The sequence below is a fragment of the Pseudorasbora parva genome, chromosome 13 (genome assembly GCF_024679245.1).
Source record: "Pseudorasbora parva isolate DD20220531a chromosome 13, ASM2467924v1, whole genome shotgun sequence".
NCBI classification, from domain to species: Eukaryota; Metazoa; Chordata; class Actinopteri; order Cypriniformes; family Gobionidae; genus Pseudorasbora; species Pseudorasbora parva.
In genome coordinates, this window is record NC_090184.1 from 34,612,545 (window position 1) to 34,756,723 (window position 144,179).

Consider the following 144,179-nt stretch of genomic DNA (forward strand, 5'->3'; position numbering starts at 1 on the left):
ATTGTAAACAAACATCCTTTTTGGGATGCCTAAACTAACCTGTCCACTCCTGTATGCATATACACACACAAACAGTTTTTGATTATATTTTTAGAGTGAATGGCTTATATTGTGTGTCAGTCAGTTTTGTTTCTACAGTAAGGATGTCCCGGGCCTCTGTGAGAGCGTTTAATAAGGCCAGTTCATGGAGCTGTCACTTTCCCAAACTGGCAAGTGTTGTATTGACCCTATATAGAGTGTGCAATTTGTATTTGTAAATGTATTTGTATTTGTATTATAGTTATATATAACCATATAGCCCAATGAATTGCTGAATCCAAATAAAAATCCTGTGATTAAACGTCAATTATTGTAATCTTTTGACAGAGCTAGTTTTTAATTAGTTAAGGGGATGCAAGTGCTAAAGAATGTTGATTGGGAACCTATTAACTTAGGTGTTGATAAGTGGTGTAAATATGTGAACAACAGAGACAAATACTGATGGGGATCAAATCCGACTCGCAAGGTCAAAGGTGTGAGCGTTGGAGGAATGTTTGCATACTTTAATTTATGTATTTATAAAACATGACAGGGCTACAAATTGATTCAATAACTGAATTAACTGAGATAACTGAGTTCCAGTGTAAGGAAAGAAACATTTTTGGGGTTCTGTAATTCATTTGGACAACACGTGCAGAATATGTGCAAATTGCTTCATATTTTTCATATTCTTTCCCCATGTTTCATACTTGTTGAGCTTAGATAATTAAATTCCACAAATGACTTTAACCTTTAAATGGAAAGGGACATGAAATATCTCAGAGAGTCTAATTTACTGTTATTTTCCCAAACATTTTAACTCAAATAATTGTTTTGAAAGTAATGCTTTCAGTTTTACAGTTTGTATCTCTCAAGAAACATGTGAGGTATGAACATTATGATGATGCCATATGCCATGATCCCATGTCCTGAAATGTGTGCATTCCCAGAATACAGAGTGTTCATTTGGTTAAACATCCCATCTGGATTTGATTTCTAGATAAATTACAGAATGTAACGGTTATTATGAACTCTGTAGTCCTAATATATATACAGACGCACGAGATCAGAATGTTACCACGCTCTACTGCCAGACACAACAGATTCAGACTCATATCAGCTGTGCTGCACAGCTTGAAGCAACAAACTGTAAAGTCAAATCATCCGAGTCTGAGAATCCCTGGTCCAGAACGCCTCTGTTTAGCAATGGAGCGTCTACACGTGGGCCAGTATGGTTTCCGATCACGTGGTTCTTTTTCACTTCTCGCAGACCAGCGGCTTTTGCATTCTGGGGTAGCAGGGTGTGTCTCCCCCCTCGACAGGGGCCCGGTGATGGAGAGTGGCTGGCCAGATGCTGTTTCATGCTAGATTAGCCCTCCTGTGGTCAATTTGCTTTCCTAATGTCAGCTCCCCTCCGCTGTCGCCTAGCAACCGCTGCTGCAGCCAAGAGGCCCAGCCATGCATGCAGAATTCCACCTGCCATTTGTAAAGGAGCATGTGTGTGTATGTGTGCATGCATGTAAAGCGGGACGCTGTGCATGCTTGAACTGGGTCCAAATGCATTCCAAACTCAGGGATACTGAGGTAACCATAAAAAAGATTCTTTTATGAGGAATTTTTATTGCATGTTTCTTATTCTAACTCCCCACATAACAAAAGCGACAGGGAAGTCTCATTCCTCTTGTTTTAACACACTTCTTCACAAGTGTGTGCTGCTCCTTGTATCTCCATTTGTCTTACGAAGATGACGGAGGTGTGATGATCTATCGGCTGCTGGATTCTGCACGTATGTGTCTGTATATGCGCAGGAAGTAGCGAGCGAGCGAACGAATGGATCTTGATTACATTTGCAAGGCATGAGCTAAAGTGAAGGTCTGAATGAGATGCTCGGTGCTCAGCGTTAACAGCACAGGAGCCTGATGCTCCTCTGAATGTAAGAGAAGCGTTTTCTTTTGTAAGTAACAGCAGCTACGTCAATACCAGCTCAGCCCTCCAGCTGTACAGAGCTCTGAATGATTCGACACCGGGACTATGTCGATCCAAAGAAAATTACCTCGGTGTTACGCCAGAGTCTCACAAATGTGTTCTTGAATACTCCAGATGTGCTCAGCACCACGCTTGTGTAGTTGATGGCTGATGAAACCCTGCAATATTAAGAGAATGTGTTTTTGTGCTGATACTCTCAGTTCTCATTTGCTATTTGTTGGTTTATTGGTGACCCAAACTTTAACAAAATGGTTACACTTAAAAGAACACAAATGTCTTTTAAAATCAATCATTTAAAGACCCCCTGTAGTAAAAATCAAGTTTTTTAATGTTGTTTGCTTATATATGGGGTGTTTTTAATATGCTTTCAGACAAACCATGTGCAAATTCATAAGTCACTACCACTGTGGAGTAGGCTGGGTAAATTTGATTTTATCCTGAAGCTCAGGCTGGAAACCTGTACATTTTTCTATCCTGCTTCTGTCACAAATCTGCAGGGACCAATCACAAACCGGCTTATTCACCTGCCGTGCTATTGGCAGGTTTAACATGATCACGATAGAGAAGTGACGGCAAGCAGCTTTTCGTTTACATTCAACATGGCGGCCCCCGAACCGCAGAAACCTGCCGCTGTCGCTGCTGTTTTAAAAGATTTCAAAGGCAAGCTTCCTTTGAAAACGGAACAGAAACTTGCCCTGGAACAATTCCTTCAAAAGAAGGATGTGTTTGCATTTACTAATGACCACTTTGCAAAGTACTTAACCCGGATCGTTGGTCTGACTGGTTGAAGGACTATCCAGGTGCGTACAGAGTCATTTGAACTATGTCCGTTGAGTTTTTAAGGATTAAAATCGTAAATTAAATATTATCGACTACATGACTTTAAATTCATTAACATTGCCATTAGCATTGGCCCAACAATATGCAAAATGTAGGGTTGAGTAGGAAATTTAACAATTTCGGTTTCTTAATATTTAAACTATATAAAAACTATATAAAATAGCTTAGATGGTCTCGGCAGTCAAAACACATATTTAGTGTAGGTTGGGTCATCATGATTTGAAGATGAAGATGATTTCATGATTTGTTCATGCAACCTGCCCATGTTAACACTGCCGTTCAAAGGTTTGGGGGCGGTAAGATTTAAAAATTTTTTTTTGACAAAAGTATTTTATCTATTACAAAAAATAAGTAGCCTGAATGCATTTGAGCTCGGGTAGTTCGGTCTGAACTCGATCCATAGAGGAGTAAATATTTACCAATTAAAACATTAGGGCGGGCTTTAGACGATGACAGACAGATGATCAACATTAACGTAATTATGAACATCATCAAAGGGGCTTGGTTGAATTTGTTCAACAATTTGTCCTAAATGGAGAGCTTGTTTGTTTATGCATTCACCTTCACTATTTCTCTCAGAAATGATGAGAATCATGTTGGTAAGTAATCTGTGTATCCTTAAATTCTTTTTTTTTTTACAACACCGGCAAAGATCGTTTATTCCAGCGTGCGTGCAGACAGGGTTGCAAAGTTTTTTATAACAAAATCCGCCAACTACTAGCCTAAAACAATAGCTTCTCGGGGTTTTTTTTCCGGGAAAATGGCGTTCGGGGGGTAAAATGTGTTTATTTGGCAAGGTTGCCTGCTAAAATTGGCATTCTTGGGTCTATATATCACATAATTGAGGTCACTTCAACCCGCGGACATGGAAAACAACCCGCGGAAAAAAACGCAGACTTGGCAACACAGTGCATTTGAGTTCTGTTGATATATGATAACTAACGTAATGCGTCGCTTCGTTGCTCTGATTGGTTGTAGGTCTACATAAAGCATTATTTTCAAGTTACAACGGTAAGATGAACTGGGTTGGGAAACACTGTAGTTCTATACTGCAAGTAACTTGTAAGTTTTCTTAAGGTGAACTTAACATACATACTTACGATTTTAAGATTTATATATTATTTTTGCTATTTAAGTATACTATACAATGTTCCTATTTAGGTGTTAATTGTTATACTTGGAATAACTACTTTAAGTAGATTTGAAGTAAATTAATATTTTCAAACAATCTAAGTTTATAAGAGTATATAAAATTATGTGAAGAAAGTATTTAACAGGCTATTCAATTCAAAGTGTAAACCACAAGCCAAGCATACTTAGAATACTTAATTATAATTTGAAGTATATCTCAATCAAAAGATTGAGTACAAGTAAAGGCTAAATATACTTCAACTTTTAATAGGTCGAGTATACTTAAGTGTAATTTTACGTATATTTCTGAAAAGTGCATATAATGTAGACTGAAAGTATACTTTCTTATTTTAGTTTAAAATAAGTATTCTAATATCACACTTGAATAAACTTTTATTGCTTGGGATATTCCAGTAATATATTGAATTATTAAAATTATATTAATCTAGTCTTCAATATCACATGGTCCTTTTAAATATATCTGTATCGTTTCATATTAGAATTGTAATTGTGCACGCTTGTTTCTTTCTTTACATTTAGATGACCTTTGCTGTCATTTACAGTAACACTTACTTAAAGTTAATCTTTAAAAGACTCAGTTATTAAAAGACTCACACTGTTCTTTAGCAAATCTCAGAATCAATAGAACTTTATTAGAAGTGCATTAGATATGCAATAGACTTAAATAGCTAGACCTGTTTATGTCGTATGAATAGTTGTATTTATTATTTGCATTTTGTTTCCCCACTGCTGACCCTATCAGAACAGACGTGTGACCCATTTGTAGGTCATGACCCTCTAGTTGAGAACCACTGCTCTATGCAGGCATCCTATGAACTATCATTTTGTTCAGCTATGCATGTAGTGTTCTTAATTCAGTGCCCATATCAAGATTCCGGGCAGTGCTACAGGAGGGGGTCAAGATCTGAACTCTCTCCTCAGCCGCTCGTTCAATTTGATTATAATTGACCGGTAGGCTGAGAGGCAGTGAGATAGAGAGAGAGCTGGTGTGCAAAGCTAACGAGAGCTGATTGTAAATACAGCAGCTAGAGAGCCACGTGTGTGCCCGGCCCTCTTCAGTCCGACTCGGGTAGAGTGTTTTAAAAGCACTGGAGCATGGGCCACTCGCCTATGGAGCGGCAGCCGAGAGCTTATGATGGGGCTGACCGGAGGTTTCGGTCTGCTCTCATTCTGTTTTTTTCATAAGCATGAGTGGCTTGTTCACACCAATGTTCTGGCCTGATCTCTTAAAATGGCCACCACTTCATCAACCACCCACCTCTGCTATTAAATACATCCGAATATATCCTGACACCACTGCAGTGCTCACAGGACCCTGAATGCAGAGGAAACTGTACAAGGTGTTTATAGTAGTCTCAGAGCTTCACTGAGATTCTGAAGCTTCTTATACTGTTTGAAGAATTATATGATTTTATCAGGGTTTTACAGTAGTAAATAATGTTTTCTTCAAGCAGAAGGATATTATTCAATTGTCTGACTTGGGTCTGGAATCATGTTTTTTTGTTTGGTCAGATGAGAGCTGGTCCCTCAACTGAGCCTGGTTTCTTTTTTCTCCATTCTGTCACCTGATGGAGTTTGGGCTCCTTGCCAATGTCTCCTTTGGCTTGCTTAGTTGGGGACTCTTAATATTCAGCAGTATATTATTTGACTGTACTGACACTATCGGATAAGAACTGAGCTCGATGATGACATCACTGCTTTTTATAGCTGAATTGAACTCAATAAAGTGATAGTTCACCAAAAATTCTGTCATTAATTACTCGCCCTCATGTCGTTCCAAACCCATAAGATCTTCGAACACAAATGAAGATCTTTTTGATGAAATCCAAGAGCTCTCTGACCCCTCCATAGACAGCTATTTAATTAATACTTTCAAGGTCCAGAAAGGTAGTATAAGCATTGTTAAAATAGTCCTTGCGACTCCAGTGGTTCAATCTTAACTTTAAGAAGTGACGAGAGTACTTTTTGTATGCAGAAACAAACAAACAAAATGACTTTAAAGGACAACTCCGGCGAATTTTTAAGTTTATCTTGATCTTTATATCTTTGTGAGTACAGTCTATAGAAGAAGAAAAAACGAACCGGATTGGTGCTTGCAACACGGAGTTATTACAGTTAATGCCCAGAGCCCCCCCCCCCCCCCCCAGCTAAAACGGCAGCTTTTGGGGCTTTGTGCATCTTAACAGACACAAAATGCAATTAAAAGGTCTGTCCAATATGAACAGGGCCCTTACATGACAAAGAGATGCGTTTAGCCACTTAGCCATTGTTTAAATTCACCTAAATAGTGTTTTAGATGGCTAGCTGTATCTCGCGCTGAAGTCCCGTGGGAACTCAGCGGTAGCCGGAAAAAAGGCAGTCCAGTTGGGAAGAGCGTCGTGTGTATAAAGCATGATTATTTTATTAGGCTACTGCACATCTTTCCTCAAGCCGTGTGTGCCCAAATGGAAGGATAAATGAAGTTTACATTACCTCCACAGTGGTTGCACCCGTCTTTAACCACGGAATGGCATTTTTCTTCAACCGGCCCGGCTGTGTTGTGTCTGTGTAAGTTAGTCAAGTGTTCGCTGCAAATTTTCACAATTCGGAAAGGCACAAACGCGAACCATTTCTTCTTCACTTGTGAGCCCGATCGGATCATCACTCTAGTGATGTCCGGTTCACAAACGAATCGTTCTTTTTAACCGGTTCTTTTAGTGAACCGGGCGAACCAGTTCACCAAATCGGACTGAATCGTTCTAAACGGTTCGCGTCTCAAATCAGCACTGATCACACAAGTTACTTTAGTTACTCACTTTCTGACATGAGTGACAGTCCCTCCGAATAGAAATAAACTAATGTCTTGAATTATATGTTGTAACTCCAACCGTTCACTGAACTGAGTCATGTTTTGCTGAAAGATCTGATGAACTCACGAGCCGCTGATACTAAGCATGCGCGAGTAACTGAACGAGCAGCGGTCCTCAGGATCAGCAGTACAGAATCCAATACTGAGAACCATCGAGCCGATGAGCAGAGCCTCTTTTTACACATGACGCTCTTCCCCACTGGACTATTTTTCCAGCTACAACGGAGTTCCCACGGGACTTCAGCACGAGACAAAGCTAGCCGGCTAAAACAGGTGAATTTAAACAATGGCTAAGTGGCTAAACGCATCTCGTTGTCTTGTAAGGGCCCTGTTCATGTTGGACAGACATTTTAATTTCAAATTGTGTCTGTCAAGAGGCACAAAGACACCCTTTACGTTATGCCCCAAAGCTGCCGTTTTAGCTGAGGGGGGGCTCTGGGCATTATCTGTAATAACTCCGTGTTGCAAGCAATCCGTTTTTTTCCCCTTTTCTATAGACAGTACTCACAAAGATATAATGATAAAGATAAACGTAGAAATTCGCCAGAGTTGTCCTTTAAGGGTCCTGCACACTGCGATTTTTAATTTATTTTATTTTATTATTATTATTTTTTTAAATCCTTTGCGAATGTTGCTTGTCATATTGTATGAACATGATCGCAACTGTAAGCCATGTCACACTGTAAGATCTGAGTTGTCATTAATGTCAGACTCGATAGTCAAGCCGCACTAAAAAAGGACGCACGCAAGAAAACTCATCTAGTGTTTTATATCATCAATGAATGACGTGTTCGGTGACAGTGAGCTGCATTACACGCGGGACTGAAATGGTGGCTACAAAGAAATCTCTAGCTCTCATTTTGGTCATAGTTTATCTTGAAAAATCGTGATATTTGAAAAGCCGTCGTAGGAGAAGTCGCACTGCAGGATTGTGTGCCAAATCTTCTGACACTGCCAGAATTTCGTCTGAGGTAAAAAATGTATCGCAGCGGTCATTTATGAACATGTCAAACTAACAATCAAAGACTTTAGATTTTAGCTTAGGATCAGAGGAATCTTTTAGGAAAAATTTGTCTTAGACGACCAAATCATGGCCAAAATCACAGTGTGCACCCGGCTTTATTAAACAATTTCAGTCTAGCCTGTGTCAGTCTCCTACGCTGTTTCCGTTGTAAATAGTGCAGTGCTATTAAGTTCTACGGCAGGCGATGCTTTTCACGTAAGCTCACGACGCATGTGTGTGATGATGACGCGAGAGCTGTAATACAATTAAAACAACGTAGTGGACTGACACAGGCTAGAACGAAAATATTGAATAAAGTGTAGTTGTTTTTTGTGGATTTTGCACACAAAAAGTATTCTTTTTGCTTCATAAAATTAAGGTCTGATAGCTTTCAGATTTCATCAAGAATATCTTAATTTGTGTTCCGAAGGACTTTGGAACAACATGAGGGTGAGTAATTAATGACAGCATTTTCCATTTTTGGTGAACTAAACATAGTTATTGGACTCAACCGAATCAAAACTAAGCTGACTTCATCTGAACAATGACACTGTACTGCCTTTTTAGAGATGCTTTACAGCAGAATTAAATTCTATTTGCATCATTAATCATTATTTTTGTGTTTATCACTGCAAAGCTGCTTTGAACCTGTATTGTATAAAGCACTGTATAAATTAAGGTCATTTGACTTTTACAGCATTTATCAGTATAATAACTTCAGTAAGTCAGTGATTTTATAAATATCAAAATCAGAATAAGAATGAGCTTTATTGCCAGGTATGTTTACACATACTAGGAATTAGTTGTATCGACAGAAGCTCCACAGTGCGACAGGATTACAGTGACAAGACACAGATAATAAACAGCAATATACAGACAATGTGCAAAATAGAATATTACATTAAATTAAAATAAACAAATGAGTTAAGCAATTTACTATGTACATGTATATTATGTATAATTTTGGAAATGTAAATAAGTGTGTGTTAAATATTTGTATAATAAATTTGTATAACTAAATTGTTAATGTTGATTTTCACAACTTCAAATGTAACAAATGTATTAGTGCATGTTCAAATGATCTAAGATCCACGTACATAGAGTAAACTGATGTAAATTGATATACCATAAAGCAAAACTCAACTTCTTGATTGTTTTTATATATTATCATCAATCTCTTATCTGCTAAATATGACTATGAGTCATGCAATATTAAAATGTAATAAACATTAACATGATTTTCTGTAAAGCTGCGTGTATTGTGAAAAGCTATACAAATAAAAATGTACTTACAACATAAGTTGTAAAATGTTTATGAATACTGTGGTTGGGATGTATCGTTTTTGTAAAGGCTGATGCTAGTTTTTGGGACATAAAGTAGCATCAGCCTTTACAAAAACTATACATCCCAATTCTTTATTTAATTCTATTTAAGCCTTAATTCTTTATTTAGTGGACTATATAGACTGTCCTGTGCACCTGGCCAGCTTTATAGTACACCTGAAGAGCAACTTAACTGGAATGGTGTTAGATGTGTGTGTGTTTATGTATGTTTACATGTGTTTGATTGGAGGTGAGCGGGAGGAGTGCTGATGTTGACCCAGAAGTGAAGTGATGCGTGGAGGACAGACAGCAGTGACAGCAGAAGAGAACAGGTTCCTCAAAAGGTGAGAGAAGCTGCTGGTCTCAGCTGACCCATGCCTTCTTTGCATATGTGTGTACTTTAATGACTATGTATCAAATGCATAGGTGTGGTGTACAATTTGAATGTCTTTATGAACTAGTAGTCTTTATACAACAATTCAAAATCAATATTTTTTTATTCTAAAATATTTTAATGTAGTCATAATGAAAGTAATCAAAAAATATTAAGTATGGTAACAAAAATGAAAGAATGGGAATTATAGTGAATTATGCACTTAGGGCGTGTCCGAATCCGTATAATTTTGGTCCAACGGGGTTATGCCTTGTCTCTAATCAGTCATAGGTGTGTTTTGGACGTAACGTGTGATAAAACCAATCAGAGTCTCATCTCCCATTCCCTTTAAAAGCCAGTTGCACTTGAGCCATGGTAGATTCGCTATTTAAATGGCAGAATTTGCAAGCAGAAAGACTGAATGCTTCTCAAGAGAGGAATCCTTTTATTTTTAATCTTTTAATATATGCCCCTGTGTGTGTAATAAGCAGTGTACGCGTGTTCTGTACCCGCCTATAGACACGTATTACTAACACGGCCTTTAAATAACACAACAAATACTGCACTATTGACATTACTATTGACTGCACTGTTGTCGGGCTGAAACTAGCAAAAACACTTGCGTTGTGCCTGATGTTACATTGAGCCAGGTGTATAATAGGGGTCTATATGTAAACAATGTATAATTTTTATTTTTAATATGCACAATTTGTTTGGACAAAACTATTTTTTTTTTTTTTTGTCATTATGATTTTTATTCTATCCCTCTATGGCAGGGGTGGCCAACTTTGGTCCTGGAGAGGCACAGTCCGGTAGACTTCAGCTCCAACCTTAATCAAGCATGCCTGAACAAGCTAATCAAGGTCTAAGGGTTACTAAAAAAGCTATAGGTAGGTGAAGGTTGGAGCAAACCTCTGCAGGAATACGGCTCTCCAGGACTGACGATAGCCACCCCTGCTTTATAGCATGTAAGGGAAGATCATAATATAAATATTAAGAGGTATCGTGAACTTACAAATACACTTCCAGATACATACACACACACATATGAGACACAACCCAAAGCCAAGAGGAAGGACAACAATGTCCAAAAATGGCAAAACCTGAAGAAATGGCCATCCACCGACACAAGTCAGCTGACAGCTCTAGCAGCCCTAGTTCCTCTGGAACTGCATGGAGATCAATGCAGAGGATTCTGTATAAATACCTCTGTTCTTTGTCTGTTCGGTGTGCATCTTTTGATTTGATTGATAGGTGTATCCTCGTGGAGAAATTAGTTCTCTACGAGTATTTGCTCAAATTGCTCTGCTGTATTATTTTAACTTGAATTGCTCTGATGAGAACAAGTTATTTTTTACAACTATTGCTTGGAACTGCATACAATGTAATTAGCCTTTATATTCTTCCACTCCTGCAGGACTGCCCTGTTGAGATTGGAATAGCTGAAGTATTTTAACCTGTAACCTTTTGTTATTTTGCTAATATATATTGATCATTGTGGAACCAGTATTTTTATATTTTGTTTAAATACATTTTTATTTTTATAAAGACAAAGTACTGTTCAGTTTTTTTTTTTTACTTCAGCTTATAAATACAGTTCTATAAGATTAGAAAGAGCATTATAGTGCATCTTACAAGGCCAAGGTCAACTAACCAACCGGGAGAGAATCTGCTGGAAGGGTAAGCATGAATTCATTCAAAGGGTTGTTGACTGATTATTGATTTTGTATTGTTCATTAAAGGGTTGAAGATCATTTACCTAGATTACTGGTATAAATTAAACAAGCTAGTGTAGGTTAAGACCTAATTCTGACCTGACAGCACAAGGCTACTTAGTTACAATTGTCACTATTGTATTCTAAGGGTTAATCAGGAGTTGAGGTAAATATCAGATCTCACCACAAGCATGAAGTTTATTTTTTGGGGGACATTTTTTTAAACACATTTTTTGGGAGCTTGGGTGTGTCTGATTATATATCCATCATAAAATGTGTCATTGATCTTCGGGATGTGGTGGAACGGGAGCTTAATGCCCTGGATGTGCATCCCACAAATCTCCATCAACTGCAAGATGCTATCCTATCAATATGGGCCAACATTTCTAAAGAATGCTTTCAGCACCTTGTTGAATCAATGCCACGTAGAATTAAGGCACTTCTGAAGGTGAAAGGTGGTCAAACACAGTATTAATATGGTGTTCCTAATAATCCTTTAGCTGAGTGCATTATGTATACTATGTGTCTTTATTCAGTTAATTTTCTTCTCATTGTCAACTACAGGCCAAATTAAAGTTATTTACGTGACTGACACCCGGCTAATTTTGAACTCCACAAGCTTGGCTGCTGATTGGTTCCCCTCAGGCCTGCCACAGCAGCATCAGGATACAGGACTGTGTGTGTACCTGTAGGCTCCTCTGATATTTACAGCAGGGTCCGTTCTTTATTTAATCATCGCCTCTGGGTTTCTCTTGGATGTTTTGCCTGCAGCAACTTTAGACAGCTGATGCCATATTTGGTCCTTACCGACAGGTCTCCCATTCATGGTACTCTCAACTGAGACTGAAGATTCGGGGCCGGACTAGCAGTGTTGACAGGTGTGAAATCCACAAACAAGAGGAGCAGGGCTGTGTGCATGTGTGTGTTAAATGTATGTACCTGCTTACTCACAGCACGTATCTCATCTTAAGCCTGCACATCTGCGAACATAACGAAATAAATATCCTTGTTTGAATGAAAAACCCGATATCACGATAAAGCACGGAAGATATATTTTCTCTTTCATTCGTCTATAAAATCCCAAGGCTTATAGAAAAATAAGTGGGTATTACTGTGGAGATAGTTTGGATATTGCACAAAGTAGGACAAAAGATCAGGGTATGAGAGAGTTATCTCCAGCTTTACAATACAGGCCACATTTACAGCCCAAGCCAAATACAAGCACATTAAAATTTCAAGCGTTATTAAACTTTATCTTCGGGACAATCTTTTTAAATGAATGTGCTCTTAAACACCGGCTTCATCAGCAATTTGGAGACTTTCACCAAGATTTCTGTAGTCCACTTTGACCTGTAAGGATTCAGCCTGTTTAAACACAACTGTGAAATGAGTTTAGGGCAATATATGTCTGGGTTTTCAAAATCGGGGCTGCAGGGGGATTATAATCAAGGACATTTTGAAATTAATCATTATTTTATTCTCATGATGGTAAGATCTTTTTAATGTTTTTTCTTCTTCTCTTATGCTCACCAAGGGTGCATGTATTTGGTCGAACATACAGTAAAAATAGAAATGAGTGGTGGAATGAGTGGTTTTCTATTTTACTATATTTTAAAATGTAATTTATTCCTGTGATGATTAAGCTGAATTTTCATTACTCATTCAGTGTCACATGATCCTTCATACATCCTTCTAATATACTGATATGGTACTCAGGAAACCTTTATTATTATTATTATTATTATTATTATTATTATTATTTATTATTATTATTATTATTATTATTATTATTATTATTATTATTATTATTATTATTATTATTATGATCAGTTTACATTTTTTGTTATTATTATTATTATTATTATTATTATTATTATTATTATTATTATTATTATTATGATCAGTTTACATTTTTTGTTATTATTATTATTATTATTTTGTTTACATGTAATCCCCCCCCCCCCAGGATACTTTAATGAATATAAACCTCAAAAGAACAGCATTTATTTGAAATATAAATCTTTTTTAACATTATAAACATCTTTACTGGTCAATTTAATGCTGAATAAAAGTATTGATTTATTGAAAAAAAAAAAAAATATATATATATAAAAATCTTTCTAACCCTTACTAATGGTTGTGTATATAATTTTGAAATGTATTATATGATATATATATTTTTTTAAACAAAATATTATTACTAATTTATTATTATTATTATTTTAATATTAATTTGTCAGGGTTCTGTCACTTCGGTCTAGCTTTCTCTTGGTTTGGTGACAGAGTCCTGACACTCCTGTATTTTGTCTTGTCTTGTGTGAGCGTGCAGCTTTGAGCATGCTCGAGCTGCGTGCTCTTCTGTCCCTGTCATTTTCTGTGTGGGGCGTGGTGTTCGGGTCCCAGCACTTCTGTCTAGTTGGGTTTCGGTTTTGTGTTGGGATTCGGACATTCATGCTCCTTGTGTTTTGTCTTCTGTTGTGAGCGCACAGAATGAGCATTCGTTCATTCTTGTGCACTCTGTGTGGTTGTGTGTGTGCGCTGTCCTGTCTGTGTTTTGTGTTGTGTAGCATGCAGCTGGTGTTTTACTTGCTGCATGCTTTCGTGTTTCGTGTTTCGTGTGAACATGCAGTTTATGAGTTTTCATTAACTGCATGTTCATGTCATGTTTGGTGTGAGCACATGTTCATGTGTTTCTTTGTCCCATGTGCTCTCATGTCAATTGTCTAACCCCACCCACCTTGTTTCCTGATTATTGGTTCATTTGCCCCACCTGTCTTCTCCCATTACCCTCGTTTGTTTGCTCCCCATTTAATCTCCTTGTGTTTGCAGTCCTGTGCTGGATCGTCGTCAAACCTTCCTCGTCAAACCTTCCTCATGTTTCCCTGCTCCTGAAGTCAAGTCGAGTCAAGCCAAGCCAAGAAAAGTCAAGTCTTGTTTTTCCCCCCTCGGGGTTGTTTTTGTTTGTCTTTATTTATTTTTATGAAATAAAGCCCATTCTGCCTGCAATTGAGTCCTCGCTCCTTTTCCACACTACAAACCTTGACAGAACGATCCAGCCAAAAAGAGGACTCAGCAGAGGATGGGCATCTTCCTTTTCCCATCTCCATTCAAAGGGGCCTCGGTGAAGGATCAGATGGTCCAGGTCATCAGGCATGTCTCTCTTCGCCAGGAAGGTCGCAACATCAAGGACTTTGCCTTTGACTTTCTGGCTGTAGTGCATGGCCTGGACTACAGTGATGATGCTGATTTAAAAGAGGTTTTTAACACCTGCCTCACAGAGCCCCTCAGCCCTTGGGAGATGGGAAGGTTGGGGCACCTGCCGTTTTGGAAATTCATCTGCCATTTACACCAGCGTGTGAGGTCCAATCGCAGCAGTTTCCGTGGAAGCCCCAGCCCTCCGATGACCCGCAGACAGAGGAGGAGGAAGAAGGTGTCAGCCTCATCAGACACCTCTACTGCGGTAGATGCTGCTGCTCTCAGAGAGTCGGCCGTTAATGCTGCAACTTTCCCAGAGGCAGCTGAAGACGCTTCAGCTCCCCCAGAGGCAACCGAAGATGCTGCAGCTCCCCTAGAGGCGGTAAGCACCACACCGCCGCTTCGTTCTCGTAAGAGGAGGAGGAAGAAGGCTTCCTTCGTCCTAAATGGCCTGGAGGCCATCCTAGAGCCTGCTACCGGCCCAGAGGTGCCAACCATGCCGCCCAGGCTCCTTGCCCTGCCCGCGCCGCCCAGGCTCCTTGCCCTGCCCGCGCCGCCCAGGCTCCTTGCCCTGCCCGCGCCGCCCAGGCTCCTTGCCCTGCCCTCTGCCTGCCCGGAGGCCGTCCCAGAGCCCTCTGCCTGCCCGGAGGCCGTCCCAGAGCCCTCTGCCTGCCCGGAGGCCGTCCCAGAGCCCTCTGCCTGCCCGGAGGCCGTCCCAGAGCCCTCTGCCTGCCCGGAGGCCGTCCCAGAGCCCTCTGCCTGCCCGGAGGCCGTCCCAGAGCCCTCTGCCTGCCCGGAGGCCGTCCCAGAGCCCTCTGCCTGCCCGGAGGCCGTCCCAGAGCCCTCTGCCTGCCCGGAGGCCGTCCCAGCGCCCTCTGCCTGCCCGGAGGCCGTCCCAGCGCCCTCTGCCTGCCCGGAGGCCGTCCCAGCGCCCTCTGCCTGCCCGGAGGCCGTCCCAGAGCCCTCTGCCTGCCCGGAGGCCGTCCCAGAGCCCTCTGCCTGCCCGGAGGCCGCCCCAGAGCCCGCTCTCACCCTGATTCCAGTCTTGTCTGACCTGCTTGTCCTGCCGACCCCACTCAAGTCCCATGCTCTGTCGGTCCCGCTCAGGCCTCCTGTCCAGCCAGCCTCAGTCAAGCGTCCAGACCCACCTGATCCTTCCTGGCCCTCAGCAAGGGCTCCCGATCCACCAGAACCTGCCTGGTCCATCCCTCCCTGGCCCTCTGCCAGGACTCCAGATCCACTGGAGCCTGCCTGGACTGTCCCTCCGGCACCACCCTGGTCGTCTGACGGTGTCCCTGATTGGCCAGTGTCACCCTGGTGTGTCCCTCTGGCTCTGCCCTGGCCTTCTGCTGGGACTCCAGACTTGCCTGAGCCTCCCTGGCTCATCCCTCCCGTCCCTCCCTGGTCCCTTCTTGAGATAATCTGGGCTGTCCTGCTGGCTCTGACTTGGCTCCCCTCCCTCCCTCCTCTCTTTGTCTCTGTGTTTTGATTTTCCTGTCTTGTGTTGTCTGTGTCGGTCTTATGTTCCTGTCTTGTTTTGGTGTCCCACTTTGGGGACGCCAGGTGGCGTCCCTTTAGATGGGGGGTAGTGTCAGGGTTCTGTCACTTCGGTCTAGCTTTCTCTTGGTTTGGTGACAGAGTCCTGACACTCCTGTATTTTGTCTTGTCTTGTGTGAGCGTGCAGCTTTGAGCATGCTCGAGCTGCGTGCTCTTCTGTCCCTGTCATTTTCTGTGTGGGGCGTGGTGTTCGGGTCCCAGCACTTCTGTCTAGTTGGGTTTCGGTTTTGTGTTGGGATTCGGACATTCATGCTCCTTGTGTTTTGTCTTCTGTTGTGAGCGCACAGAATGAGCATTCGTTCATTCTTGTGCACTCTGTGTGGTTGTGTGTGGGCGCTGTCCTGTCTGTGTTTTGTGTTGTGTAGCATGCAGCTGGTGTTTTACTTGCTGCATGCTTTCGTGTTGTCATGTTTCGTGTGAACATGCAGTTTATGAGTTTTCATTAACTGCATGTTCATGTCATGTTTGGTGTGAGCACATGTTCATGTGTTTCTTTGTCCCATGTGCTCTCATGTCAATTGTCTAACCCCACCCACCTTGTTTCCTGATTATTGGTTCATTTGCCCCACCTGTCTTCTCCCATTACCCTCGTTTGTTTGCTCCCCATTTAATCTCCTTGTGTTTGCAGTCCTGTGCTGGATCGTCGTCAAACCTTCCTCGTCAAACCTTCCTCATGTTTCCCTGCTCCTGAAGTCAAGTCGAGTCGAGCCAAGCCAAGAAAAGTCAAGTCTTGTTTTTCCCCCCTCGGGGTTGTTTTTGTTTGTCTTTATTTATTTTTATGAAATAAAGCCCATTCTGCCTGCAATTGAGTCCTCGCTCCTTTTCCACACTACAAACCTTGACAGAACGATCCACCACAGGACTGCAAACACAAGGAGATTAAATGGGGAGCAAACAAACGAGGGTAATGGGAGAAGACAGGTGGGGCAAATGAACCAATAATCAGGAAACAAGGTGGGTGGGGTTAGACAATTGACATGAGAGCACATGGGACAAAGAAACACATGAACATGTGCTCACACCAAACATGACATGAACATGCAGTTAATGAAAACTCATAAACTGCATGTTCACACGAAACATGACAACACGAAAGCATGCAGCAAGTAAAACACCAGCTGCATGCTACACAACACAAAACACAGACAGGACAGCGCACACACACAACCACACAGAGTGCACAAGAATGAACGAATGCTCATTCTGTGCGCTCACAACAGAAGACAAAACACAAGGAGCATGAATGTCCGAATCCCAACACAAAACCGAAACCCAACTAGACAGAAGTGCTGGGACCCGAACACCACGCCCCACACAGAAAATGACAGGGACAGAAGAGCACGCAGCTCGAGCATGCTCAAAGCTGCACGCTCACACAAGACAAGACAAAATACAGGAGTGTCAGGACTCTGTCACCAAACCAAGAGAAAGCTAGACCGAAGTGACAGAACCCTGACATTAATTATATCAATTATTTTTTATTTTAACTTTAAGCCTCTGGTGGTTACTGCAAAGATAAACTTGTGCCTCGATTGGACTCGTTTAATAAATAATATTTTCACTTTTTATTTGATTTTGCACTATTTGACTTTTTATCACTATGGTCACAGACATTAATCTCAACTGATGCTGTATAAAAGTGTCTTGACTTCAGTTCTTCATTTTCTCCTGTACAGGACAGCTTGAGAGTCGCAACTATCAGTAAATATTTGTCAATCCCAAACTCTGTCTGTGAAACAGCCATAGAACCTCCATCAAATGGAGGAAAGTTTGATGTTGTAGCAGGTGTGTGTCATTGGCTCAGAACCAGTTGGGTCCATGAACTTTGCTGACTGGCTGTGTGTGAATGATTTAGGAACAGGCTATCTGTCTTGCCCCAGTATGCAATGCATGCATGCGTGTGTGTGTGTGTGTGTGTGTGTGTGTGTGTGTGGGTGTGTGTGTGTGTTTGGAATACAGAGTGAGAATTCATGGGCCTCTGAATGGAAGTTTGGCTCTGAGACTTCTCTGTTGTATGTGACAGATGGTGGAAAACAGCAAGTGCTGAGGAGAGATATTCAAATCTGATCTTGGAGAATTTGAAGAGGGTTTCTGGCCAGAGCAAAGCCTCTTGCAGCGAGAAAGATAAAGAGCGGAAGGGGAAAAACTGAGGTGAGATCAGACAGAGGGAGAGGGCTTGATCAGATTTATGGAGAAACCCAAAATTGCTTTTTTGTTTGTTTTTTTTGTATCCATTCAGGATGTTCTGAAAGTAGGAATTCATTCTTTTGTCTTCTTTTTCCACCATAATAATTTGTCACGCTGATTTTTTGCTTAGGTGAATCTTTATATAAAGCACTACAAATCATAAAATGTAAATACAAGAGGCCTCAATGGCAATAGATACTTCTGTCTACACCACACTAAAAATGAGCTAAACCAGTTGGTGGATTGCTTAAAGGGGTCTTGACATGAATTTTTTTAATGATTTAATTGTTTCTTGGGTTCACTTATAATGTTAATAAAGTGTTTTTAGCACCATTGCGGAGGAAACAGAATCAACGCCACTTGCTAATGTACACGAGTAAGGCTGCATCCTAAATTGTATTCTTCCCTATTATATGGTAGGCGATAAAACATCTCGGGTCTTGCGAAACAGCAGTAGGCACTCTCCTTGCATAAGTTTCCACCCCAACAGACAGGGGTCTGAGGGGCTTGCGCAGAGCACTGGAAGTGGCAACAGCCATGTCGTTTTCCATTGGGATCCCCATTTGTCTGTGACGTCCGACTAAAGGGGGACATCTCAGTTTCGTGTGTAACCCTCGTTCCCTGAAGGACCTGAATGTCCAGGATCTCCAGTAAAAAAATAGGCCCTCAACATTAATGATCCAGCAGTATATTTATCCGTGGACATGGGATACTTTTTATCACTGTTTGCAATTTTTTTTTGTTTTTGTTTCATCTGACCCTAGAACCTGGTCCTGTTTGAAGTTCCAGAACTTCTTAATTATTGTCCTGATGGTGAAAATGGGATCCACTTTCTATTGTGTGAAGCTCAACAATCTTTTACTGCACATCGGAACTATATTATTTGGTTTTACTCATTGTGATAAATGTTTTTCCTCATATTTATACTCCTGTAAATTAAAAAGTCATAGCTGGATAATTTCATGTTCCTAGTCACTCTGGTGTGCTAAAAAAATGTCAAAATAAATGGGAATATACTTCAGAGATATTTTCCTCATCAAAAATTCTAGTGGTGCCAATTATTGTCCGTGTCCAACATGGAGAAAAACATTTGTTTCATAATGTGACTTTTTTTTTTCACCTTCAATTCTTTTACTTTTTGTTTTGTATTTTTTTTGAATGAAAGATTGTTTACTTCTTTAAGATTTGCGAAGTAGCTGCTGTCAGATCCAAACAAGCGGACTGCTTCATCTGTCAACAAAAGTATCTTGGCAAACTCTCCATTACATTGTGACTTGTTAACAATTTGTGGTCAAATTCTTTGAACAAACATATAATCCTCAGATGATTCCATTAAAACAAAATCATCCACTTGTCCCTGAAGCTGGTACCCTTCTGAAATCTGTACAGAGATGCAAACAAGCTATTTAAACAGGGCGTCAAAGTGAATGTTCCTTTATTCTTCTATTTATTCTTCCATTGTCCTGTTGTCAGCAGACTCAAGGATGTGGAGTAAAGTGAACAGGCATCTGTACTGTATCCAGTGTAGACAGCGTCAGTGATGATAATGGGTTTTATTTGCTTTTTACGCCAGTTGAACGCCAGTAGTTGGGGCCTGTGGTGTGATGATAATGTAAAACTATAGGTCGATGTCAACTATCAAAAATACAATAATTGTTTTTTACAGTGAAATGTATCATAATGGAGAATGAAAGAGTGCAAAGTTTATAAAACTGGGAATAAAAGGTATGTTTGTTCATGTTTTTCTATCCCGATGGGGACCTAAATTGAGGTCCCCATGAAGGAAACAAGCTTATAAATATATTTTTTGACAAAATAAAAATGCAGAAAGTTCAATGTAAGGGGATAGAATATACAATTTGTACAGTATAAAAACCATTATGCCTATGGAGAGTCCACACAACGATAGCGAACCAGACGTGTGTGTGTGTGTGTGTGTGTGTGTGTGTGTGTGTGTGTGTGTGTGTGTTTGAGAGAAAGATAAGTAAGTTTGGTGATGGTGGGCCACCTGGTCGGAGGCTGAAGAATGAAGCGAGTGGAGCAGACCTATGCCGTCTGTCTCCTAATAAACAGGCAGCAGAACCTGGGCCCCAGCCAGAGGGGAGCCCTGCCACCCAAACTGCAGTCTTTCCTCACCCCCAGAGCCTAGCAGGGAGGCGAACGGTCACACGGCGCCTGACAGAAAGACAGAAAGAGCAAAGCCAGCGGGCCATATGTGTCTGGTTGTGAGAGGAACTCAAACTGCAGACTGTCCAAAACAGAAATGCTGCAGCTGCCCAGCTCTTCCTCATTGCAGAATTAATGGAGTGCTCAGCATTCAGAGAGGTGAGAAAGTCACAACTAAACAGTAAGTGGCCTTCGTTATGGATATGTGTAAAGGGTATTTTTCTTTCACTAACTTTTTATTATAGTAAATAGACCAGGCTATTTAATCACGTAATATTTGGCTCTTTTAAGATATTCGGCTGTGCAATAGAAGGGGCGGCTCTCCTTTCTGTTAATTCCAAATTCTACAATGATTGATACACATTGTGTGTGTTATTTTTACACAGATATATTATATTTTGGGTGCATTTTGTTTGGAATCCCCTTTCCATGCTGGAGAACAAATAAATTCATAAAACTAAGAAAAGTTTAAGATATAAATATATAAAGTTAAAATTTTGAGAAATAGTTGCAATAAAGTTGCATTTGTGATATATATAGTGGAAAATAATGTGGAGATTGTGTAAAAAAAAAAATCACACATTTTTACAAGAATTACAAGAAAGCCCCCTTGCAAATTATAAGCATGAAGTTGTAGCTCTGGTATAACATAATTTAAAAATGTAAATTTGCACTAATAAAAATGTAAAAGAAAGTAAGTTACCCTTATTTACCTTTTATTTTTTATTTTGTGAAATGTTTATTTAATTCAATTACAACAAATTAATAGAGCAAGTGTAATAATAAAAATAATAATAATAATAATTGAAAAAATATATATTTTATATATCACAAGTACACTTTTTATGGACTTTTTAAACAAAACATAATTTGTTTGCAGATGCCATTTAGATTGATATTTTTGTTACTATTTTTAAAGGTGACATGAGTCTTAATACGTTCTAGACTAATCTTTAAATATCCGGCACTGACTAATGTATGAAAGATACCACAGGTGTGTACCGTCATATGTTCATTTTGAGGGAACTGCGTAGCTGTTGAATGTATTCGTGTACTGTTTCATGGTGAATGATGCAACTCCTCATCTTTAGAGAAAATGTATGTCAGATTGTGAAAGATTGAGTTTGCATTGCATAACATGCAAATTTGTCACATATGGCACCCAGCCAGATGTTTATGGAAGATGGCAATCAAACGGCGGATGTGTGCATTACTCATCTGCCATGTCTTTCCAAAGCAGATACCTCACGAGGTAAAGCTGTCGTGTAATGATAGAAAGATATCAGCCCCATCAGTTACATTCAGTATCGGGCGCATCAGATCTCCAGCCTTTGTTAGGAGACTGTGGGTAGTAGAGGAATTTTTAAAGAGGAGGCAGGATGACTCATGATGCCGAATCTCTTCTTTCATGGGGCTTTTGCCTCATTAAATCCTTAACGGTGTGAAGAGAATTGAAACGACCGGATGGCTTTATCACACCCCTTGTCCCTTTCGCCCTTCAGCTCAGCATTGGGCCCTGCCCACCCCAAGGACATAGACCACCATTTAGCCCTGCCCACTCCAATGCCACAGGCCACAAACCGAGCCCAACCATCCATATGGTGAGTCAGAGCACCCACATCCATACTAATGTACTTTAATGAATCCTACGCCACATTTTAACATGATAAATACCCCAGCAGGCAAGTTACGCATAAAGTGTTGTTTGTTAGGTGAATATGGCTGTATACTTTTTGTTTCAAAGGGTGATAACTGAATTATTTGCTTACTTTTTAGTTAAAGGCCCTATCCTAAATGGCACGCTTCACATGCACTTTCTGTCTTGTGGACTTGCAATGGCTACTGCTTGCGCGTGTCTGTTAAGGCCATGAGATTTTAGGTCTCAGAAGGGTGCTTGCGAGCTGCCTCTTTCCGGTCGATATGCGTCTCCGGATGCGCATTTTTGCCGGGCCCGCACTGATGCGAGCTGTGCAGTGGACTTACAGTGCCGTTATGTCACAAAAGTGTGTACTCGTAGGAAGTCTGCTGCGGGTGTTTAGGACGGCATTTGGGGCAGGGCAAAGATGCAATCAAGTTTTCTTCATGTGGTTCCTGTGGATTTTGGACTTTGTACTGACACCTGATGGCATGGATGCTTGACGTTTGTTTACTGACTGGTTCTGCTTTATAACAAAGCTATTGGTTTATCTGGTTATTTGTTCCTTTTTGACTATTTTAGGTTGGAATTTGGAATTAAGTACTTGGGAAATTAAAGGAATTTGAATTAGTTTAATTAAGAGCGGGCAATTGAATTTTGGGGAATGAAGTGTTTCGTTTATGGATTTATTAGATACAAGTTTCTACATTTCAAACATCTGTTAGTTTATCTGTCTATAAGCTATTTAAAACATCTTTAACACTCAACAAGACTTTGTTAAGCCATCATTTAAAGTTTTCTTGGTAAAAATGACATTTGCGTTGCAATCAGTTTCTTTGGATTTTATATTATTCATATTTCGTATTATGGTTATGTTGGAATAGTTTGCTTCCTCACATATTAATTTCCTCATTTTCTGTTCTGACATTTTATTTTGTCCTTGTAGAGTTTGTGTTTGTGACTATATTGTTTTGCTTCTTCTGTTTAGATATGCTTTTAGATATGCTTTTAGCTGAAAGAACTACATAACACTAATTATTATTATTATTTTATTAATGCCAGGACACAGGAGAAAACTGCTTTTCCTAGAAGACTACTATGACCGGAGACTTCCTCTAGTGTGAGTGTACATCCTTTTAATCATATTGTTCTAATAATCATATCACAGTACAATTTATGTATCCATGAAACTTTTATTTAACCAAAACCATGTGTATGTTTTTTAAGGCAGAGATGCCTGTAGTATTTTAAAGACCGCAAATTCTCCAGGAAAGATGTAGGGGGCGCTGTGCTCTCATGTCTCACTACATCACATCTGTCTGTTTTGTATTACAGCCTGCGAGAGGATATGCTTTAATGTAATAACCTACTGGAAGTTTCCGTGCCTCTTTCTGAATTTCAACTTTTGTGCTGGCATTCACGCTCATTGCGATAACTGATCAAACTCTTATCAAAAAGCTGCAGCTCGAGTGACATTTGGTGCCTTCGGGGTCTTGAGAAAATGAAACTTCCTGCATACATTTCAAATATTACAGGTGAAAGTCAGTATTAGTTAAATCACCTTGTTACGTGAGGAGCAAACCTCTTTCTTTTTTCTTTTTTTGAACATGACATGGCAGCACACAGCTTTCAACACCTTATTTTATTGTCCCAACATTCAAAAGTACAAATAATTCAAACACAACAGTTTTATGAAAAAGAAAAAAACATTTACAGCAAGTATTTTTTTCCATATTTTGTTTCCAGTTTCAGAAATGACCTAAACTAGCAAGGATAACATGAAGTCATTCATCGCAGTAATTTGATTCATAATAAGAATAAGGATAATGAGAATAATATTAATCATAGTAACAATAATCAATAATCGATAGATAAGTAATAACGTAAGTAGGAGAGACCAGCTTGGTCAGGTGAACTTTTTTTTTTTCTTTTTTCATCTTTTTTTGTCTTTAAAGATTTATAGATTTTTCAGATAGTAAACAAACACATTTCAGGAGAAAATGAATTATGACAAGAGCCTTGTTCCTCACTTTGCCTTCCCTCCTACACTACTGGCTGATGGGTTCCTATTGGCAGGCTGCCACTATAAGGCGCTACAGGGGGAGAGACACTGCGATACGGGCACGCACTATAGAGGCACGGCCCCGCGTTTCCAACACCCCCGCAAACTCTCGCGCGTCCGAGACGCTCTCCCGTGCAGTCATCCACGCTCAGACACGCGGAGGGTGATGCCATTAACCAAAAGAGGAGGACGTAATGCAGGAAATTTGTTCGTACATCAGAACAACATTCTACTGGGGTCGTTGCATAATTCAAACTCCCAGCCGCAGCGGGGTTTGAGAAGGGCCGTGCCGCCGCCCCCTTAGAGGCGGAGCAGAGGAGGATGGATGGCATTAGAGGTGGAGGAATGTAAGACTGCTCATGAACGTGACTTTGTTTTTTTCGTTCTCCAGCATTCACACCGGTCTTAACAAGAGCCGAGCTCTCCATTCAGGAAGTTTACCTCTCAAAATAGACTATATCTTAGAAAATATATAACAGGTGTCATCTATCAAATATTATCTGCTATAGCTATTTTTGTTCAACCAGTACAATCAGAGTCAATATTTTTTTTCTCTTTTTTGGAGTATCAATGTGGTTAAAATGAAGGTTACAGTTCAGATGAGTTGATGAATCATACTAAAACAATGGACACATATCAATCAATCAATCAATCAATCAAATTAGGGCAGCAAAGCCTGACATGAACGTTGTCGAGATCCATGAGAAACTACATTTCAGACCCACATTTTTGCATAAAGTTTAATCACAAAGCAACGGTAGTGTGTGGAGGGAGGGCGGGAAGTGGCTTTTAAAACTACACAAACTTATCACAGGTTATATTGAACCAGAACAACTGTTATAACATTCTATTAAGACTAAACTTTATTGAAAAAGATTTAAAGATTTATGTTTAACAAGACAAGAAAAAAGCAATAGCAAATTGAACTATCGGCTAGGTTATGCATAGCGAGTAACTGTTTCTATTAATAAGGGAAGAGCCTCACCAACCCTCTTGACATTTTTTTCGTTTTTGACTTTTAAATTTTTTTATATTGTAATTTTGATATATTGGTACAAAGCACAAACGTACTAAAATTTCTCAGTGCACAGGACTAATGGAAGAGCGTCTCCCCTAGTCGTTTGTTCCCTTTAGCTCAGAAAGACCCCCCCTCCCTGTACCAGAATCACGCAAAAACACAGACAACATAAGAAAGGAACAAGTAAATAAATAAATAATCGAGATAAATAAATAATTTAATCAATGAGACAATCAATCAATCAATAAATAAATACAGATTTTTCTCAAGAAGCTTTTTGTTCGATTTCTTTTGCTGCGGCAGTAAATGAAATAAATCGATCCAATTTTTCAGTACTTTTTTTGCGTTTTTTCTTTATCTTCACAAGCGACATGACAACATATTAAACAGGATTCCTCACAAGTTTTTCTAAGTAACTGAACCATCACTTCATAAAGTTTTCATATGAAAAAAGACAATCCCAAACGAAAAACAGTGACAACTCAGATAGATATAGATATTTGAACAGAAAATGTTGACTATATATTATCTATTTGTACACAACAAAGAAAGACACAGTCGTAATAGATCCTTTGAGGAAACAAATACTAGACTAACAGAACTAGCTAATTATCGCTGAATTTCGACAAACGCTGTACACTCAGCAAATAACCTAGAAGTAAGCAAGCCAAAGGAACGTCGTTGTCGTCGTCGTCAAGGCCCGAATTTGTTTATCTGGGCTTTCTCCAGACCATACGCCGGCCAACGGCGACGATTTCGAAAGAATAAACGTCAACGGAAGAAGAAAAACAGCAGCTTAATATAATGCCAACATCGAAATTTTCTTTTTTTTCTCTCTAAACAACACGAAGAACAACAAAGTTGGATATTTAAGATATGTGAACCATGTAATATAGCACCTACTGTTGATCGCTAAAGGAAGTACATCTCGAATGCGATATCACAAAATCATAGCGAATGAAACGTAACCATGTACATGTCGTCCGAATGGAGAAAGAAGTGTGTGTGCGCGCGCGTGCGTGTGTGTGTATCTTTATTACTTATATCCCAAAGACGGATGGTCTAAAGTAAATGAGTGGACGATGAGTGGCCTTGCTTTGGGCTCTTGACTCTGAAGATGTGGTCGGCCTGGGAAGACCCCTCTCCCTCTCCTGTTGGGTATCGCTGTTGAATAATTACTGCTATGAAAAATTACCTGCCTGAATTTGCATCCCTTGATAAATTCTTCCATCTACAAAATTCTTCCATCGCCAATCCGGTTCTCCCCGAAAAACAAACAACCTTGGATCCTAAAAAGTACCACGGCAGAACGAACAAGACAAGGTGGCACCTGACCCCTCCCCCCGTCCCTAATTAGCCAGTCAAAATATTTTTCTCTTTTTTCAAATCCAGATTCTTGTAAAAATTCTTCAATAATTATTTTAATCATTATTTATAAAAATAGATCTTCTTTCTCTTTATTTTTTCATTTTTTTCTAAACGCATTTTCAAGCAAAGAGATTTTCTCTTTGGCAACAGTGTGTGTGTAGTTTTTTTTTTGACGCAACGTGTCATCAGGAGCGCTAGCCCATCCCTTCCCTCGCCCCTTCCCCCTGAATCCCCCGTGAGGACAGACGTGTGTTTTGTTTGCAGTACAAAACCAAAACTATGCTAGAAACATCTTCTGCATTAGAGAAAAGGGATGGCCTCATCCCTGTCAATTCATTGGGGTTCTCTAACAATTTACACCAAAACAAATGAATGAATGATCACCGATTTTTTTTCTTCTTCTTTTTTTAAAAAGAGCCCCCTCCCATTCTCTTACCAGGGAGGTGTTATTCTAACGACAGTGGATCCGGATTTAAAAAAGAAAGAAAAAATCCTGAATCGACACCAAGAGAGTTCGATCTAAAGAAGGACATTTTCTTCTTCAAAATAAGGGCGGTCTGGTTTTGCTACTGTTTACAGAGAAAAAAAAAGAAAAAAAGTAAAGACAACCACGAGAACTCAAAAAGATATACAACAGAATCCCTGTACCACTTCCAGGGTCTCCAAATAATGAATATTCTCAATTTGTCATTTTGTAATACTTAGGCAACATTGGCTTATAGGTCCAAAGTTATATTATAAGCCATATCCAGTTCTTTTTTTGTGGGTTTGTTGGTAGGGTGTGTTCCTGTTTTGAGTAGCTGAGTGGGCAGAGGTGGGTTTTTAGTATTAGAGGAGCTGTAAGGAGCTACACAAGTGATGGGAGGGGAGTTCAGGACTTGTGGGTCTTGTTGGTCTTGAAAGACACTTGCAAGACACGGTCACCCAACCGATACCCATTCAGACTGGCGATGGCCATGGCCGCTTCGTCGTAGTTTGTCATGGTGACGAAACCGAACCCCTTGCACTTGTTGGTGTTGAAGTCGCGGATCACCTTGACGTTGTTGACGGCGCCGAACGGTCCGAAGAGCTGCCACAGGACGCTCTCGTCCGAGTCCGGGGACAGGTTGTAGACGAAGATGCACCAGCCCGTTCCTGTGTGACCAGGGATATTCATCCCTACTAGACTGGTCATGCTATCGATGGTGATGGGGGAGAACCTGCAGGACGAGAGAGAGAGTGAGAAAGATGCGTAAGTCACGCTGCCAACTCTAGCTCTTCAAGGGTTACGCTAGCAAATATTTGTGCCACATTTTTGCCTATCACTTTAGAGTCTTAAGAGTCAGGCGGAAAGCAACCGGAGGAACTGAAAAGGCTTCGCTCCGGTGCCGGCTGCGGGGGGCCGCGCAGAAGTGTCATGTGCACGGGCGCCAAGATGCAGAGCTCTATTGGGGAACTAAATTACAGGAACTCTGCACATTAATACCTTCGAAATTCATCAGAGATTTCGCATGCAACCGAGTAAATCTGCTCTCATTCTCCTTGTAATCTTTCCATTCTTCCCTTTTTTTTCCTCCCTCGTGATACAGAGATTTGAATGCTCAGTTGATTTCACTTAATTGCCTTTCCGCTTAAAGGAAATTTCCACTTTAAATAAAAGGTAAATTGGATAAAAGGTTCATTTTGTGTGCCACCTCTCAAGGAATGACTATAGGCATTATTGGGTGTGCTTTAATTGAGATTTCCGCTTTGCTGCCGCCAACGTCTTCGAATACGAAAGGTTTGGGGAGGGGGATAGGAAGCTGCCAGCGAGCAGAAAATGGAAGCGGTGCTTTTCAGCCAGCTAGCACGGGGAACAGAGTGTATTCCACCCACACCCTCTGCCGCTCCGCAGTGTGTGACTGTGATCGATAGCACTGCACGGACTACAGGGCCGGCCAATTCCCTGCTTCTTGTTCTGCCAAGAATTACTCAGACGTTTCATCTGCGTTTTAGCCTGTTCGTCCTGGCAGAGTCAATACATCTGTCTCTCTCTTTCGCTTTTGTGTCCTGTCGCTTGCGTCTCATTATGTAAATGAAGGGTATAATAGTAAGTCGGCTCGCTTTACGCCATGTGACAAGCAACCATCTCATGACTTCAATTATGCTGGTATTTCTGTGTAAATAATGAATCCGGTGCCATTATTCATCGAATATGGCTTCATGGTAATTTGAATGCCAGTCATCTGCGGGCAAGCGGGTGAGGGTCGGAATAGCGTATTGCTGACACAAAGGTGTCTGGTGACTATTAGGGCAGGGCCGAGAGCTGTCTGTTGTTCGAACTAAGGCGAACAGTTGGACGAGGAGTTGCATAGCAACAAGCGACTGACCTAGAGCCATCCCACCCTTCCAAGCTGCCCACCTTCACCTAGTGATGCTCACTTCTTCAGACCGGGCTTTGTTCATTAATTACCTTCTACAGCCAGCTCTGTGAGCACGACGCCTCCCCATCCCCCTGTCGGTTTCATCTCCCCTAAATGTTCCCTCTCTTGAGGCAGGCGGGCTTATTTGACAGCTGATCGCACCGATAAAAAGGGATCTTTCGTCTCGTCATTTGTTTCGAAAGACGCCTCTTTTGCATATCCTGTTTTATTGTTGCACTTCCTGTTACTTGTCAGATTTTGCAACAAAAAAAAGCATGTTTCTTTCTCATAACAGTCGTTAGAATAATTCATTCTGATCAGCCAGTGCTGAAACACAACGGACTTTTCTAGAAAGAGAAGAAATCTAGTAAATACGGTGCCTTTCGTCTTTACAGAGAGCTATCTGTAAAAGAAAAAAAGAAACTTGCACAATGCGCAACCTTTCATGCTACTCCCTCCATCTTAGCCTTAAGTCTTTGGTGTTCGAGGGACATCAAAGTGTTTCAATAGATACTAAAATATGCAACAAAATGTCATAAGCACTAAAACATGTTCAAAAGAAGCCTTTTTCACTACATCCACAGCAGCACAAAGCAAAAAGAACATGAGCAAACCCAACTGATCAGAGGCTCCTAAACCTGCAGTGAAACACTACATTTCCTGCAGGGATCCAGGTGAGCTGTCACCCCCTCCGTCTCGCTCTAGACCAGCTCAATCCAACAAATAAAACAACGGAAATTATAAGAGCTTTCCATCTCTCCATGCATTTTAGCTGTTAGACTTAATGCATTGGGAATATGCATAAATTTGTCAAATTGTTGGCAGTGTGTAATCCTGAGCTGGACGGAGGTACGGCTTCAGCCCCTGAATCCTGTGGAAGCCACGCCTCAAAACAGGAGCTACACACAATAAAACACAAAATACCAAAACGGAACTCATAAAAAATTCATAATCAAACACTACAAATTATAAAAGATACTTACACTTACTTTTAAGGGCTACTGACTGGTAGATTGAAATAAAAAATAATCAAGTTTAAAAAAAAGGAGGGAAAGCAAAAGAACTGAAAGGAAAGGAAAAACCTTGAACTGAACTGAAGGCATGTGATTTTCAAAAAAAAGGGGGAAAAACAGGATAGAAATCATACTGTCAACATGGACATCTGGCATTCGGTGAAGTTTTAATTACCTCTTAACGCCATAGGCCATATTAAGCAAATTGTCCAGCCTGTAAAGAGAAGGAGGGTTCTGGGGTTAATGCCAGGCAGATGGTTGACTCACTCAGTGGAACTAATGCTACATCCCTGCCTCACTGAAGGAAGACGCCCATCTAGCAATGGGCCATTACACTGTGCTGGCCCATCAGGCATCTCACAGAGTCAATCATACATCCAAAGAGCAGCAGACTTGCAGCAGCACTAATGGTAACAGGAGGCCACTTGAATGCCCACCCATTTAGGAGTATTGTTTAGGTCAACTGCTGCAACTGCTGAAATATTAGTCACTACATAATTTATTTGTATTATATACTACAATATAACATAGACAGAATATTACAGGTCGACTTAAGAACAATTTATCATTTTATAATGAATTATTTTTAATGTAATGGCATTTATTTATGTGTGTATATTTTGAAATATGATAACTTTATGCTGTAGTAATACATTTAATTTTGTTTTGTTGTTGGCAGCAAATAACCCGGAGCTGGACTGAGGTACAGTGTCAGCCCCTGAATCCTGTGTAAGCCACACCTCAAAAACAGGAGGGGAAATTTATGCAGGTAAATCGGGCCTTATATTAATGTTATCATTTCATTCACCCAATCACTCTCTCTCTTTCTCATAAAGACACTTTGGGTTTTTCCTCATGGGGACTAAAACAATGTGGGATGGGGGTGGAATTATGATAATATGTTTTTCTAATTATATATTGTGTTGTATATCAAAATTATATATAATTGTAATATTGAAATGTATACTCCTAAATATGTTTTTAATGACTTTTGTCATTGAAAAGAATGTCTATATTTTGATTCTATATTTTGATATTGCAGTGCTGTAATGTATTTTTATAGTGACAATTAAAGAATGATTAAGAGAGATATGAGCAAATTGAAAACAAAACTCAAAAAGAGAAATAAATGAACAATATAAACAGATATTAAGAGTGATATATTAAGAATGCAGATAATGTGCTAGTGTTATGGATGAAATTGGTCTGGGGCCATCTTTCAGCTATCTGAAAACTTTAATATAAAATGACATTTCAATGAAGTTGGAGGCAGGATGTAATGCCACATTAACTGGGAGTGCCCTTTCTTCCTTTTGCTGTCACTTTCTTTTGCGGTCTCTCTATTAGCCCCAGTGACCCACCGGGCCGGTGTATTACGCTTTCCTTCTCCGTCAGTCATTCTCATTTTGGGCTCCCGTCTGTTTGGCTACTCTGCGACCTCCGTCCTTCACTCAGCTCGGCCCTGTCTCATTTCCTATTAAAGCTGCTGCAAGATGGCTGGCAAGGCTAATTACTGCTTTCTCACATTTCAAACTGAAGTTCTCCAGACAAACACACGCGTACACATGCTCGCCCTCCCTCTCCGTGGTGGGTCAACAGTTGGTGACTCTGCCTTCTGTGAACTTGGAGGAAAAACGCAGCCAAAATAAAGCAAGGACGTTCAGTGTGTCGAGTCATTAAGATGCCAATTAGCCAATTAGGGAGGCAGGTTGCTTTGTGGGTAAATGAGTTAATTGGAGAGAGGGCTCTGAGGTGCAAGAGCAGGCTATGTGTTAGATACACGCAGGCGTGTCTCAACCCGGCTCCGTCCGGCCTACAGCTTTTCACACTTCCTCTCCAAACACACACACAACACAATGAGGCCTTTATAAGGCCGACTAATACATGCAAATGGGACTCATCCTTTTCAGATCTCTTCAGTAATAAGTGCTTGTGATGTATAAAGAATTAATTACTGATTTCTGTCATCAGTATTGCTGTGCAGTGCTAATTGCTTGATGAGTCCTGCTTGTCTAAACAAAGGATCTCTTGCTTTAAAGCAAACATCACGCTGACAGTTCATGCATCTAGAGGAGATAGACTGTAACTCATACAATTTATATTTGTGATCAAATTCAATTATTTTGAATGGTTCCCATGAGCTGCACACTTCATGTTCCATATGTGAACATGCATATAAAAGTACTTTCAGCTTCATTACTTCGGTCTTCAGTGTCACATGATCCTTCAGAAATCATTCAAACGTTTCTTATAATTATCAATGTTGCAAACAGTTACGGTAACACTTTATTTTTACACTTATATAATATAATATGCATAAATACATGCAACTAACCCTAAACCAAAACCTATTCCTAACCCTTACATATTGTAAGTACATGTAGTTACTTGAAATACTTAAATGTATACAATAATTACACGGTGACAAGGACACCTTAAAATAAAATGTAACCTAGAAATATTTTGTAACATTATAAATGTCTTTATTGTCACTTTTAATTCTTTGAATCCATTTCTAGTGCAAAATAAATGGTTAACTTTTGAATGGTAGTGTGTATAATACATTATTATTTGGTATTGATAACTTATTTTTTCAGTGCAGGAGCCCTGGAACATGAATGACATCATATCCTGTTGCCTATATTCAAACTAAGTTTGCATGCTTAAAGTCTAGTGTGATGCACCGATACACTGTGGTCACAAAATACGTTGTAGATTGCATTGAAAAAGCTATTTTATTTAACCATGCACTATAGCTGACTACCTATATTTGTATCTGCTTTGATTCTATTTTATCACAATGCAATGCAAACACTTAAGCATATGCAAACACTTAAGTTAGAATAAGCTAAATGGCTAAAGCTAACACTATCAATACTGCATTCAATGTCAGCTTGATTTTAAGTCTATCTGCTGCTTTTAAGCGGTAAACTTTCACTGCAAGACGGTCTCATCTGTACTGGCAGACTTCGCCAGCTCGAAAATCATAAGACGTGACTCATAGTTAATGTGAATTAGCCTCAGAGGAAAGGAGATCTTAAGCAAAGACCTAGCAAGTCAACGCCAGGATCAAAAGGTGTTGTTATTGTTGCCTGTGACTAACTATATGAGTAGTGAGAAGCTACGGCAGAGAACATTTACTTCACATCGCCTTTTAAAAAAGTTGAGAAGCGCTGCCCAAAGCTGTAAAGGTGTTAGCTGCCAGAGTGAAGTTATTGCTGGCCTGCTGAACTGAAATGAAAGGAACAGATGTGAAATGAAAGAAGGGGAGGATGGTGTATGAGAAAAATAAATCAGAGGGACATTGTGAATGACAGAACCCCACTGTCTCTTATCAGTCCTTCGCTTCTGTTTCTTTTCTGAATCTCATTTTGTTTCTGCAGATTTTTGGGAGCAGCTATTCCTCGGTGATGAGGTGACACATACTTCCGACTTGAGCTCTACAGGTAACAGTTTTATAATCCAGACATTTTGCTTTTCTGTTCCACCAAATTTTGAAAGAAAGATATAGATTATTATTGCAGGCTGACTGTATTTACCTGAACCTCTGCGCTTGATGGTGGAGGGGTCCCGGGTAGCGTCGGTTGGGGGATTGGTACAGCTGCGACAGTAACGCCTGGCTGGTCTTCTGGCTGGGGTTGTTGGCAAACTTCACCGTAATGGGCTCGGCGGCACCTGAGGGCTTCTGTCCATTCAGACCCTTGATGGCTTCCTCCGCCTCTATCCTCTTATCAAAGCGAATAAAGCCCACACCCCGCGAGCCACCTGTGGGGCCAGCACACCAGAAACAACACACCATACGTTTACTGGCTTTATTCGGCCTGCAACAGCAACACAGACCCTTTTCAAAGACATTGCAAATCTAGTTGTTGTTGTTTTTTATATAAAAAAGAAAAGAATGTACATTTATAACACTACGGTCAGTTTCACAGACATGGGTTAAAGGGTTAGTTCACCCAAAAATTTAACTGATGTCATTTATTAGATGCCTAATGTCGTTCCACACCCGTAAGACCTCCGTTCATCTTTGGAACACAGTTCAAGGTATTTTCTATTTAGTCCGAGAGCGTACGCAAGTGTATGCACACTATACTGTCCATGTCCAGAAAGGTAATAAAAACATCATCAAAGTAGTCCATATGTGACATCCTTTGGTTAATTAGAATCTCTTGAAGCATCGAAAATACATTTTGGTCTAAAAATAACAAAAACTATTGACTTTATTTAGCATTGTCTATTGTCTTCCCTGTTTGTTTTCAAACCTCAAATAAAGATTCAAACAGTTATGAATCAGCGTATTGATTCATGATTCGTATCGCCAATGTCACGTGATTTCAGCAGTTTGGCAGTTTGACACACGATCTGAATCATTAATTAATTTGCTGTTCATAACCGTTCAAATCTTTATTTGAGGATTGAAAACAAATACGGAAGAGAAGACAATGCTGAATAAAGTCGTACTTTTTGTTATTTTTGGACCAAAATGTATTTTCGATGCTTTAAGAGATTCTAATTAACTAACTGATGTCACATATGGACTACTTTGATGATGTTTTTATTTCCTTTCTGGAAATGGACAGTATAGTGTGCATACACTTTCATATGCTCTCAGACTAAATATTAAATACCTTAAACTGTGTTCCGAAGATGAACGGAGGTCTAACAGGTGTGGAACGACATTAGGGTGAGTCACACCTGTAATGTTTTTTCTAAGACATCTTTATAAAATGTCTACTTAAGGACTAATCCTGGATTAATCTAAGCCATGTCTGTGAAACCAGGCCTACAACTTGTTATATTACTTCTGCATTAAACTAGAGAAAACTAGTTTACGCTACTGTGAGAGTCTTTCTGATACAATGGTTGAAATCTCTCTCTTCTGTCCACTGCGATCAATCTCTTTTGGAAAGTCGTAGAAACACTATCATTGATTTTTTTCCCCCTTTGGAACAAATGGTAATGCATTTTTGTTTTTGTTTCCGTTAGCCACAAAATATACGTTTATTCAACTATGACGACTTCCACATCTGAGAACCCCGGAAATGTGACACACACACTTCCTGACTCGCACACCTTCGTTCAAAATGATTCATTTCTAAATTTAGATATTGTCATTTGTCGACGGCGAATCATTTTCAGAGATATGCCGCCTGTGTGACGGATCCTATTGCTGGTGTCACATTATGCAAATAAGCCGAGATGGAACAGGGAGATTCTATTGGCCGGCCAGCATTCCGGTGCTGTCAGGCAGACGTGTAATTTGTTTTCTTTTCTTCACGAGAGGATGACGATATTGTGAGGAGATGCTGTCGCCCGCTGGTCTGGAAATTGAGCGCGTGTGTGCGACGGCCTCACGCTGTGTGGTTTGCGCCAGCTGACGGCCACACGCCGCCTCATGGTATGCGGCTTGTCCGCGACATTTCCATGGTTTCCAAGGCGATGATTTTGACCGCTACCTGAAAGTAACATTTAAAAGAGCCTGGCTTACTGGGAGGTCTTTTGTTGGTTTGGTTTTTAATGAGACGATCCTTCTGCTCTGGGGAGGTGCGTGGAGACGACTTGCCAAGAGGGCAATTTGCATAATACAATGAACACGTGTGTGTGTGTCTGCGCTCTGCTTTCTATATTGTCAGTTCGTTCTCCTCTCACTCTCTCAGCTGTCACCCGCTAGTATTGATGTTTTCTGTTGGGCTGCCTGATTGTCTATTCAAATCAGTGTCTTTTGATACGTTCCATTCTGCAAACAAATATTTGCACACAATCTTTTCAATGCAGTGAGCTTTCATTCAGACTGCGGCTGCATTACTCTCTTTCCTCGCAGCGTGAGTCATTCCTGACAGCTTTTCACTTTTCCCTCTCTCTTCCTAAAACCTGCTCTCTTTAATTAGACCGTCAGAAGTAAAGGCTTGAGGAAGGAAAAGCATGCATTATTCCAGAGTTTATGATGCACGGTTAGCTTCGTGCTCACCGTGAATGATGTTGAGGTCAAAGCAGAATCCTTCGAAAGTGGAGCAGAGAGAGGAGACTGGGAATGACACCTCCTCTCTCTGTTCCTCTCTGTCTAGAAGATATTTGACATGCAACAGCTCAAGTATCTAAAAATACAAGAGATTACACATTCCGTTTCATAAAATTTTGATCCAAAACTAGACGACTTTTTGTTGCTGTCTGTCAGTTTAATTGTGCAGGAATGAAATGATGGATCTGACATAAACTATATGCTATCTCTGTGCTTTTGCTTGTTTGGGATGTACACAAACACCATCTGAGATTAAAAGCAGGAGAGGGAGGCATCAAGACCTGTCTATACTATAATACTTTAAATGCTTTTGGAGGCAACAGAGATGGTGGAATAAATAAAAATGACAGTATTTGACAGTATTAAATGCAATTTTATGTCAGCATATTGCTCCATATCTTCCTTGAAATAAGTATTGTTGTCACTTAATACTTGCTTTAAAGCGCTCTTGAATTTGTTTTAGCTCATTAGATGATTTTATGGTGACTTGGAATCTGAAATCAGTTTGCCGAAACGCTGCCTGGCATTGCCGTACACAGAACCTGAGGTAAAAGGTCAAGTCCTTCCAAACCTATTATATAAACTGTGCATAGTATGCAAATTTTATGAATGCTTGGTAGAAATACCCTGATGATTTATCAAAATATGCAGTATGAAACGGAGTACAGTGCATGGAGTACTGTATCCCACAATGCAATACTTTCTTGACTTCTATTTCCATTGCATTGTGATGAATGATTTAGAAGTAATGAAGTAACCAGCAGCCATATCACCCTGTGGCCCAAGACTGGTTTCCCACTGAAGCTAAGCAGGGCTGAGCCTGGTCAGTACCTGGATGGGAGACCAACTGGGAAAAACCAGGTTGCTGCTGGTAGAGGTGCTAGTGAGGCCAGCAGGGGGTGCTCATCCTGTGGTCTGTGTGGGTCCTTACACCCCAGTATAGTGATGGGGATACTGTACTGTCAAAGAGCACCATCTTTCGGATGAGAAGTTAAACTGAGGTCCCGACTCTCTGTGGTCGTTAAAAATCCCAGGATGTCCTTCGATAAAGAGTAGGGGTGTAACCCCGGCATCCTGGCCAAATTTACCCTCTGTCCATCATGGCCTCCTAATAATCCCCATATCCTGATAGGCTTAATCACTCTGTCTCCTCTCCACCAATCAGCTGGTGTGGTGGTCGTTCTGGCGCAATATGGCTGCTGTCGCATCATCCAGGTGGATGCTGCACATTGATGGTGGTTGAGGAGATTCCCCCTTCTATGTAAAGCGCTTTGAGTGCCTAGAAAAGCGCTGAATTATTATTAATATTATTAATTAAACAAAAAATATATTTTCTCTAAATAGGCATTTCTATGCAAAAATTTATTAAAAAATCGAAATGAACTATTTTTATTTCCATGCAGGATACCAATCACGTACAATGTAATGAGGTCATGCTACAACAAAGTAGCATGTTGGAATGTTGTATTTTTTTTTATATTTATAAAGAATAGAATTTCTTATAGAAATTGTAATTCATTTCATTATAGGAATTCATTATATTTAATACGTATTTTAAATGTCTGTGGTGGAAACAAGCCTCCAAAATGATGGGACTGTATGGCTATTAAACAGCAAATGTTGTAAATACTGTCAACAATGTCTATTCTTTACATAGTTTTTTGTCCTCTGGAAGTCTGTTTTGTATCATACCTTAAAACATAGTGTAGGGCCGTAGGGCAGGAAATCTGTGGTATGATTCAATCCAGAGTTTCGGCACAGTGCTCTAACACAACTATAATGAAATCGTGATGGGATCTCGGTTTCCTCGGGTAGAAATAGTGCTGACCAATGTCATTCAGGAGCAACTCAGCAAACAGCTGACGATCTATCAGATGCCTGCAGAATTGCTAAAATTGTGTCCAGAAAAAACCCCCCCTTGCAATTTAACGGTTAAAAAATGCAAATGGGAGCCTTAATGTTGACTGTGCTTTACTTTTTTCTTTCCCCCTCGCTTCTCTGACATTACCATAATGAGCCTGCAGCCGTTTCTATAACAGGCTGCCTAAACAAAGCGAGCGGCCGGGCTAAAACCGGAGACACTGGCACCGCTAGCTCCTTTTTAGCGCTTATCATGAACCGAACAGAGTTACAGCTACAATGTGCCGGTTAACAGCACTATTCTCCCCAGTAATCAGTCCTACCTTACGTAACTTTCTACCTGTACTTATCTCAGCTCAGCACACATGAAGCCGGAGAATGCTGAGTTTAATAATAACCGTGACACACAGAGCGAGTGCACAAGAAACAGTGGCAGGAGACTGCTATAGCCGGCCTGACAAAGCGCTTTCCACTGCACGCCCACTGTTCTGGTCCTCGACACTTACTGCGTACAGGAGAGAGAGAGAGAGACAGAGAGAGAGAGAGAGAGAGAAAGAAAGAGAGAGAGAGAGAGTCCTCTGGGGGAAAAGAGAAAGCTCAGAAAAGCTCTGCTGTTAATGAAAGCCTTCTCTCCTCTGTCTGAACATATAAGCACCTCTCCGTTGTCTCTCATTCTTCCACTTTTAAGTGGCTGTGCCAACTGTATGGAACATTTATTAAACTTGTGCGCTAAATATATTATGAGGAAAAAAGCATACACCTCTTCGTCGTAGATTCTGCCTAATCAGAGAAAGGAGAGCAGCATCCTCGTTTTATGTAACTTTTAGTTGCTACCGCTACAGATGGTGTTTGAAAAGGCTCAGTAAGGGAGGTCTTTGAAGACTCGAGCAGCTCTTTGCTTGGTTCTGTCGGCTCACGGCTATAAATCCATCTGTTTGTCCTTGTGTAATTGGAGGCCAAGGCAGCGGTGTCATGGCATGCTTTGCAATGTCTGGTGGAGCATCTCAATTCATTGTACATACATCACAGATCCTTTGTGTTCTACAAGCCTTGATTTGGACACTCGTCGTGCAACGTTGGCTCAAATGCGCACGGACATCGTGTTCCTTACAGCGTGCACACACGGTATAGTTAGTGGAATTCAAGTCATGGGAAAATATCAATGAGCGAGAAAAGAAAAGGAGACAGAAGAGGAGAAAGCGTAGCGTTTTAAAAGAGAAATTTCCACAAGTAGCTCAGTCGAGGCAGTCGTTTTTCACTTAAGAGGCGCTTCTGGTAGAAGCTGCCGTTTTGGATCAATTGTATTTGCTCTCATTGATGGGACATATATTGACTACTAGGCAAGGCTCTGCGGAGCCTCTCTGAATATTTGACTATTGATCAAAAAGCCAAACCTATCTTACTTCACTTAGGTTACATGCTATGTGTAAGTACTCATGGCACGGATTCAGTCAAATGCTCAGAAGCCTTTTCAAATCCCTATAATTTAGTCACATTTTCCCATTAAACTGAAAACATACAGACACACCCTAGGGAACAAGTTATATAAACAAGACATGTGGGAAGAGGTCTTCCACAGCAATATACTATCCTGTGAGGGTGAACAAAGAAAACGCTTCCCTAATTGTTACCAGGAAGCTTATGAAAAGGATGTATGATGTATTAGTATTTCAGAAAGGCAAAGCCACTGTTAGTTTATCCTGCCATATGTGTTTGTTTTTATTAATGACTTTCAGTGTTATTTCAGGATATTGTCTTTTTCTTGATACTAATTTAGATTTTCCTTAAAAGGCATGTGGCAGATGACTTGAAAACTGACTTGAAAATGTCTGTGTGCATGAACAATATTTATTGACATTATGCTAGCTTTTAGGTACGTTAGGGGTACTAGACATGTACTATAATCGGCCATTACTGTGTAGAGAAGTTTTAGAGTGTGATTCAATTTCTCGTAAAATTAATTAATTCGCCATACTGTAAATGCGCGATAGACTATGGACTATAGGCTAACCATAGACTATAAAAAAAATATGGACGTAGTGTCTGTGATGTCACCCATAGCTGGCCGTTGCCATCTTGGCGAGACTTGGGTGGAGCTGAGGTGACGCAGTGAGTAACCGCGATGATGGATAAATGGCTATCCACCCGTCGATCAAAGTAGCCATGCCCTTAATAATGCAGAACTTTAAGGCTTTATGTAATGTAAACGAATGAGTTATACAAAAATTCACCCCCCTCTGTTGTCAGGAAGGGCAAAATTAGCCATATAGACTAAAACCAAAATTTGCACCATGCTGTAAACATGTTTTTTTTCTGCTGTAAAGTTGGGAATTTTAACATGGGGCTGATGAGATTCTGCTCCCTTCTCGAGCCTGTCCCCAGTGGTCAGTCGACGAATTGCAGTTTAAGTTACTTCAGTATTGGCTTCAAGAGAAACTGCAGGAGGTTCCCGCTTGGCGTTAACGTTAGGAAACCATTTATATTTTACCAGTATTAAATCACTATTTTGCAATTATTTTGGTGACTAAGTGCTGTTGTTGTATGCACCACAAATGGCTTGCATTGATTTTCAAATGATTGTACTTTTAGATTCTGTCAACATATACATAGGAGCCCCATGGAGGTGAATTAATCAGAATTGTCAACTAAACTGTTAAACAGCTTTTAAGTAACAATCCCTTTTTTACTCTATAAAATTTTGAATCCCTGTTTGGCTTTCAAGGCTAATATTTGTCTCTTTATGTCCCTCCGATCAGTAGCTTCAAAAAGAAAAGAAAAAACCCTCCTTGTTTCTTAATCACTAGCAACTCAAGTTTAATTAATCATTAAGCTCCCTCCTGCGGACCCATTTCTCCCGGGGAGCCTTCTCAGGGCCAGAGGAAGGATCTGTGTCAAGGGAGGAAGGCCTCCGTGTGTGTATGTGTGCATGTGGCCATGCAGCGTTCCTCAGCAGTTCTTCAGAAAGGGTTCTGCACCACTAGAACGTGGAGTACATTTTCCTGTGGCTTATGCGATATTGTTTGCATGGAAAGTGCCGATATGAATTATGCAGTTGGAAAAATATTGAATGTGTAAGAAATTCAGCTCCATGACCATTTATATCTAAGTTGATTTATTCATGATGCTGGAGGAAGGATAGGCCAAAGAGGCTTTAAAATAGGCTCATCAGTCATTCCATGTCATTCAATGATTTTTAAGATTAGGATGCTTGGTCATGATCAAATGCAAACATACATCTACACACAGGAGATGATAACATAATTGAGTGTAGCTTCAGTTAGTACACGTTAAGTGCATATACATGCACTTTAAAGGTTCTAAATGTTCCGTTAAAGCTGCATTATGTAACTTTTTATGTGTTCAGAATTTATATAATGAGCATTATGGATCCATACATTATGGATAAAGTACATTATGGATCCATCTTCCAAACCGTTTTTTTCCTATTCTGAATCACTAAGGTACACCTATAACAGTGCTATATTTTGATATTTTAGACCCGTCTGGTCGCTAACCGCTGTTGAGTAGCCCACTGCGACTCATCATAGACATAAACAGAGAAAGATGTTTTTTTTGTTTTTGTTTTGTTTATTTTTTTTTTTCATTAACCACTAGAGTGCCAAAAGTTAACATGACTTTTAATATAGATCCAAAAAAATTACTCGTATTAATGCAGAATTCGTTATATTTTAGCTTTATTGTCTCTAAATGTATTCAAGAGGCTACAATAAACTGAACTCTTATGTACACTGTGAGAGTGTTTCGTGTGAAATGAGAGGTTATCTCTTTTTGTATGCTACAGGGTGAGAGAAAAGCGGTCCCACTGATACCTGTGACCTGGTCGACGAGAATGCGGGAGGTGATTATCCGTCCGTACTGAGAGAAGAGCTGTTCCAGCTCCTTCTGGGTCATGGTCTTGGGCAGTCCACTCACGTACAGATTGGCGTCACGGATAGAAGCCGAGCTGGGCCGTGCATACGACACCTGTAAGACAAAACAGACTTTGAGAATTCATTGCAATTATGAAACTACAGTGTTTTATGTGGTCATTCAAACTTTTATTCCATATGGGCTTGTTGAACATTTAATTTCACATTTACTTATGGAGGATATTTATTCAGGCAATTTTCAGCCAACATCTTGCATTGGCAATATGCAGCATTCAGATGGCAGAGGTCATCTCCACACCTGTTCCGTCTCACACGGTTTTGGTGGTCTGTATTCTTGCATTGACCTGTAGCGGCTTACAGACTTCAGAAAGGCAATGCCCCAAAATCCTCCACTTAAGAACAAAGGAGAATCCCTTTGACTTATTATAATATTTTGAAAAGAACAACTTGCTGCAAGGGATTCTCTATGATCCATGCTTCACAGATAAGAGATATACACATGACATCTAAAGAGCTTTGCAAATGTTCTCAAAGGAGGAATGAAAATATAAATTCAGTATTAATGTGCTACACCTTTAACACGTTTCTGAAGAGAAACAATGTACCCAAGAAATACAACCAAGTTCATGAACCCTGTAAATTACAGGCATAATTGTGGTCTATTTTGAAAGAAGTGATGGAGTTAGAGGGAATAGAAGTCATAAATAACTTAAAAGAAATTGCATATTTTTTACACCCTTTTTTATTGGAGTTTAATGTAAAAAAGACTGTCTGCAGTTATATAGGCCCATTTGCAACAAACTGCAATGCACCGTGTATTCTGACACCTTTAAATCAGAGCCAGCATTACCTTCTTTAGCAATTTGTGCTACAGTAGCTCGTCTGTTTGATTGGACCACACAGGTCAGCCTTCACTCCCCACGTGCATCAATGAGCCTTGGCCGCCCATGACCCTGTCACCGGTTCTCCACTGTTCCTCCCTTGGACACTTTTGATAGATACTGACCACTGCAGACCGGGAACACTCCACAAGAGCTGCAGTTTTGGAGATGCTCAGACCCAGTCGTCTAGCCATCACAATTTGGCCCTTTTCAAACTCGCTCAAATTCTTACACTTGCCTGTTTTTCCTGCTTCTAACTCATCAACTTTTCAGATAAAAATGTCCACTTGCTACCTAATATATTCCACCCACCAACAGGTGCCAAGATGAAAAGATAATCAGTGTTATTCACTTCACCTCTATGTGGTCATAATCAGTCATAATCCTGATCAGTTTATATATATATATATATATATATATATATATATATATATATATATATATATATATATATATATATAATTTTTATTTATTATTTTTTTATTTATTATTATTTATGAGGATGGCTCTTAGTCTTTAAAATAAACAGAATTAACAAGTAGCCAAGTAAATAAAAAATATTTAAGCATGGATGCAATTACACATAATTTGACAGTTAAAGCTGCTTACTTGTACAGATTGACTCGTTTAAGAATAAGGTTCATAAACCTCACTTAGAGCACACAGCAGTAAATGATAAAGGCTAATTTGTTTTCAGAAAACACACATGATGGAAGAGCTTGTGTGTGTGTGAGAGAGAGAAGGCTGGCTGTCATCTGTGCTGAATAACACTTTGGAACCTTCTGTTTGTGCCTAGAGTGAGAGCCAAGCCATCTATAGCTCTTTCACCCTCGCATTCCTCACACACACACTAATATCAGCGCGCTGCGCTTACTAGCACCTTGGACAGCGCTCTTTCCTCCATACTCCCTCCATCTATCGCTCACACACTCACATGGCATGTTCTCACCTCTCTCGACTTGTCAAACTCGGCAGCACCTTGGACAGAGTCTGTCACACTCTAAGACACACAGTACTTGTTTTCAACTTCACATACCAGTCTCTTTTTCTGACTCACATGAAACAGTTTTCACCCATTGCACTTTCTCAATCAAATCAAGGCATTGGCAAATTTGATATACCATAATGTCATTAAACTTGCACAACCCCCCCCCCCCCCCCCCCCCCCCCAAAAAAAAAAAAAAATGGGTAATTAGACATTTTTTAAATAATCCTTGTGGGGAAACTTTAGTGCTGTGTCTCATCCTAAGAATTATTTTTAAGGATAGTTCATCCAAAAATTATTTACTTACCCACATGTCTTTTCAAACTCATATTACTTTCTTCTGTTCGACAGAATACCATTGTCTATATATTACTGCTTTCATACAAATATAATTACAAGTGATTCATTGAAAAGATCCTCGTCAAAAGAATGATTCTACCATTTCTACCTTTTTGATAAACTCTTATAAGCATAAGATTTTAGTACACAATTACTTAAATCTAGATTATTTCGTGACATAAAGCTGTTGTATATCTTTAGAACATTTGAAATATTTTTTTGATTTATTTTTTGAATAGTATTTGATTTATTCGGCATTGGTAAATTGCTGATTTAAATACATGTATTTCATGTACTGATATCTTCCCAAATTTAAAATGAGAATCATTTATAAATCAGTTTTCAACAAAAAGAGATCCTTTAAGGTCCCTCAGCAATAGTCCTCCAAAATAAACCCTTATAAATTAACGTTTGAAAGCAACAAAATTCATACCGCCATAAATATTAGTATTTATTTTTATTATTATTTTTGGCCCACTTTATATTAAGTGGCCTTAACTACTATGTACTAAGATTTTAAATAATCATTTGACTACAATGCACTTATTGTGTACATACATGTTTGACATTGTGCTTAAAGGGGTACTTCAGCGCTAGGAAGATGAATCTGTATTTAAACTGGGTCATCAATGTAGTAGAAATTTGAAATTATTTTTGAATTTGGTGCCTTCTAGACTGAGAAAAGACAGAAAATGTATTTTTGTCTCATGGGGATGAAAGACTACAATTCACAGAATGCTTCACTGCCCTGTTAGGCCATTCCCAAAGCCACCTAAGTTACTGGATTACTGTGACTGAGTTGAAGACACTACAATTAAAACCTGAACGTGTCTGTTAAATATAATGAGTGAGTCACCGCGCGAGTATCACAGCACTGATCACTAACTGCAGGAGTGATGACAGCTGAGGTAATCGCGACTACACTCGCGGCATACATTCACAACGCAAGTTCAGTCTGGCGCTTTTCAGTTCATGCCTTTGCAAGCTTAACTTTCATAGAAATTAATTTGAGAAGTTAAAACACTTACATTGCTCACCATAGCTCCGTTTAAATGAGTGCCTGCAACTGCCTGCTGAGCTCTCCCTGCGAGCTGAGTGTAACCCATGAGTGTAACCCATCCCCCATGCGTGAGTTCAAAACATGCGGAAATGGCTCCCTCCGCTGGCTGTAGTCTTTAGCCTTATTCCAAACATTCCTCCTATGATGCATATATCGTCAATTTGCATCATAGGAGGAATTTTTCCAGAAATAAAATGCATAAATCTCTTGTCTCAGGGGGATATAAGGAGGGAAAGCACAATCATTTGATTATACTTCAGGGTTTCTACTGATACAAAGCCATATGCTAATCGCTGAAGTAACCCTTTAATTTTTTTAATGACCTGCATGTAATTACATCTGTAATTAATTTGTGTAGTTACATTTATAATCACACACTGTTGACACTTCCCTTACACCTAACCCTACCTATAAACCAATACCCACACCACCACACCTGTCCTTAACTTTGCCCGTATCCCACCTCAATATCAGCAAAAGTGTTTTACATATGTACAATTTACAATATGAACACAATAAGTACATTGTACTTATTTTTTTGATGTAAGTAGGCTACACAGTTAAAGGATTAGTTCACTTCAAAATGAAAATGTCCTGATATTCCAAGATGTTCATGTCATTCTTTCTTTAGTCGAAACGAAATTAAGTTTTTTGAGGAAAACATTCCAGGATTTTTCTTCACATAGTGGTTTTCAATTGCAATCAACTGGTTGAAGGTCCAAACACATGCAGTTTCAAAGCGCTTTGAATGACTTCAGAGGCTCTGCGATCCCAGACGAGGAATAGGGTCTTATCGAGCAAAACGATCGGTCATTTAAAAAAATGAAATAAGAATATATATACTTTTTAACCTAAATTGCTCATCTTGCACTGCTCTGCGACTTGCCAGTGATTGCGCAATCACATTGAAAACATCACACTAGACGAAAATGACCAATAGTTTTGCCCGAAAAGACCCCATTCCTCGTCTGGGATCTCACAGAGCCTTTGAAGCCATTCGAAGCGCTTTGGAACTGCATTGATTTGGACCTTCAACCAGTGGGGACCTTTTTTAAATTATTATTATTATTTATTTTAAATTAAATATTTTTATTTTGCAACACAACAGTGTTATTGCAGTGTTATTTTTAACTTTATTGTTTAGTCCTATTGAATGGAGAGAAAAATTATTTTCCTTTGCTTTTTTTGTCCTTAGCTTGGCATGCCTAAATATACGTATACCTCCCAAGTTATATGGATTCTTTTATGATACTTTTTTAAATCTTCAATTAAACTGTATTGGAAAGAACGATGAGCTTTTTTTTCCCAAATGCCTCATTTTGTGTTTCACAAAAGAAATCAAGTCATAAGGGTTGAATCGAAATGCGGGTGAGAAAATTGACAACATTTTCATGTTTAGGTAAACACATCCATTAACAGATTGAATTTTCTTGTCTAGTTTTTGTCTGTCTTTGCTCTTTCCCGCTACAGCAGTTCAGTTTTAATTCAAGATGGGGAGATGTTTCTATCTCCCTGCCCTTTTAATGCTCACGTCAATTTAATCTGTTCCCATTAATGGTTGAAGCAGCCTTTCCATCTCATATTTTCATTAGTTCTGACATTTGGGCAGCAGAGCCATCACAGGCTGTTACACTGCTACAAATGCTGAGCTAAACATGCTAAACACTCCGCTGTAATCTCCTCAAATCCACTTAAATGGAGAAGGCAAAAGGCATGGAACCCTGGCAGGCGCTTCCCTCTCCTCTCTTCCCTTCTTTTCTTCTCTTTTCCTCTTTTTTTTGTTTTTTTTTTTGCCCTGTCAAGCAGCTCCAGATGTCAGATCTATCAACACCCTGTCTGCTGTGAGGAGTGTGTGCGAGAGTGTGTGTGTGTGTGTGTACACGTATCTCACAGCACAAGGCTACGCTCTTCTCGCCCTCAGTGGGATTTCTCCCATCACACCTCGACAGGAAGGCAAAGCCGGAGTTTTGCTGAGAAACGGAGAAGTGTCATGGAGAAGTGTGTGTGTGTAGCAAAATGATGAGGGTGTGGAAGTTGTGACTGGATTGAAACGCTCACTTTCATTTTTTATTTTATTTTTTGCCGGTGAAACACAGCTCTGTTGATCTGTTTTCATGGACTTCCTGCATGTGCTCGAGCAACAGCATGTCCCTGAACCTGACACCGGCATCTTGCGAAAGAGTATAAACTAATCATAAACCACCACAGATATATTTACTCACTTCCTTTTTCTCGTCTAAACAGCCTCTTGTAAACATATACATCATCAGCTTATTTCAGCAGGAGGGCCCTCATAAACTGCATTTTTCTTGCTCCACTGAAAAGAGCAGAGAACCGCACTTCGGATAATTACCCTCCTTCTTTTTTTACGCCTTTTTTTTGCTCATCCACTCTTAGACACAGCTGTCTTTTGCTATTAGATGGTCTGTCTTCATCCCGGCTCGATGGGGGCTTTATGAGAAAGATGACCTTGGAACACATTTATTAGAAGTTATGAGACGGAGGATTTCACCTCTCTCTTGTCATATTACAGCAGGAGAGCATCTTTCGAGAGGGTTGGTGCTGGTCTGAATGAGAGGTTTCATGGAGTGCAGAGAAAAAAGCGGCCGAGAGGGGAGGGCCGAGAGCGCGAGATGTGCAGAAGAGAGATCACATGGAAGAGATAAAGACATTGGCTTCTCTGACCCACGCTGAGATGGACGGATGGATGAAGAGAGAGAGAATATGGAGATAAGAAGATCTAGATGATTAACAAAGAACACGGATTGGACTGTCAACATCCAGGCACGGCACGATGAAGCGATACGCAATCAAAGCTCTTCCATGTAAATCACAGTTTTTGTCCTTACCAGCTGCGACCACAAGAAACAACAGCACTTTTTTTTACGGTTGCTTGGTTTCTATTTCTGTAGCCTCGCTCAGGGCCCAAAGACTTTAACCCACTCAATGCAACATAGTCTGCTGATATAAAAATATGTATGGCTGGCATTAAAAGCACATCATTTCTGATCATCTGCAATAGTTTCTTTTTTATAGAGGTAAAAAGGAAGAAAAACGCAGATCTATCCATTTACATGAGCGAATATTCAGAATGTGCTTATTCAGAGACGATCATTGACAGTAAGTAGGTGGAGAAATCAGAGCTGGTGCCAAATCTTCATGCATCAAACTACTGAAGTTAATTTATATTTGAGTGTGTATTCTGCTCATTTAAAGGATGAAGTTATTGCATAAAATTAGATATGTTCATTTGTGCTCATAAACTGAGTGGGAGGAAAAGCGAATACACTGCAGTGATTTTAGGAGAGCAACTTTTTTTTGTAGAGGAACGGGTAATCAACAACTGTTTCACATTTTCAAATGTATAATGTATAGTTTATTTTCAATACCTTGATCTTTATTTCTATTATCTTGATGTAAAACTTGTGACATTTCAGTTTTGACATTTCAAAGATGAAACTTTAAACTAGGTTGATATTGTATCTCATATCAAATCATCAGTGTGGATCATCAGTATTAGCTAATTAATATTCATGAGCTCAGCCTTCTTATGAAGCTCCACTCACTCATGATGGCACTTGGTTGCTCTGTCCAGTGCAAAATTGGTCCAAAATTCTTCCCCACAAAAGGATTTTTGCTTTCATTATGGACACGTTGCTTGTCGCTTTGCACTTGGTTAGGAAGTGTGTGAAATGGGAGCATCTTTGGTTATGTCAATTCCAGTATTCACGTTTGTGTGTGTACACAGGCAAAAAAAATCAGTCATGCATGAGATGTGCGTGTGAACAGCACAGTGCATGGTAGCATGCCTTTTGTTTGTGTATGTAGGCACGGTAAGTCATGGAAGACAACTCTTGCTTCATTACCCATGTGTCTGCTTTTGTTGGAGTGTGTATGGTGCTAGAGATGGAAATTCAACATATTTAGAAGTATGCTCAGCAAAATCATTCCTGCAGGTTATGACAACTCCCCAACAGTGTTACATTAAATTGTACCCTTAGGCTAAATCTCGATGCTCACATCAGTGTTTCAAATCTCAAAACATAATACAATAATACTAAACTTAATACCAGTCTTACATAATATTATGTTATAAAAATATGTATAATATGTGTAATAAAATAATATTAATGTTAAATATGCCAATAAATATGTGTGTGTGTGTGTGTGTGTGTGTATATATATATATATATATATATATATATATATATATATATATATATATATATATATATATATATATATATACACTGACTTTATAAGTTTAACTTTAAGTATATACTTTTTATATCTACTTTACAAGCCTGCATTATTTGATCAAAAATACAGATTTTTTTATATTGTGATGTATTATTGCAATTTAAAATATTTGGTTTTCAATTTATTATACTTAAAATTATCATTTATTTCTGTGATGCAAAGCTGAATTTTCAGGATCGTTACTCCAGTCTTCAGTGTCACGTGACATCCAGTCTCTCACATGATCCTTCAGAAATCATTCTAATATTCTGATTTATTATGAGTGTTGGAAACAGATCTGCTGCCTAATATATTTGATGAACATAAGGGTCAAAAGAACTGCATTTATTCAAAATAAAAACATATTTTCAAATAATATAAATCTCCTTTCCTATCAATTTTTATCAATTTAACGCATCCTTTCTGAATAAAATTATTGATTTATTTAAAAAAATAAAATAAATACTGACCCCAAATGACTGACCAGTAGTGTATATTGTTGTTATAAAAGATTTCTATTTAAAACATTTGCTACTTTTTTTCTTCTTTTTATACTTTTTATTCATCAAAGTATTATAAGAAAGTATCACAGGTTATGAAAAAATATTATGCAGCAGAACTGTTTCCAACTTTGAAAATGAATCATCATATTAGAATGATTTCTGAAGGATCATGTGACACTGAAGACTGGAGGAATGATCCTGAAAATTCAGCTTTGCATCACATAAATAAATGATCATTTAAAGTTTAATACATTGAAAACAAATTATTTTAAATTGTAATAATATATCACAATATTGCATTTTTTCTGTATTTTTGATCAAATAAATGCAGGCTTGATGAGCAGAAGAAACTTCTTTCAAAAACATTACAAATAGTAATGTGTCCAAACTTTTGGCCTGTACTGTGTGTAATATAATATACATTGCATGTAGAGAAGTCTCTTATGTACGGTGGCCCAGTAGTGCACAACACAAAGACATTTAAAAAGCAAACATAAGTACACAACACAACACAATGAAATCAAGCCAAAACCATAGACTGTAAAAAAATATGGACATAGTGTCCGTGACGTCACCAATAGGATTCCGATAAGCCGTTCTGAAGCTTATAGTAGCGGCGAGCTGGGCGGTGCCATCTTATGAGCGCGTCATCTCGTGTCACTCCCGGATAACAGAAAATGGGCAAAAAGGCGGGATGTGCGTGGAGCTGAGGTGACGCAATGACTATAGACGGCGGATAAATGGCTATCCACCTGTAAACACGCCCTTAATTATGCAGAACTTTAAGGCTTTATATAATGTAAACGAATGAGTTATAAAAAAATTCACCCCCCTCACAGTTGTCATGAAGATCAAAATTAGCCGTATAGGCCAAAACCACAATTTGTACCAGGCTGTAAACATGTTTTTTTCTCCTGGAAAGTTGAGAATTTTAACATGGGGCTCAATGAGATTCTGCTCCCTTCTGGAGCCTGTCCCTAGTGGCCAGTTGAGGAATTGCAGTTTACATTACTTCCGTATTAGCTTCAAGAGAGATTGCGGGAGGTTGCCGATTGGCAAAACACAAAGGAAATCAAAGGAAACACAGATCACTAGAGGGCACTAGGAGCACGGTAAAGTTACTTTTTCTTCCCATTGTTCTGTAGATTCGGCAGTCTTACAAAGATATCAATACTACGCTCAGTTTAGGTGTATGTAACAATTGTATATCGACATGAAATATTAATTCAAATTCACCTAAAGTTACATGCATAATAGCTGCATTTTTATGAGAATGCTTTGACTTGCTCCCACGGTGAATAATGCCTAAGGGAACGTCTGCCAATTCTAGCATGTGGTTGAAACTTATAATTTGTACTAATAAAAATTACTTTTTTTATAACATAATAAAAAAAGACAAATTCCAAAGTTGTGTTGTGCACTACTGAGTCAGTCTTAACAATACAATCAAGCTTTGAAATTTAAACATGTCGGTTTTTAAATGTTTACATTTGTTTAAAAATGTTTTAATTAATACAAATTATACGTTTCAATCACATGGTAGAACTGGTTCCCTTGGGCGTCATGCGCCGTGGTAGCGAGTCAAAGCATTCTATGTGCAGTTTAATGCATGTAGGTGGTTTTGAATTAATATTTCATGTTGATGTACAGTGGTTACATACAGTTAAAACTGGTATTGTTATCTTTGTAAGACTGCAGACTCTAGAACAGTGGCAAGGAAAAGTAACTCCCCCTACTCCATGCTCCTAGTGCCCCCTAGCGGTCGGGAGTTTTTCCATTGTTTTGTAGCTTGATTTCGTTGTGTTGTGGCTTGATTTTGCTGTGTTATAGCTTGATTTCGTTGTGTTGTGGCTTGATTTTGCTGTGTTATAGCTTGATTTCGTTGTGTTGTGGCTTGATTTTGCTGTGTTGTGGCTTGATTTCGTTGTGTTGTGGCTTGATTTTGTAGTGTTGTGGCTTGATTTTGCTCTGTTATGGCTTGATCTCCTGGTGTTGTGGCTTGATTTCTTTGTGGTGAACTTGTTTGCTTTTTAAATTTTGTTGTGTTGTGCACTACTGGGCCACCGTACCTGCTCACCAAGGCTGCATTTATTTAAATAAAAATAAACAGTAATATTGTGAAATATTATTAAAATGTAAAATAACTTTTCTATTTTAATATATTTAAAAAATGTCATTTATTTCTGTGATGTAAAGCTGAATTTTCAGCATCATTACTCCAGTGTCACATGATCCTTTGGAAATCATTCTAATATGATGATTTGCTGCTCAAGAAACATTTGTGATATTATCAGTGTTGGAAATATTTTTTTCATTTCAATATTTTTTCATTCACAAAACATTTTTTTCTAGGATTCTTGATTAATTGAAAGTTAAAAAAAACAGCATTTATTTTAAATGGATCACTTTTGATCAGTTTATTGCATCCTTGCTGTATACATTTATTAATTTATTTAAGTTCTTTTCACAAAAAAAATAAATAAAAAATTCTAGTGTTAATTTGAGTGTTATCGGGCATATCATACTTTTATTTGGTTATTAATCCATCTAGAGTAATCAATTCGTCCGGTCCTGGCACTTAGGCCTATGCGACGAGATGGCAGGCGAGAAAGATTTACGTTCGCTTTTACAAAGACACACTGTGCAAGCACCCCAACGTCTGTAATCCTCATGAAAACAATGTATTTAAGCTTTAAATAAATTAGAGATAGTTCAGTTAGATATTTATTTATTTATTTATTTTGTTTGTTATTGAAAATACATTTTTTGTGATTATTTTGCGGTGAAATGGCAAATTATGAAGGATCGCAAAAAAATGCGACATTTTTTTGATTTTGCATTGTATTCAGCGATTGCGGAATCGCGAAAAACTGGAGGGACTCACTGATATATATATTAAAGCAATATATATATATATATATATATATATATATATATATATATATATATATATATATATATATATATATATATATATATATAATTAATAATATATTAAATCATATTTTATATTTTAAATCTATTTAATCTTTAAAAAGCTATTTTTATGTAACATTAAAGCAATATCCCAAAAGCTTATATAAAATGGTGGCAAACATGCTGTGAATCTTCAACAGTAAATAATTATATACTGAAGTCACACAATTCTCATTTCTTAATGTGATTCATGTAAGGTTAAGTTCACATAAAATGTTGGTTTAGTTTGAGTCAGCGATGAATGACAGCTATTATGCCCTGCAATTCAGTGAGTCAGATGTTAATACAGTAACTGCTGTGATGGATTGGATGGATAAATTATTTGTAACTCATAACTTGGGAGTTTTTGACTGATTTCACAGTACAAAGTAGCCATGAACTAAAGCTGTTTTTTTTTGTGTGTTGTGATTTTTTTTCTTTCAGGATTATGATCTAAAATGGGGTATGGTAGACCAGCTCAAGAATCACTTGATCACAGCCATATGATGGGGGGAAAAGGCTGGTGTGTTTGGCCAGTAAGTGCAGTGTTTTAACAGTGTGTTTATGTATGTGTGTACCGCTCCTTGGAAGTGTGTTTTGTTACTGAGAGAAGTGCCGCATGGCAGGAAGCTGTGATGATCGGCAAATACACACAGAGTGAGTCATTCTGTCTCTGATGGATTCTTAGCTGATGCTGAAACCAGTACTAGAAACACTGCCGGCCAACACATACACATGCTGCCACTCTGGAAAACGCCCATGTTTGCGAGCATTGTGCTCTTTCAAAAACAGCCCTGACAAGTCTTTTCTTTCTCCTCTCTCTTTTTTCTTTCTCTCGCTCCTACACTCAAATGCACAAACACACACACACACGTTCTTTTGCTGTTATGTTAAGAGGTACTGAGCCGCGCAGACTGAGCCGTGTTTTCATAAGCAGGCGAAATCCAATCTGATTAGATTAGGGCGGATGTAAGTGAGAGGTCTGGGATTATAGGCCAGATGAAAACACACACACAGCCAGATTATGCCGTAAGCAGAAGTCAGAATTTACTGATAAAACCAGCTGCTGCTTCTAAATTAAGCACTGTTGAGGAAAATGGAAGCCATCAGATTGTGGAGGATCTATTTTGTTCCATAATTTAATTTAATGTTAGAATGAGTGGAATAGAAAAGAATACAGGAGCAGGGTAAAACGTAACAAATCATAAGAGAATAATAGAATATCAAAACAGGACATGATCAGAGCAAAAAATATAATAAAAAATTAGACAACAGCATAGAATATGACAAGAGAATGGAATATAACAGAACAATGATAGAGCAACAAAAATGAACAGAATATAAAACGACAGATCAGAACTAAATAGAATAGAATTTTACAAATCAGAAGAAAATCAAACAATTTTAATGGATTTTATCAGAACAACAAAGAATGAAATATGGCATGTATAGGCATACATTAAAATACTGATGAAACATGATAGAACAGAATAGAATAAAACCGTTTTTCTACGGTGGAATCCAGACACATTTTAGATGTCTATTTAGCATGTCCACATTATTCTATTATACATGCTATTTCCCTCTTTTTGTGTGACTTCATGATTTGACATTTGGAGATTCATTTACATATCAATTACACTATTTTTCCCTTTTCTTCCTTCACTTGCTTTCCTGTTTCCTTCTGCATCTTAATGAGTCAGATTTGCCCTCCTCTCTCTTTGTGCTGCCGCGCCTCAGCCCAGCACGAGCCAGTGTACGCCACATGTTCTAATCACTGCAGCTCCACTGGCACAAACGGTGACAGGAAACATTCAACGAATTGACTGGCGCAGACTTGAGAAATGGTGACTGGGAGAGCGCTTCCACCAAAATGAGATGTTGCTCTGTTACCGTCTGTGTTATCTGTTACGTTAAAATAGGTTCAATCCCAGGTGCGGGTGACCTGTTAACGGGGGAGGTACTGAGAGAAGCTTCTCAGCGCTGTGCCCTTGAGCGAGAGACACTGGCTCCAGGGGGGACCGCTCCTGCAATTAGTGTAATGTGGGTTGCTTTGGCGGAAAAGTGTTTGGTAAACAACAGGCAGGCAGTATCCTAACAACGTCAACCAGAACGCTGATCCCAACACAGAGTTCTACACATTAAGGTATGCATACAGATACACCGTAATACAGCTGTTTATGTTTTTTACATTAATCATTGAAAAATAATGTGATGATAAACATTTTAATTCCATGCGATTCATTAATTAGTATATTGTTTCATTCATTGTTTGCCGTTCATACACACTTGACATTTTTCATTAAATAATAATTCAACTTAATACATTTTTTATTATTATATGTACAGTACTATGCGAAAGTCTTACATTGAGGCCGTGGCTGTCTGAAGCTTGGTGCTGACACAACCGTCATAGTGACAACAGCCAATCATACTACTTTACTGTAGTTGCGTGAACGCAATTGGTGTCTGGCTAGGGTATTTGCATAGGTGATCTGATTGGCTGACTCCAAGTTAAAAAATGGCAGTGATTTGTTAATGGAACCAACAAATCAGTTCGGCAACACTTGGTGTCACTCATTCGAGAAGTGTTGACGCAGACGCCCCGTGTGAATGCAGCGTTAGGCATGTTAGTATTTGAACCCCCACAAAATAGTTTTAAAAGAATTTTACTGTAGTGTGTCAGTAGGAAATATCACTACACACTTTCAAACATTTTGCCATTCGTTGCAATAATCCAGCGAGATTTGTGTATGCACGAGGAGTCAGTATGCTCCACACAGAGATCTGATCTCACCATCATTGAGTCCATCTGGGATTACATGAAGAAACAGAAAAAAAACTGAGATTACATCCAGAAGAACTGCGGCAAGGTCTCCAAGATGCTTGAAGAAAACTACATGCAAAGCTACAGTACTGTGAAGAGTTTTAGGCTGGATAAAATGCTGTAAAGTGAGGATGCTTTCAAAAATATATAATGGATACATTTTATTTTTCAATGAACCTCTATTAACTAAATCAGATCAATATTTGGTGTGACCACCCATTGCGTTTAAAACAGCTTTTGTCTCAGGTACGCTTGCACATCATTTTTCATGTAGTTTGCAGGTAGGTTTCTTCAAGCGTATTGGAGACGTTGCCACAGTTCTTCTGGGTTTAGTCTGTCTCAGTTTTTTCTGTTTCTTCATGTAATTCCAGATGGACTCGATGATGGTGAGATCAGATCTCCATGTGGACTCCTTGTGCATGCAAAAATCTTGCTGGATTACCACAATTAATGGCAAAAGGAATGTTTGGAAATGTAAACCGATATTTCCTACTGTCACACTACAGCAAAAGATATAAATAACTGGCTTAAAACTATTTTTTTGTGTGTGTGTGTGATAATGCTAATGTGCCTCTAGTCTCTCAGACTTTTGCATAGCACTGTGTAGTATAGGATAGATAGATGATTATAAACAGGCACCTTTTTCAAATGTCTGGCATTTATGGTTTCTTTTAGTGAGTGTTGTCTCGTACCTTAATAGTTTTGGTCTGAAGTCTGAGACCATTTAACGTGTTGATGGCTTTCTCTGCATCTTTTGGGTCAATGTAGTTGACGAAACCATAGCCAAGACTCTGCCCTGTAGTGAAGGAAAGAGACGGAAGAAAAAAAGACTTATTTTAGTTTAAAACGTTTCATTGTGTTTAGAAAGACATACAACTGTGAAAGCATTTCTTTTAACTCTCCTTCCTTTGAAAGCCAATCACTTGTCCTTAGTTACCAACCCTAAAAACATCTTTAAAACCACTTAAAAGCATTCATCACAAAAACTGCATACATTATGAGATAGATGACATTAACAGTTAATGATATATGTAGCATTAGCCTGACTAGCGGTGACTAGTTTGAGTTTGTTTAGATAGCGTAAATTAAGCGAAAGCTTCCGCTGGAAACCTCTGACAGAGTCTTTGGTGGAATTATTTTGATTTAACCTCTTCTAACCGTCTGCTGCTCCTCTGAAGGCGAGGCAGACATCAGCTGCTATTTGACTTAAACAGAAACCCTGCAGCTAAAGGCTTGTGTGGTACTGCTTTTTTCCTCCTTTTTCCTTTTCGTACTTTAAAGATCTCGCCACACAAGTGCAGTGGAACTCGAGAACAGCGCTGTACTTATCCTCATTAATGGAAACAGACAGCGCTAAACCCACAGTGTACACACAAAGTGAATCATAAATGCGAAAGAGTGCTACACCCTGCGCCAAACAAACACCAGCTAAAGCGCATGGGGGGCGAGCGGGGAACTTCTTACTGCCCTCGCTTCAAACAGCATGCCTCGATCTTTTCTCTCTGGATTATGGAGGATTACCAATCCCTCTGTCATTCATTAAGATCCCGGCCAGAACCGAGAAACCGAGAAGAGGCGATACGGCACTATTCAAAGCCTGACACTGATGTTTCAAAGTTTCGTTAAATATAAATACTGTGATTCTAGGCAATATTTTTTTTGCTCAGGTGCTGCTCTTTCGTATCTTAGAGCAACCTGACAAGCTCGATACAGCTTCAATGGTCATGGTTATAAAGAAATAAAAAAAAATCCTTCTAACCCCAAACTTTTGGATAGTAGTATTTGTTTATGTAATATAGAATTTTATATTTATGTGACTGTAAATATTCTTGACATGTGTTGTGCCAAGCTCTAAAAGTAAAAGTGTGTGTGTGTGTGTGTGTGTGTGTGTATGTGTGTTCAGTTAAACCCTATGTTATGGGGAAAAAAATGTCCCCAATATCCAAAATCCTTGATCTTTTAGGGAATTGTTTTGGTCCCCATGATGGAACAAGCTTATAAATCATACAGATTTTTTAAAACTTTTAATGAAAATGTAAGCATGCAGAAAGTTTTCTGCGGTGGGTAGGTTTAGGGGTAGGATTAACAGGATAGTGTAAAGGGATAGAATATACAGTTTGTACAGTATAAAAACCGAGAGTCCTCACAAAGATAATAACCAAGATGTATGTGTGTGTGTGTGTGAGAGAGAATATAGAAATGGAAATGTTAGTGTAAATGAAGTGTGTTTCCACACCGTGTTTTCAAACACCGTTTGTTTCATGTTTGTTTTTGTTTGTGTGTTTCATGCAGAACTTCAGCTCTGGATAATGATACATTCGGAGAACGCACTTGAGAAAAGAAAGAAACTGAATGCCTAACCTCTCCATTTGTCTTTCTCTGTCTACACAATGTCAGCTGTGTTCCTTGCTCTTTTTGTGGCCTAGAGCATTTGGCCCCGCGTTGGCATGCCCCGTAATGCCATTTTAATTTTGTGTATGTGCGTGTGGGTGGATGCATGTGTTTGCATGATTGTGTGTTTGAGCGTACAATAATGGGTTCATAAAACAATCTGTTTTGTAATGCCCCTTTGCCTGATGGCATTTCCATAACATCGCTAGAAGTTATTCTTGCCTCCTTTGGAGTTCTTGCCTGAGGATAAGGTGAGGCCGACCAAGGCCACTGCTTTAGTCAAAACGGTTTTCTCCAATTTATATAACACAGACACAAAACACACATCCGTTCTCCATCACGCAGTGGTGCGACAGTGGAGATCTCGGTCGGGGACTAGAACCAGGCTGTTTGCTAAGAAAAAAGCACTAGCGCACACACCTACATACACTTGGGTTACGAAGATTGTTGTGGTACTGAGTCATATTCTTAATATAAGAAAATGAAAAGAAGAACCCCTTACTGAGTTAATTAATTATTAATTTAAGTGCATAATTTCATTATTAGTCTTTGTAGTCTATGACAATACAAAGAATAAATTCATCCTGCTTTAAAGAAAGGAGGCTGCGAGTTGTTTTGACAATCTCTAAGGGCCTTTTTTTGGCAAGGCAATTATTTAGCTAATTTAATTTCCCCACGAACAGACACATTAACAGAACCTTAAACTGATCTCTATTAAATATCTCATATCTCATCTGTGCTCTCTAACAAACTGCAGAGGCACAACCTCAAAGAAAACGTAATATTACAGACATGTATGCACGCATATAGCCATGTCATGAAACAAACTCACTCTAGAAACACAACTCAACTGCACCTGCTTATGACATTCTAAGGATGGGAAGGGTGGTCGACTAGTTGTCCAATAACAGATTAGGGAGGTTGATTAGTTTATATACTCTTTTTAATATTTTAGTAGATACGCTTTAAACTCTGAAGGGAGGTTTTTAACATGCTAAAATAAGTGTCAGCACACTAAAACCGGAACTGAAAAGTTGCGTCTTCAAAATCTTAGAGAGCATTACTATGTTACTTTAACTCTTTCCCGGCCAAAAACTGAATTTTCCGGGTTTCCATGTTTCTGTGGAGAGGCTAGGGGGCGCTATTGCGCATCTTCTGAAAGAGTACAGAATCTCCTGATCAAAACACACGCAAGGAAGACGCAGTAAAACAAACTATCATACGTAAGCAGATGCATATGCAAAATAACATGATCATCCAACATTAAACATCATATAAATCAAAGCTATCTAATGTTACTGAATGAAATGTGGACCCAGGACGAGCTACAGGACTGTGAAGCATTAGGGGTGTTAATGGACTCGATCTCCTCAATCTGTGTTTGATCATCGTTCTGAATCTGATCTGGATGCAGATTTTGGCAAAAAATTTGATTTTCTTAGCTTTTTGTTCAAAATGTTGTTGTTCTTTTAATGAAACTTACCCATATTTAATTTTTGATAAAAAAGGAATGCATGAAGCTAGAATTAAACTTTTTTTTTTTTAAAGAAGAGGGTCAGGGTCCCTTTCGTTTGATACATTGCATGCTCAAATATTCATAAAAAGCTATTAAATTTAGGTGAAAAATCCTGTTGGTGGCTGGCAACTTTTTTTAAACACTGGCAGGGAATGAGTTAAAAGGATCTTTGTTAAGTGTATTGTACACGTGTTGCATGTAGTTACTATAGTAATAACAAAATTATGCATAATTACACACAGATAACCCTAAACCAAACCTTCACCCTAACCCTACAGTAAGTACATGTAGTTAATTATTATTACTCAATACTTCAATGTATAATTACACTGTAACACAGACACCTTATAAAAAAATTGTAACCAAACCTTTGTTCTACTCTTTAATGCGAATGTTTACTTGAAATGTGATTTAGACATTTAAAGATGCATTTGGGTATAACTGAAACAGATTTTTTTTTACACACGTTTTATGACAGTTTCAGACAAGAAATTCAATTTAAAGTTTACTTTAATATCTCCAGAGCAGTTTTTGGTTGTGTTGATTATCTAGTGTAATAGTAACGTTATAATTTAAGCCTGATTTTTTAAAATTAATATATATTTTTTAAATACCATATTAGAAGCCTATTTCCTCTAGTTAGCGAGTTGGCTGAGAGAGAATTCCTTTCATATGTAAGCAAAATTGACATCATAACTGAAATAACACCATTATAAATCAGAATTTATAAAACATTTCATTTGAATAGAGAGCTTGTGAATCAGAATCAAATCAAATCAGGGAATCTGACCTAATATTTAGTTTGTTTAATATCTTTTGAAGCTCTATGTTTGTACATTCATCTGCTATTTTTGAAATGTCAGTCTATGAACAGACTGAACATCTATGGCCATTGTGTTTTTCAGCATTCTGGGCCATGATCATTGTTTTCAAGACAGTGTGTCAAGTTAAAAATAGTTCAACCTAAAATGTGTCTTGAGACCCCCTGCATTCTGTTCCATTCTGTCTTTTTTGTAGCTATGTTTTTGAACACACAAAGCACGCCGGGCGGAGTCTGGTGGACCCAATTATATAGGGCTTCAGTAAAACCGAATAGTTGTTCTGACAACCCATGTATTTTTGCACATCCTTAAACACACACACACACATAAAAAAAAAAAATGATACAGGATACCCATACATGAGTATATATATAGGCAAAAGAAACTGTATATTTGAACATACATATGTGTTATATACACCTACACACAGAATATAAAATTCTGTTCACACAACCATATCATATACCCACGCAGAGACAGCACATGAATACAAAGCACACAAACACAATCTCTTCAGCACAGCCAGGGTTACCTACAATGGACAGCAGCGTAGGTACCGGAGAGAGGGTTACAGTCAGGTCTGCCTCATGAATTTATTATTGAGGGAAGTAAGAATCACAGAGAATGTTTCATGACAAAGCCAGCGCTCTGCAATCTGCGTCATACCTGTTCTGTGAATGTTTCATGTCATGTTTGATCTACAGGAGTGTGATTATATTGTGTGTTGTTCTGTCATAAGCATTCAGGGCCGAGTTCACTGTTTACATGACATCAAATAGAATATTCTCTTTCTTCTGGTGTAACATGAGATGATCGATATACATAAACTGTATAAAATGTGAAACTGCAAAAAGATGATTGAGGATTTTGACAGAGCCCGTTAGAAATGTGCAATAAACATCAAATGCCACAGCAAAAGAGAATTACCTCTATGCTATTTAATTAGTATAATGGTTACATTAACTTATATGTTTTAATTGTCAATTAAAATTGAAACTGAAATGATGCATTGCGTTTTTAATGAGCTTTTAATGAGTGCGGATCTCCATTTTTCCAGCACTTTCTGTTTCCCAGCAGGATAGACGTGCAGTCAAATTTGGAAACATTGGAAAGGCTTTTTCAAAGACAATGCTTAACACCAATTAAAAGGATATTTTTCACAAATAAACAGCTTATGACTATTAGTGTGTAGGCTCCTGATGGGTTTTTCATTGCGATGGGACACGGCTGAAGCTGGAGCGTAACAGTGATGTGCGAGAGCTTGGTGGAGACGGCGTGTGGGTAAAACAAAGAGTATAGGTTTGGCTGGTTAGCGTCCTTTGAATCCAAAAGCATCTTTCTCCTTTGGCAACAATTCAGCTAGCCATTCATATTTATTGAAATAAAACTTTGCCGGCAACATGCATTACCGTTCAAAAGTTTGGGGTCGGTAAGATTTTTTAGTGATTTTGAAAGAAGTCTCTTTTGCTCACAAAGGGCTCCGTTTGTTTTATCATGTACAAACAGTAATAAGGTGAAATATTATTACATCTTAAAAATAACTCTTTTCTTTAGTAACATGTTTTCAAAATATTTATTTTTGTGATGGCAAAGCAGAATTTCTGGCAGCACTTACGCCAGTCTTCAGTGTCATCCTTCAGAAATCCTAATATTTGGTGCTCAAGAAACATTTATTTGTATATATTTATATATGTGTGTATACATCTCATGATATTATAAGGTGTACATTTCTTTTTGGAGGCTCTTAGAAATATGAAATAATTGTCTGTTCTTGTTCAAAGTTCAGGATAAATGCTCAGTGCATGTTCTTGTGGTGCTGACAATCAATCAGGATTTTCATGATGTCATTTCCTGCAGATCCAGAGCCTCACAGTTGGCAAAAAAATGAAGTGGTGCCATGAAGAGCAAAGATGGCCAAATACAATCAGGTACTTCCAGGGGGTCCATCGCCAGACGAGTTATCTGCCATTGAGAGGAATGGGAATGCTAACGGATAACAGGTATTATAGACCCCCTGCTGTACGATTTTATAACTTTGGGTATATGTTTTTGATACAGAAAATATTATCCATAATATGCACAGCTATATAATGTTCTTGAGAGACGTGTGTTGTCATGTTTGTGAACCCACAGTGTGTACATGAAAAAGATTATTAGTGTAGCGATGTTACAACTAGAGTCACAAGGTCCCAAAGCCGCTGTCCTCTTTTCTCTCGTAAACACCATCTCTTTGATAGAGAGGATGAGGAAGGGCAGGCGTAAGCCTATATGGCTCTTCTTTAGCTCTTGAGAAACACGCTGAGTTAAATGGGAAGAATGAGATGTTTCTCTCTCCGTTAAATTGAGGCAGTTTGGAGTGAGAGGCTCCATTTGGAGGAGTCGTATTTGAACCATTACGCCTCTTACCTCAGCAGCAGGAGTCAGAGTATGTGAGATGATAAAATGAGTGTGTCCGGTGGGTGTCTTTCCTCTCTTTCTCTCTTACACACACACACATATACTTTTACTTCATGGTACATATCATTTACAATAACGCACTCTCTCTCTCACACACACACATTTCTTTGCGCTCAACATCATTTATCATCAAAGCTTAGCACATGAAAGATATATTTGACTGATTTTGGTTCTGCTGCTTGGCAGTGAGCTAAAAGTCTTCACACTGGATTCTCGCTAATTTCACCCTCTCTCTACATCAATTGTTGATACATAATTTAAAGGCCCAGTGCTTCCATTGATTGAAAATGAGATGAACATTGTAGCAAAACACAAAACTGCCTCCAGCTACACCCCCTCCCCACCACAAACCCTCCGGCAGCCATGTTGAGTCGACAGTTGCAGTTCCCTTAAGCCTGAATCATGTGGGAAAGCTGAAACTAGCATTCGTCTGGGAGAGAACAGCAGCACAGACGCAAGATGACAGTTCATCGAGCATCTGACGTTAACGCACCTTGATATCACAAAGCTCTCTGGCTACGAACAGAAAAATCTGTTTGGTCAGACTTAAATTTAGTCACATTTAAGATGTGGAAGGCAAAAAAAAAGCAAAAACGAAAATCCATTTCAATTTGTCAAAACAAACGTATCTCTGCTGCTAGCTTGCTTGACATTTTGCCCTTGTCGCTACAGCATCTTGGGACAGAAACATGTCTCTGCAGTAAAAGACATCTCAAAGACTTTTTTTTGTTTCATTTTATATGATATATAAATACAAAGCTGCATCACTGAGGTCATCATGACTTGTGTAATGCCAAAAGATGGATACATACAACTTCATGACTTCATTTTAATTAGCTTAGTGATCTTCCATCCAAAGAGACAAAAGCTGGCTGAAGTGTAATTAGATAATGTAAGGTGCAATGAGATAATCTCTATTCTTAATGCTGTTTATCGTTGCATCTAATAGCCTTAATTCGACCCATTTGTACATAAAACACTTAAGGGATGCCTAAGTGCTCTCTCCCAGACAAAAGCATCATTCTGATTGGATTTGCATTAGAGATTCATATTTCGCCTAAGAGGTTGTGTAAACCATTAGCTTACCTCACCTTTTTCCTGTTTCCTTGTGTACCTTCCTGTTGTGTATTTTACTGCGTGTTTTATAAGGGAAAGTAAATATTGCTTTTTTATATAAAAAAAAGGTAATTGAGAGATTTATTTAGACATAAATTGTTTTTTTAAATACAAATTTACATGGTATTTAAATCTTTCCCCGCCAAACATGGAATTTACATTATTTGTAAGAAAAACGCTTCCCGGCCAAAAACAGATTTTTCCGGGTTTCCGTATTTTCACTGTCAGATGCTAGGGGACGCTATTACGCATCTTCTGAACGTGCACAGAATCTCCTGATTAAAACACACGCAAGGAAGATGCAGTAAAACAAGCTATCATACGTAAGCAGATGCATATGCAAAATAACATGATCATCCAACATTAAACATCATATAAATCGAAACTTTCTAATGTTACTGAATGAAATGTGGACCCAGGACGAGCTAAAGGACTGTGAAGCATTAGGGGGGTTGATGGACTCGATATCCTCAATCTGTGTTTGATCATCGTTCTGAATCTGATCTGGATACTGTATTCACAAAAAATTTGACTTTCTCAGCTTTTTCTGTTTAAAATATTGTTTTTAATGAAATATATACCTATATTCAAGTGTTTATAATAAAGGAATGCATGAAGCTAAAATAAAACTTTTTTTATTTTTACGTGTTTTTTTTTTTTTTTTTGAAGAAAAGGGTCAGCTCTTTCTTTTGATATATTGCATGCTCAGATATTTATAAAACAAAATATTATCTATGTGCAATTACATTTTTGTGAAAGTGGTCAAAAACCCTGGTGGTGGCTGGCAACTTTTTTTGAAATGCTGCCGGGGAAAGAGTTAAAGTTGTAATCGGATTAATCTTTGACACAATAGCGTTGTTTGGGTTCGGTTAGATTTGATCAAAAAGCATGCATTTATTTTGTCAAAAATACAGTAAATGTGATATCATATTGTGATATACTCTATATACCAAGTTCTGTCATAAAACTCAAGATGGCTGATGGGTCCCTAACACAAACTGATGATATTTACATTGTTAACTACACAAGCTGGTTCATGTCACATCTGCAGCTAATGAGTTTGCTGCTCAATATTTAACTAGCTGGTTAGAGTAGCAGTAGTATACTTCCTCTGTTCCTCTGAAACCTACCACCTTCCCCAGCTCCACATGTATATATTTGCTACGGGTAATTCTATATATGTTATCTGTGCTGAAGCCTTACATGTTATCTGTGTCTTACATGCTCACAGCAGCGTATCAGTGTATGTATTGGCAGTAACAAGTCCTGCACTTGCTTGACAGCAGGAGCAATAACCTACAACAACAGCAATAATCAACAGCAGCAGCAATATCAGCAGCAGTGTAGCAAATCTATTCACCAAAACCATACAGTAACATAGTTAAATCCATTACCATGCAAAATCTTTTGAGAATTGTTCTGATAGAAATTATATTTTTTGTAATAAAATTTATAGCATTTTCACAATACTAGAGACAATAAACCACCAATAAATAAATAAATAAACAAAAAATAATAATAAAACACCATGCAAATGCAGTCCCTCACCCAACTAACAGGTTAAGTAAAGAATACTATACATTACAACTGGACCATATATGTAACAATACAGACATAGGCCAACACAAAAGTAAGCCTTAATTGGGTACAATAAGTCAAAAAAAGGGAGTTACTCAAGTTATGTGTGTAATAAATAATGTGTGCTACTAACTTGACAATACAAGAGCTCAACTGGGGAATACAAAAATAATAGTGCAGTGTTTGGTCAATGGAGACGGTATCCAGCCGTAGAGATTTAACATGTTCTAAAAAGGAGAACCAAATTCTTGAAAAGGTAACCATTGAACTACGAATGTTAGTGTTTTTTTGTTTTTTTTTAATTTAACAAAAAATAACCTTTTATTATCCACAGAGTATGTTATTAATTTAATTTAATTCCATTTGTATATATTTTAAAATGTAGTTTTGACAGCAGCCATTACTCTAGTCTTCTAATTCACATGATCCTTCAGAAATCATTCTAATATTCTGATTTGGTTCTCAGAAAACATTTATTTTTATCAATGTTGAAAATAGTTTTGCTGCTTAATATTTTTGTGGAACTCATTATTATTTTTTTACAAAGATTATTTGATGAATAGAAAATTCAAAAGATCAGCATTTATTTGTAATATAAATGTTCTGTAATAATGCAAAAACCTTTGTTACTTTTGATCAGTTTAATGCATCCTTAAATCTTACTAGTTGTTGTGAGATATAAAGTCACGATTTTGAGAAATATACTCAATTGTGAGATATAAAGTTGTGAGGGCACAGATAGAGTGTGGATCGGCACATGTCAGTCGAGAAACCCATTTTATCATTACCCAATGTCTTTACCAACTCAGTCCCTAGTATACCCTCAACTGTAAATCCATCTGAAACTGTGCGTCTGTATTTCTGCTGTGCCAGGCTGGCGACAGCTGGAAGACACAGGAATCTCCCGCCCCCGTTCCCCAACTCTGCTGTGCCGGAGCCTGCGGCGTGTTGGCGTGTAGCCTGCAGTGTGTGGGCTGTCTGGGAGGAGTATGCATGTGGTAACGAAAGGAGCCCCTGTAAATCTGGGACACCCCAACGAAGCAACGTCAGACCCCGCATATTAGATGACAACACTGGCAGCCACCCCAGGGAACGCTGAGATCCCACGCTCTCTTGGAACTGCTGGAGCTGCATGGAGCCAGTGGCTAATGCCAAGCTAACCGCAAGGTAATGTTTGGAACTAACCTCAGCAGCACTTCGTGGGCTAGTAAAAATGCTAGGGAAAGAAGAACAATAAAGTTTAAATATTGTCTGGATTTCAATTTGTTGCCGTTTGAGCTTAGTTCTGGATCATATAGATCAGTGGTTCTCAACTGGTTTGGCCATGAGACCCACATTTTCCCATAGTCATTAAGGCACGACCCATTAGCTATATTATATATAGCAGTCCCAAATTAGTTTTTGTTTATACAATAAAGTATTGAAAATACCTGCATGCAATTCCATCCCAACTAGCACATGATGTAACAATTATACGATATACAGTAATTTATTGGTACTTTTTGGTAATTTCATGACTTACTAATTGACAAACATAAGTATAATGTTGCATGCTTGTCATTTATTTTGGGCTTTATTTATAGTGAAGTGATATACAGCATGTGCGGCAGCAGTTGCACATAAAATCAGGTACAGTATAACAGCTGACAGGACTGGAAAGTTCGCATAGAATAACGTTTGTTGTTGTTTTTGACGGTACACTCCATGACCCACTTAAAATGGTCTTGAGATCCACCAGTTGAAAAGGAGGAAAGGAAGCAAGTGAAACTGGAATAGGAGTGTGGAATTTTGTGAATTGGTTCTCTTATTCAATTCCTGAAAGTCTAATTCATTTCCTGAATTTGAGCAAACAGTATGCAGAATTTCCATTTAAAAAAGTGGAATTACATTTTCTAACCAGAAAAGCTCAATTTAAAAGCCACATTTGAAGATGCCACTTCTAGAATTTATATTTAGTTTGTATTTTTCTTTATTTGAATTTGATTGTATATTTAATAAATTAACTTTTGCAAACCAGGGTGGAAGAACAATCCTCGGAATGCATTACCTGTGTTGAATTTCTTTGAAATACAATTGAATAAATTCCTGTCATTCAACTTCAACGTCCTGCAAAATGTGGCCCATTCACATTCATGCAAGAACTAAAGGGGGCCAATTCTTGATTTTACATTTTAAACTTATTGCTAACCACAAGGCCACGGCTCCAACTCAGGTAACGTGATTGCTTAAAGAATGTCAGCAGCAAAAAAAGATAAAAGAGAGAAAATAAAGTCAAATGTTTCCTCATGCACATTTTAATATAACCCAGTAGAGGGTAAATAGCCTTCTTTGAAAAAAACAACACAAAACAGAAGGTGATTGGTTTATTGCTGGGCTTTGTTTGTCAGCAGCTTTGGGCTGGTGACAGAAAGTTCATTGTCAAACAATGTAAATGAGGTCTGAATGTTTTACCCTGAATAACAACCTATCATTTACTTTGTTTACTCCAGGCTGAGCGCGGAACTGAATTACGTGAGGAAGTTAGTGTTCCCTGCAATCACTACGATAGCTAATTCCTGCTATTCTATCAGACTTTTCCCCCACTACCAATTTCACCTGTACGATTTCACCATTTAGATGCCGCGTTGGCTTGTTTAATTCGGCCTAATGCTGTTTTTAACAGGAAATGACAAAACATTGAAACCAGTTAATGTTTTATTTCTACAGCATCAGATAAACACGGCGCATGTTTGACATGGTGGTTTTTCACACGTTCGCAGCAGTCTAACACTTACTGAGGTGTTTCAAACCTCAATGTGCTTTTTGCAAACATCAAGCACAATGAATTTTTCATGCAACTACATCTGCTTTTCCCTGCAGTTTTTCATCAGTATGATTGTGTGAGTTCCAGCACATCTGCGAAGGAACGCTAAGATGTCTTTCTGGTTTTAAATCGCATGCCGTTTCCTAATTTGCTGGCGGGCGGAGCAGGCTGCACTCTGGTCAGTGTAGAGACAGAAGTCATATATGGCTCTGTATTGATGTCGGCTCAGCTTGACGCTAAGGTTAGCACGTGCTAAGCTTGGCAGCGGACAGCGGACACTGCGTTCGGGTCAGCAGAGTGACAGATGGTTGGGTGCTCGGTGTGTGAGTGGGTTGTGTACCTGAACAAGCAGTCACACAAAGCAGCTTTGATGTAAGCTACATAAGTGTTAAACACAGAGCGAGCCGATAGCAGCACCGCCGCCTGCGCCAAGCCATTAAATACCAACAATGGCATCTGTGGATTGGACAAGAAAGGGAAAATAATGAAGCAAAATGGCAGGCGACAAAGTAGGCTGGGAGCGATAGCATGTGCCGGTTGCTTTTCTGCTACACAGGGAGAGGCCTAAACCGCAGGGGGGTGGTGCGAGGGGGGTTGGCGCTGTTTCTCAGAAGCCATTTTTAATCGTGCAGTAATTATTTACTGCTTGAAGAATATGAACAGAAGATTATCTGCAGTCGCTCTTTTTCCCCCTCTCCTCATCAGATGGAAAATCACAGACGCAATCAATTCACGTCCTTGCCTGAGTGTGTCCTTTTTCTGCCGTATCATTATAAACACAATTGTGTTCATTTTCACACTGAAAAAGGATCCGCCGTGTCAGAAAACCTGACAAGTATCCAATTCTTTTCCCCTTTCGAACCGCCGCTCAATCAGTCTTTTTCATTTTGCTTTGTGCTGATAGCCAGAAGCGTTAACACTTTCTTAATGTATTCCATTAAAAGTTTTCATTCAATATGATTCCTGGCTCACAAGAAAATCACCATTACTCCCTATGGGCTATGTGTTTATCCTCATTATTAGCACAGAACGGGGTGTTGCTGAGGTAGCAACACTATGCTGGGGATGTGTGCATTTAGAGTAGGGGATTTTCAGCTTGATACGAACCTTTAAAAACAAAAGCTTTCCGCTAAGTTAGCAGCATCGCCATCTGCTTTATTCGGCATCTCGACACAATCCTTGCGGTAATGACTTCTGAAATGCTTTCCCCACTGAGAGGGATGTGATAAAGCCGTTTTCTGCTGACAGTTTAAATAATCGCTGATAAATATTGGCCCACTGTTTTTCTTTTTTTAAATTCCGTGTAAATTATTCTTAGAATTGTTTTGTGCAATGAAAAAATAAACAGAGATGTGTTTTGTGTGTGGTTTGTCAGTACATTTGTGTATATTTAGTATGTACAAAGTTGTTTCTTCAACATTATAATTGCGTCTTTTTGTTCATATTAACACTGTTTTGAAAACATTTACCATTATTTTTGCTATTTTTCAAATGCCCTTTTTTGTACAGATTTTTTATTTTTTTTACCCTTGTCTTAAACTATGAAAATTCACCATAATATACAGGTCCTTCTCAAAAAAATTGCATATTGTGATAAAGTTAATTATTTTCCATAATGTAATGATAAAAATTAAACTTTCATATATTTTAGATTCATTGCACACCAACTGAAATATTTCAGGTCTTTTATTGTTTTAATACTGATGATTTTGGCATACAGCTCATGAAAACCCAAAATTTCTATCTCAAAAAATTTGCATATTTCATCCGACCAATAAAAGAAAAGTGTTTTTAATACAAAAAAAGTCAACCTTCAAATAATAATGTTCAGTTATGCACTCAATACCTGGTCGGGAATCCTTTTGCAGAAATGACTGCTTCAGTGCGGCGTGGCATGGAGGCGATCAGCCTGTGGCACTGCTGAGGTGTTATGGAGGCCCAGGATGCTTCGATAGCGGCCTTAAGCTCATCCAGAGTGTTGGGTCTTGCGTCTCTCAACTTTCTCTTCACAATATCCCACAGATTCTCTATGGGGTTCAGGTCAGGAGAGTTGGCAGGCCAATTGAGCACAGTAATACCATGGTCAGTAAACCATTTACCAGTGGTTTTGGCACTGTGAGCAGGTGCCAGGTCGTGCTGAAAAAACAAATCTTCATCTCCATAAAGCTTTTCAGCAGATGGAAGCATGAAGTGCTCCAAAATCTCCTGATAGCTAGCTGAATTGACCCTGCCCTTGATAAAACACAGTGGACCAACACCAGCAGCTGACACGGCACCCCAGACCATCACTGACTGCGGGTACTTGACACTGGACTTCAGGCATTTTGGCATTTCCTTCTCCCCAGTCATCCTCCAGACTCTGGCACCTTGATTTCCGAATGACATGGAAAATTTGAGCAACAGTCCAGTGCTGCTTCTCTGTATCCCAGGTCAGGCACTTCTGCCGCTGTTTCTGGTTCAAAAGTGGCTTGACCTGGGGAATGCGGCACCTGTAGCCCATTTCCTGCACACGCCTGTGCACGGTGGCTCTGGATGTTTCTACTCCAGACTCAGTCCACTGCTTCCGCAGGTCCCCCAAGGTCTGGAATCGGTCCTTCTCTACAATCTTCCTCAGGGTCCGGTCACCTCTTCTCATTGTGCAGCGTATTTTGCCACACTTTTTCCTTCCCACAGACTTCCCACTGAGGTGCCTTGATACAGCACTCTGGGAACAGCCTATTCATTCAGAAATTTCTTTCTGTGTCTTACCCTCGCTTGAGGGTGTCAATGATGGCCTTCTGGACAGCAGTCAGGTCTGCAGTCTTACCCATGATTGCGGTTTTGTGTAATGAACCAGGCTGGGAGTTTTTAAAAGCCTCAGGAATCTTTTGCAGGTGTTTAAAGTTAATTAGTTGATTCAGATGATTAGGTTAATAGCTTGTTTAGAGAACCTTTTCATGATATGCTAATTTTTTGAGACAGGAATTTCGGGTTTTCATGAGCTGTATGCCAAAATCATCAGTATTAAAACAATAAAAGGCCTGAAAATTTCAGTTGGTGTGCCATGAATCTAAAATATATGAAAGTAAAAATTTTATCATTACATTTAGGAAAATAATTTTATCACAATTGTATCACTTTTTTAACTTTTATCACAATATGCTATTTTTTTTAGAAGGACCTATATATATACTAACATATAATATATATGTATGTGTTATGTGTAATGTATAATATATATAAAGTGTAATATATATAATAAAGTGTAATATATATAATGTATAATATAATATATATAATGTGTAATGTATAATATATATAAAGTGTAATATATATAATAAAGTGTAATATATATAATGTATAATATATAAAGTGTAATATATATATATCATTTTTATTTATTTATTTTTTCAATTTAAATTTTCCCTTTTAAATTTACTTTTATTTTATTTTTATTATGAAAAAAAGTAAAATATTTAATAATGTGTATTTAGGATACAACTTATGTTAACAATGAAATTAGCCTCAGCAAGACAAAGGATTTGGCCATTTTAATCCCAAAATGTTTAAAAGTGTAATTTCTATTGCTGAATGAATGGTGGTTGATGTGTGTAAATAAACTGTTGGACATTGTTAGTAGACTCATTTATAAATTGTGTTTTAAGGTACTTTCTAAAAGGCTGCAGGGCCAACAGTGCCCATAGTTCAAAAAAACATCCATGCATGTATGACTACATTAAATAAAAGATTGAGCTTCAGGTCTCCGGTGTATTCAAGTACAGCTAGAGGTCAGATAGAAGATGATGAGAGAGCATGTGTGTATGTGAAAGTGCAAGGAGAGGAAAGAGAAGGACGGATAAACAATCTGGGGTGGCACTTTGGCAAGCGGCAATCACCCGGGTTTGACAGGGCAAGAGAACAGTAGCCGTGGCAAACGGTACATCACTGCATTGCGTCTCATCAAAGCTGACAGGAGCGGGGGAAGGAAAAAAGGGAAAAGAAGAAGCCTGTCTATTACGTGCAAAGGCCCAAAGCTTCTCACCTTGTCGAGGAAGCCGTCTCTCTCTAGCTTTTCAACTGCCGTGTAAAAGGCTCTCTCGTACGTCAAAATTCTTTGAAAAGCTGAGAAGTGACTTCTCGTCGACGTCCATACCCTATAGATGAAAGCCGAGCGGAGAGTTCAGGAAGGTTGATCTGGTCAAATATTATGACATCGAGGTTCAGATACAATCTCTGATGCCCCGCAATCTATTTTGAACCCCAGACAGCAGCTAATGACGGCAGTAGAGAAGAACTCTCCTAGCTCGCTCTGCTTTTACAGTGATCAAGAAGCGATTTGTTAGCTTAAAATTCTGAACTGGGAAATTGCACCCATGGGATCCCAGAGCAAAGAGTGCAGTACAGGGAAGAGCCATATTTATGATGCACTATGTGTTCCCGAGCCTGAACGAGGACCGAGCAGTAAGACAGTGAGGGATCCTTGTTAACGTTGTCTTTTCGCTTACACAACCGTCAGTTTAATAAAACACATTCCATTTGGTGTATGTGAAGATATCCTGAGACTTTAGTGAATTTCCCACATGTAAAGACTGAAAAAGGAGCATGTGTCAACTCTCATGACGATGATTCTAATGACAATTCTCTTGCCCAACCATCTGACTGCCTGGCAATGAAATCCTACCAAACCTGTGGTCAAGAGCCAAGAGTCTCTCACTGTCTCTCTCTCTTTATGTCTCTCTCCCCTTTTGTCTAAAAACCAGTGGCTTTAGGCCTGGCCCTGTTTTAATGAGATTATCCAGAGCGAAGTGTCACTAAGTAGGATATAAAATGGAGGCCATTATCTGGCATTATTTCTGAGCAGCCTCGCCATCCATCTGCTTACCACCCACATAGTCACTACGGTGGGATTAGAACTCTTATTAGCAGGGGAGTGCTGCTTAAACACCTCTATGTCCTCTTTCTCTCTCCTCCTTTCTCTTTGGGCACTGTAAACAACCAATAGCCCTTCTTATTCAGTGTTTCCAACTCTGGAATATCCATGAAATTGCGGTCTGACCTGGTACAACTGCGTCAAACAGACCCAGTGAAGCAATGATTTTAGTGTAAGACTTCATTATTCATTTCATTGGTGCTATTAAATATTCAACAGTGGAGTTTTTTGTGTGATATGGTTGTTGGTTTTGGATAGACCTTCAAAATGCTAAATATTCTAAAATGGCTTTATTATTTAGAATTTTTATTATAACTAAGATAATTTTGCTTCTTTTTTTTATTAAAAAAAAATAAATTAATTAAATTTGATCGACATTTTAAAGATTACATGGTGCTTGAATAATTTTTAACCCCCAGAGGCCGAAGTGACCACCATGCTTTTTTCTTATCAGTGTGAAAGAGACTCAAAATCCTGCCGATTTTGATGGATAAATCATTCGAAACTGTTAAGTGTCTACTGTTATTTGTGTCATATATTTCCATATATGTTATAAACAGATAAATATGCTATTCATTCTTGTAATTAATTAATTACTTAATTAAAACAATCAGTAGACAGCTGAGTTAAAAGTTAATGACTTCTTCCGTTCAAACCTAAGTGGCTCCCATACCAAAGTTTTCTTTTTTTAGCCTGTAATACCCAAGACAGTTTTTGCCGCAGGTCATTTTTCTTTTTCCGCTGGTTGATTTCCATCCCCGTAAGTACGATTTCGGCACTCCAACACCTCCAAAACACCCCTCAGATGTACAAATTCAGAGGATAATTCAGCCATCCAATGGAGAAAATCATTGGGTTATTTTGACTGGCCATTACGCTACTTTTGTTGCACATCCCTGCATCCCTGCTTTTGCCTCTACTACACACAGTTCATTATGCAACTCAGATGCAATTTTGTATTTGTTGTCTTCCCCCTCCTCATCATTACCTGTGATTTTGTCCCGAACCAGCTTGCAGGACTCGATCTCGCCAATGCTGCCGAAGAGGCTGCGGAACTCTTCCTGGGTCATGTTCTGGGGCAGGTAGTTGACGATGAGGTTGGTCTTGCTGTCGTCATTAGGGCCGCCGGTCTGCATGGGCGAGGGGCAGCTGCGGCTGTTGCTGGAGGGCCCATTGGCCGTGGCAGAGTTCGGCCCATTCGTCACCTGAGGCTCCATGTTGCTGATTATCTGCAGGCAAAAGAAGGTTTGAAGGAAGTGGCATCTGAAAGGTATGCAGTTCAGTAATTCCTGACAGACTTGTATTAAACCATGAAGGAAAAGCTTATTTTAGCATTTACAAATCTGATTTACTATACCATATATATTGAATTCTTTATGAAAATCTATGGAGTTACTCACATCCCAGATAAAGAGGTTTGGAGTAATCTGGTGTATGAAACTGCAACTGCAACTATTAGCTGCAAAACCTCACAGACTGACTCTAAATAATACAATGCATGACACACTTACTGAAAAACTGTTTATGCATCTCTAGACTTTTACTAGCTTTCTTCCACCCGCCCTCCCCCTCACTCTATTACTGATATTTTTGAGTTTGGCTGTGCGTTTTGATGGTTGGCTCAACTTGACAGGGTAACAATGTGAGCCCTTCAGCGTGGAACGACTGTCATGGCGAACAGCGTTTGCCACTGGTTTAGCCGTGCGCTTTTAAGAGCAGGTGTTTGAAGAGAAGCTTGCTGGCCCTGGGGAAGAAGGAACAGAGGAGGCCCCAGTCTGTGCTGCTTTTCAGCCTCAAACTTTTTATTTCAAGATTGTTCCACACCGCAGTTAAATGTATTCAGCCATTTGCATAAAGCATGTTTGTGTGCGAGCGCATGTGTGTTTAATTTTGTCACCCTACTCTATTTGAGGGGGCTGGGTGACATCTGGAATCGTGTCATATTCTGACTGTCACGAAGGGTGAAGATATGCGTGCGAGTGAGCGTGTGTGTGTGAGCGAGAGCGAGAGCAGATTAGGGGGTAAATCTTCATGGTTGCAAAAGCAAAACTCCATGAGATTTTCTCAGGGGAACAAACAACAGCTACGTCAGTCAGATGCGCACGCTGAAGACAGATTTTGCTTTAGCTTTTACACCTTTTATAACACTAGACTGACCTTCTCTGACTGTCTGGACAGGCATGGTAGAGCCTAAAACCGTGTCCTAACCAGACATGATGTGACAACGTGACACTACATTTAGTGTGGCGCTTGGTTTTTATTTCTGCGCCATCATTTTGAGTAGCCCCGAACACGCTGAAATATTACTGGACCAAAGTCCTCCTCCTCTTGCATATTAAAAGACATTTTAGAAAATACAGTCTGGCTGGCTGTAATTTTTTCCCCCAGGATGCGGTGTAAAGTGTGCTGTGTGTTTTAGTGTCAGTCTTTAAGGAACATTCAATGAATGTTTTCATTTGTTGACAAAAGTCTCAAATCTAATAGGATACAAAAAGGAAAAAAACGAAACAAACCAATAAGAGTTCAAACAGCAAGCATGACCTGATTATGGCTCATTCTAAGCTGATTCTGTAAGTCAACCATGTTTAATATTCATTTTCTTTTCCTCTCTGACTGGATGTGGCATAATTCAGATCAGGATCTGCACTGAGAGTGAAGGAAAAGCGCTAATGTTTCCTGCTGATAGATTCAAGAGTGGAAAATAATAGAGATGAGGAGGAGAAAAAAAATGGATCTAAGCTGAAATTCAGCTGCACTTATTTTTAGCTCTTCAAAAAATGCTCTGCATCTGCACTCTGAAGTTTGACTCTCCTTTATCAAAGTGGGCATATTTAGAAAGGTTAACAATTTTTCCCCATCTGACACCACGCTCGTGTTTGCACTTGGGAGTATTTTTGAGAAACACACAGGCACAGTAAAGAGGATGCTAAAACCAACGCTCTTTAGTTGTGTATGAGAAACCAACAAAAATAGCTGCAGTGATCTTTAAAGTCAATGTAATAACAAAATTTACTTTCTTAATGCCTCTTTTGGGTCTTATTGAATGATTTGTCGGGCATGTTATTCCAATTGTTAAAATAGTCTTTAAATGTAATAACTTGCTTTTTCTCTGGAATGACTTTCATTTCACAATGGCATCATTTATGCTACATGTCATATTGATAGCCAATAGCAACTGTATAAAAGAAAAAAGGGAAGAATAGTGTGTATATGTCTGTGTTTATATATATATCTCATGTTTCACTTGGAGTAAAATGGTTAAAAAAAAGACATTACATTCTCCCTTCCTGGATCAATTGCCCTGCCGTTGTTTTTAGTCTTTGTAGACATTCACATTTTTCCGACGTGACGAATAGAAAAAAGGCTGCCTGTAGCCCATAGGAGGCTCATCTGCAAAGCTCTCAGGATATGCATGTAAATGGATCCTGTTCCGCACTTCTCTGCAGAAAAGAGGATGGAGCGTCACAAAGGGACAAAATAGCCATCTCCACAGCAGGTCTTGATTGATGTGTGTGTGTGTGTACATATTTATTTTTGTGTGTTTTTATCTGTGTGCATATGTGAGGGAAGACTTATTAAGTCTTGTTTGTGGCTCCTGCTGTGCACTGTTCTTTCAGGGGAAAAAAGAAATGCTCAAACCTCATGGGAGAAGAGCTTTGAATACGCCAGAGAAGGGACAGATGAAAATGGACACCTTTCATTCTGATTCCAGGGACCTGTTGTGTCTCGATGGCCAATTAAAAACCACTCTTTTGTTTTGTGATTCCACCACTAGTACTTATAAGCTGCCTTATTATTTTCCTGTTGTTGAACTACCTCGTTGTCATATTGAGAAGATTAATTGTTCTTTTACATACTCACTATTGCTGGACATTTGCCCCAGCAGAAGACAAGGGTCAGTGTAGAGTCCCCCCTTTTCTTTTAACTCCTTTTCCTGAGTATAGGGCTGTGCAATATATAGAAATATAGCACATTTGCATATCGCAATATGCATATCGCAACAACATGCAATATCTGAATGATTTTAATAGGCTAATTCAACGTTGTGAATATACACACACAGTTATGTCAAGACGGCTGTCTTGATGAGTATTCATGTAAACTCAGTGGGTTATGCTTTAAGTGAATGTCAGTTGAGGAAAGAAGCAGAATGCGTGTCAATAGGATCCGTGCATTAGCTCCTAAAGTGGCAGACGGCTAATAAAGTAAACCTGCCGCTGTCTGTCAAACATCAGAAGAACAAGAGAAAAATCACTCCGTGCTCTCGGCTGAATAACCTTTCTGGCTTTATTACGTGTATATTTAATTCTTGTAAAGACTATTGTTTTTAGTTCTTATTTTTAATAACAAAGATAGTTCAGGAGTCTTTGTTTATCTGGATGTTCTTGATGCTCAGTTTTAGGTTGATATAACTATATATTATCAAGTCAAGCAAAGAGTTTTTGGTATTTAAATATTGGCATTACATTTTTTGTTTGTTTCAATTGATGTTAAAATTATATTGTCAGATTTATAACATACATTTTTCTGGTCACTTTCAGAAGTTGTAGCAATACTTTCTTTAGCGATACTTTACCCAGAAAGAATGTGAAACACATAAATCGTATCATTCTCAGTTTTAAAATACATTTTTAATATAATTGAAATAGATTTTACACACTAATAGCAATGTCGTATCGTATCGCATATCGCAATATCGCGTTCTTTGATAAGATATTGCATATTGCATTTTATTTCAATATCGCACAGCCCTAGATTAGATTGAAAGGCAGAACTGGCCATTAAACAGATTGTTATTTTAGTGACTCTTTCTGCAGGTTCCATTGTTGCACCAGTAGGTGGCAATTTATTCAGCCAACTGATTTATTCAAAAATGCTGAATCAATCAGGAAGGAAACGTTGGACTGTATTAGTAAGTCACTGAATCGCTCGCTTAAGTAATTTGTTCAAAATACTGATAAGTCTAGGATCTTGATTAAAATATGCATATAGGCTGGTTTAGATTAAACCAGTATTAGGCCTTGGTTTAATGAAAATATTTAAGTAGCTTTTATAAACATTAGGGGAAAAAACATTACTGGTGTCCATCTTGAGACAAAATAATGGCACTGACTAGTGCTTTCAGTTAAAACAGCACAAACATATATTTTTTTAGTCTGGGACTAGGCTTAAGCCTTGTCTGTGAAACTGGGAGGTATTGAAATAGGCCACCATATATTTATAGTAGACTTTTTAATAATAAAAAAACGAATTTATTTATGCATGTGTGTATATTTATACACTATTGCTGAGTCAGCCATTCTGTAGAAGATTTAGTCAGTGAAATCCTTGCTACATTGTGTATTTTTTTAAACCTCAGATGGTATGCTTTATTGACCAATCAGCATGACTATGTTTTATAATCTTTTAATATCTTTTTTACTTTTTTATAGAATCTATTTATGTGTGAAGCAAAATAGGTTTTGGGTCTTACAGCGAACTTGAGCATGTAAAAGGCCAGAAAGCAGCTGTGGTTAAGCAAAAGAGGGTGATCTGCTTCCTACAACTCTTTTTGGTGCTGTTTTACAGCCAGGTTTGGCTAGTTAGAATAGGCAATTTAGCATGGAAGGTCACATGCTAGTTGAGCAATTTGGTGAGAGACACAAATCACAGAGCAGGTGTGATTTCATCTATTTCAGTGATATCTGTTAAGCAACAGAAACATTTAATGAGCGGCATTCATCAAATTTGCTTAAAGCACCTTTAACTGGAATAGTACAGTATAAGCTACTGTGATTTGGATACTAGCTAAGGCAGAGCCTAGCTGGCTCTATCTGTTTGTGCTTCAGCTGTAGAAGGCAGGGAGACAGTTAGACAGACAGACAGGCAAGGCGAGCAGACAGGCAGACATGCTAAGCCATCACAAAGGCCTTGGTGTCAGCCGGGGGACAGACATCATCTTCCCTTTGATTCAACTGAACAGTAGCCCCAGATTACATTCCTTTATTTTTTCAAACGCAATGGCAGATATGCCGACTGTTTCTGAACGCTGCTCGGCCCGGCTCAGGCTACGAGCATGTGTATGTGTGTGTGTGTGTGAGAATGCGGGAAGGAAGAAGCTCTGCCACTCTGTCTTACATAAGTGCCTTAGAGGATGTCAGGACGGGGATAAAAATACAGGTTCAACCAGTCCAATGTCCCTGAGTCACGCAGAGCCAGAGGTGTGTGTGTGTGTGCACTGCAGATAGATGCGTTTCGGTGTGTGTCCTGATACCTGCCATTTCAACACGGCACTTTAATGGCCTTATTAGCTAAGATGTTAAAATGTCAGGCTTCTATTCTGATGTGTGTTTTTACTGGTAATGCTCTCCACTTATTACCAGAGCCTTCCGAGGCTAGTGCTCCCTCCTATAGATGTCGGCTCTCATTTATGTGGACCTGTTACGGCTAAATCTAGTAGAAAATAACACTGGTAATCATCTTCAGGTGAAATTTGAGGAGGAATAAAGGGATGAAGTTGGATAGTTTTTTTGTGAATGCAAATGCAAAATCAATCTTTTTTACATTCTAACGTGATTCCTTATGCATATATGCAATATTTCTCCTTGCACAAGACACTGAAATGTGGCACAGACATTATACATATTGACAATACAACATCCATCCAAAATATGTTATGAGGTAACACCCCTAATAACAATTACAGTTAAGCAAGTTTTATTTCAAACTTATCATTAGGCCTGTTTCGCTCTACCCCTGCACACACCCTCCCTCTCATAGCACAATTTCATAGCAGCAATATGGCTATTAATGGGGGTAAAAATGGCAGTTAGTGGGCAGCAGTCTCCTTACCATCTTTGGCTGTGTCAGCAGTCCCTTCTCAGCCCAGCCCTGGAGCTGCGGCAGGTCTGCCTGACGCCACTGAGTCTCTGTCGATCCCTACGGGAGGGGGGCAGGGTCAATATTCAAACATGCCCATTTTCTCCGTACCAAACAAACACTCCTGACGGTCTCCAGGCACACTAAAACACACAGGTGGCTTTGATTTGGGCTCGAAAGACACAATTGTTTGAATTAGTTTGGGTTTTATATATAGTATAATTGAAATGGTGCATGCAGAGAACAGGATATATAGAATGGCCTATTCACGGGTGAAACTGAAGTATTTTTTCACACTCTAGGCTCATAGACAAATTTGTCTAGGATATAGAAACTGCAAGCTGTAAAAAAAAAACAGCAAGCCTCCTGCTGTAGATTTAATATCATGGGTTTTCCGTCAAATCCAGCTTCGTAAATAAGACCTTAGAGGACCAATACTGAGGCTGCCGCAATCACAGCTTGAGCTGTGGCGCTAACAGGGAAAACAGCCAATTTAGGAAAAGAGGGAGTCTCTGAGCATGACCTTTCTGTTGGATGGATGGAATAGAGGAGGAGTGTAATAGGAGGCATCCAGCACTACATGATGGAGGAGACACTTCTACATCGGAAGGGATGGACAGGGGCTGGGGGGAGGGGCTTGGCGTCCTCTGCAGATCTTTAAAACGTTCGTGTAAGCGCCCAGGTGTCGTGATCTAAAGAAAAATGAACTGTCAGCGGAGGAGGGAGAGGAAAGAGGGATGGGGTGGGCAGTTGGATTGCTGACAGCTCTCGGTGTAGTGTTATCTGGGGCATGGGTCTGTAATTTAAAAAAGAGCCTCATGGGATTTTTTTTTAATCTCATGTGCCACCTTGGTTTTAGTTTTAGTGAGGACCGCAGGGTGCAACAAAACACTTGTATTGTTCTTGTGATGAAACATAAGTGTACATTCAGCTTTAAACGTGATGTGTATTTGTTCTCTAATGAAACAACATATCTGCATGAACCAATCCAGAGCTCTAGAACCACATGCTGAATTGTAAATAAACAAATAAATAAAAGAACCAGGATGACAGAGCCAAATGATGCATCAGAATGAATTTTGGTGCATCATTCACAGTAAGGTTTAAAAAGCTCTCGCTGTTACTCTAGCTACAGAGGACAGATCAATGTCCGCAGGCGACAGAAGGGAGAGGACAGACTATAAATGAATTCATCTTCTGTTTTCACTGACCTTTTCTCAAAGCTCACAGGAATCAAATATGGAATACGTAACAATAAAAAGAAATAGCTTTTTGTTCTGTTTCTGTCTCATTTTCTCTCTCTCTACATTCTTTTTGTTGAAAAAAGAAAACTACTCAAACTGCTGTTGCTCAAATCAATTAAACAATGTCAACAAACATGTAAATTAAATTAACGTTTGTTACTTTAAATCATTTATCAGACACGCCAGAAGAGATTAGCCGCAGTTTGCAAGGTAATTCATCTGAAGGCTTTTCTTTTAATACACTTAAAAAACGAAAATCCATAAAATAACAGAAAAGGTGCTTTCAGCTCACTACCCAGACATTAGCCAGTAATTTTATGGACGTTTCCATTAATCCTAAACCACAATGCAATGTGCAAAATTCAAAATAGAGGTAAAACACAAAATAAAAAAAAGAAAATAAAAAAGGGGAAAATTTTAATACAGTACATTATGCCCTATTTTTACAGATTTTTTAGGGTATATTTACTTTATTATATTAACTTGTTGACTCTTTCTCTCTCATACAACATAAAACGAGAAAAAAATATGCTGATGAGAAAGAATCACTGATGATCTGTTTTTTTAAATACCTACCAATATTACCTACCCCATTAAATCCAACTGAAAGTTTTGTGGCTTTAGTCCATGTAATGCTAGCTTTGAGGCCATCTGCTAATGTTCTCCTAAACATTGACAAAATCATTTTTAGCAGATATACTCATTTAGAAATGTCTTTCTCTTCATAGAAAATGGATAATGTGGTTAATATAAAATATTCCTGTTTTCTGTTTACATTAACACCTGACAGAAAACTGCAGCTGTCTAGCACCTTCATGGGTTTTTTTTAGAAAACTTTCAGTAAATTGCATCTCATATTAGCTTAGCGTAACTTTTCCATTACCTTAACCACAGTAGACACAGCACAAAAACTAATAAAACAGAGATGTCACCTCACCCTCTGCGATCAAAAAAAAAAATCTCCCACGCTTTTCTTTTCTGCTCACATGATGGTCAATAAATCAGCCACTTCATCCACGGCAGAACATTCTCTGTCAAACAACCCATACTTAACCCCAAACAGGACTCTGAAACATCTCACACAATCATTCCCATGCGCCTACACCCATATCACACACCTTGTATACCGGATAATTGACATTACAGAGGCTCTGTTAAAAAAGACTGGCTGCCACAAAATGGAGGTCACCCTCAGTAGATATATGTGTGAATGTATGATCTGGCTGTTTTTGCCACATGCACTCATGGGGTTCAAGCTATCTAAGGGAGGATTTCATCTTGAAATGTTCTTCCTTGTACTATAATTTCTGTTTACTCAACCCGCTCAGAAACATGTAGCTGGGGAAATAACCTTTTCCTTCATTCCTTTTCTTTTTAGTTCCTTTTAAAAACAGCAGGAGTGTGGTAAGTAACCCTAGACTAAATCTGTTAAAATAATTCTCAGTTTGAGAAATAAACAAATTTGCACTTAACAGAGTCTCCTTGCGGAGGGTGCAAGCCTCCTTAATGTTCACAGAGGTCGCTGCACTTGCCTGAGACTCTAACCCTCCTGTGCACTGAACTGCTGGAGGGGATGTGAGCTGTCAGAACCCATTCAGGTACGCAGCTTCATACATTTCTTGTATCTTAACGTCAGGTCAGTAAAGTTCTCTCTGTGTATTGATTTTTATTTTTCTCTCCCTGTGTTTTGCGTGGGCTCTCCTCCTCAGTGGGACACCTCCTCCAGAGCCCTCGGGTCAGACTGCCACTCCGGCAGATCAATCAGGGCAGTAATGTGGGACGGCATGCGCCAAGACTGCTCCGCTCTGTCACCATCGATCCGCATCTACTTTACCAAATGGATTTTTTCTTCTCCACCCTCCCTCCCTCCTCTCATTGAGTAGCTCTCCCTCTTATTCTTCCTCTGAGGGACTTCGAATAATAAATGCCTCAGTATAAAAGCAATTTTTCATTTAACTTTAGCTTGACACATTTTCTTCTTCCCTCTCTAGATGAAGTCCGGTTTTATGTTACTCCAGATCAATAGCAGCTTCCAAGAAGGTTCTCCCATAATTTCTCATGCTCTCTCCCCTGGGTGATGGTGATGGGCCTGGTTGAGCCAGGACGTTAGTGGAAAGCAGAGGACCACACCCTGATCACATTACCCTATCATTAGAGTGAGCCTCATTTGATCAGTAATGAAGGCTGCTGTTCATTTGGCCCATGCCTCGTGTTCTTTCTCAGTGTCTGTTTCTCAAAGATGGGTTCCTTGCTCCCGTCTAAGAGTCCAATGAATATCTCAGAGGAATTACTCTGACCTTTTGATTTGCTTCCTGGGGTGATTCAGGGTGACTATATAATGACAGGTCTGTAGAGTAATAGGTGAGGTTGAATACAGGCCACTGCAGAAACCTGAATGCTGAAAGTCAGGATTGCAAGGATACGCAGATCATCGCATGAGTCATTTTATGGTATTAAAGAATTTGGATTTTAAAGATAAATATTTTTCTAAGCAGTTTGATTTTAGGTCAGCACATTGTAAATAGATTTAAAATTTTAATAAGGGATTTTCCAGCTTAAGATGATATAGACTACAAGATATAATACATTTTTCGTTATTTCTTCAAAAAAAACACCCTACTTTTTAGTACGAATTAAAATAATTTAAGCTGCAAAAAAACAAACAAATCAATTTTCTCATTTAAATGCCTGGATAATGGAGAGATGATTGATTGTCTGAGGGTTTAATTGCTTGAAACCATTATCAGAGATTTTAAATAATGGCATACATGAATACAGATTGACACATCAAGTACTTGAAAAAAAGTACAAAATCTTGATTCTAGATTCTTCTAGAAAACGAACTGTCGTTTATGTAAATGTCATGTAAAAATCTTGTAAATCTCGAAAAGAAAGGAAGGGAAAAGGAGATGAAAGGACTGGAAGGATGATAGGAGGAGAGTATGTAAGGGGGCGTGTGGGGGACGGCAGCATCAGTGACACGTGTTTTTCCTTTGGGCTACGGGTCTGGTGAAACACCTGCGTCTCTCCCTACCCACTCTCTTCAAATCTCACAATGTTGACCTCATCAGCTGACCCAACTCTGTTTCTCTCTCATTCTCTCTATCCGCCATCGCTCTTTTGCAGTTTCCCCCCCCCTCTCTCTCTCTCTGAATGAATGGCTGTATTTTCTCTCAGTGCGTGGGATCTCCTTGGCCTTAAATTAACCTCTCTCGCAGATTTTCTGTGGAGACGAATTAGCGCCCAACGTGACAGTGCGGCTAATGTGTTGGTGAGGGTTCAACGGAGTTTTCATATAAAAAAGGCAAAAAATTCTTCAATGCTGTGTTAATGAACTGCAATGCAAAAATTTATGTTTTCAAAAAGTTGCACAACTGTATGCATACTGTTGAAGATTAAAAACAAACAAACACAAGCAGCCATAATCATGCAAAAATATCATACAGAGCCGGATTTCTCAACTGCATGTGTGCTTTTTGCACAATCCACTATCTAGTCCATGCTGCCATGGGGATGCTGGCTCCGTTAGCCGCTGGTAGCGGCCCAGCTCACTGCCAAGGCGAGCAGAAAATTGGTGAGCATCTTGATTCAGGGATGACACTTAAATTTGTGTGGCTCCAGTGACCAGTTCTATCCTCAGGCGCCGGATGGAAATATGAGAGAGTTTGGCCCTCTGCCTGCTCCGGCAGGATTCGTGTCCTTCAGGCAGTATGGGGCAAGCGGCCTGCTGGGCCTGGCTTTGCACGCACATACATACACACCCAGTGGCACACCACTGACATGGTCCAGCCCCTGGCCATCTCTGTGATATCTCCCATGGACACGAGCACTGCTTAGGCCTTCACTATCAGACACGAGGCTCAAGGCAGATTTAATGGGTGAGTATTTGGTCAATGTGTCTTTAAAATCACTCAAATCTGTATTATGAAACTCACTTGATGTGCAGGGTAATAATCAAAGCGTGACAGGGGACTTCTTTGGGTGTGTGCACGTGTTGTCCTTGTCTGTCAACTAGCCTAGGACCACGAGTTGATTATCAGTGACAGGCTCAGAGATACACTGCCCACCCCCACATTCACTTTCTCTTTCACATACCCTTCCACTTGCACTGTGTAACCCCTACACATATTGCCTCCCACCATTGGGGGACTTCTGCATTAGAATAAAGGTGGCCTTGCCATGTCTCTATGAGGAACTCTGAGCTACACTAGGAGTGGGCGGTATAACTGAAGTATTATTTCAAGGTATGAGTGATTATGTCATGTAATGGTACATATAACAATATATTTTTTGATAACTGATCCCTGAAATACACATGCGAACACACACATCATCATATAATAATAATTTGATATAATGTTAGATTTTTTTAATATGATACACTATGTCATTAAAATATATTGACTAGAATCCCACATAGCATCAGTTCCGACAAGTCTATAGACTTAAAAAAATAATGAAAGTAGTGTCTGTGATGTCATCCAGGTATCGTAAGAGCATTTTTGAAAAGAGGTGGGACGTGATGGAGCTGAGGTACCTGGTTGCTGAAACCATGCCTGCCTAGCTCAACCATAATGGTAATCCACCTGTCACTCAAGTGGCCACGCCCTTAATTATGCAGAGCTTTGACGCTTAAAGGTGTGATGTGTAGTATTTATGAGGATATATTGACAAAAATACAATATAATATACATAACTATGTCAGTGGTGAATAAAGACCTTAAGTAATGTACCGCTAGTTTTTTTTTTATTACCTTAGAATGAGCGGCCATTTGTCTAAATACACTGCCAGTTTTGCGTCGTGATGTTTCTACAGTTGCCCTAAACGGACGAACTTCTCTACAGAGCGCTAGTCACTCTGCTCTCTCCGACGACGACATTTTCATTTTCTGTGTCGGCCCCCGTAGTTTTTCTGTGCTTCAAAAGGGGAGGCGAGCGTTGGGTGATTACAATTCACAATTAGATGCTGCTAAAATTCACACACTGCACCTTTAATATTATGCAATGACATATATATATATATATATATATATATATATATATATATATATATATATATATATATATAAAATGCACCTCCCTCAAAGTTGTCATGATGGGAAAATGTAGCTGTTTAGACTAAAACCACTTTAAAGTTGGGTTTTTTAACATGGGGAGATACAGATGACTCTTCTGTAGCCTTTCTCTAGCGGCCAGTCAATAAATTGCTGTTTAAGTCACCGCCGTGTTGGTTTCAAGAGAGACTGGGAAGTTGCCGCTTAGTCACATCAGTTAAGCTCACACCAGCTACCTCTCAACTGATCCATGTCTATCTATAGGAATGTGATGCCTATCACAGCATCTCTGTATAAGGCACTGTTCTCTATTATCTACAGTGTTTTCATGTTTTTCAGGAGCTAATTACCCTCCTTCATCCCCAGCTTCACCTCTTGTCCACAGTCAGGACTTGGCGTTCTGATATTCCTCTTCAAATCAGATTGTCACTTAACTTGATTTATGTTGTTACATTAATTTATTGTAATTAAGAACATTAATGATATTTAATAGATTTATGTTGGTTCTGTTCTGTTTATCCTAAGGGGGTTATCTCTGCACTCCCTGCCGTTATCCATGCTAGCTTAGGCTGTGGATGGGGTGGGGAGTTCTTGCCCAGAACAGAACCATTCCGCCAATTATATATATATATATATATATATATATATATATATATATATATATATATATATATATAATATTGTAATTTCTAGCAGGAATATGTTTCTTGTGATGTATACTGCTCAACAATAGCATGCCTTCACAGGATGAGATGCGTCAAAGCTAAATTGCTCCCATTACACTCATCAGACATCCACACTAGAAGCAATCACCTGCAAGACACTTTGGCTATAGAATTCTTATTTTCAGATCAAACCATAGATATACCACAGTATAATATTTACCAGCTAGCACATTTGTATTATCACATAAAATATACGTCTTCCGCCCAGCCCTGCTATACTATGCACATGCAGTGTTTTCTCAGATATCTCCTCTGTCAAGGTTGTGTATATATGTGCTGTCTCTGTAGTTGTGTCTGTGTGGTTTCTTTTTACTCTGTGCATGCAGTATGCAGGCTGTGTCAGCTCCAGGTGGGGTGTTGACATGGCTGTAGGTAGCTGGCAGGTGGCAGAACAGTGCCGCACCTGCGCCGGTCACAGAGATAGCGAGTGTACAGCCTCATTCTTCCGTGCCCTGGAAACTATGCATACTGTGCACTCCTGAACCTCTCCGGCTAACAAGCTGCTTTACCAACTACAAATCACATTGAGACTATATAGATGAGTTTTAAAGCTGCGCTTGGGAGCCCTTGGTGAGTATTGCAGTGTGAGTGTGGAGAGCTGGTAAAATGAGGATGAATGTGTTTTGTTATGCGGAGTGTGAAACCCAGCTAAAGACCTTGCACCATATATTTGTCTTTTAATTATTTCCTCTGTTTAAGCTTGTCATGCGATGTTTGCTCATTATAGAGAAACATTAAAAGCTTTACAAATAGCCTGAAATTAGATTTGTGTGTGTGTGTGAGCGCGTGTGTGTGTGTGAGGGGAGTTAAAGGAAAGTTCGTAAGGCAGCTAACTGCATCTCAAGTTCCTGAGAGGATGAGGTGGGCTTCTGAACACACATAAACTGAGCTTTCCTTTCCTCCCTCTCTCCCTCTCTCTCTCTCTCTCTCTCTCTACTCTAACAAACCACACACACATGAGCTCTGGTTAATCCAATCTCAGCCTCCTCATCTTCCTGCAGCCTCTTTCTGAAAGTCCTTTCTCCACACTCTCTCTTTTCCAAAACATCATCTCTTATTTGCACATTTCCTTTCCAAACCAAAACACAATTCTTCCATCATTTTCTCTTCTCGTTCCCCTGTGGTCTTTTGTTTTCCCTCTCCTTCTACATGTTTTTAACTATTTTTCTTCACCAGCATTGGACTTCGCACCAACACACACACCTGATTTTCTGGCTCTTTTTGTTTCTACAGGGAAGAACTACAGTCCAGAAGAACTACAGTGATACAAAATCCAATCCTATAAATGGGAAGCATAATGACTTTTCAGGTATATAAACAATATTTTAAAAAAACACATGCGCCAATATTCAAATTCTGGCTGTTACAAGAAGCTGATAAGCATTTTTATGTTATGGCTGATAGCCGGAAAATGTTATTTAGTCTAAATAAAAATAAATAAACAAACAATAAACACCAAAAAACTAATGACCTCAACCATTTTAAATGCTTCAAGTGAAATAGGCATCACATTATAATGTACAGTATACAAAAATTATATTTATTTATTTACTAAGATTTACATTTAACAGTGTTATTCATTTATTATTTTTATTAGATTATAAGGGCTAGGTGGGGGAAATAAATCAATATAAAAATAGGGCAAATGAGCATGCACAAATAAATATGCAATATTGGCTGATACATATCTAATATTGCCAAAACGTCTCTAATATTAACATATAACCAATATACTGTATTGTACATCCATATTTAAAAAAAAAATATTGGTTGATATTGAGGGTATATTATTTTATTCAGAATCAAACAGTAAATTATTTTCTACTGTACATTTTAATGATAAGCATTTTAAATGTTATTGTAAGTGCTGCTGTTCTAAGAAAACAGAAAAACGACTGTACATGTTTATATGGGCATTACATTATATCTCGGCCAAAGAAATTATATTATATTGGCCAAAATATCTGTACCAGTACATTTCGATCTTTGACTCTACAAAACTTGCATCTGGTGGAGAAACATCTCTATGCATGAAGTCAGTTTAGTTATTGATTAAGTTCTGCGCTTGAGCTCATAAAAGAAAGTAGCTGCGAGACAGAGCGGCAACCCCACAGCATCTGCTTTAATAAGAGAACGCAGAGGTAATTGATGGAAGATTGACTGAATTACTAACTAGCACAGGCAGCTAATAAATAGCACCAATCTCGATATGAGAGACAACGAGGTGAATGAAATTCAATCTGTTAACCTCTTCATATATGTCAGGCATATAATGTAGTTTTATAGTCTCCAAAATGCAGATTAATGGGTGTCATTTACAAGAGGGCATTTCTTCCCCCTGCTCTTCTGCAACTATAGAGAAGTGATAGACTTTACTGTCATCTTGTTTTACAAAACAGCAATGACCTAAACACTGTGTCAACACGTCTCCAGGATGTCCTTTTTTCTTTGGAGGTGAGGATATAAAGAATGGCATTATGAGGGAGAAGGCGACCTAATGCGTTCCATTGCAGCTGGTTAGATAAAACCTCTGCAGAATATCAACGAAAGCAGCAAATGTGGCATGCATTCAAAAGAGCAGATTAATCTTCCAATGCCGGGGTACACTGTAATTGAAAATGCCTACAGGGGACCATCTATGCTCATATATAATGTGTTAGAGAATATAGGGTTATCCTCATAGAATCCATCAGAATCAGCTCAGAGATGATTGTGCGAACTGTGTGGGGAATACCGTTTTTCCTTTCTTTTATTTTGCATTCTGGTTTGTGCTTGGAATATTTACCAGTGTTTGTCCGATGTGCTTTTTTACTAACCATGGTTTCCTGATTGCAGGCTGATGGAGACCTAATGGAATAAATGCCTGGCTTCTCGGAAGGGAAAAAAAAGGCAGGGTGTGTTTGTGTAAGGAAAGACATTTGCTCCCGGACAAGACAGCAACTTCTGCTTAAGGTCTGCTCTCACCTCTAATCAGCCTAACTCCTCTTGACAGCGAGATAACAATATCCACAATCCGAGCGGATCTACTGGGGCAAGATTTCACGCGAAGCAATCCCTTCGTGAAATGCCAACGGCGGTATCTATGGTTACTGTTGTGGGGAAGATGGTTTTTGTGGGCCACCCCATTGCCCTTTCTCAGTCAGGGTTCGTTGCTGGAGCTACTGTGCCTCATACGCTCCGTAACCCCTTACTGCTGCGACCTTTGACCTCCGGGCACTGATATTCGGAGAGCAGAACTATCTTTGACATTTATATCCGTGTTCCCTTTCTCGTCTCATTTGTTCTCCTCATTGTATCCCTTTTTCACCCACGGGAAACAAGCATAAATACAATCTCTCCTCTAGTGTGCTCTTTTGAATGCCATACCAGCCGTCATTATGCAATTTTTTTTAAACGCATCAGTTGTTTTTGTCGTAAAGCTATGCATTGTAAAGGTTTTACAGGTTTCGATTTCCACGTGATTGTGTGAGGCGAGCCGTTGTAATGTGAATGACCTTGAGATGTCCTTTAGCGTCACAGGAGGCAGGTCAGTTAATTGGCTAATGGGCAGGAGAGAAAAAGCGACTGCGTTTGCAATAGGCTAGTGGGAGCAAAGACTCGCCTGCTGCTGCTGTCTTTTCCTGGGGTGCAAAATGTAGATCAGAGAAATGTGCAGTTTGTGCACAGTCTCGAGAGAGCCTGCCACTCAAATCCGAACGTCTGTATGAATACCAAAACACACAGGCGGTGAGAGAGAGAGAGAGAGAGAGAGAGAGAGAGAGAGAGAGAGAGAGAGAGAGAGAGAGGGAGGGGGAGAGAGGAGAAGGAATGAAACAAAGAAAGTGGGATGGAGGAAGAGGGAGGTCGGAAGCTAGAATGATAGGGGATGAGAGCCAGCTTGAAAGAAATGGGTGGTAATGCGCTTCTTTTACCTTTCTTGATTTTATGTTGTGATCAACTCTAACCAACAATCACTGTTTGTGATGGAGCCTTAGCTGAGTATATTATTTTTTATTTATATATATGCAATGTGTATCCAGAGAGGCATCTGTCAGTTTGCCAGGATGAGCGGTGTGTTGTATTGGTAAGCAGGTTGTGTGTGCTGTGTATATTCGGCTGATTATCGTCTGTCTGTGCGTGGCTCTTTGAATTTGCGCCAGAGGAATTATTATGCTTGCGTTTGTGAAGCCTGCTCGCTGCCTCTCTCCTTCTTGCTCTCTCCTCAGCTTTCTGTAAGGAAAATGAGGATGAATCAAACTGAGAAATCACTGTGGACGCCTATTAAAATTTAAACATGAACGTTTTGTTGTTATTCATGTATATTTAGCTTTGACATAATAAAAGCTTCTTTGCGAATGCATACTATTAAGATAATACTAGATTATTATTCATTGCTTAACTGAAATTTATAATGCATCAGGCAAAATCTTTTTTACATAAAGGGCATGCAGTTTTACCCACATTTTATTTAAGGTGTTGCTCTATCAATTGTCATAAAAAGTATTAACTTTTTCTCAGAAATTTCTCTTGAAATTATTTATAAAAATAAAAATAATTTGTATGCAAGTAAGAGTTTAGAGCAATGAAGTTGATGCTCATATAGCACCTATGATCAAATCTTGGAATAATTTGAATAGAAACATTTAAACATTATAAAATTGGATTGCACGCTTTGGTATCTTGGCACATTGTGACATTCTGTCTTTTGAAAGTTTTCTCAGAAATTTCATTCAACTGGTCAATTTTAATTTGAGCTTAAACTTACATGCCCAATTTCCAAGGTTTATTCATAGGTTTGCTCACTTCTTATTTAAACACTAAGGGTAAAACTCTCTCAGAAGTGATCACAAATATGCAATGTGATGACAGCTCACATTAGCTACTGAAATCTTCTCTGAGTTATTTAAGTCTGAATGCGAGACTTGTCTAATAAGCGCATTCTGACTTCACCTGTCAGTGCGCTCTATCCTCCCTAGAGCTGGATGTTCAGTTACCTCAGTAACTCTCAAGGCATTTTCTCTAATCAGTTGGCAGAGTGAGACTCATTCAGTAATTACATTCAGAGGTTACATTTGTGTTCTAAATCTGTCAGAGCTGTTGAAAACGATTAAGTATTAGGATACTTTTTCAAATCGGAATGAAGAGCATAGCAAATAGATTATAGAGTGTTGTTTACTCTTTTAACGATGCCATGTCGGAATAGCAGTGAGAACATAAAGACGTAAGAATGGCACCTGGCATGGATTCTATAGATCTATATAGCAACAGTTATACTTAATATTATTTAGAAGATACATAAAAGACTCTGGGCTATTATGTTGTTCTTTAATTTTGTTGTCCTGTTGTTTTTTTGTTTAGTTTTTTTCTTATGAGTGAAAAATGATATCATAATATCCCATCTTGTATCCCAGGTTATCTGATCTAATGTCAGTCAACTGTTGTCTTTAGGAGCAGAGGAGTAAATTTGCTGCTATTATAACAATTTTATCATCTGGCACATCCTCTGAATCCTTTCAGATTAAACATGAAAGAAACACAATTATTTATTATTACCAAATTGTCCATTTTTTGGGGACTTGTTATTCAATTTGGTTCAAGATGAATATCTTCTAACCTAGACAAAGTTCCAATAACAGAACTAATGTCTTTATACAGAAAAGAAAAACAGAAAGTGCTATGTGCCGGATTTTTTTTAACTGAAACTTGCACAATGAACCATATGTAAAACTCACTCAGGTGGAAGCTCTACGGCGCCACCATCTGAGGGCTCATTGCAAAAGCACGACAAGGCAGTCAGTTAGACGGATGTTGCTGTTCTCCTGCAGCGGGAACCGTGAGGGATTGATGCGGTGGTGTCACATGCTCGCAGAGCCTCGGAGTCTTCACGGCCAGAGGGGGGCAACCTGAGCCTCTACTCTAACTCTCAGAAAAATCAAGTGGCCCACTTTGACACTCAGCTGTCATCTGTAGTCATGCTGTGTGCAGAGGGGTGCAAACTCTTCCACCCAGCCATCACACATCCTGGGGCACTTTTCCCACCCCTGCTGCCCAGATTTCAGCATCTCGCAGCTCGTCTCCTATTCTCCTCACTCTCTCTTTCTCTCTCAGTTGTCCACCTGCGCCCTCATCCACTCCTTTTTAATATTCAGTCCAGCTTTAGCCTTATTAGCATTGATATGCAACCTTGGAGTCGGACAACAAAGGAGAAAGCCCTAAAGCAGAGTAGTAAGGCAGCTTGAAGGAGGGAGTGAAATTATGAGGAAGCATGCACAGAGGTGAAGAGGAAGTAGGGAGGATATGGTGTGAGGTGAAAGAAGAGGAGAGGCTGTGTCTACGTGGCCATAGTTTGTGTAATGGCCATTAGGAGTGCATGTAGCGGGAACGTCAGCACTGCGGAGGAGGAGGAGAAATGTATAGGCCTATGTGGAAGCTCTTTCCCCTCAACTTCCTCCCTCCCACACCTTATTTCCTCTCTCACTATAAGCATCGTGGACAAGCCCCCTCACTGCCCTAATGTTTTTCTGTCTTACACAAAAGAAATGGAGGCAGGAGGTAAGACAGGGATTCACTGTTGGGAATCTCTCTTTTTTCAATTAGCATTTTGATTGAATGTTAAAGCCCACACACAAACAGTCAAACATTTGCCTGAAAAATGAATAATGCTGCCCACATTTGAGTCTGAACGCCGCGCCGCTCAAATGAGGAATTTGACAGTCGCTGCTAGTTAGTAAATACATATATCTGTGAGGTCTCGATTGTTCGAAACTATGATGTCTTCCACCTTTAAATGATGTGCTAACGCAGGCCTAGGATTTCTCTTACCCAGCTTTGTCTGTAAGCTTCGCTACTTCCCTCTTTCTCTCTCTTTCACTCTCTCTCTCTGTTTCTCTCTCGGGGAGAGTTGGTTCCTGGCAGGCACAGTCTCCCACTAGCCTGGTGACAGCCGGGGGAGGCAGTCTCTGAGCCCTTAGTCAACAATGGACACATACACTCACACAACACACAAACAACGAGGCATGTTTAGTGCAGCCTGCCCTACCTCTATCAGAAAAGATGGGCAAACACAGGCAGTGATCTCCAGACATGCTAGAACACTAACTACACCATGCACGGAAACACACCCTCGCACACTGCCTAATAGATTCTCACGCACACGTACACACACACACGAGGTCACTCCCACTCATTCTCATTTACAAACTTACACTCTAGCATAGCACATTTACACAACCTTCCATGTATGCATCGTAAATGTGATTTTGAAACAAATCTTAAAGCATTTGATTAGGAAATCATTTACACAAATGGTCATCACGTTACTCATGAATAACATGGCTGTATTATTTTTGACAGATCAAACCGGAGCGGCAAGTGTTAAAACGAAGGTGAAAATGGAAGATGAGAGCAAAAAAAGGTGAGCATCAAGATTCAACACTGCCTCTACATCGTAGATGGGTTTTAAACCGCAGCATCTAAGGACCTGCTACACCTGTCCTTTCTCTCCTCTCTTCTCCTCTCAGCTCTTCTCTTTTCCTCAGCCTTGTTCTCAAATACAGCTCCTCTCATCCTAAGAGAAAGGGGAGGAGTAGCATGCAGAATTGAAAAAGAGGAGAAAGGAGAGAGAGAGCCTCCAATGCTGCCACTGCAGCTGCAGGCAGTGAGACACAGCAAGGGCAAACACACACTCGTGCACACACATACACACACACACCCAATTGTCTGCACAAAACCACCGCAGCATCCTTACCATCTTAAACCCGTTCCACTCCATTTGTAAGTCGGCGGGCAGAGTTCTCGCCTATAGCCGTGCTAATGTCTCCTCACTTGGAGATCTCTCTCAGTCTCTCCTCTCTCTCTCTCTCACTCGCTCTCTCTCTCTCTCTCTCTCTATGTGTCTCAGCGGTGGCGAGGCAGCGTGCGGCCAGCGGGAGAGAGAGTGGGCATTCCTCCTCCGAGTGAGGCTGCTTGTGAATGCACGGGCTTCAGCATGAGCTGAACGCTGCAGCCCCACTCCCTGCCCCCTCCTCATTGGTGAGGTCAGAGCAGCCCCCTCCTCCTTACGTCTCTCACTGGCTGCCTCAGCTGTCCGTCATCTGCTCTACTCTGGAAAATTAACACTTTCGCTCTGGCAGCCTTGCAGTCGAAGGCACAGGCGCTTCGGCTAGCAGAAGCCCTTTCGGAACCAGCAAAGGCAATCAATTGCAACCAAGGTCTCAGCTTGAGTTAGAGCAGACTGATTGCACCTACAGGCATTATGGTAATAGGGTGCCTGCACAGCACTGCTAATTAATGCAAGTAAAGCATGCAATAATTGTAGAGTATGTTAAATACATATATACACACACAGGATGTTTATCTGTATACGCATATGGATAATTTACAGTCTGATGGTCATTATCACAGGTTTTATTCTGCAATAATAACCTGCTGGCTTTACATAATGTATTTTATAAAAACAATGCTTAATAAATTAACTAATAAATAAATACATGTTATATGTTGATTTTAGTTGATTAACATTAACACGGCAGGAAATAACTGAGCAGTCAATTATACAATGTTGCCCTGGACAACGCACATTATTCTGTAATATACTAGTTTATATATCATTTTACATTAACTTTATATTTATCTCTGCATATTTACAGTCAGTGCATTAATATCAAATACAGCAAGTGGTCAACAGCAGTTTGATTTAACTGATTAAGGCAATTAAGACGCCATATTTTTAGTCATTTGCGAATGTGGGACAAAACATGTTTAATTGAATAAACAACAATTGTTATCGACTAAGTATCAGGTTGAAGAACGCACAGGTTACTAAACACACACCCGCTCTTTGTACAAAACTGCACACACATTCACAGTCACACACCTTTACCCGAAATGCGCACCTTAAAAATAATCTCTAAATAATAACATTATGTCTTCATCCCTATTGTCGCCGTTTATGCGCTTAAGAGAAAGGAAAAGAGCAAAGTTGTTGAAGGAGTATTACGAGGGATGAAGGGATTATTCTAAGGCTGCGCGTGACGGCGTGTTTCAGTGATTTTCTCTTTCAAATGCGAACACATTACGTTACTCACCATGACCATTCTCGTGTCCGGAGGTGAAGGGGGAAAAAAGAAAAAAGCTCGTTATTTTATTCAGATACACGGTTTAAAAAAATAAACGTTGCGCTTTTGGGGAGTCGTTTCCGAAAGTCTTTGAGGAGATGTATCGCGTGGAGCCAAGGACAGTCGAATGCAGACAGGTCGGCTGAGAGATGGAGAGATGGAGTCGAAAACTTACAGCTGCGGTAGGAGAGCGTCTATTTTGTCATAAATTAATGTAGCTGAGGAAGACGTATCCAAAATAAAACAATAAAAACAAAAAAGATCGGTTCCCTTTACTCTGTGGAGCTAGTAGTGCGAGCGTCCCTTTTTCCTCCACACCATTTATGGAACACAGTGTCAGGCTCGTGTGAGATCTGATTGGTTGAGCGGGGACAGACAGGGGGTGGCGCGCGCTGCTCTTGAGGAGACGGTTGGAGAGGGTGAGGCGCGCGAGTCAGTGGGGAGCGTCGCGCCTTTGGGGAAATAGCGGGCTCTGATTGACAGCTAATTTGACCTTCGGTTGCGTGGAAGACAGGTACACGTGAAACGTTTTGGATTTAAGAGTAATGTCAAAAGCAAACTGTACTTGTGATGACTAGATAGGGATTTATTTACTAGTAGTGGAACCCGAGGGAAGACACGCACATACTTTATTTATTTATTTATTTATTTATTTAAACTCGGTCGATATCAGTGTGTGAATTATGCAATGACTTTCAAGGCTGTCGACATACTATTTTTAAAGTAATTTCTAAATCCAATTTTAAAGAAGCAATCTGTTGAGCAATTGTAATTTTGGCGCTACTAGCAGTTACCGACCTAATAATTTTAAACAATCAACAAACGGTTTAATGATATATTTGTGACCTATACATTTATAATAAAGTGTTAAGTAAGATTGATCAAAGTGTACTACTGTTGCTTTGGCTACCTCAAGCGGAAATGGCATCTGTAGCGTTTAACTGTTACTTGGCGAAAACTAACTTTTTATTTTAACGTTTGAAGACATATGTGTGTGTGTGTGTGTGTGTGTGTGTGTGTGTGTGTGTGTGTGTGTGTGTGTGTAGGCCTACACATATAGGCGTACACATAAGTCACACACAAAATATCTATGTATTTTAAAACTTCAAACATTTTCTTTGAAATTCTTTTGCTATGTGTTGAAGGAAGGTGACCCTCCTCCACCCTTAGTTAGTTTAAACATTTGTCGTTTAACATTTACAATTTTTTTTTAAATATTGTGTCATAGATCTTATTAATCCACGCAATTTATGTGATTATGTCAGTCTCTCACAAATCATGGTTACTTACATTGTAGAAAAAAATAATGCAGCATTTAATTTATTTAGTGATTTAATATTGTGAATATATAGGCTAGTATCTTGAATTAAATATTCAAATTACTTAAAAATGTACGTAAAGTAAAAAAAAGGCTTGTTATTGTATCTCAGTGTTAAATTAGTGTAGAACATCAGCAACAGCAGCACAAGCTAATTAATATTCATGAACTCGGCCTTCTCATGTAGTGACATCACAACCTCATCTTGCTCCCCCACTCAAACTCATTCCTGCACACACTACATTCAATTGCATCTACTCAGGTGAAAAGGATTTGCTTGTAAAATAATGTAATCCGAAGCATTATATTTTCTTCCGTTCTAAATATTAGTGCAAACTCTTCTCACATTCTCTGTTGTTCGCAGCTGCACGCGCACTGAATCAATAATTAACTGCGAGACCAGCCGCTCCCACCCCTGACAAAACCCATTTCACATCTCCACCGGTGAGGGCTGCCCGAGAGCGACTGCTCGCCAAATGAAGGGATTTCAGATCTTGTTTTATTTACCAAGATATGGAATTCATCACGGGCAAAAACACATTTCCTGCTTGCACCCATTTACTCCGCATGCACAATCCTAATGTTACACATTCAATGGGTCTTCGGGGAGTTTTGTGTGAATGCATTTTGCTCTCAGGTTTGTTGTGGAGAAATAATGGGGGTGTCATTTTAATATGGTGTGGGTCTTTGTGCTGCTGTACTGGTACAATAGAACAAATCACAGGGCTGGAATGGGCTGGGAAACGGCTGAGGTCTTATCGTCTCTGCACCTGCACTTCTAAAAACCAGAGCGGAGGTCCCTTACGGTGAGCAACTGACTTGACAAGAACCACTTTTGGCATGAGAGTCCAGCGGAGCCATAAAAAATGAAAGACATTTCTCACTAGATGGCCAGGCCTAACTCTTAGGGACACAGTACTTGAGAGCTCGACCCGAGAAAACCCAAACTTCATGTCAACTACTCATAATTCCCTGTTCTTTTTAAATGTGTTTGGCCCAGTAGTGATATATACTATATATATATATATATATATATATATATATATATATATATATATATATATATATATATATATATATATATATATACACTCTTAGAAGAAAAGGCTCTATCGGCGCTACGTATTTGGAACCCTTAAAAGGTTATACATAAGTATAGTTGAGTATACTCCAAAGACCCTTTTATGCTAAAAGGGTTCTATAATGACAAGAAATAACCCTTTTGGCACTTAAAAAGGGTTCTATATAGAACACTGCAAAAAAAATGCATTTCTTATCAAAGAAAAAAAATGCATTTCTTATCTTAGCAAAAACTCTCTTCATTTTGAGTTATATCTTTCCCAAAATAAGACAATTACTTTTGCTTGTCTAGTAAATACTTCTTGTTTTATGAATGTTTAGATGTTTGGACTAGAAACAAGACAAAAATACTAAGTCAGAAAAGCTTTTTTTGCATTTTTTTAGGGGTTCAAACTACGTAGCCCCGATAGAACCTTTTCTTCTAAGAGTGTACTGTATATATCACTATATATATATATATATATATATATATATATATATATATATATATATATATATATATATATATATATATATATACACACGCTCACCTAAAGGATTATTAGGAGCACCTGTTGACTTTCTCATTAATGCAATTATCTAATCAACTAATCGCATGGCAGTTGCTTCAATGCATTTAGGGGTGTGGTCCTGGTCAAGACAATCTCTTGAACTCCAAACTGAATGTCAGAATGGGAAAGACTGAATGTCAGAAAGGAGATTTAAGCAATTTTGATCGTGGCATGGTTGTTGGTGCCAGACAGGCCGGTCTGAATATTTCACAAATTGCTCAGTTACTGGGATTTTTACACACAACCATGTATAGGGTTTACAAAGAATGGTGTGAATGCGGCAGTCCTGTGGGCAAAAATGCCTTGTTGATGCTAGAAGTCAGAGGAGAATGGGCCGACTGATTCAAGCTGATAGAAGAGCAACTTTGACTGAAATAACCACTTGTTACAACCAAGGTATGCAGCAAAGCATTTGTGAAGCCACAACACGCACAACCTTGAGGCGGATGGGCTACAACAGCAGAAGAGCCCACTGGGTACCACTAATCTCCACTGGAAATAGGAAAAAGAGGCTACAATTTGCACAAGCGTACCAAAATTGGACAGTTGAAGACTGGAAAATGTTGTCTGGTCTGATGAGTCTCAATTTCTGTTGAGACATTCAGATGGTAGAGTCAGAATTTGGCGTAAACAGAATGAGAACATAGATCCATCATGCCTTGTTACCACTGGGCAGGCTGGTGGTGGTGGTGTAATGGTGTGGGGGATGTTTTCTTGGCACACTTTAGGCCCATTAGTGCCAATTGGGCATCGTTTAAATGCCACGGCCTACCTGAGCATTGATTCTGACCATGTCCATCCCTTTATGACCACCATGTATCCATCCTCGGATGGCTACTTCCAGCAGGATAATGCACCATGTCACAAAGCTCAAATCATATCAAATTGGTTTCTTGAACATGACAATGAGTTCAATGTACTAAAATGGCCCCCACAGTCACTAGATCTCAACACAATAGAGCATCTTTGGGATGTGGTGGAACAGGTGTCCTGGATGTGCATCCCACAAATCTCCATCAACTGCAAGATGCTATCCTATCAATATGGGCCAACATTTCTAAAGAATGCTTTCAGCACCTTGTTGAATCAATGCCATGTAGAATTAAGGCAGTTCTGAAGGCGAAAGGGTCAAACACAGTATTAATATGGTGTTCCTAATAATCCTTTAGGTGAGTGTATATATATTCAACTATAAATGGTGTTCCCATTTTGCTCACTGAACCACGTGGCACCATGTGAGTTATAGAAGGCATTACCTTTCATCTTCCTCACAACAAGACATTAATTCAGGTCCCTCCCACCAACAGAGAGAGAGAGAGAGAGAGAGAGAGAGAGAGAGAGAGAGAGAGAGAGAGAGAGAGAGAGAGAGAGAGAGAGAGAGAGAGAGAGAGAGAGAGAGAGAGAGAGAGAGAGAGAGAGAGAGAGAGAGAGAGAGAGAGAGAGAGAAATAGAAACCTGCCTGTCATTTCATTCATATGGAGGCTTGATTCAATTATACAACACCTCACATCATAGCACAGGCAAACTTGAGCCAGTCCATTAACCTGTGTCAGTTTACCAATCTGAAGTCTAGCAACCACTGATGTAAACCACCACTGAACTCTTCACAACCTCCAAACTGAATGAGAACCAGCAGAAACCCTCTCCACTCTTCAGATACCACCAACCATTTCTCATCATCACATGGGTGGCAGGTGGAAATGTGTGCTTTGACTTTGACTTTCATACTGCGTGTTTATGCAGAGCAAGAAAGAAAAGGGTTGGGTAGCGGGAAACTGCTAGGTTCTTACTCTCTCTACATCTGATCATTAGGCATTTCAGAGTACCGTGCATGTGAGAGAGACATATTCATGTGGGTAGTCAATGCCAAGGTCTCTGCTCTCTCATTTGAATGTAAACAAAGTGCTGAGTGCCTTTATGCAGATGTGTTTTTCATGTTGTATTTCAGTAACGTTAGAGTGGATTTATTGCATATAGATTGAATGTTTCGCTCTCTTATTCTCTTGATTGTTTTCTTTCTGTCTTTTTCAGACAATAATAGCAGAACAGATCGGCTCCTGGCAATAGTAAGTTACAAACAATAATAGCACAAAATAGATTAGAATGCTGTGACATTACAGTAATATTCACCAGGTATTCTACACCACGGTTGTTTTCGTCAAGAGTCAGAAACATCAACAAATCATAAATAACAATGATTCTTACAATGACAGTTATCTATCTCTTTCTCTCTCTTTTCCTTCTCTTTTTTCGGAAATCTTTATAAAGGACTAAATGTCAGCTGCTGGTCTTTGTAACAGCTGATGCTGCAGATAGAAGAGGAGACGAGTCCCATCTGGAAGGTTCAATTTGAATTTCCCTGTATTCACAGGGTACGTACTAAAAACACAAGAATTAGGCAAACCAGAAATATCTGCGTTATATAGTAATATAACAGCTATCATGCTATGTTTAAAATAGCTTATGGTTGGAAAATATTAGTATTTAGTTTTTAATCACTATCATTATGCAGAATTTGTGACCTGCATTTTAACATTTTGCCAATCTCAACTAAAATGGTTTTCAAATCGTTATACAATTACTTATGCATTTTTATGACCCCATATGAATTAAGAAACAACGTGGGATTTTTGTATTTATTAAAAATCACACTACAAGACTGTTGTAGAATCTAAAAGTGGTGAAAAATGATGAGCAGTCATAGCATCTAAAATGCACACTTCATATAAATATGAACCTACCCGTTTAAAAAAAAAAGTCCAATAGCCATCCAACACAGCCCGGACTTCTAGGCAAAATTTGGGCTGTCAGTAAAATCTAACCATAGCCCAAGAATAGATTAATCATCGATTAGATCACGCCAAATAAATGAAACTAAACACCTGGTTATCACTGTTTAATTTCACACATCTCACAAGTTATTTTGGCAAAAACTACAAGAAACCAAATTGAAGGTTATTTTGGGTTACTTAAAGTCGGACTATATCGGGTCTATAGGTAACCGAGACGGTGAAATGAAGGCTATTGCTTGCTGGGTAAAATCTACCCATTTGCAGCATACAGTATGAGACCTCCCAGCAAACATTTGGACGTTTAATGACCGTTGAAAGACATCCCTCCGACACATCCCATCATGGTTGAAAAATAGTTCCAAAAATAAAAGTGGAACGGAATGCATTTTTAGGATATGTTCTGTAACATGACATATTTTTACCGATTTATGTCATCCTACCACCAGACACAAGACGTTGCCGTCGGATCAATGTTTGCCGGGCTCCCTCCGTATGAGAGAGCGTTTCGAACTGGGGCCGCCGCGTACACAAGCAGTAGACATGCAGGATGAGGGAACGTGTCCAGTATGACTCAGAGACGGCGTGTGACCCTCTGTCTCTCTGTTCACTCCTGGGCTGGGTGGGGACAGATGGAGGGAGGGGTCTTAGGGATTAGACTGGCATGAGGTCTGCGGTGGGAGGTTTGGCCAAGAATACATGGAGGTTTTGAGTGGGAGGATGTGACCTCAGGGATCTTTACTATTGCAGAAAAGTGTACTGCATGTGTGTGTCTGTACACATAAACAACTTTCATTTAGTCATCATTCGTTGGATAAGCCTCTCGGAAAAACGAACAGCAGGTAATAGCAGTCAAGATAGCATCATTTTATATAAGATGGTGTTATTTGTCCTCCAACCCACATGCATTTTGCGTCGGCCATTTTGCCAAATGGGCTTTTTATGCAGGTATTGTCGAGCTAAAGGATGGCTGTTCTGACCACCGGCGGAGGGGTTTTATAACAGGCCAGCTAATGTAAATCACATCATTTATCGGCTGTCAAAAGGCCATTAAAAATGAAGCAGCATGCGAATTGAGTAACGAGCTAAAAGCAACGAGGCTAATTGATTTATTTTCATTCTGTAAAATTGTGTTTTTATATGCTCAGCTAACTAATTGACATTGAAAATGTATTCTTTTTTTTAATCTTGGATGCGTTCGGTTTACAGTAGTTAAATAGGATTGTAAATTGGAATTTAATTTGTCATTGTGGGTTGAAATGCAGTTTTTTTAGTCAGAACACATTTTGTTGGAAATGAAAATATACATGTATGCATTTCAAAAAATTTTATATAAATCTCTGTTCTGTTTTTCAAAACTGATTTTGGCCATGTGTGATTTTGATGCAGTCAGAGGTTTGGTCAAAGCCTTTGCTAGCTGAGCATGTAAAATGTCACTTTAGTTATTGTTCACTCAAACACTAAGAGACACATGCACACACCCAGTACTGCAACCGCTCTCTTTCTCCCTCTCTTTCTCTTTCTCTCTTTCTCTGCCTGTGCTCCTTTGTTTCTGGAGTACCTCTGATCCTCTGTGGCCGCTTAGCTCCAATTAGAGCATCCCACCAACCTGGCCTCTAACACAAACACACACACACACACACACACACACACACACACACACACACACACACACACACACACACACACACACACACACACACACACACACAAACACACACACACAAATGCTTAGCCCCAGCCTCCTCTCACACTGCCTCATTTCAGCCCTCAATCTGACTAATTACTCTGAACCTTGCATGCCCCATCTCTCCCTGCTTCCAAACACACATGCACCACCTGACTTCTTCCATTGGCGATAACCACAAATCCAGGTGCTCTTGTTTGTCAAATATTTCAAACCTGCAGTCCACTCGGATGAGTGTGTTACTCATGCTCCATCATTGTCCTGTCAATGTTATCGATTTCCACCATATGCATCTCGCTCATTCACTTCACATTCACTCCTGCTTCCACCATAAGCACCAGCCATCTATTCTGAGAGTTTAACATGTTAAAACACGCAACAGACATGGTGATAATTGTTTCAACTGGAAAAAAAAAATCAGCCAGCGAGATGGAGCATTTATTTTGTCTCAATTTTCACCCTGAATAATAACAGGTTTATTTAAAGACACTGAAGTGTAGATCCCCTGCAAGCTGTCAGCTGAAGTGTGTTAAAAATTGCACATCTCTTTTGGAGCCTTGTTTTAAAATTTTAGAAAATTTTCCAACTTCAATTTATCCTGTTGTTTGGAAATGTACTCCTAGATTAGGTAGAGAAAAACTGAAATGCGTTCTAAACGGTTAGTATTTTTCCGCAAATTACTTTGTAAAAAAAAAAAAAAAAAAATGCTAAACTTTTGTTTGAGGAAAAAACAAGAAACAGATATTCCCAGACTATTCTATTCAATTTTTATATGTTGAAGGACAATTTTTTTTTTCTCCTCACATCAATTTCTCTCTTATTTGACATATCTCGATTGTCACAATTCTCATTCGTCTTGGGAGTAAGGGGTAAAGTTTTCTCCCTCTGAAGCAAATATCTCTTTCTGTCAGAGGACATGAGTATCACCCAGTCCAATTCCTGTTCCTGTCACCTTCTCAAAGGAGAACCTCGACACCACATCAACTCTTTTTGGCGGCTTTACCGCCAGGCAGCACTGCAAGTGTCAGGATGCTGAGCTCAGGCTCGGCTCACCCAGATGGAGCTCGCCACGTGCAAATATAAAAAAAACCTGTCTAAAAACTACATTTGCGCTTTGTATCCGAGATATTTTAGAGGATAAGGATTCAGGTAATGTTTGAGTTAAGATTTAACTGGTAAAAACATGTATCATCCATGTCTGTTCACTTTTTGCTCAAAAACTTTTGGAAACGCAGATTTTCAGTGCTAATAAAATACATCAAGGTCAAACATATGACTACTAATATTATCATGCTGATGACTAAAAAGCCTCATTAATTGTGGGGAAAATTATATAAATGTGGCACTAGTGAATCTTGAGCAGATATCTAACTCAGTGGGTGGCTCTCATTGGGGTCTGTTCCAAACGAAGGTGACATTGAGCAAGACGCTTTTTTCTGATCATTAATATCACTGACGATTCTCTCCATCTCATTTGTGTTGCGCAGCCACTTATGGTTGGCTGGAGGGAGACTGAGCGATGGTGGAGATCGAGTTGTATGACGGTTGGCTGTAGGGTGGCCTTTGCTGTGTTTGATCGCAGTCGGAGCTCTCGAGCGCGATGAGGAAGACCGCTGTGGTCCATCTGGCCTGGTCTTTAATCAGTGCTTCCCTTCAGAGTGGTGGCCACGCTTTCACTATGCTGACCAGGCCAGCTTTTGCTAAGAGCAACCACAAGATGAATGTAGCTTATTCATTATTTTATGCATTCCTCTAGTCTACAACTATATCCATAGTGGATTTCAATTAGTCTGAGGTGGAATTTAATAAGGGTGTGTTTTGTGTCTGAATATGTATGATTTAAATTTTGAAGGAAAGAAAAAAAGTAGTCATAGCTCTATATGAATACCGATAAAAAAATATTTCATTAACTGTACACTCTTATAAGAAAATGTTCTATAAAAAAAAACTTAAAAGGTTCTGTCGGCGCTATCTGGAACCCCTAAACCAGTTGTAACCAGGAAAAAGGTTCTCTATGGAACCTTTTAGGGGTTCATTCCTCATTATCATTTGTTTTGTCCTTTCCGGATTAAATATTTCATATTAATGACAAACATTTCACTGCATTATTCATTGTATTTAAAAATGCATGTGAATGATCACAAAATTCAAGATATGGGGGTTTGAAAATGTATATATTTATCTCAGTTTATGTAGTTAATCAATATCACAGGAAGAGTGCCATTTCAGTTCTCCTCCAAAAATCAGCATGAATAAAATGTGATATTAGGTTACTACAATAAACAATTATTTAAGTACAACTACAAAATATTGCAGAATAATGTAATATATGAATGAATAATAACCTTTGTGACAAAAAAAGTGTTCTTTCTTGTCATTTTACACTGTAAAAAAATGGTTGGTTTTTGTTGGTTTAACTTAAATGTAAGTAACCTGGTTGCCTTCAAATTTTGAGTTTATTGAATTTAAAAATTTGAGTTGATACAATGAAGGAATTTTGTTTTATAAATAGAAACGCAAAATATTATTGTACCTGAACCACATAAAAAATTTGATAAATCATGAAAATAGCACAATTTGCCATGTTTCACTGCATCATCAGAAATAAAACACACACAATTACCCAATATGCTTACAAAATCTTTTAATAATATTTTAATAAAGGTTGTCGAATCTTTAAAAAAAAAAGTCATTGTATTAACTAAAAATTTTAATTTCAACGAACTCAAAATGTGAAGGCAACCAGGTAACGTAAAAAAAACATTTTTTTTACAGTATAGAACATTTTTAGCATAAAAGGTTCTTTGGAGTTGAGTAAAGAACCCTATGGTTCTATACAGAACCCCAATGAACCCTTTTTTTCTAACAGTGTATATCTCTGCTGCTCAAAACATGTATAACTGCCAAATATATACACATTTATTTATACCTAATAGGTCAATATTGCAGCTAGCTAGTCCCCTTGTATGCTAAACTAAAACTGTGCCGCTAGACTGACACATTTACATGTCTCTGATATTCATATAACAAATAGCAATCATGTAGTAGTTTTTTTTTTAAAGCTGCACTGACAAATTTTGATTCTAAGCATCTACTATGAGTTATCTGAAAAAGTTTCATTTTTAGCTCATTGATATTATATGTGCAACACATATCTCTGGGGTAAAATCGAACAGAAATGTGCCATCGATCTCTCTTTTTTCCTTTTCTCGTTCCCCCTGTTCCCCCACCTATCTTTCCATGTTTGTAGATATTCCATCACCTTGTCTTTCTGAGCCCTGGGAAAAGCATCGTCAGTATTTCTGCACCACTCCCCTCCATCCATGCTGTCTTTCTCCCCGAATTCATGGTGCCTTACTTATTCAGAGCAGGCGAGAGCAAGGCAAGAGAAAAGATTCAGAAAGAGAAAAGGATACAAGTGCCGCTAGCTGTAGACAGAAGGAATGCCTTAAGAAGCAATTAGCATATGTAACTTCTTTTTTCCCCCTCTGCCTGAAACAGGGTTATTTCAGTGAGTTTGTATTGATGTTTTTGAACAGGCTCCATGGCAGAGCATTTAATGCTGAACACTGCTGTTAGAGAGAATGCATTATTAATGTGAGGGGAAACTAACGGGGACCAGCAGCTCCTCAGGGCTGTGAAGAGGACGGTTGGCGTCTCTGAGGAAGCAACACCACGCCTCAAAGGTCTTCCTCGGTAATGCACACATGCCAGGCATCTATCATTTATTCATGACAGTCAGGCGCCTCCAACTCCCTCGAACAATTAACGAATCAATGAAATGTATGGGCTCAGAACCTATCAATTCGGGGAAACAGCGCCGTTCGTCAACGTGTCAGCTCTTGGGCACAGGCTATCATTCAGGCAGAGAGTACATTTATCACTTTAGAAACAGCCTGCGTGTCATAGCGGATAATCCTACTACAAAATGGCCGCCGATTCTGATGGATGATTGAACTTCCTTAATAACAACCGGCCAGGGTTGACTGCTTTTCTTAATGTATTTAACATGCAAAACAACATATTGGAGTGTTTCAAGGAGTCTTTGGGATCTGTTTTCCTGTAAAATAACCGCAGCACGTTTTGTTCGATTTGAGTGTACAAAACCTGTCCAGGTGGTGAGTTTAATTTTGAATTGAGTTCATCATAAAATATGGTAGATCGTATAATTTGCCAACCAATGTTGCTCTTGTAGCCAGTGCTCAAGCTTTAAAAGTAACATGCGTGCAACTTGAAAAAGAGAAGGAGGAAAAGAGTGAAATTGATGAATTGCTGGTGCTGCTTTCTACACTACAGCGCCTTCGCAATTCCTGTTCAATTAACAAAACCATTAATTATAGTACTTAAGCAAGCCGGGGTAAACCAGACAAGCGAGCATTCATGCACTTAACACACATTCATGTGTAAGCGTTTAACATTTCTCTTTTAAAAATCACTCCATCATCATTCCTGAAATACTGAATCATTAAAATATCTATTTCTTTTTCTGGAAGAATAAAACAGCACCGCTGCTATTTTGTGCATTCGAAAATACTGTGCATTTTAGTATGCATTCTCAGTAACAGTCTTGAGTGCTGGCTCAACCATAGAAACTCTTTCTTTGTAATTTTCCCCCTTTTCTGCTCTTTCTTTTATTTTGTATCTTTTTATGCCTTTTCTTGAATAGTCTCACTTAAAACACAAAGCTCTCACTGTTCACTGAATCCTCTGTTTTGATGTTCTTTTTCCCTGCAGAAATCACAGCCCTGAAACTCCAGATGAAGACTAGACCTTTATTCTGTACGCATAGAGAGGTAAGTGGATGGTTTTACTTTGGGGACCATCATCGCCAGTACTCGCCCCCTGCTGCTGAAATCACAGGCTTTTTACTTCCAGGTCATGGTGCCTGTATCACTCACACTGACCCCTCTCTTCACTGACTCTTTTTTATTTTTTTTAGCTGTGTTTTCAAAGAGAAAAGGGGGAGAGCTTTCAAGACCCCCAATCTTCATCAATACCCAGTCCCTGTGAAATCATCAAAAGGTAAAGGCTGTGAAAAAAAAAACACATTTTTCCATACTGTCTCAGGGCTCAGAGATTCAGTAGTGACTTTCGTCCCTGGAGGAAGCGTCTTCCACTACATAGGCACAGGGGCCAGATGTCACCTGTCCTCCCAGGCGAGGGGAGCTCTGGTGGGGCTAAAGGCTCAACCGAGGCAGGCTGCCCTGGTTCTCTCTCTGCCTGGCTGGAGGCACCTGCTCTTCGCCTCAGTGGCGACGGCCCCCAATGGAGCTTTTTTCATCTACTTTCACATGCACAAGCATCCTGAAGCCCTGCGGGTGTGCGAGTGTGTATATGTAAGTGAGGTGTCTGTTGTTTGTGTGTCATATGTGGCAGATTCTCACACACACACTCACCCTTGTGATGACAATACAAACTTAATTTCATTACATTTGCTTCCTAATGAGCACTGTTATCCTCTTTCTCTGCTTAACATGCTTATGCCTGAAAACACAAAACTGCAAGCGTTTATGGCTCTGCAGCCAGATTGCTTGAGCTAATGCATCCTTAGACACGTTTCAGAGGATGTCTAGGGTCCCATGTGAATTGTAGCTTGGGTTTGCCTCTTTAGTTAGACCCAAACTCAGTAGTCAACCGGGCCATTAGATAGATAGATAGATAGATAGATAGATAGATAGATAGATAGATAGATAGATAGATAGATAGATAGATAGATAGATAGATAGATAGATAGATAGATAGATAGATAGATAGATAGATAGATAGATAGATAGATAGATAGATAGATAGATAGATAGATAGATAGATAGATAGATAGATTTCAGACAATCAGATTACGATGTTTTCTCAACATGATGTTTTCTTTTTTCTTTGGTATTCACAAAATTTGAAATATGTTGTTTAGTTTCTCTTATTTTCACATCTATTTACAACCCATATGAGCTCGGAGCGTCACCATAATGCTCGCACAGTTTTTGGATGCAGTTCTGTGCAACATTTGGTGCATGTCTATTAAAAACAGGTGGTCCTGCATCACTAGTTTACGGAACAGGAGTCTCTGTTTCTGCACTCTGTCATTTTCACACACACACACACACACACACACACACACACACACACACACACACACACACACACACACACACACACACACACACACACACACACACACACACACACACACACACACACACACACACACACACTTGTAAAGGCTTGTTTACACACAATAGGTTTTTATACTGCACAAACCATATTTTCTATCCCTATACACTGCCCCTGCCCCTAAACCTACCCATCACAGGAAACATTCTGCATTTTCACTTTAAAAAAAAAAAATGAATTCTGTATGATTTATGAGCATTTTGAAAAATGGGGACATTGGCCAATGTCCTCATATTTCACCCTCTCCTTGTAATACCTATGTCATACCCATGTCATTACACATTTGTGCCCTCATATTTCACGAAAACATGCCCACACACACACACACACTGTACCTTCTGTCCCCCTACACTGCCCCTGCCCCTAAACTTACCTATCACAGGAAACATTCTGTACAAACAAACATACTTTAGTTTTGATTTATAAGTAAATCCTGTGATGGACCGCTGGCTGGTCCCCACAATGTTTGTGATCTCAGGTTTATATTACATTTTATGGGACATATGGTCCCTACAATGTAATATAAACAAGTACACTCAAACACACACACATTTGCGTTTGAGCAGTGAAAGGTGGTTAATTCCCACACGAATGCCTTGTGCGTGCACGCAGTGACCGTTGAGTAACCCACAGGTTAAATAGCTAATTCCTGCGGCCTTTTCTTCCAAAATGGCAAAGTGCCCTGACAATAGCAGTGACCTCTGAAGCTGCAGGGCTCTGGGCTCTAGATCTTTCTCTGTGATGGCTCTGCCATTTCCACACTAGCACAGAATCACAGACTGAGGCGTCTATACGGAGCCGTTGGGAATTAAATTTGGACAGAATATTGATGGCAAGTACTTAAAATTCTCAGCAGTGAGAATAAAGTGCTGGTGTCATATTAGGTTTAACACAGTAGCTTTTGTACCCAGCTAAATATACACAGAGGTAAAAAGGTATTGATGTCGGAATACTGAGGTGAACGTTAATAACTCTGCAAGGAGAGACGTCCTACTAAGGAGAAAAAGGTGCTTATTTCTGAACAGGAAGTTGATCCACTGCAATCTACTGCTATTGTGTTGCGAGATGCGAATCTTTTCACAGTTGATGAGTCTGCTTTACTTGCTGCTCGGCTGCTCTTGTAGAGGATTCACACACGCGCACACGCTCGCTATGGCTTTGTGCGGGGGTAGAATGCTGCACCTGTTCTCAGTACAGTTAGGCTGGGGTTGAGCAGCACAAATGAACTAATTTCCAGGGCTACATTGAACAGAGAACACTGCAATCACAGCAGGAGGAGCCTGTCGAGCCGGCAGATGGGCAGAGCTAATCATTGTTGTGAAATAGAGATGACCCTGCCTATGTCTCGCAGTGCCAACAGACATTTGCCAATCGCTCTTCAATTCCCTCTCCTCTCCCCCTCATCTCTGTTTGTTTCTCAGCTCCCTCCAACGAATTTCGGAGTGAACGTAACCTTCAAAAATGGCTGGAAATGAAGTTAGAAAGCGAGCACGAAGCATTTGACAGAGCAGCTGTAACCCGTGCACTGGGGGAGTGTGTGTGTGTGTGTGTGCACATGAACAGCATCTCCAATCAGCATCAGAAATTTTTAATCTAGCAAATCTGCATGTGTTTGGATTAATACACGTAACCCTACCAAGTCAGATGTATTTTAATCGCAACATGCCTGTTTCTCGTGATTGTACTTTTGTGCTATTCCAGAGGTTTTCATTATTTGTGCTGAATGCTGAAAAATGTTCTGTAATTGGAAATCACAGCGTATCCTGCTTAGCGCAGTATCTCGAGTGGCAATGTGTCATGCTTAATTAAAAAAAAAACACTGCGGTTATTAACCGTGATTAGAAATCATTTCAGTGTCTTCTGGATGTTCGAGAACCCATGAGAGTGCTTGGCACGAAGATACCAAAATCAAACATAACTACTGTTATGTGAGGCAACTGGTTCGCTACTTCCGTAAATAAAATGTTTTATTTTTATTCAATTATTCCAGATTGTTTATAGGTAGATGTTAAAGCGCACAATAAATAAATGATCTGTGAGTTAGTGATCCATTGCTTCTCATGATTGTGCTTGGTTTTAATGTCAGTTCATGTTTGTAAAAACATCTTCGGATCTAGCTCTGAGTGTTTTCATTGCTTGATTGATTTACTTAATCATAAAATACAATCATTACTTTGATATATGAATTCTACACATGCACCGCATATAGAAATATAATTGAAAAAGCTGCATCCAAATGGAACGTTCTAGTCGTTTTCCTCAGCAAGATGTCTGAGAGCAAACTAATGCATTTAGAAAAAAATACTGAAGTATAAATGAGAATACATTCTCCCTCTCACAAAAAAAAAATGCCTAGACAGACCTCAGCTTCTTCCCTGTACAATGATTTAATGTATGCAAATGATCTGGCTTCAGTTAATGAAGGCACAATTAATCACTGTAACGATGGTCTGATTTAACCTGGTTAATTACAGTCTGAAATGTGAGTTGTGTGTTTGCGGATATGTGAGTCACAAATGCAGATTTTTACGAGAAACAACAGTCCAGCATCATTTCCCTGCCCCCATATGAATAAACAGCACGATTTATTATCCAAATGTAAATTAAAAACAAGACAATTGCCAAGGGTATATTTTATAACCAGAAATGAAATAATTACATATAATGTACAATGACCGTTATTGTGTAACAGTAAAAAATATTCAATCAAAACATGCCAGACATAGCGACACGAAAATTATATTTCAGTCTTTTCATTCATTGTTTTATTCTGTTACATTTTATTTTTAACATGAAAAGTGCAAAAGTCAAACATTAAAACTGTTTGTTGACAGTCTCTCGAGGTGAAAAGAGAAACCGAGAGAGGCTTCACTTCTCATCGAACCATCTTTATCTTCAAAAACTGATTTTACTTTAGTTTTCTGCTAATGTGAATAATCCAGAATAACACGTTGCGCAGTCACGCGGTTCACAGCGACTAGTGGCGCATACATATCGCTGTCACTAATTTTCATAAATGTAACATAGATCTTCCACCTTCCCACACCAAATAGTAAGTGATTGCTGGATGACAACGATTTTCCGGATTTACTTGTAAAGGTTTTGAAGTTCAAATGAGAATATTTGTGGTTGTGACTTTACATGCCTTGTTTCTTTTTTCCCCTGTCTTCTTAGAGCTGGAGAATCACCAGGATGAATATTCAGAGTGTTTCAAATCCCTGAGCTGTGGAGGATTTTAAGGCAAGTGTGTACACACACCTCGGAAAGGTTGCAAAGAAGGGTTTAAAAATTTGCTCTCTGTGCCTATGAACACCCAGCTGCATGCGATCGCAGTGTGTGTATGTATACTTGTGTGTGTTTGTGCACTGGCAGAAGAGCTCCAGTGCTGTCAGTATGAGTCTGATTTGTGTGAGAATGTGGTGCGGCTCCAGGCAGGCAGGCTGATCCTGTTTTGTGGAGACGAGGAACGAGAGCCCATCACAGATTAGACACCCACAGTTTCGTGTCGATTTAATGCACCAAGTCAGGGATTTATTCTTAACCGACCGGCGCTTACAGCACCAGCCTGCCAGCCAGGGCTTTCCCATACAGCCATCTCCCCCCCGCCCCCCCAAGACAGTAGTAGAATATCAGAAATGACTGAATGAGAATGCAAGGATGGATATCCACTTTCATAGTTCCAGACTTGAGTGAAATCACATTCATTATAATCAGGAAAGCATAAGCCAGCTATTTATCTACTAGTATGCTCTGTTATGGCCACCAGTCAGTGGAGAAATCAAACGGCTGAATTTTGATGTGCTACGAATGAAAGAAATACAACAGAGCCACTCACATATTGTTTAACTTGAGGTGGTTTTGTAACTCGCTGTGTAGTATAATAAGACATGCTTTCTGTTTCACACATTTTCAAGCAGGTTTGTGCTGAAAGGCTGCAGGAGCACCAAACCAACACATTCAGAAAGTTGTTTGAAATACAAAATAATGCCAGAAACAAAAATCTGTCCTTTAGCCATCTAACCTTACTAGGCTCAAATGACTTTAAGCATACACTCTCTCTCTCTCGATCTCTCTCTCTCTCACACACACACACACGTGGCGCACTTTCAATTTAAGGCATCAGTACACTGCTGCACAAACACATTCCGAGCAGGAATACACAAATGATACACTAACACAAGCTGCTTTTTCACTTGCAATCTGTCTCGCTCTTTCTCTTTCTCTCTGGCTAACTGATAGAAAGATCTAGTCGGAGTGGGCGGCCGTATCATCACACAATGAGGCATGAAAACATTGGCTAATTCAAGCCTTAGTGCTGCACACATTTACCTAAATTAAGTTAGTATTCTTATTCTACTGTGCCATCTACTTTCTCGTTCATTTGTCTGACAGATCCGTCTATCCTCTTACCCCCAGCGCCCTGGCCCCCAGCGGGCTGGATGGATCTCGGGGGGAAAGCAGCGAGCCCATGCCTGGGAAGGAGCCCTCCGCCTGGGCTGCTGCCGAGTTCTGTGAACACCTTACCCTCATCTTCAGACACTGCTCGAGAGGTACGCATTTACAGGGAAGAGGAGAAAAGAAGAGAAGAGGAATAGAACAGAATGCTAGCCAAGGTGGTAACGAAACACACAGGCTAAAGAAATAGCGAAAGGAAAGAGAAAACTGGACTGCCACAGTGATAGAGAGCCGTGTGCTTACGTTCACATTGGTGCTACACTCACACAAAAACGCACACACACACACACACACACACACACAGTCAGTGCAAGCCCCAGATGGGCAAGTCATCAAGCAAGCTCAGCAGTTACAGCTATCTTGCTTTGAGTAAATGAGAAAATGAAATGATTGTGCGTGGGAGAGGGAGAGAGAGCGAGTCTAGTCTCTCATCCATTACAGTACGCCCGGAGAGCAAAGAGGTTCTGCCTTTAGCCAGCAGCCGTTTAACTGGACCTAAATGCTCAATCTCTGCACATTCATTTAGACCTGTCAGCTGCCACATTTAGAAGCATGGACACACTGATAAAACAGAGAAACGTTACGCACAACGGAATAATGAACACACACTTAGAGAAGTGAGGTGACAGAAGAAGAAAATCCAATTCCTTTACCTCATTGCTCAACAAAGCAGCATTCAGTGTTCGGCTGATTTCAAACATCTTGTTGGCGGTGTTTCGTTTCTCGTCGCTTTTTGTAGGGTTTTTTTGCGTTCTCGTGGCTCTACGGCTCCTTTTTCTTTACTGGAAATGGGAATCAGTCCCGTGGAAAAAAAGAAAGAAAAATTAACAGATTAAAAAAAAAGAAGAAAAGGAAGGAGAAATCCTCTATATGTGCTGTCTGGCTGCTGGATGTATTTTCTCCTCTCTCGCGCCCGTGTTTTCTGGTGCACCTCTGTTAAATGTGGCGCTTGTGCCCTGGCTCACGGCACACGACTGAAGAGTCAATATTTTTTTTTTTTTAGCTCCCCAGAGTCAGCACATTAAAACAAGCAGTCGGTCTGCCGGGCTTCTTCCCTTATCTGTCCTCCACACACTCGCTCGCACAATGCGTTCCGATCCTCACACTGCTCTCTAGCAGATTAGTTCGTCCCAAAACATAGCTCTTAGTTTAAACTCCTCTCTCTCTCTCTCTCTCTCTCTCTCTCTCTCTCTCTCTCTCTCTCTCTCTCTCTCTCTCTCTCTCTCTCTCTCTCTCCATCCCTCACCCTTTCTCTTTCTCTCTCCTTCCTTGCTCCCTCCCTTCCTCACACTCCCTCACTCTCTATCTCTCTTTACCCCCACCCCACCCTCCAATCTCTCCCTCTGTCTATTTCTCGATCACGCTTTCCTGCAGTTACAGTTCACAGTGTTACCACAAGGTGGGAAGACTGTTCATAACAGACATGACACAGGCACATCTGCCTTTCCTGGCTCATCTTTTCCTCTCCGTTTGGCTTCACGGCTCTCCTCCTGCTGCTTGCGGGGAACACATGATCGCTTTGGCACCCGCTCACCTCCGTTCTCTTCTCTCTCGCCTCCCCCCGCGCCTTTCGTCGCCTCGCGACAGCCGTGTTTGATGTATGGGAGAGAACGGGGCTGATTTATAGACCAATAGCATTAAGAAAATTTTGACCAGTGGCACCTAGCCGGAGAAAACCCCTGCTGAGATGTCGGCATATCGTTCCCGGAGCATATTTGTGAAACGGACACGTCTCTTCCTCTGAAATGGCGTCAGAGAAAGACATTGGCGTAATTGTGCACTGTTCAGTGCTTCGATTCACAGCTTTAAATAGCTACGCTGACACCAAAATGCATTTGGATACTTGCGTATGAATGTAAATATGTGAATATATATAAATGCCTCTGCATTAGATGACAAAATATCAAACCAAGTGCTATTTATTTGACAGAAATGTTGCACAAGCATACTTTCTGGTTGTCAAATGTTAGGGGGCATGTGCATATTCAATGTGATGAAGTAACCTGTGGTTACTATGCTAGAGACAACTGTGTAAACTTACTTACTATTGACCTTGGTTGATTCTGAAACGTCTAGGATCATTTGTTCACTTGGTTTGATGCAGTGGAATGTATACATTTTAAATGTGGCTTAAGTGTTCAAATACATTTTGGGGCCATTGTACTGTATGTATAAAGGAATGAGCATAGAGCCTGATTCATTTAATCCCAATATTTTTCTTGCAAACTAAGTACATGCATTTTACTCCTCCCTAACACAAAGCTTTATGTCCTCTTTGATTTTACCTTGGTAAGTGAAATATTAGGTTTTATATTTGGTCACAATAGTGACCGGTGGGAAACAGCATTGTCAGAATTAATACAAATTCTTCAATTGAAACTCCACGTTTTGGCTGTTGATTTCAGTCAGTTGTTTATTTTTGCGGATGTGTTGGACCTCCTAGACATGCATGCTGTGTGCGGCATCTCTGGCAGTTGGGGGTGACTGTTTTGGTGATGGCTCAGATGGGAAGTGCCAGGATGGGCCAGCCCATTTGCCAGGTGGACTGTTGGGTGGTGATGCAGAGGTGAACTGTCTGGACTCTGGAGGATGGGGTGGATGTTCATGAGAGCTGGTTGGTGTGCCTTGGTGGGGGGTGGGTCACACTGGTTGGTTCTTTCTGCCTCATCCTCTGGATGGTTCGCCTCCGCATCAGCGTTTCACGGTCTGCCGGGCAGGTGGCCGTTGCCCACAGATGCTCCCTATCTGGACCATCACTGCCGTGGCCCCTTTCGGTTACCTCTTTTTCAAGTGTGTGTGTGTAGAGGGTGTGTGGGGGGGTGTCACGCACATCTGGGAGGTCCAACACATCCGGTAGTTTTAAACTGCGCAAGTGGATGGATGGAGCTGGGATTGGCAGCCGGGACCTGTGTTTTTAATTGAAATACTGTGTTATACTATCAGTCACAATTGTGACCAATAACAAATGTACACTTCTTACGAGAAAAAAATATAAACGCAGGAGTATAAATCTCAAATTAGATCAGTTGTAGACGCTTTGAAGAATATGTCTACAAATAGTTCTATCTGGTAATTAAGGTGTTTTACTTGCTTCTTTTTGTTGTAGTCTGGGGAAGACATCTTCATTAGGGCTGAATCTGAAATTGTCCCCTAAACCACCAAGCACTATTCCCTATGTTAGTCAACTAATATAGTTCACTTGAAGGAGTGAATAAAAACGAGTGTGTGATGCTGGACAGCTGTCGAGTGTACATAGGCAATACACTCTTATTGCGGTGCAATGTGCTATTGAATGAGTGCACTTAATAACGTCCACCATGGTTTCGATCTTAGGGGGCGATTTCGGATTCTAGGCTTGGAAAACCATTTCCTTATGTGCAAGCAGGAAATAAACTGATCTGGTCATGTGACCTCTCGCACTAGTCACATGACATTGATACGTTTTAATTAAGACAATACATTTTTTTTCATTTAAAGGTTTAATTTATTGCCCAAAGCCAACAACAACACTTTTAGATCTTTCAGAAATAATAATTTTTAAAAAAAGCAGCCACAATTGTGAGAAGTGGGATTAGAGGGGTTAAATTGCGTAGACAATTTCGTTTTTTCAAGCCTTATTTGTGTTGGAAATTACTGAAATATAATCATGATTCATCAAAAGTAGTTTCAAAAGATAAAAAAAAATACAATAATCTTTAGATGGAACCTTAAACGCTGAAACCCGAGGAGTAATGTGACCTGTCCTATATGAATAATTAAACATCAACAAGTAAACCCTTTAATTTCATTTGAGAATGACAAAGAATAATTGACAACCTGAAAATACAGTAATCAAATCAGATTTAAATCATACTGCTTATTTTAACTTAATGTTTGTTTGTTTGTTTACTATAAATAACTGTTTTTAGTGACTCATATTCTTGGCTTTAGATTTTAAAATGTTGTTTCATGTTCCTTTATAATTCTTTTATATGGACAAACTTATACAAGTATGAGCAATCATGAGGTCATTGTTAAACACTGATTTAGTCATAGATTTGCAGATGTATTCCCATCAGCCAATGACTGCATAATGCTGTAATCTTACCATTTAAAAAACTGTATTCAATATGCATACTAAATTAGACTTTCACAAGATGTTTATTTTAAAATGTTTAGCTGTAATTGAGAGACTGGGTAAAATTGTCAAGATTCATTATGTTGTTTTGTGTAAAATAATTTCTTGTTCAACGATTATAATACTGTCAATCCATGGCAAAGCCTAATCATCATCTTTATGCCAATAGATGCAGCTAAACTCAGGTACAAGACAAACCACAAAACCATATGTTTCTCTCTCAAAATAACAAAGCAGGCAAGAATAAGTCATTTTCAACCTGTTTTGTTTCTAGTGAGTGTGAAAAGCGGAGGTTCGCTGAAAGTGGCTATGACTGCAGGAAAATAAGCTGTTTCTTTCTTTCCTCTTTTTGAAAAATGCGTATGGTACAGTATGATCTGGTCTCCAGGCCCCATGAGAGGCGTGTGTCCAGTTAATAGCAGCCTATTGACACCGACCCATCTGTTAGGGTGGACGGAAGCCAACTGAAAAAAGAGAGATGGAGAGAGCGTTGAGAAAGAATACTACCATTTTTACGTCAATGAGTAAAGTCATACATCATTATGTGCATGAGGCATTTTTATTTAAACCATTACATTTATTTTTGTTATTATGGGACGTTTTGTGGCTCCATAGCATCTGCGTGGTAACTTTTAATGCTAAATCCATTTAGAATAAAATCATTATGGGCAAATCTTATTAGGTTTAAGGGTTAGTTCACACAAAAATGAAAATTCTGTCATTACCAAGCGGCAACCTCCCGCGATCTCCAATACGGAAGTAATGTAAACTGCAATTCATCGACTGGCCACTAGGGACAGGCTCCAGAAGGGAGCAGAATCTCATCAGCCCCATGTTAAAATTCCCAACTTTACAGTTGAAAAAAACATGTTTACAGCCTAATACAAATTGTGGTTTTGGCCTATATGGCTAATTTTGATCTTCATGACAACTGTGAGGGGGGTGAATTTTTTTATAACTCATTTGTTTACGTTATATAAAGCCTTAAAGTTCTGCATAATTAAGGGCGTGATTACTTTGCGTGACAGGTGGATAGCCATTTATCTGCCATCTATAGTCTATTGCGTCACCTAAGCTCCGCCCACATCCCGCCTTTTTGCCCATTTTCTGTTATCCGGGAGTGACACGAGATGACTCGCTCGCAAGATGGCACCGCCCAGCTCGCCGCTACTATAAGCTTCAGAACGGCTTATCGGAATCCTATGGGTGACGTCACGGACACTATTTATAGACTACTATTTAAAAAAAAGATATTTTTGTTGAAATCCGATGGCTCAGACAGGTCTTCATTGAAAACGATGTCATTTCGTCTCTCAAGACCCATAAAAGTGGGTAAATTTGTCTAAAGACGTCGTTACAAAGCCCATCTCACTATAGTGGCTCTACAATTTACATTTATATTTAATCACTTAGCAGACACTTTTATCCAAAGCGACTTACATAAAAGGGGAGAGCAATAGAAGCAATGAAACAAACAGGCCAACAACCTGTTAATACAATAATTCAATAATTGTGTGAAGCGACCAAAATAGTTTTTGTGCGCAAAAAACCTAAATAACGACTCATATAGTGATGGGTCGATTTCATAACAAAGTTTCGAACCATTATGAATCAGCGTATTGATTCATGATTCGGATCCCGTGTCAAACTGCCAAACTGCTGAAATCACGTGACATTGGCGATCCGAATCATGAATCAATACGCTGATACATAACTGTTTGAATCTTTGTTTTGAAATCGGCTCATCATATATAAGTCAATATTTATTTTCTTTTTTTTGTAAAATTATTCATAAAATTATTGTAGAACCTCTGTGGTGAGATGGATTTGTAACAACGTCTTTAGTGCCTTTTATGGGTCTTGAGAGAGGAAATGACATTGGTGTCAATGAAGGCCTGTCTGAGCCATCGGATTTCAACAAAAAATATCTTCATTTGTGTTCCAAAGATGAACGGAGGTCTTACGGGTGTCGAACGACATTAGAGTAAGTAATTAATGACAGAATTTTAATTTTTGGGTGAAGTTACCCTTTAAGAATGCACCCAGTGTGTTGCATGCTGCCAGGCAGTCTTGCTAAATATGCTAAACAGGACTGTTTTCTCACTCTTGCTGTAATTACATTATAACTGTGCTATCACAAGTACTCTATCCCATACCGGATTTTAGCGTATACACCAGACCTGGTTAAAAATCATTCAGGAGACGGATGTGTACGTGTGCACGCAATGGGATGGGCTGTCACTTGAATCATGGAGTCTACTGCTTGATTCCAGAGTCATCTGCCTCTCATTCTCCCTCCTCTGTCCACCAGGGTCCCAGGAGGATTCTGATTGCTGTCTCCATAGTGACTCTATGTGTCTTCATAAAGCCTGTTCAGAGCCTGCCGCTTCTCCTGTGTGCTGTCTGTTCCATGCAGATGACCTGCCATTCACTGCAAGGGACTCATGCGTGGATTCCCAACATGGCCCTTCTAAAAAGGGTTTCCCTGTACACCACCAAAAACATGTTGGGCACGTTGGAAATGCACACCCACACTTACAAACACTCAAGTTGCCTCCTCTTAGAGCGCTTGCTCCAAATACCTCCAGCCCAAAAGAGAAAGTCTCATCTTTAATGTTTTACTCAATCCAGTTTTGCCATAGTCGTTGGCGTCACACTCGTCTCGCATGATTGTTAGAAGCAGAGTCGGTTATAATGCTGGGGTAAAACTTATTTTGATGTGGAAAAAAACATTGTGTCTCATGGGAACCAATTAAAAAATCAGAGGATCAAGAAGTGGACTGTACTTCGCTTTTGTATTCTGTGATTGATGGGTTCATTAAATCATCTGTTCACTTGGCAGACCGCATGACAGGACCAGCGCGTGAACAAGAAATTCAGCTTTTGCAGGCACGTCATAATTGTCATAGGAATATCTGCTGTGATTCTATTTCTCCCACAATTATATTTCCTGCTTTTTGTTCTCAGGTCTATGCGGCTGGCAGATGCATGTGCATCACATGCACCCTGGAGCATGCGCAGACGTCTGCAGACACAAAAGAACAAGGAGATCGTTTTGAGCGATCTATATTTTTGTCGCCCGATTCATAATACGAATTGACAGTCTCAATAAATAAACAGGGAGGCATGGAGCCAGATAATTGGAGATGTTAGGGAATGACATACCATGAAGGACAGCTTTTCAATTTTCAGTTTGAAGGGTGTACTGTGCAGCACAATTCCTCATTATTTAAAAACAATCAAACTACCCCGGCTGCCCTGCTGGTTGTAGTTTGCCATCAAATATAATCGCAAGGAAAAAAAATCATTGCCAATTTTGTCTTATTAAAGACGACCCCCGTTCTCTTCATCTGCTTCTGACACTCGCCGCTCCGCTCATAACCTGAAAATTAGTGGCTGAGGGTCTCTATGCCTGTGTCCTCCTGAAACGCAAGTCATATGGTTGTTCATTTGCAGGCTAATCAGAAAGCTGCACTATTAATGGAAAATGAATGAGGTCGGATTTGATTGTGGTTGATGGCAGAGGCTATGCTCCAATTGTCCTGGAATCCATACACTTTAATCAATCTATATTGAGAGACAGCCAGTGTCGGTTGTGAGGAACATTGCAATTTAAAAAAAATTATAAAAAATTAGACACTTGTAGAAGGATGGTTGATGACCTCAATCTCTATCTTGAAAATATAAGAAAAATAAATATCAGGTTCAAGGTAGCTAGAGATATTAATATGCTTATTTTTTTTTTCAAATTCATATAAAGCCTAAATGTTGAGTGCAAACCTGCTTTATTATATGGGGGTGAATTCCATTCAAATGTGAGCATCACTATATGCTAGTCACTCCAAAGAGCAGAGCAATTAAAGTCAATTATCTCCTAGATTATTTAGTCACAATGGATTTTATATTTTTAGTGAAATATGCTTTGTTTTTTAAAAGTTGATGTGTGAAATTGAGTGAATGGAAATGGCCTGTTTATATTTAACTTTGAGTTAAAATGTACAATTATAAGACTGCATGCTGCCAGCACAAGTAATAACAAACTTTCTACTGCACTGGCAATAGCAAAGTGTTCTCACTGAACAAAGCAACATGCTTCATATTATTACTACATGCAGTTATTCACAACCTAACCGTAAGCTCTACTCTTCTGCACAATGGAAACAGAAACTTTTTCAAATGTCAAACATAACTGAACATTAAACATTAACAGATGTTTTTCGCCACTCAAAAACATAAAATAACACTTCATTTGAATATATTTACATTTCCAGCCACATGCAAAGAATGCTGGGAACTAACACTGATGTCTCTAAATAAAAAGTGTATAGTGCTTTTCACATACATTTCGTTTCAAAGCAGCTTTACAGAAAATGCATGTGTCTACATTACAATTTAGAGTGATCTGTGACTGTGTCCAAGAAATGTATAAGAAACATACATGTACAAATCACACAGTTAGCCAACAATGTATTTAAACAATGTACTGTATTCATTTAAGGCAGAAACAATGAGCTCATTGAAGTGATGAATACATGTTGTTAACTAAATTATTAGGATATATAAAAAATTCTGCATGTTAATTCAGAGTTGCATCGTCTGAAGTCCTCACAGGATTTGGTCTTAGAGTCATCTCTTCACAGGTTTGCCTATCCAAACTGGAGTTGGTACTCTCTAGTTACCTAGGGATGGGCAACCCAAGATAAAACAGAAAAGCAAATGGAAATTAATTTGCAGATCTGAGGTTCATAACATTAAGCAAAGATAACCATGTGCATTTGATCTGATATAACTGGAGTACAAGGTTATGAGATGCATTATGTGAATGCTTGGCTAAAGAGATGCGTCTTTAATAACTGGTAGAGTGAGTCTGAGCCCCCGAACGTCACCAGGAATTCTATTCCAGAGTTTAGGAGCCGAATGCGAAAACACTCTCCCTCCTTTAGTGGACTTAGAAATCCTAGGTACTAGAGGTTTTGTAACCTTTAAATCATATGGTGCATTTTGATTTCTTGTTTTTCTTTCTTTTTAGTGTGTTATGTAGCTGTTTGTGCATGGGCGTCGGAAGCAAATAAAAAGTGGTTGGGTTAGTAAAATATTAAGGCAACATATAATAGGTGGTGAAATTGTTTTGCAAGGGGTCTGGAGGTTCTCCCCCAGAAAAAAAATTATTTCATAGATGTGATTTCCTGCATTATGGTGCATTTGAGGCCATATTCCTTTCTTATACCAAAAAAGACCTCAAACCAGTCAATACCAATAGTCTAATAAAAAGGCTATATTCATTTAACTGTCATAGAAATCAACAGTTTCACAGATAATGATAAAGAACAAGTTGCATGTTCTTTGTGCTCCGTGTCCAGACAGAAAAAGTGGCGTTTACTAAACGATTGATTGGGCCAGAAAAAATGAAAGAAATCACTGAATTATCTACCGTGTCTATAGTCTAGGGGTAAGACGCATGGCATCAAGTTTTGACGCAAATCGATCAGAGGTTCGAATCCGCCTTTTGCCACAATCGCTCTACTCCCTTTCCCCATCACATATCGGAAAGGTATTTATTTTCAATAAAAAAAGAGAAAATAATAGAAAAAGGGAAATAAAGCGTTTAACATGTGTTTAATAATACCTTTTTTTAATAAGTTCCTCGGTTAAGGGGTAGCAAGGTAAACAGACGTGCTGAATTAGAGACGATAAAAGTGAGTGGGTCCAATATCATTGGTCTTAAAAAGTGGGTGGGTCTTGTCCCACCCACACACAATGGTTCCGACGCCCATGTGTTTGTGCATGTATAAGATCTGCAGAGTTACAAAGCTCAAAGTCTCAAACCCAACGAGATATTCTTTGTAAAATTTAAGGCTTAGCCACACCTTCCTAAAATGCTTTGTTTGTGGGGGCAGAGTTTCATAACACCGCCCAAATGTATAAGCAAAGAGAAAATTCTTGCGGTATGTTGTGTCCTCCATGTCATGGAGACACAGTTTTTCATTGCGAACGCTAAATTACTTTATTTGGTCTTAAAGGAGGGGGCAATTAGAAAACAGTGGTTAAGCTTTAGTTACAACTCTGTTCTAGAACAGTACAACCCAAATATTCGACTGCGTGCTGCATTTTTTTCTGAGGACTGTTTCTACACAGCAAAAAACATGTTGGGAGATTTATCACCACGGGTGTTAAAATTATCACTTTCCGGGTGAACATACAGGTCCGTCTTTGCTAGTGTTAAAACAACACTGACGAAAGTGTTCGTTATACAAACACTGTGTTAGTGTTTCTTTTTAGTCACTCAAGGTGTTGAGAAATGTATTACTCATAAGTGTACATTTAACACTTTATGGTGATTAATCTCACACACCCAGTGTTTTTAATGTTTATTTAATGTAAATACTTAAATACTAAAATGGCACTGTGAATGAAATTTAAAACAATTTATATATATTATTTTATTTTTTCCCCAAAAAAATCAAGTGACTACAAATTTATTTGAATATTTATTGAAATTGTAATATATCAATTCCATTACATTTGGCAGACACTTTTATCCAATGCGACTTACACTGCATTCAATACCATTTTTAATAAATAAAAAAAAAAACATTTTTGTCAGTTCTTGCTTTCGCCGGGAATCGCTACAGTAAAGCCATTGTTGTCACACATACAATTGAATAAAACAATTTCTTGTTATACTCCAATGCTATAACATCTTACCATGATAAATCTCTACTGCGTTTCAAACAAGATTAAACAAAGAAACATTCCTCAAGTAATGTTTTAATTGAAAATACAAAAATTCAACATTGTATATATTAAATCAACCTTAATGTTAAAAAAACTGTCTGGTTTGTAATTCATTCTGATAAAAAATACTATTCCTTTATAAATTAATACATTTACATTTGGCAGATGATTTTATCCAAAGACACTTACATTGCATTCAATGTACGCATTTTTACATTTTGTCAGTTCTTGCTTTCCCAATTCATCGATCCCACGATCTTGGCGTTGATAGCGCTCCTCAAAATGATCCAAACACATATATCGTTCCTGTTAAAGAGACAAATTTGGTTAAAACAAACACATTAAAAAAATCTAAGATATAAAGTTTCAAACATCTTCAATCAACAAGCAGAGATACTTACATAGCCTGTCTTCCTTTCAGGATCGTTTAGGTTTGTAGAGTAATAATGCCAAGGGCATACATAGATTGTGGCCTTAAGTGGTTTCCTTCTGCAATAATAAACAATATTCCATGAAACAAAAATCCTCCAAAGCAGAAAGCAAACTAAAAGACTCAAAATAATCAGGTCACTTTGTGTTTTACTTCAGGTTATCTTTATACCAACACATAGCAAGAAAATGTTATATTCAAAACATAAGCACTACTGTTACAGATTTACAATACTACAACTAGAAAAGGCTAGAACTAAGTTGTACAGAAAAAATCGCGCATGGAAGGGCACTAATGCATGTCTGCTCAACTAATACAAAATAAGACGAAAAATGTCAAATAGTATGAGTGTGCAATGTCGTGGAATGTATACGCCAAAACTCATTTCGGCGTGCATATGATATGCACTTTATGGCGTATATATGACACGCTCTCTTGGGTAGGTTTAGGGTAGTGGGGTGGGGGGTTCGTATGTATAATACGCCATAAATTGCGTATCATATGCACGCAAAAAACAGCGTATCATATGCACGCCAAAATGAGTTTTGGCGTATACATTCCACGACATTGCACACTCGTACTCGAGTTTCTATATGACTGAAGCAGTTCATGAAGAAAAGCGTGTCCTACGATGTTTTCGACATTTTGGAGCGCTGTACAGAATGGTCGGCGTATGTTCAAAGTACAACGAGAAGATTGCTAGAACACAGAGCATTTCACTCGCAAAATGTTGCAGGCCGATCAGTATGCGCAGCGCCGACAATGATGGACCGTGCTATCCGTGGGAGCTCGGCCAGGGATCGAGCCCCGGCGTCACACAAGAAAAAAAAAATTAAGAGCATTTAATTCATTCGATTAACGTCTGCTTTCTCATTTGAATGACATTTCAAAACACCAGAATTAACTCGTAGTTACGGGGTGAAAGATATAAACGGTCTTATAAAGGTTGGAAGCCCTAAAGATACTTAACGTTATGCCAAATGAGAAGAAATAACTATCCAAGTCCAGTGAGTTAAAATGACACATAATGTTAATGCTGCTACATTATTACAAAATTAATACAACGAAATTAAGTCACTTACGTAAATCTCGTCCTCCATTAACGAATTTAGTGTGTTAGTGGGGGTTATTCAGTTATGTTAAACTGAATGGCGGATCAAAAGCGCGCTAAATTTAAACTGAGGTAAAAAAAAAAAAAAACGCTAAGAGTTAAGTCATCCACATCGGCTACGTTACTCATTATACAAGCTCATTAATAAATCACAAGTTGATAAGATAATAATACTATACTATACCTTGTCCTTGTAACCGTTGTGTGTGCTGTGCAGGGAAATCCATAAAGATGGAGAGACCGAAGGATGAGCTGGGAAATTTAAAATGCTCTGCACATGCGCAGATGTTGATTGTTAACACCCAAAGGAAACACTGTGCTTTATCACCCAAAGGAAACACTGTGCTTTAACACTAAACAAGTGATAAAGCATATAATATTTGTAAATTAACACCAGATTTTATCACTAGATGCCCAACACCAGGTTTTTATCCCTCAGTAATTTGCTGTGTAGCACCTTGGAGAGAACGGCATTACTATGATAACAAATGCAAACTTACCAATCTGATATTTTCTGGTCCAGTGGCGCTGGCAATTTTGATCGTTCAGCTTGGTCATCTGCATCATACGGATAAGATTTGAGCTTGAATTGATAATGTATAATGTAGGACGAACATTATCATTTGTCAATATTGCTTTGGTTGCTGATGTTCCAAATATGGTCCATCCAGGTTGAATCTGCTACAGTTTATGGTCCGTCATGCTTAAGGTATTTGGGCCAATCACAATGCACTGGATCACTGGCCAATCAGTGCACGCTGCACTTTTCAGAAGATGAGAAGATGAGCTCCAAGAAGGAGAGGCAAAAAGGAGTAACAATAATGTATAGTATGTGTAAAATAATTACTTTTTTTTTTTTTTAACATAGAGCCATGTTAACATTGCATTAAACCAAATACACAAAATAATGTTCTTTTTAGAACCATCATATATGAGCCCTTTAACCACTTTAGCTCTGCAGCATATTTTGAATGATTGTGATTGATGCAATGTTGGACCCACGAGTGAGGCGCAGAGTTGAGTTGGTTAAAGAGCATAATGGATTGTAATGAGATAAAAGATCAGTTTAATACACAGGAGCCAAACCGTTTAGGGCCTTATAGGTCAGTAATACATTGTAATTGATATAGAACTTAATAGGTAACCAGTAGAGATGATAAAATTGGTTTTATATGTTCATATTTTCTTGACCTATAGTAAGTAAGTACTGTGTAGCTTGTTTATTGAGTATGCAGCCTGGGCAACCACCTATAATGCATTACAGTAATTTAGTCTAGAGGTCATGAATGCATGAACTAACATTTCTGCATACAGATAGCATGTCCCATAGCTTAGAAATGTTTCTGAGGTAAAAAAAGGGCTGTTTTTGTCAAATTTAATTCGAAATTTGAAGTAGCTGTTTAATATCCAGGTCTTTAACTGTAGAGGATGAAGTAACAGTACACCTTCTAAATACAAATTGTATTCTAAGAGATTTTATGTATAGGTTTTTGGTTCACCTCATTATTTAGTCTGGAATGACCCTGCAAACAGAATCCACATCAGTGTTGTAGTCAAAACCAGGCAGAGACCGTCCTGAATAGATTGAGTCTGAGTCAAGACCAAGACCAAATGCTCCCAAGTCCAAGATCATATGGTTTTCAGACTTGAGATTGTTCTCCCTATAATTTTAGAATACATAATTTTAGGGTGTATAGTTCTATTTTGTCAAATTCCCCATTGAATCAAAACATTTGAGTGGAGCATATTGAAATTATTTTTGTTGTTTCCATTAGTGTTAGCAATGAATTATACTTTGCTTAATTTGCTACTTCCCAGTGGGAGGGACAATATGTTTAGCCTATTTCCACAGAGAAGAAAGGTTGCGCATTCCAAAATAAACTTTTATCTTTTAAGAGGAGCTATACACTTACATGTGGGTTCAAATCAAATAGACACAAACTTCTTCTCTTTTTTTTTTACCATGTTATATTGCATGTTTTATCAGCAGCTAATAAAGGGTTTGTACTCTGTAAACACTGCTGACATTTTCTCTCCATGTGGACGTTTTATTTGGCGCGTTGTGGGGAGACATCCGTGTGGCTGGGGGAGCTGTGCGCTTTTCGCGCGCTTGCACCTGCTGGTTACGTCAAATCCTTCCTCGCGTGGCAGCACGCCGTCGTCTTGGAAACGCTCATTCAGCGTCGCAAGCCTGTGTGAGGTTGTGTGAACGGAAGATGGAAGATAACAGCAGAGAGCATATCGATACTGGTGTGTAAAATTAAAACACATGCATACAGTCATCTCACATTTTTCTATTGGCAGACTCGGGTTGGATGCTGTCTGTGCATGTAGCGCGCGCGAATTGTAGCCGTTAGGTGCATGACACGAGCGCTTCGTCCATGTAAACAGTGACTGTTTGCTAACGTTAGCCGAATAAACCTCATTATTGTGATACTTTACAACTCTCTTAAACTGTATTGCAATATATATTAACAGCTGCATAAGTCATGAAACGCAATCCCACGTGCGATTGTAGTCCAGCCTTGTTAAGGTGGACGTTTCCAAATACTGTGACTGATATATTCACACTTTACTGGCTCTAACGTTACTACATCTTTACGAGACTATACTAGGTTTGCTATGCACTTCTTGGTTAAATTTACTATACATGTACTCATACAATATAGCCTTATAGCCTTACAAGTATTGACTAGCTAGTCTAGATGTGTTCGTTAGTTGTAATATGATCAGACTCGCAGCCTTCTCTGTGAAAATCTTCTGTAATTTTATGTGACGTCCTATATAAATTCATCCTCTCTCTCTCTCTCTCTCTCTCTCTCTCTCTCTCTCTCTCTCTCTCTCTCTCTCTCTCTCTCTCTCTCTCTCTCCATGTGTGTACTGATAGGTAAATACTGTAGTATTTATTTAAATAATAGAACAACTAAAAGGATTAGTTAGCTCCAGAATTAAAATGTCCTTATGATATACTCACCCCCATGTTATTCAAGATATTAATGTCTTTCTTCAGTCGAAAAGAAATTAAGGTTTTTGAGGAACACGTTCTAGGATTTTTCTCCATATAGAAACTTCAACTTGAACAACAGAGACTAACGGGTTGTAGCCAGGTCCATATTGCAGTTTCAATGCAGCTTCAAAGGGCTCTACATGATCCCAGCTGCGGAATAGGAATCTTTTAATTAATGTTTAAAATATGTTTTTTTAATATTTGTACCTGTGTGGGCCAATCACATATTTTTGAATTTTACGTGGCAGAGAATGAAGCAGGGGGAGAGGATGCTCTGGTCGGGAATGTGAACAAACTGATGATCACCCCTCCGGGATACACCGGACCACCCAAAAAAGGTCATGTCATCTTTGACGCCTGCTTTGAGAGTGGTAAGAGTATTTTTAAGTCACATTTTCATCTCTATACTGAATGCTGTAATATGTACACAGGGCTTGACATTACCTTTTTTGCTCAGCAGCCACTGTGGCTAGTGGTTTTCTAAAGTTTCTAACTCTAATGCAGCTCTTCCGCATTTTCACTGGCCAAAATTGTGTTAGGAAATTTGTTGTGTCTCAAAAACTTTATTCAAATTCAGTCATTTCAGATGTTTAAGAACATTTTCAGACTAGAGCATAGTTATGCTAGTTATTTATTTACAATTATTTACATTTTTTACGTGATTCTAGTCTGGGGAAATAAGCACAGAAAGGCCAGATCCAGAGCTGCTGTGTGTGTTAGCACATGATCACACTCCCCATCCTCCTCATCAAAGTAGCTGGTGTAATCCACATCTGGTAGCCGAGTGTTGTTCTTTGCTCGGGTTTTAACGAAAAGGAAAAGTTTAAATCGCTTAAAACAGACGCGATAGCTGATTCGAATGAGTGATATTCCACACTAGCATCACTGTCAGTGCACCATCATCATCGTGTAAACCCGCCCCAACGTTTCTGATTGCTGCCGCGATTTCGATGGATTAGAAATGGGTTTGAATGAGCTCTTTGCCAGACTACTTGCAGAGCAAATCTAAATTTGGCAGAAGTTGTCTGGGTTTTTACAGGCTAATAACGCTGTTAAAATCTTAGACAATTTAGTTTAGGGTTTCTTGACCCTTTAAAGGCCCACTGAAGTGCTTTGGAACGCGCCACATTATTTAATGTGTTGACATGATTTCCGCTGAAACGGCTCCAGCTGTTAACAGCTCCTCCCCTTTTTTGAATCAGCCAATAGTGTTTTGTTAATAATATCATAGTTTGACTAGAGCAGACCTTTCTGTTTGGTGAAGCCAGTGTCCTCTAACACTGTATATCATCCTAATCTCCTCCATATCGCTTTGAAATGCAGCATTCTGTGCAGAATTCAAATGGGTCCGATATGTTTATTGTCTGCGCGGACTCACGCATATGAGCCGTGCTGCGCTCTCGTGTCTGTAGTCTAAATTCAGAGCTGTTGGTTTGTGTGGGCTGCTGCGGTGCTTGAAACTAAGGTGAAAACAGACTTCGCTTCAAAAGAAAGCATATTTACACTGAATCGTTTCCTATCACATATATAGTGTGCTATGTGTCTTTCACTAGGGGTGGGAATCTTTTACCATCTCACGATTCAATTCGATTCCGATTATTAAGGCCACGATTCGATTCATAATAGATCGTCATGCGTCATGAATGGGCTAATAAAACAGGCTCTGCCTTTAAAGACTCGTTGTCAACATTTTCATATACTCCACTCCTCAACTTTACTTTTACTTCATCCATTGCTACTCCTGCAACGCTCGTCCGTCTGGTCTACGAGAGGCATCAACAAAAGTTGCAATGTCGCAGTGGTGGTGACATGATGGCTCAAATGGCATATCATTGTTGCGTGAATGTGTAATGGTAATTTGGACATAGACATTATAATACAGTATGTTCAAGGAGGGAAGAAGGAGGCGGGAATTGGCGAACATTTAAAAGACTTTAACCAAACAAAATGAAAGTAACGTGGGCAGCCCCTCACGGACAACTGCCATGCGATGCCATCCTCGGTCCAAAAAAAAAAAAAAAAAAATTGGTATTACGACATTTCTGTCCCCCTCACTCCTGAAAAGATGGCTACGCCCCTGAATAGAACACAAAGTCGATCACTGTGTGATGCATGAATCTCCTATGTCCATCGCACATACATCTCTGCTTTGTTGATTATGGTGAAAGTGCAGGTTTCAGTGAGTGAGAGAATGCTCTGAACAAAACTCTGGCATTTCAGCGATGACTAATCTGAGCTTCTGATTGTTAGACATTGCATTTATAAGCGCAATAGAAACGCGTATGATTGGTTATAATGCTCAACGAGATCATAACAGATGCCTTTTGAGAAGACTACAATAAAATTCAAACCCCCAAAGTGGCTAGTGAGAGACTGTGTTGCACGCCACAGCTGAAATCCACCTGCAAATGGCGAGTTGGCGGGTGTTATGTCAAGCCCTTTGTGAGCATACCGTTAAAGAATATCATTTATTTGAATTGGATGTCTTTTGTAACATTATAAATGCCTTTAATGTCATTTTTGATCAGTTTAATGTCTTTGCTGAATAAAAGTAGTGTCAATTCTGCACCTTTAGCACAGGATAAAATAGTAAAAATGAACTAGGCTAGGATAGTAAACAACATTTGAACATTTACCGTTAGTAAATTGTTGGTTGAATATTTTTTTAAAGTGCATGCTTCAAAGTAAAGGAATCTAGAACCAATATTTTATCAGCAGTTTACTAACCACGAGTGTAAGCAGAATGTTAACCTAATTGTGTGACTGACATGTTTATGATCTAATTTATCCAGTATATTAACAAAATATCAATTTAATAGCACCTTAGTTAAACAATATGTTAACATGGCAGTTAATTAAAGATTTAGAAGGATGTATACAGTAAACAGCGAGAATAACCCTCTGTTACCTCTACAAATGCGATACACCCTTGAATTCCCAGGAGAGCAGTAGACCTTTGTCGTCAAACATGTTTGTGCAAAAATCATTGTCAGTGTCTTTTGTTTAACCATACTATTTTAGCATATGGCAGCGCAGTCTGAGAGAGACTATTGTCCATGTGAGCGGGGCTTTTAATGGATAATTATCTCCCTTTTAAATGGAGGGGTAAAAATTGAAGTGTTTCATTTGAAAGTGACTGCTCTTGACGGTCTACCTCGCTGAAAACTGTAATTAAAGCAAGTTATGATATTTTGAAGAATGCTTTTGAGTAAATGGCCTTTGTTTGGCACTTTTTGCCGGCCTGAATGAACAGTGATGTAATGAAAATAAAGTGCTTTTGCAGTGACAAGGTCAAGTGGGCAGCTGAGAGCAGCTTTGGGCCAGATTGACAGTGAATCAGTATGGCTGGAACAGGCACAATATCATTCTTTGCTGGGAGATTAGGTTCAGGGTCTCCAGCAGATGAGACTCAGCTTTCATATTCTTGACAGCCAACCAATTCACCCCTCTGCGTGGAGAGAGCTCGCCTGTGGCTAGGCTCCCTGTGGGGAGGTTTTTTTTTTTAATATAGATTTTTTGGTCTTGGAAATATTCTGTAATAGTACAATTTTTAGGTGGACCGAGTCTTTCTGGTCTTATCGGGTAGTTTGTGTTGAATGTTAAACTGAAAGAAAGCAGTTGGTTATGGATCCAGTGTCTGAAACGTAAGACTGACCACTTCGAATCAATTCTGAAGTAACTTGATAAATCAATATGATTCTGAGCAACTCTACCGGAACTAATAATAAAACGGTGTTCACATTGTGCTTTAGGAGTTGAGCCATCCATCATCATCGAGATGTTTATTACTGTTATCAAAACAATGACATTCGTCGTAGGCTTGCTTGGATGTTGACAGTAGTCATATGAAAGCGATAGTCGAGTGGATGATGTTTTGCATCGCAGGGCGGCAATAAAAGGACATAGAATATTAACATAAGTTACAGAGCCAAAGTCAATATAAATAAATAATCAGGATGTTTTATAAGTTTCTCTGTTTTCCCCTCTGACTGGCCCCGAAGACCCCGAGGCACTGATTAATGAACATCCAGCCGCAAGACCAGGATCAGCTAACATATATGACATTACCCCCATGTCTCTGGCTCGGCAAATTCTCTGAATGATTTATGGAATAGATATTAATCTGCTTCCAGTAAACGCATTATCCAAGTTGGAAAATGGAGAGGAATTGATGTTACAGCGCTAATGTCAAATTAATGTCCTGTTGCTGTTTCAGCAAAGCAACACTGCAGTGAAATGATGTTAACCACTTACACACTGACAAAAGGGAAGCGGCACTTTCTTGGCAACAATCTGGGCTTTTGACGTAAGTGACTTTGAGAGCTGAAGCCCCCGTGTCAATTGAAGGACTTAAGATGCAATAGTTCAGCAAAGTTTTCGGAGCTAGGCACACCCGGTCATTAATCAAACGCTCTTCCCTTTATGTTGAAGAAGATGTGGAAATGTAAAGGTTTGTGGCGTTGTGGGCTCATTTGTCAGAAAGCCACCTGTCAGCGAGTGATAACTTTTCACCGTTCGTAGCCTCTCCTTTGTTACAGTGAAAGTCAGCACCTTCAAAATGGAAATGATATTTAATGCACAGTCAAAGGATAAAATATCCCCTTGGATAGCCTGTAAAAAATGATAATAATAGTATAGATGCATTAGATATCACTCACTCAGATCTTGGGAAAAAGTTCAAACCTTTTTCAAAATAAATGGCTAAAAAGCCAGTTTTAGCTAATCCAGTTGATGTACTGTTAGGGCTGCACGATTATGATTATGACAAAAATCATCATTATTATGTATTTCTGTATGTGTGTATATATATATATATATATATATAGGTTAGGTATATATATATATATATATATATATATATATATATATATATATATATATATATATATATATATATATATATATATATATATATATATGTACCTAACCTATATAATACACTCACCTAAAGGATTATTAGGAACACCATTTTAATACTGTGTTTGACCCCCTTTTTTAGAGGTGCAAACTGCCCCATTCACCCATTCAGTTTGTCTCCCCAGCACACATTCACACATCTGCGACCTGGTTATGGCTCTAATTATTATTCCTTTCGTCTGCATTGTATTTACTAACGACTCTGTTAGTCTCTGAATATTCAAACTGTTCTATTCAAACCTCATTTCTAAATCAAACTTCTCAATTCACCTTCTCTGAGACTTAAATGCATTTCTTCCAAATAAACATTTCAGTAGTTTTACATAAAAATTTTTTTTCATAAAAATAAAGTATTTGCTCAGGGGCAGGTGCATCTTAGGGCAAGCTAGCATGTTAGCTTAGCACATCAGCAAAGCAACAATTTATAAGATTAAAATCATGTTTTATTCAAAACTTACTTCATATCGCTTCATACTTTATAAGTCGAGTGTTTTATATAACATCTGTGATCTCATGTGGCTTCGGGTCAAAAAAATTGGACAGAAAATACACAATGATAAAAGCTATGTCGGATAGCATTGCATTATAAATATAATCTATTATGGAACCACCCAACATGGTTTAAAGGCATAAAGAACACAGACCAACCATATATTGTCGCGATTATGTTTTTATTGTCTTCAAACGTGTCTATCTGCATGTTATAGTGATCTCTGGCAGCTTTTTTTTATGTCAGATAGTTCCTGGAATGTCACATGGTTTCTTCTTCTACATGTTCCATGTATGGACTTAATGTGCACTATTACAGCTTGCCAGCACCCTCCGGCTGCCAGTATGAACTGAAAACACAGCACATTAGAGTATACAACGCTCACAATGATATATCTGCGGATTTTGGATAAAGATTAAATAAATAATACTTCTCTGTATAGAAATTTGACTCAAACATATGTGATCCGTCACGGAAACCAGGGACTCAAGTCGGCAGCTCTACTATTGAGCTAAATGAGAGAACGTTTTTTTTTCAAATTATGTGATTTTCGCTTTTTTGCAGAATCTGTTGGTTGAAATCACGAAGAAGTCTCTCCGTGTTTGAGATGGCACTAATTGTATATTTAAAAGCGTATATTTTGAGGTTGAAATCGCCTTGTTTTGTCTGTGTGTATTTCCATACTGGCTTTTGTTATTGCCCCACCCTCCAAGGGACGCGTGGCTAAATATTTATGCAGCGTTCTGGCCGGCTGTAGAGTTGATCCAAGCGACGATGAAAGTGGCATAATAAGACTGGATAATACCCTAATCTACAACTGAGCGAAGATGAAGTAGAGGAAGAATGTATCAGACTGGCTTCAGACGAGTTGGACCGTAAGAAATCAGAGGCTATATATAGATAGTAACATTTGACAGGGATAAAGACAGCGAAATGGGTCAAATCTGTAACCGTGGCTGTAGTGTAGGGGTAGGGCACATGCCATCAAGTTTTGACGCAACTCGATCAGAGGTTCGAATCTGCTTTTTGCCACACTCTCTCTACTCCCTTTTCTCATCACATATCAGATCGGAAAGGCATTTATTTTCAAAAAGAATTGAGAAAATATTAGAAAAGTGGAAATAAAGCATCTAACATGTGTTTATTAATAAGTGTTTCTCGGTTAGAGTGTGTGGCAAAAGGCGGATTCGAACCTCTGATCGATTTGCGTCAACTTAATGACATGCGCCTTACCCCTACACTAGCCTTTCTTTCCCATTCTGACATTCAGTTTGGGGTTCAGGAGATTGTCTTGACCAGGACCAAACCCTTAAATGCATTGAAGCAACTGCCATGTGATTGGTTGATTAGATAATTGCATTAATGAGAAATTGAACAGGTGTTCCCTATAATCCTTTAGGTGAGTATATATATATATATTAACACAGTTAGTTATGTCTAAAGTGAAAGTAAAATCACGTGTGTCTGTATATGGGATGAGCAGGTCTTAGCACTTGTCTTTAAAGGGACAGTTCACCTCTAAAATTATGTTAAAAGAGAAAATCACTCAGTAGCTTTGTTCATCAATGTAGATGTATGTATATTGTACTGAAAACATTGCCGGTGAACACAATCCACTGCGTCATTCACCGTTGCCGGCTAAAACTTTATAGGTCAAAAAAGAAGCCATATCTAAACATGATCCAGAAACACAGGTGCTTTCTCTGGGCCAAGGCTAATTTAAAATGGACGGTGGCAAAGTGGAAAACTGTTCTGTGGTCAGATGAATCAAAATTTCCACCTTTTTTGAGATGTGTTGATGCCATGAAATTTAAAATCAACTTATTTTTCCAATAAATTATACATTTTCTCAGTTTAAACATTTGATATGTAATTTATGTTGTATTCTGAATAAATATTGAAATTTGAAAATTCCACATCATTGCATTTTGTTTTTAATCACAACTTGTACAGTGTCCCAACTTTTTTGGAATCGGGTTTGTAGACCTGCAAGACATTTTGCTGCCAAGAACAAAATGTAATGTAAACTATTTGACAAAGGCATTAGTAAAGTATTATAGAAAGTTTATTAATACCCATTTGAGTGATTCTGATAATGTAAAGTTGAAAAAAAATCTAATTGGCTTTAAACATTTGAGTTCAAAATTAATTCCCAAGTCAAGATGCGATTAATTGCTTGACAGCCCTAATAAAAATATTGAACACAGAATCTGATTTTTTCTGTCATCCCTTGACCATCGTTAAATTATATGATCATGCTCTTATTCATGCAAATGCTTTTAAACCATTAATGCGTGACAAGACAAAAAAAGAATGCTGTGAATCTGTGAATGTCATATGTGACACACACACGATGCACAGAAAGTTGTGTGCCAGTATTGCGAGCACAGACAGCGCACCAGAATCGAGTTAAACACAAAATTAGTCTTAAATGAGTTCAATAAACATGAAGAGTTGTGAGAAAATGAAACGTGTGTAAGATCTGTGTCATGGCACTGTAAATGTAAATTGCACTGTAATGTTGAATGGCAATAATTAATGATTAAAAAAAAAAAAAAAAAAAAAAAGCATTTACATCAAGACATGAGCTGTATTTGTATCAGTGATACTGGCCCTCATTCATAAAAAGCCATTACAAAATGATTTACAATATAATGTATTTATGTTGTTTCTGCATTAATTTGGACTAAATAGCATAAACTGTGAAATTAATAGTACATTATTAAAATATATTAAATACGTAAGTGTTTTTATTGCGATTTATAATGCCTGATGAGTTTGGAGAACACCTGACAAGATCAGTGACCAAATGAGTCTTTGGCCACTTAAACTTTCCTCCTCGCTGTGCATTAAGACAATGTAGACACACGTCCTCTTCCAAGCAGATTCGTAACATCTTTAGTTGACTTTTTAATTATTGCCCTGGTGGTGAAAATGTTTCAATGCTTTAGATATTTTCCTAAAGCCACTTTCTATTTTGTGAAGCTCAACAATCTTTTGCTGCACATCAGAACTACTTTCTTTGTTTTTACTCATTGTGATGAATGATTATAGGAATTTGTCCTTTGTTTTCCTCATATTTATACCCTTGTGGAACAGGACGTCATTGCTCGACAATTTTATGTTCCTAGAGTTTCCATTCTTTTAATTCAATGACATATATTTTTTTAAATTATAGATCAAACTGATAAATAATGCATATTTATTTTTATAGCCATTTTTTAAAAATATTTTTATGGAAATCCTTCTATGTGCTGTAGTTGGCTATTTTTATTTGTATCTTGCAGTGCAGATAATTGCTTTTACAAAGCAGTAGCATGAGTATAGTTTAACTACTTCAAATCATGATTAGCTTTTAGCTTTGTACATATTTTCAGAGTAGCTTCCAAAAAATTGATATATACACTGTGACTGCTACACACAAGCTTTCAATCCTGGATCGCACCATCCGATGGGTCTTCAAGCAAACGTGTCTAACTTAAAAGCCAAGATATCACTCAAGTTCCTTTCCTCTGCCAAATTTTTTTTTTTCTTGCTTCTTTCTCCCTTTAGATAGCTGTCATGAGAAAAAAAGTCAGAAAAATGTCTCTTATCTTTAGTATCCAGGTAATAAATTCTAATTGGTTAATTAAAATAGACCATGGATACATAAACTGTTTACTGTTGGCATAAAACACTTAATTTACATTTAGATGAGATGTAACTCATTTCCTTGTCAGCCATATGCAGATTAGGTCAGTGGTATATCTTTTCTTAGGCATTTGGGCCTACAGGTTTCTAATTCTCTCTCACTTCTGTGTCTTTGTCTTTTTTAGCATAACTTATTAAAATAACCCCCATTATGCACAGTTTGATAGTAAAAAACATAATGAATCTTTCCCGAAGGCGTCATTAAAACGGTATTGATGGCTCTATAGATATAGTTACGTTTGCCGCATTATGTAAATTCCATAGATTCTTGATTTTAAAAGAGCTTTAATGGTTATAATTAGCACTTTAATCGTGTGATATTATCTGAGGTTTTTAATAATGTGGTTTTATTCTAGTTTAGAAACATTTGTTTGGAGTTACAGATTTTTTTTAACTGACATTGACAGGATTGATAGTCTTGCATTAATCTATGGCCTCTGGATAAAAGCATTCAAATTTAGCATGCTAGAAACAAGTATATTTAATGTAAAACTTTTAGCATTTTGAGGAGATCTTGAAGATTTTGAATTGCTTGTCATTCATTACCTTACACCCTTCCTTTCATTTGTGTAGATTTTCTCACATCAGTTTCATAATTCATTCTGGGGGTAAATTATGTCAAAAATATTTCTCCACATGCTGATGCTTATCAGAGGCTCTGAGTGATAAAACTTATTGACTGTAGCTGCTGATTAAATCTGGTGCCAGCTAGAGGCAGAGGAAGAAGGTGTGTGTGTGTACACAAGTGCATATATGTGAATGTGTGTCTACATAATGATTCGATTCCTACCAAGGGCAGAATATAACGTATCCACCAATGACAATTCGAGACGTGCGGTACCCCCTAAGCATTTAACGGATTTGCACTGGGGATTTTAAATTATCCATTGTAATCATAATAGATGAAAAAACTCCTTCGATTCAGCGAACAAAAGAAATGTGTTCGGAGAGGGGACAAGGCCTCAGTCGCATGCTTGCTAATGAGGATAAACAGTAGGGAAAAATCTCTCTGCTGATGGGGCTTTAATTGTTTTGCGTTTCTTTTTTTTAACGTTCAGTAGAGTTTTTCTGTCTGTTTTTATCCTCACTCAAAGTCCTCATGCTTCATGTCACTCTTGCAGAATGCATCTAGTGGATGAATGATTACGTTTAACACCCCCGAAAGACAAGAGGGTGATGAAGGGAGAGAAAAAATGTGAGGAGGCCAAGGGGACAAAATGCAGCCAAGCTTGCCAGCAGATATTTATATACTTCAGATGCACCCTGAATCAAGACAGGCAGATCCCCATTGATTAAAGAAGTGGAAACATTCTAACAATCAGGGTTTATGTTCGGCACAAGTGGCTGTAGGAGACAACAGGGCTTACGAGGAGGATGAAGAGTACTTAAACAGATATTAGGCTACTATAGATGTATTCTTGTCCTCAACAAAACATAACATGGGCAAGCATAAAAAGACAAATGGAGGGGATATTTGTTTTAGATTTTGTGCTTAGCGCTTAGAAGATGAAAATTATGCTTGTAAATGCCTTGGTGATTAGCAGAAGAGTCATGCTCCTACTAAGAAAGCTACATCACTGTCCGGTATCTTATGGTTTTCTCTCTTTTTTTCATGAGGGTTTAAGAAGGATTGAATTGAATTGATTTGGGCTCTTTTTTGAGAAGGACCAGCACAGTTTTCTGATTTATTGTTTTTATCAAGCATTTTTGTCCCCCATCTAGCTAGTTGAAGCTAGCCTGCTTGTCCTTTGTCAATTTTGTAGCTTTATCTCTTTCATTCCTCTAACTGATACTCAGGTCTGTGGTGTTATACAGCTCTGACCCTGAAGAAAATATCTGTGCACTCAGAGACCATGTGTGGAAGGGTTTTTGTGCTCTCCCCCCTCCTAAACCACAAGGTTAACAGCCTCAGTTCTTGAGTTTTACTGTAACAGATCCTTACTCATTGTGGCCCTTTACTCATATATCACTCAAGTCAATGCACACAGCCAAACGGCTGAAACATTTACAGGTATTTCGCAAAGTGGTCTGAGCAGTATGTTTTCTGTAAAAAAAATACTGCCTTTTTTCTTTTTCTAATTCATCTGCTAGATTAATGTCAAGACGGCGAGAAACAACAGATACAAAGTATAAATCTTTATTAAGCTGTACTTTATAGCATATATTCATGAGTAAAACCGAATGTGAAGTGTAGGACCTACCCCCCAACACAAAATCAACGCACACAGCGCACCGCTAAACCCATACTCAATGAGGAATCGTAGTGTCGCACCGTACTGCTAAACATGCTTTTTGCATTCCACTCCATATTATATTTTTATGCAAACATGCGTTAGACTAACCTGTTGACTCCATTGCATTAGGTCTTGCATCTATTTCAGCATCTTATGCATGACACGCATTCTAGAAATGCTGCGATCTTGTTAATAGATGCATAGCTAGACCTTGCTTTATATTTTTTCATACCACGGCCCTGCATATCGCATTTTTTTCATCCCCTAAGACATTGTAATTGAACATGAAAGAACAAGCAGCTGTATTTGCACTTTGAACTTTGCATGTCTGTACCAGATCCTTATAGTCTCATTCACAGAGATGAACTATAATTTGAATTGGTCCTCACTCTTCCTGCCGGCATTGCAACTGCTTTTCAGAGCAGAAGTGCACAGTGGTCTGCGCACAGTCATGCTGTAATATTTACCCACCCCTAGAGTGTTTGGCTATAGAGTGTGTGTCCGCACCGTGGAACGAGCTGGGTGAGCAGATATTTCAAATGTGCACAAGCAAATGAAACAGGTGATAATCCTGCCTGACATTCAAACCATCAGCCATGGTTATGTTTGATCAGAGCCCTGCAGCCTGGAGAGATATGAAATGAAACATCAGCTCTTATGCTATTGATGACTGTTGAGATACCTGCATAGGAATATCATGGAGAGCACATGCGTGGTTGCGCATATTTCCTCTGGTATCTTAGTCTGCGAGTCTGGTTTCAGCATGCACAGCTTTTCAAAATGTCACAACGTGTATTGTGATTTGTTTTGTAGGAAATATTAAAGTGCATAAGTAAGCGTTTTGTCACGCCAGGCCAAGTGAAGCATTGCATTGTTCTAAAATTTGGGTTTTGTTCTCGCATGGGGAATTAGCGTTCAGTGAATGTGCCGGCCAACAGCTGAAAGAACTTGAAATAGTTTGTCATTATACAGATAAGAGTACATCATTTGAGCCTGTAAGAGGCCTACTTTTATTCATGTACACTCGCAATAACAACAGAACTTTTTGCTTTTGTAAAATAAAAAAATATAATCATAAAGAAAATAGCCTATTACTTATTCATTATAATCTTTTTGAATGTAAAAACCACGCGAATGTCTTAAGTTTATCTCAGACAACATTATAAAAAAACAAAAAAAAAACAGTTAATGACCTCTTTAAATTCTGTCCATTTTATCACGTAATTTTAAAAACAATAAATGCTGTTTTGACGCTAGGTTTGACCGATCGCTGTATAGGCACCTCAGTTGAAGTGGCAGCGCACCATATGAGTGAATGTGATCCTCGCTTCCTCTTTAATGCTAGTTACTGAATAAACCTGAATGAACATCTGAAGACATGTTTAAAGAAAGATACAGTACAACTTACGGAAACGCATCGCTCACAATTAGTGTTTCAACCACGGAAGATGTCAATAAAACGGCTTGTAAACAATGTCACGTAGCATTACATCATTCAAGAATACACAGCTTGTTAGTTTTCTAGAGAACTCTTCTATATATATATATATATATATTATATTTTACTTAAAGGTGCAGTGTGTAGTATTTATGAGGATCTATTGACAGTAATGCAAGATAATATACACAAATATGTTTTCAATTAGCCATTTCTATCTACATACACCACGGGTCCTCTTACAGTGAAATCGCCATTTTTCACCATCATGATTCTACAGTAGCCCTAAACAAACAAACTCCTCCACAGAGCGCTAGTACCTTGATAATTTAATGTGTGTGTTTAATGTATGGTTAAATAAATCTGACATGAAAACAATTTATGCGTCTACTGCACACTGACATCACAGGTAACTGACCTTTAGAGAATTTCTGCATGTAATTATGTAGGAAATATTACATATGAGTATATCTGGGCTTGGAAAATTTCACATTCAGAGCAAGCGGTAGAGCTAGCCAGCCTTAAAAAAAAAACAATATTATACAACAATTACATAACAAATGTGAATAACTGTAAGCTACAATGTGAATTATGTTTTATGCAAAGTCTGTATTCAGATTTCAGAATGAGCACTTTGACATTTGTAGGAGGCTTATATGTTTTGATTAGCTGGGACAATTCCTGAATTTAAGTATTTGCATGTTTCGGAAGTTTGTGTTGTACAGGGAATTCAGAGTTTAAAAAGCTCACTTGTTAGGCAACATTTATGTACTGAAGTCAGATGGTGTCAGCGTGGATGCGAATCATCTACACTGGGCAAAATTGCACCTGGTTGGTTTTAGTTGGTGCAACAGGTGTAAGTATTACATGGCTGGATGTAGCGAAGCCCAGCGTAGAGCTTACACCAAACTTTTTTATGTCCATCTGGTGCTACTGATCCTTTTAGTTTAGGCTTTTAAAAAAACAATTAAATAATGTATCTCGATTTGGTTGGTCCGCAAGTTCAATTTCACTTACATTTATGCATTTGACATTCTAAGTAAACATTCCTAAGGAATACACAAGTTCATGTATGGGAGTTGAATATGCTTAAGGTGCTGTTAGCGTTAGTTCGCTGGGGCACATACAAATGCAGAAAACCACTTTCACATCAATCAAATTTGGCAATACAAAAAGTTTGTATCATTTTTTTCAGAGACATGTCAAGTCTTACCTTATGTTTAGCGACGGGTCCTGTTGTTTATGTATTTTGATTGCTAACGCATGTTCTCTATGCTGAGATTCCTCCAGAAGAACAACATTAAATATAGTGTTGTTACTGAACGTTCTATTGGTTCAGTGCTATAAAATTAGACACAGCAAGGAAGCAGTTTTCAAACCATACAACACGTTTCCACTTTCAGCCACTCAGTTTAGAAACTAATTCCTGCCATGCGTTTTACTTGCGAACGTGACACATACTTCAATTAGCACCCTTCACATGCTCTCACCAGCACATTATAATGGGCGGTATGAAGACTAGCATAACACTCACAGGCTCAGCGTTTTCTATTTTACAGTTATTAGCAGGAGGTTAACACAGAGCACAACTGCCTCTTCTTTAAAGCAAATGGAATCTGCGCGGTTTTAGCCGGACGCTGACCCCTATTAGGAGTGACTCCAATGAATGGCGGCTTTCCTGAATATCTGGGCAGGGTCATGCCGTATGCGTGTGTTTTTCTCAATGAGCTCTTTAACCCACTCTTGTGCTAGAGCTGTCAGAGCTAAGCCGCCACTCTTGTATAGAGAGTGTTTAATATACTAGGTCAAGTGATCGAGTCAGCATCACCATTGGCTCCGTTCCACTTTGTGTAGTAAAGTCATTTCAACTTGTTTCCACAGTTCGGGTTCTGTTTAAATACCTCTTTCGTGTTTACTGCTTCAAGGACCCGTGGCTGCCTATCGGGCCATTGTTTGCTGCTAAAGCTCTTGATCAAAAACATGCCGTTTTTGTGCATTC

General features: G+C 39.1%; 2 protein-coding genes and 3 long non-coding RNA genes across 6 annotated transcripts in view; 3 read left to right on the top strand and 2 right to left on the bottom strand.

Moving 5' to 3' along the window:
• Positions 1–23,622: 23,622 nt before the first annotated feature.
• Positions 23,623–115,173, bottom strand: elavl4 (ELAV like neuron-specific RNA binding protein 4). Of its 2 annotated transcripts, XM_067414127.1 has the most exons (9): positions 114,665–115,170; positions 113,967–114,095; positions 79,822–79,908; positions 73,979–74,219; positions 56,092–56,195; positions 41,551–41,704; positions 33,381–33,606; positions 30,017–30,055; positions 23,623–27,646 (listed from the first exon to the last, which is right to left on the bottom strand). In XM_067414127.1, exons 1-9 carry the CDS (start codon positions 114,710–114,712, stop codon positions 27,319–27,321), a joined length of 1,356 nt encoding a protein of 451 aa, XP_067270228.1. In that variant the 5' UTR covers positions 114,713–115,170; the 3' UTR covers positions 23,623–27,318. The 2 variants fall into 2 exon arrangements, with proteins under 2 accessions (XP_067270228.1, XP_067270229.1); XM_067414128.1 differs by lacking the exon at positions 30,017–30,055 and having other exon boundaries at positions 114,665–115,173.
• LOC137038263 (uncharacterized) lies at positions 87,140–90,644 on the top strand. The gene is made up of 3 exons (XR_010897440.1): positions 87,140–87,441; positions 88,105–88,180; positions 89,707–90,644. It is a non-coding gene; the product is annotated as an uncharacterized lncRNA (long non-coding RNA).
• Positions 96,330–108,180, top strand: LOC137039015 (uncharacterized). The gene is made up of 5 exons (XR_010897579.1): positions 96,330–96,480; positions 100,947–100,981; positions 101,184–101,287; positions 106,931–107,087; positions 108,126–108,180. It is a non-coding gene; the product is annotated as an uncharacterized lncRNA (long non-coding RNA).
• A 9,450-nt stretch (positions 115,174–124,623) lies between the features above and the next one.
• LOC137038264 (uncharacterized) lies at positions 124,624–126,853 on the bottom strand. Its single transcript, XR_010897441.1, has 3 exons — positions 126,589–126,853; positions 125,265–125,352; positions 124,624–125,169 (listed from the first exon to the last, which is right to left on the bottom strand). It is a non-coding gene; the product is annotated as an uncharacterized lncRNA (long non-coding RNA).
• A 1,641-nt stretch (positions 126,854–128,494) lies between these two features.
• Positions 128,495–144,179, top strand: part of agbl4 (AGBL carboxypeptidase 4) — a 451,864-nt gene continuing 436,179 nt past the window's right edge. The window contains 2 exon segments of the mRNA XM_067414131.1: positions 128,495–128,654; positions 129,660–129,782. Of these exon segments, the coding sequence (XP_067270232.1) occupies positions 128,621–128,654; positions 129,660–129,782 (157 nt within the window). The 5' untranslated portion in view covers positions 128,495–128,620.

Bases quoted from the DNA above. Each gene is read 5' to 3' on its own strand.
- elavl4 (XM_067414127.1), bottom strand. From the start codon at position 114,712: ATGTTTGAAATCAGCCGAACACTGAATGCTGCTTTGTTGAGCAATGAG. The intron at 56,196-73,978 runs GTAATGATGAGG...CCTTCACTACAG, and splicing joins GGTTCGGGACAAAATCACAG to GGCAGAGTCTTGGCTATGGT. The intron at 41,705-56,091 runs GTACGAGACAAC...TTTGTCTTACAG, and splicing joins TTCAGACCAAAACTATTAAG to GTGTCGTATGCACGGCCCAG.